Source organism: Vidua chalybeata, chromosome 2 (assembly GCF_026979565.1).
Source record: "Vidua chalybeata isolate OUT-0048 chromosome 2, bVidCha1 merged haplotype, whole genome shotgun sequence".
Classification (NCBI taxonomy): domain Eukaryota; kingdom Metazoa; phylum Chordata; class Aves; order Passeriformes; family Viduidae; genus Vidua; species Vidua chalybeata.
The window spans coordinates 8,586,580-8,718,822 of record NC_071531.1 but is presented as its reverse complement, the minus strand read 5'-3'; the positions used below and the strand labels follow the sequence as shown (position 1 = coordinate 8,718,822).

Below are 132,243 nucleotides of genomic sequence, written 5' to 3'. Positions count from 1 at the left end.
TTTGGTCTGCTGGCTAATTAGTATTAGTCACAATAACTTGAATAATGGAATAAAAAGTGTGCTTATAAAAGCTTGTTATTGACAGCATTTTGAAAGAAGTTGAAAGCATGCTGAATGACAGGATCAAAACTGAAAATACTGAATAGGTTGGGGAAAACAACAACAAGAGATTTCATAAAAACCAGGACATCAAATGCACAACTATAAAATGGGGCCTAATTGTCTAGGCAGCAGTGCTGCAGAGAAAAATATGTAATTACAACAAATAGGAACCCAAGTATGATGTTATAAATAACTAAATAAATTGAAAGATACCATGAAGGGCACAGAAAGCAGTCATTTTGTTCTGCTTGGTGTTTATCAGGCATTGAATGTAACTCTCAGCCCAGTGTGATGGTGAGACAGACAGAAGAGTAATTCTTCCTGAAGGCAGCACCAAAAGGAAGCTTAGAGAATGTGATTTGTGGAGGAACTGCATTTATTTTATCACCCTTGCCCAGACTTCTTTATAGATGTCTCTGACTGCATAGTGATTTACTGGAAAAGGTGATTAAGGAGCCAATGTGCAATGAAAGGTAGGATCAGAAATAATGCCTTTAATTAGAACTCAGGGAGATTTATGTTAAATATTAAGAAAAAAAAAATCAAAGGATAAGAATAACAAAGCACTGAAGCAGACCTGCTTTTGAAATCACCTCCTCTGGATCAATAACATATTGTTAACATCTGCCAAGCATCTAGGTGGCCTTTAGAGAGGAGGAAGTATTAAATAATACTTGAGCTAATTTTGGACACAGATTTATTCAACTTTCACAACTATTGAGGGGTTATTTTACTTTCTTTCCTAATAAATTCACTATTTTTTAATCTAAATTCAATCACCTAAATCACCATTATTTTTCCTTTTTTTTTTTCCTGAGAATGACTAATGCTTATTGATTTCACAAGAGAAATACAAAATTTTAACAAGGAGCCAGCATACTTGAGGAGGAATTACCTGATAATATTGCTTAATTCTTTATGACACTACTGCAAATTTCAAACTGGAAGATGTAAATGGGTTGGCAGTATAATAAGTTCTGAGAACTGTGAGAGGAAATGTGAAAAGTGCTGAAAGTGGTGGCTCAGAAATACAAATGTGAAAGAACTGTAGGCTTTCATCTTTCAAATGCAGATCAGGAACTTTTAACAAGAAAGAACAAACAGTGAGGTTGAAATTACTTGTTGATTAAAAAGCAAATATTTGAAGAGGATTTGGTGCTCTGGAGAGGTGGCAGTCTGTGCGGGCTGTGCAGAACCTACACTGTCTGAGCACAGCCAGAAAAAAATGTGAATACTAAAGCAGCTAAAATCGTTTGCCTCCTTTCTCCATTTTTCCTTTGCATTGTAGCAAACATTTAAACCTCCACATTAAACTGTGGAATACAAAAGCAGTAGAATTCTGTTTAATTTTTCTGACTTAGTTCCTGAGCTACACGTGGCTGGGTGCTGGAGGAAGAATCACAGTGTGCTGCTCTTGTTCTTGCTCTCTTCCTATTCACTCACTGCTCGATACCACAGGGATTGGAAGAGGGGATCAGATGGACTCTTATATGGCACCTCTTTTGCTGGCCAGGTCAGGAATGCTTGACCCCAGCAGAAGTTTTAATTATTTGCTTTTCTGAGTTTTGGTTTGTTTGTTTTTCAGAGAGTTGTTTAATGTTAGTGCAGTGACTTACTAGAAGTTCTTTGAAGAGCTGATAGGCCACTGAACAATTATTTTAAAAAATTCTTGGTTCTAACACAGCAGGTCAGAAGCACTATTGCTACACAACATGACAACTCAGACAGAAACCACTGAGCTGGAGGGGGAGAAGAGCATGGCCACCTTCACTTCCTAAGCTTTGAAACTTGCTGTAGTAGGAAGTGGATGGAGAAGTGTCTTGTCCTTTTGTCCAGGAAACTGTACAAACATACTGGGATGTACAATATGTACAAACATTTGGGGTAAAAACTGATGGACATTTTAAATTTATATTTCATGGGAAATGCTGACATTTCAGATCTTAGAGTTTCAGCAGAAATTTGAATGAAATGCCATTTGTGGGAACTGCTCACCTGCTCACTGAAGGCAAGATGTTTGTTGTGGCTTTCATGACAGGACAAAACAAGCCATGATAAGAATAACGTGCAATTTTTCACACTGCATGCACACACTGGAGCTAGAGCCACCTGACACCAACAAGCAAATAAGGCAATGAAGGAGAAAAGGTGTTTGATGAAGGTAGGACAGGGCACTAACAAGATGTAGAAAGAAATTGTCAAAAGAACTGATTTCTGCTGTGCATGGCAGGGATTAACCAGTGCAAAGAACTATCTCAGGAGCAGCTGTTACTTGTCCTTAAGGATGTTTTCAGGATTTTTATGTCCATATAAACTTCCAGTATCTTCAAAACGAAAGCTGAGGAGGAGAAAAAAAAAAAAAACAAAAGGAAAAAAAGTCAGAAAGGATATGAAGAAGAGCTGTCCTGGGAACCAGGTCTTCATTATTTACCTTGACACCAAACAGAAGAAAAGTTAGTGAGGTATCTAGTTATATCTTTGCAGTTATTAAATATAAATATTAGTCTTAAATAAGTAAAGGGTCTTAGACTTATTGCTAATACCAGTGGTGGTCCTTGAGAACAGTTTTCTCTGTTGCTTTTAGTAAATAAGCAAACTTGATTACAGAGAGAACAGGTTTATGGCTTAACACAGGGAGGTGATTTCCCACTTTGTTCCCTTCTGTGCTGGCATAGAGGTCCCAAACAATGGCATAAGCCTCCTGTACTGGGTGTACATGGGAATGTGCAGGCAGTGGCTGGGGGGCTGCAGTGGTGGGCTCTGTGAGAAGACACCAGGAGCTGTCTCCACATCAGGCACAGCTGGTTCCAGCTTCCTTGAAAATGGATCCAGCGCTGCCCAAGGCTGGGCCCATCAGCCAAACTGCTGCCTTAGCCCAGCACACCAGCAGATCACAGCTCCCTCTGCACATCCCAGCTGAAAGCAGCACTTTTCTCCAAGCTGCTGGCTATCAGCATCACTTTATTCAGTGATATGTTGAGGATTTTTTGCAGGACAATGGACACATTCAGCAGATGCACAATCCAGCCTTCTGGTAACAAAGTAACCAGTTCAAGGAATGGGGACAGTGAATCCTTGAAGACAGAAAAAAGAAGAAGAGTCAGCAAGAATCAGCAACGTTGTCAGCAAAGTTTGGGAAAATTAAAAAAAAAGAGAACTAAGGGTGGGCCAGACGACCACAGCAACACATATGAAGAATTGGGTGATCCAATCAGCATTTAGTCTTAGACGCGTGGACAGTTAGGATTAACAAATCATGTATTTGCTAGAGGAGTGTGGACAGCAGAATATATTATAAATATAGGCTTCTGTATAATAAAGTTGGCTTCACTTGATCATATTGATCATGGCATGATGTCCCATTTCTGATCCTCCACACTGCAGTGATACTCAGCAATTAGAGACACAAAAAGATAGCAGAGTGGCAGGTATTACTTGAAGGCCTTTGATTATCAACTTTCTTAGAGCGGGAGAGGAAGATGCATTGTTTATCATTTGCTCCACTTCAGTTGTTTTCCTCATTATGTGATAAATACAGAACAGGAACAGCAGGAACAGCTCAGGAGCAGAATGCTGAAGGAAAATCCTAGCACATATCTCAGGACTAGGCATTCTCCATTCTATTGCTTGGGTTTTTTTCTGAAAGTCTCATCTTTGTTCCAGAAAGATAAAGAAATGAGAATACATCTAACCAAAGCAAGGAGCACTGCATTTGGGACATATTACTAGTTTTTACATCTATGATAAAGTGTTATAGTGCATTAATATTTTTAGACCAATTATAGCTGTAACTTGGGATTCAGAACTCAATATAAATTGCATGTGTGGCTGGAAAAGATTTTATTTCCCAAGTAGAACAAATGAGTGTTATAGAATATATTTTACTTTTCCAAAGCCATTAGCAAAGCAATGTGCAAAGCAATTTAGTGGGAATTTCTAGTGATCAAAATTTTAAAATAAATGCCGTAAAGCAAATAAATTCCATGAATTTATACACCTTTTTTTTTTAAATCAGAAATTGGCTGATTTCAACTGAGAGTGGTTCCAGACCTATTTGTCAGAAATGTAATTACTTCCTCCTACAAATCAAAATTCACCACAAATGGTCCTGGAAAAAAATTGTGATTTCTATATTGAAATCTCAATTAATTTTATTTACTTAAATACAAGAGTAACCTCCCAGGTCAGAGAACCAGAAATAAGGTAAGTCTTATTGAGGATATGAATAAGGATATGATATGATATGAATATATGACTATGAAGGCTCTGAAATTTGAATGATTTCTGAGACAACTGTTTTGTTTGTCAGGATTTCTGTAAATAGTCATGTGTGGTAAAGACAATTACCTTCAGTGACCTTATTGTGCAAACATCAAAATGTACCAAAGCTGCCTATTCACATGTTTGTAACTCTTCATTTGCTTCTGGTAAATAATATTAGATAATATGTTAAAATGCATGGAATATGGTGTTGTTTTAAATGCCATTCAAACAGTCATCATAATGCTGTTGTAAGATTAAAAATTTTGAGAGCTTGTGCCCAAATACTCCCACAACATGTGTGTTTGAAGATGACAGATTTCATGATGTATAAACATCTAAGTGAAAATAAGAAGCGTTTTTAAAAGGTTGCATTTAAATACATCCAGCCTGTGAATTTTGTTATAGTATGCTGTGCATATAAACATCTTAATCTCATTCTTAATCTCAATCTTTTAAAATTTAGAGATGCTTCAGTATCAGCATTAAAAGCAGGCACACTGCTATCCCTTTCTGGAATGCAAGAATTTAATTGCATGAAAGTTAAATAAAACACGTGACTCTTTACCATGGCCATTGCACTTATCTTTTGTACTATTATTTACTTTACTGAAGTGAAAATAAATAGAATTGGGGTGCACTCCTGACATTTTCTTGTTATACATGATACAAAATGTCATACCATTAGATGTTGAATTAGAACTGGCAAGAATGTTACATGGATGGATGCACTTACATTTCGGTGATCTTGTTTTTCCCTTGTGGTTTGGGAAAAACCCCAGACACGTGCTATTTTTAAAGTGGAGTAAACACCACAAGAAGATGAGCTGATATGAAAGCTTAGTGCCAGCAGAGTGGCCCAGCCCCTATTCCCTGCCTGTGCTGCTCAGGAGGGAAGGAGGTAGTCAAATTAGGGAGTGAATTTAAGCCTTGGTAAAAGGGATCAATGGGAGGAAGATATTTTTAAGATCTGGTTTTATTTCTCATTACCTACTCTGATTTGTTTGGAAATAAATTCATTTCCCCAGTTAGAGGCTGCTTTGCCTGTGACAGTAACTGATGAGTGATCTATCCCTGTCTTCCTCTCTACCCATGAGCCTTTTGTTATATTTTCTGTCCCTGTCCAGCTCAGGAGGGAAGTGACAGAGACTTTCATGGGTAACTTGCATCCCCTACAATGTCCAAGGCAACACATTTGGGCTGTGTTTATAAGTCACTTAAACCATGTTGAAGAAGCACTTGATTCAAGATCATAGAATCACAGAGTTATGAGATGGTTTTGGCTGGAAAGGGACCTTGAAGACCATCCATCTCCAACCCCCTGTTTGGGACAGAGACACCTTCAACTACATCAGGTTTCTCAGAGCCCCTTCTAAGTTTACAGCATTTCTCTTAGCAATGATCACCTCATAAGAGTACTACTGTGAACAAGTGCATTTAGCAAAACATCATGCAAATGTAATAAAAACAAATTAGAGACTTTTTCCATGTCATTGAGCTTTCTAAATGGTGAAGAATTACTTTATAAAATAAAGGGAAGTACTTTTTGCTGTGCAGATGTAAGTTTGTCACCCTAGTTATTTTTCCAAACCCTGTTTTAAATGCAGAATGCATCTTCTCTGTTCCTAAGCAGGGTTTCTTGTCAAGGACAAGTTGAACCAATTTGTTTGAGCTAAAATGTCCTTTCAGTTTCTGACCAGAATGAGAAGCATTGATGAATAAAGCCTGCCTTATATGTTTGTTGCTGCTCTTAACAAGTACCTTTGCTTGCAGCAGGATAATTCCATAGAAAGACAAGTTTGGGGTTCAAAGAGTTGGTACACCATGTTAATTCAATAAAACCCTGCAGTTTTAAAGACTCATTTTCTGGTTGGCTTATAACAAAGTATTATAGTGAGTCAGGATGATGCAAAGACATTGGTAAAATATCTTGGCTTTAGAGTAGTTCAGTGGCAGAAAACAGGAAAATTAAGAGTTTTGCCTGAATCCCCAGAAATGTTTGCAATCCATATATAATTGACAGGCTCCAAGGGTCTGTGTCTGCAGTTTCAGCTAAGTAACTGTAATTGTCTTGTAGAGTTTTAGGGAGGTTCTATTAGAAGAAATTACATAACTCTTCACAGATCCAGCAAAAATGTTGAGATTAAGTGTTAAAAAAAATAATTAGGGAGCTAGAAGAAGACTGTTTCTCTTCATTCTCTATTGTGTGGAATTTTAGGAGTATTCTGGTTTTTTTTCCTCTGCATCTTCTAAAAAGTCCTAAATCTTGTCAACTGACAGTTAGAAGACAACTAAAATTTAAGTGTCTTGAACTATATTCTTGATGAACCTTACAGGAGTATATTTTATATGCGGGAAATCAACTGGCTTCATTAAATATTTCTGAAGTTTGTAGAGGCCATTAAAATTATTTGCAATAAAATATATGTGAAAAACACAATTATTTTACTGATTAATTTGCTAATTAGTAAAATTGTAGCTAGCTATTTTGAAGTAAAATGGTAATTCTATGGTACATTTAGGATGAAATGATATGTTTCATGCTTTGCAGATGCATCATAAATGTTCAAGTTCTTTTAGTGTTGTTTTCAGTGTTGCCTGGAGAAATATTTTTCAACATGGAACACCAGGTACCTGGATATGAACTGAATTCTTTATGCAGCATTCTTTATGCAGCACTTCATTCTACAGCTCTGACTCACTTTGCACAACTCTTTCTTGTGCAAAACATGGCATAGCTGACACCAAAATAATTGTCTAAATAAATTGTACACACAGTAATGGGGTTTGTAAGAGCATTCCCTTAGCTTGCATGAGTCCATTCTAGGCAGTAATTCAAATACTGGTTTCATACAGCACAGTGAGGCACTAATTAGTGCCTTCTCTTATTCTTGTTCTTTTAAATGTACTAAAGAAAAGCAGGAGAAAGTAAATAAATTCCTCATTTTATGATGTGAGAAAGGGAAGTACAAATGTGTAGCTGCACTTGATATTTCTCTGCTTTTAACTTCTCCTTTTGAAGGAACAGGAGATGCTGTAGTTACTCTGAAAAGCTTTTTGTAAATACCTGCTTTTCTAAATCTTTTCAGTGGCTGAAACAGGAATGGCTTTGTCTCAGAAAGGCTAATGTCACCCATTCTCCCTTTTTAATTTCTAAGTCTGTGACATGTAATTTTTCTGTTGGTGTAGCAACTAACATTAAGAAAACCTTTGCAAAGGTTTGCTCTCTTGTACAAGAGGCTTCATTCTTCTTGTATAACATTTCCTGCATCTTAGTTTTGACAATGCTTATTTAGTATGGAGATGGAGAGAGGGCTGAGGTGACAGTGAATAATTGGAATGAAGCTTGGAAAATGCTACTTTTCTCCCAGAGGGAAGCTTGGTTTTGTAATAGGAAAACCTCTTCATGTCACATAAGTAAAAACAGTGGGTCAAGTAAGCTCAGGGACAAGAACCTCTGACGTGCAGCCCAGTGCCATTGTTACAAAGACAAAATCCAAGTGCTAAGAAAAGCAGGTGGGTCTGGATCACAATTCCACTCACTTGTGCTGATCACATGAAGATACATGATGTACACTGAAAAGAAGATTGTTGGGGTTACGTCAAATTTCAACAAACCCTATATGTCATACACTCACGAAGAAGGAATTGTGAAGGGACAGTGTCAAATGAAATTAAATGTATTTTTAAGCAAAATTAACTCAGCAGGCATAATAACATTGTTTAAATTAAATTGGCTTTTGTCAAGAAGGAACTCTGAGTGAACTGATGAATAGTAAGAAGCATGATGTTATTGCTCCTGAAGCATTCACTGTATTTCTTTTTGAAATATTATCTTGCCTGTTTATTAGTGCCTCATTAGTGCATAAAACCAGGCATTTCTTCCAAACATAAATTTGAGGTTTTTCTCCTTTTAGCTGGAAGTGCAAAGAAGCACATCAGAATCACAGGCCACATTAAAATTTTAACAGAGCGCCTTTTTTACAGAAATGCCAAAAAGCCCTTAATTTAAAATGCAGAATATACAAGATCTCAAACCAGTGGAAAATAAAATTTAAAAAACACAGAAAGAGGACACTTTCATTGAAATATCTTCCTTAATTTTTTGACTGCTAGAAGGTACTTCTGAGGTCTCTATTTTTTATGAATATCTCCAGAAAGTGATAGCACAACCCCTTGAGCACAGAGTTGGCAAAATGCACACTCCTCTCTCTATGATGACTGCAATTACACTTTTGGAAAATAGCCCAGGGAGTGCTCAGCTGGACGATGAGAACTTGCATATCTCAGCTTCCTCCACAAAGGCTTTTTTTTTTTTTTTTAAATTTTGTTTCCAAATTCTGCTCCTAGCACATGTATTATCCAGGAGAAAAATGTAAATAGTTGTTCCAGAGTAGGTCTCGCTGTTAACAGCCATGGGTGTTTATCAAAAATCTCTATTTTATGCACATGATCTCTTACTCAAAACCTTTAAGTTTAGAAAATTGCATTGATAGCCTATTTTTCTGATATTTACTGGTAGATTAGATTAAGGTGAAGAGAAATAAAGCTTGCAGAGCACTCAATATTACCTGAAATGGAAGCAAACCAGGTTTTGTTCATAAATGTTATTGAACTGAACTCTGTAATCTGCACAAGTTCTTCCCTTTTGGAAGAATTTGTGGCTGTGTGAAGCAGGCTATCAATAAACTGTGAAGTTTCTTGATTTCTGGTGCATGGAATTAGTAGTTCTGTATCCAGAGAAGAAAATTGACTGCAAAACTTCTGTCCCAGAGGACAAGAGAATTGTCACAGTACTCTGGAAAAGGGCCACAAGCACTGCAATTCATCCTTAATGAAACTGCAGTCTGGGACCACAGCTGGCTAATGCTTCACAGCACTGCAAGTGTTACTGATGGAGGTTGGAGTCACCAAAGAAATAGCAACAAGAACATTTTATATTGATTCTAAATAGGCCACAGATTTCTGTAATCCTGGTTTACACATCACTTGGTTCATGTGGTCTGTTATGAATCACGAAGTGTCATTAATAAATATGGGCTGGTATGGGCAGTGCTATCTAAATTATATGGGACCTCCAGTTTCTATGAGTGGCTGCTTTCTGTCCCAAGAAAAACACAAAAGTTCTGTGATGTTCCTCAGAAATTCTCCTTGTACTTGGATATCTGGTTGGTAATGTTGTACCTGAGCTCTGGGTGTGCAAACAGCTGTCAGCCCTTCATTTCACCAGCCCCCCAAACATTTATAAGATGAAACTGTAAAAAACCCAACGTAAATCTGGAGTTGTTGTTTTAATACTTTCAATTAAATCATGCATTACAGAATATATTCACTTGGGTATCTTTTAGATAATGTTTCACACTGTTATAGAGAGCAATGTGTTATTCTAATAAATGCAGGCAGAGGATGTACCTGAGCATTTAATTTAGAGCAGGTCCCTTCAATAACTTTGCCTGATAAAGTTAAAAAAAAATGTTGTGAGTATAACATGCAGCAAACTCAAATTATACTTTAAAGGTGGCATATTTATATACTAGCCAAGTAAATATTTTATCTCCCAATAATAGTTTTTTCCAACACATGCATTATTTGGAATAACACAGCAATTTTTTTAAAAATACTTTGAGAGTAATGAGTAGCATTACATTGCTATTGTACATAAACTGCAAATTTCGTGCTAATTTTTTTATGTCAAAGCTGAGCAGGAGGTTCTGGTTGTATGCATCAGAATTTCTTGAAAGTGATAAAATTTCACAGCTGCGAAAAAGAAAGGCTCAACTATTCTCATGTGGTCTACCTCTGTTTATTCCACCAATGTCAGAATAGTATTTTAACATGTAGGGAAGTGCATGTAAGTGCTAAATTAGTTTCCTTATCTTTCTTAGGTGCCTGCTATATGAGCTCTTCAGGTACCTGAGGGCGAATGAATCATTCAATTCGTCTGGATGAATCGAGATGCAGTTTTCACTGTGTTGCTTTTGAATTTTGAAATATTTTGTAATGCTTGTAGCTGTTTGATAAATCCAGCTCACTTGAACCATTGATGGTCATAAAGCTTAATAAGTGTTGCCCATGGGTGTAAGGACAGCCATGACAAGTGCCTTTTATTATACTCTGAAATACGGTTTTACTTTTTGGGCGCTTCCTTCACCTGGTGCAGATACACCTGTTCAATAAAAGTTGAAAACCCGTAAAACTGTAAAGCAAATACTGGGTTTTTTTTCCCTTTCCAAACCCATCCTGAGAAAACACAGAATCGCCCCCTGAGCTGCCAGTTCCGCACTACTAAACCCCCGCTGAAAACTAGGAGATGATCCTGACGGGATCCGCACCCTTCCCAACCCCGCTGGAAGGATGGGGTGACGTGACCTGGGTCCGCACTGTCCCCCCTGCATGGGACGGCGCTGGCACCCCGGAGCGGGCGGCGAAGGGGCAGCGGGAAGGGAGAGGAGAAGGAGGGGAAGGGGAGCGGGAGGAGAAGCGAGAAGGAGGAGAAGGGAGGAGAGGTGGGCTGCGGAGGCGCTCCCGCCCGGCCCCGCTCCTCCGGCTGCTCCGCCCCGCTGCCGGCAGGTCGGGACGGCGGCCCCGGCTCCCGCATCCCGGCCCGGCTCCCGCATCCCGGCCCGGCTCCCGCATCCCGGCCCTGCTCCCAGCCGGTGAGAGGCGCTGCGGGAGCGCGGCCGCGGGGCCGGATCGGCAGCGGGAGAGGTGCGGGGGGACGCGGCGGAGGCGGCTCCGCTCCCGGCTGGAGCCAGCCCCGGGAGCCCCGGCAGGAGCGCGGTGGCGCGGGCGGGGAGGGGTGACAGCTTGGCTGTGGCAGGGCTGCACCTGCGGGGTCGCTGCCAGCCTGCCCGCGTCCCGTCGGAGTGCGGGGCTCTCCGTGCTCGGTGCGGGCTGTGCGCTCCGTGCCCGAGCCAGGAGCGGAGCCCGCGGGAGAGGGACTTCACCTCCCAGCCCCACCGCGCTGCCGAGTTGGCAGCGGCAGCCCTCGGCGGCGGCAGCGATGGTGCTGCTTGTACGTGATTTTCCTCTCCTGCCCAGGTTCCTGGTGAGTCCTTCATTCTTATTAGCAGCTGGTTTGAGGGGGTTATTTTTGTTTAGCTCTCTTTTTCCCCCTTTTCTTTACTCCGAGAGCAGAAGCCGAGGAGGGAGCCTGCGGCACCGAGGCCCTGTCCGGAGCGGGGGCTGCGCTGGCCCGGCTCCCCCCGCGGAGACCGGGTGCTTTGGTGCGAATAACCTGATAGGATATGGCTGCATATTTGGTTGGGGTTTTATTTTTTAACAGTGCTTTCTACAATGTGTTAATGTGAAAATCCCAGGTGGCGGATCTTGCCCGTCAGTGATGCCGTCTGGGGTTGCTGTGCAGTGGGAGGGATGGTAAAGAACGGGCTCGCAGTTCTCCGCTGAGCAGGTGAGCGGCTCTGTGGCGTCCAGGTGAAGCTCGGCTCTTGCCGTGTGCTGTCTATATTTTTCTTCCTTTAAAAAGTATAGTTACTTATTCTTAAATACAATAATGTATAACTTCAATTTTATTTTATGGCTATACAAAGAAAAGAATAAATGATGAAGGCTGAGGACCAATTACACAGTAGTTTTGGATACTTGATAGCTGCTGAATGCAGCTAATCACCACTCATTTCAGTGTTCCAAGTGTGGAGTCATAGCACTGGAACAGTAAGGGATTCTGCACCCCAGAGTTAGTGATTTTTGGAATGTCTTGGCAGGAAACATTTAATATGACTGCCAGGGAAATAGCCCTTTCAATGAATTTGAGATGATAGAGGAGAAGGTGAAGTGCACTCCTGAAGTGCACTGTTTTGCTGTGTGCACTTCACCTGGGAGATTTGTCCAAGGTGCAGCCCATTAAGCCCTTTAAAGACCCTTGCAGTAGAGATGCTTGGAGCATATGTTGGTTTTGGTGGATCCAAAAGGGAGAAGTGTTTGGATTCTTGCTTAAAAAGGTTGAGGTGAGGAATGGCCTCCTTACTGAAGGAAAAAAGGGTTTAAGAACAACCAGTGCTGGAAATTTGAACATCTTGGGACTAGACAGAGGGGGAAGTTTTTTAAAATAAAAGCATTCATTAGACTAATAAGTTCTTAGAGGTTTTCATCACTAAAAAAAACTAAATCAGGGATGGTTTTTCTAAAGGCAAGTTTATTTCTAGCAAGTCTTAGAATGGGGAAATCTTATGGGCTATATGTAGCGGCAGCCAGAACAAGTTATTATAAAGAACCCTTGTTGCCTTGATTAGGCATATAATCAGGAAAACTCCATCATCTCCAAGAGCACACTCTCCATGCATTCTCTTTCCTTTACTTCCCAACTTCCTTGATGTAAAAGGGCTCAATAATACTGACAGCAGCCCTGAGGAGAACTTGAGGGTGTTGGTGGATGACAAGCTCAGTGTGACCTGGCCACGTGCCCTTGCATCCCACAGAGCCAAACGTGTCCTGGGCTCCACCAACAGCAGCGTGGGCAGCAGGTCCAGGGAGGGGATTTTGCCCCTCTGCTCTGGTGAGACCCCACCTGCAGTGCTGCACCCAGCTCTGGGGCCCCCAACATGGCAAGAACGTGAACCTGCTGGTGAGAGTTCAGAGGAGACCACAAAGATAATCAGGGGTTGGATCCCCTCTGATATGAGGGCAGGCCAAGAGGGTTGGGGTTGTTCAGCCTGGAGAAGACTCTGAGGGGACCTTGTAGCACCTTTCAGTACCTAAAGGAGGCTGCAGGGAAGCTGGAGGGGGACTTCTGACAAGGACATACAGTGATAGGACAAGGGGTAATGCTTTTAAGCTGAAAGAGAGTTGATTTAGATTGAATATTAGGAGAAATTCTTTACCATAAGGTTGGTGAGGTACTGGAGCAGATTGCCAGAGAAACTATGAATGACCCGTTCCTGGAAGTGTTGAAGACTGTGTTGGGTGGGGCTTTGAGTGACCTGATCCAGTGGAAGCTGTCTTTGCCTGTGGCAGGTGGGATGGAACTGGATGAACTTTTGGGTCCCTTTCAACCCAAGCCATTCTGTGTTTCTGTGACATCAATGGTTAGACTTTCACTATATGTTTTTCTGTGTATTTTTAATATAAATTATTCCCCAAGTGAAATTAGATACAGGGGTCTCCATGTTTCTGTTTTCCAGCTAAGCAATTATGGAAGACGAGAGTTGCTATTCTGAGATCTGAGTAAGGTTTGAGGAATGTGGTTTGTAAGGCTCAGGTGTGGGTACAATTTCCAGACACTATCAAAGTGTTTAAACACCGGAAGTTATTTAACATGTTAACATTTCTAAGCAGCCTCCAGCACTATGTTTACCCACTTAGTAGCATGTTTGACATTTTTAGATTTCATGGTAGTTGAAATCTTAAGTTCTTTAGGGATGAAGAAATGCTTATTTAACCAAAATTCTATGTTAATTTTGGGTTGTAGCTGTACTTTTTACAGTGGAAAGACAGTAGGCATGAAGGATCTTACTAAACAATTTTCAGTGTGATGGTGTAGTCACCCAGTCATTTGCCCTGTCTGCAAAACATGTTCATATTACATAATGTTCAAAGTCTCCTTATCAAGAGAGATAAATTTAATATCTGGTGGTTAACTACCATCTCTTAGTGAGACATTTGGTCTTGTGGGGCGGAGGGAGGAAGGGCATCTGTTTGCCAGAATGATGGCTGAAGACATCTGCAGTGCAGGACTGTGTTGTGACTGAGCACTCTTTCCCAGTGTTTTATTGCTCTTTGCCTTGCCTACATTTGCCCTGCCTTCTAATCAAACTTTGTTCATAGCAGGGATGAGCACACTCGTGGAGCTCTTCACCCAGAGCCTGGAAACAGGAAAGTAGAATAGGCAAGAACAGTGGGAAGAATAGACCTTGAAGACCAATAGACCTTGAAAATCCAGACCATGGATTTTGTTCTAAGGGTGGTAGGTCAGGGGTAGTTTTTGGTAGGCACAGGAAGCTCTTATGTGTGTGTTTCTTTGAATTTCACAGTAATTTTTCTCAACTCTTTGAAGGAATGTATAAACATATATATACAAAATATAACAAAGCTTTCTGTATTCTTTTTGTTCTAAACACCCTGGGTCTGCTGTTGAAAAAAAAAAAAACTTAAAAAAAAATCTGTTTTAAGCTCGTGTCTTTGTCTGTCCTAGGTGTGACTGTGTCCCCTGGTTTTGTTGGGCTTTCCATGTGCTGGAGCACAGCTTCAGCACAGAATCAATTGCTTGGGAACTGAATTTCTCTGGTTGGTTTTTTTTTTTTTTAATCTTTCTCTGCCTGCACTGAAATTTCTACATTCAATTACTCTAATCTGGACCTTTTTATTTGCTTCATAACTTTTCCCTGGGTATGCTTTGTATTGCTTAGAAACAGAAATGGAATCAGAAATGAAACAAAATTCCATTGTGGTTTGAACTGTATTCCACAAACAAGTATTAACAGGAAGCTCCTTAAATAAGCATTTTATTTATTTTGAAGGGAGTTGCTCTTCACCTTCACTTAAATACACCTCTGGGATACTTAAATTACCTGGGGCATCCCTCATTGTGGGCATATAACTTTTATCCCTTTTTTTTTGTGTGAGAGGTTATCTTTCACCACAGCCTGTGCTTTTTAGGAGTGGTTTCATTCTGTGTAGGGCTGACTTGTGATCTGCATGCAGCTGGACATAATCGTGTGTCTGACCTGGGGCTCCAGTGATTTTCAGATCACTCTGCCACCTTTCACCTGTACAAGCTGTGCCTGGCAAGCTGTGTAAGTAGCAGTGCATCCACAGGTGGGAGAAAAACATGTTCACAGGATGTGGGTCTCCAAGTTTTTATATAATTTATAAATTGTCTCCATCTTTATACCAAGGTGGAGACATTATAGGAATTGTGAACAGCAACACTGTGTTTCCAGGGTTTGAACAGGAGTGGAGCTTGGGGGAGATGTTTGGGTATGGGGTTTTTTTGTGTGTATGATAAAAAAGTTGCAAGTGTTACCTGAATAATGTGGAAGCAAATGTCCATGACCACAGGAACATTGTTTCCAAGGATTCTGCTATTGAATGTCTGAGAAAAAGAGGTGTTTGAAAGCAAACCATTTGTCACTTGAAGATGATATTTTTCATTTGCTGTTACTGCATGACACAGCTGATGGCTTTTTGAGCAGTTTTATGTGCTTTGAATCTGAGCTTGCCTCCTTACTTCTGCAGCCATTGCAGAGCTCAAGAGAAGCTCAGTCTCAGGAAGAGTTCTGCTTATTATTGGTTCTAAAACATCATTCATTTTCCTGAGTCTTTGCACTAAATGCCTGGTGAGTCAGGGAAGAGAAAAATGGAGGAAATAAGGATCCAAATTCCCATTCTCACAATATTAAGAAAATAAGTAGCCTAATAATGCCAGGATTAACAGGTGCTTAAGCACACACGCAAATCTGGAAGGCCTCAATAAATAAATATTCAGTTAAAGGCCTCAGTTAAATAAATATTCAATTAAATAAAGATATGGTGTAAGAATTAGCATCCATTCACTGTAGGCATTAGTGCAGCAATGGCACAGCTGCATCATGGAGTGTGTCAACATCAACAGCCATATATGTTATCAACAGCCAAGAACATGAGATTTGTGTGGGGAATGGAGAGTCTTAATCCTGTCTAAACTAATCCAGAAGACTGAAAAAAAAAAAAAAAAAAAAAAAAAAAGCAAGCAACACAGCTGTCTGTATGGAAATCTTGCATTGCAGAAGCCACTTTTCCTAACAGCATTTTCTAAACTAGTTGTTTTTTTCTGTAACATTTTTCACAGTTGCCAACTCAAAAATATCTTCCTTGATTCTACTTGTGCTCTGGCTCTGGAGTAGAGGTGCAAGTATATTTGTCTCTCAAGGAGCATTTCTATTCTTTTTTTCTACAGATGCATTTTAAACCTCTTAAATATTTTAAAATTCAGAAGCTACAGTAGTGAAGATGTCTATTAATTGTTGGCATCTTTATCCAGATTAGAGCTCTCTTTATTGTTGCTACCAATGTGACGTTTTAGAGGGGAAAAAATAATGAGTTTTTAATGGGAATGTAGTTCTTAACTCTGTCTAGCTTTGAAACCCTCACTGTCAGAACAATATGGATGAGTAGGAAGCAGTTAGGAGGAGAACAGCGATTAATGCACTGAAGAATAACGATTTTTTAGGTAAGACTGAAAATGAATAAGGGAGAAGGTTGTACCTTCTTGGTATTTTGTCTCTGCTGGGGAATTATGGCAGCAAAGAAAGGTGGAGAAGTTTGAGAAACCTGTGCAAACACAAGTGTCACCTGGCTGGTGATGTGTAAGGTGAGGAGTGCCCTGGAAGAGAGACTGGAATTTCTGTGTGCTGTGGTGTGTTTGTAAACCCTGTGCTGCCTTTAGGGAGTGCTTCTTTGGCTTTGGCCTTCCTAGATGCAGATGCAGAACCTGAATGGAGTTTATTCATTTAACCATGCATTCTCCCCTTATCTGGGGAAGCATTGGGCACTACAAATAATATTCCTTTGAATTTCCTCTTTTTCCTGAATGTATTTTGGCAGGGGTTTGTTTTGGTTATGATTTTGAGAATCTATAATGAAATTGTTTAAATGGTATCATCTATGATAAAGTACAAGTCCCTCCTGATCAAGTTTTTTTCTTACAAACCTTTTTTGAGACAACCTCCAACTTTGCAGGAATTTGCTGTTTGCCATGAAATCACTCTAAACCATGACCTTGCCTGAGACACTTCACTTTCATTGTGGAAGAGAGCAGAAACACATCAACATGATTTGTGGTAGGCTAGTTTTGAAAGTGCACATTCTCAATTAAGTGTCTAAATAATTAATGTCATAGCCCTTGTATTTGAATTGAAATCATGAGCTCACTTCTGATTCATTTTGTGAAAACTCTTTAATGCTAGTTTGCCACACCGTGTTTCCAGATATGAAAAGACTGTGTTTGGGAAAAAGAAACCAGTTAAGAATTCAGTGTCAGGCTTGGTGAAGACTTGGACCATTGATACCTGTAAAAGTCCTCTCTCTGAACAATGCAGCCTGTCTTCTGTGCCATTCCTGTGCCTGAGATCATGGAGGTTCTGGGTTTCAGCGTTGAACCTTGCACTCATTCACATCTTGGCTTCTGATGGGATTGATCTGAGCCAGTTCTGTTACTAAACACAGAATAATTTCATTAAAATAATTTTAAACATACCGTAGATTGATTCAGAGGCTCACTTTTTCTGTAGCGGGCCACCTTAAAATGCAGTATTACAATAAATAGCAATATTACAAATATTAAATAGCAATATTACAAAGAATGTTTTTTTTTCTGACCTATCTCCATGAAAAAGTAATGATTAAACAGCATTAACTGTTTCTGAACTTTAAATCTGTGCAATACCATATTTGATTTGATACCAAAACCAGCCATCAGACAATATGTCATGGATGATTGCAAGTTTGCTTGGGGTGTGTCAGTGTGTATCACTAGCACACAAACAGCTGATCTCAACTCTGAAAAGCCCATGAGTTCAGCAAAAATGAGGGCACTTCAATTGCAAAAGGGGGTTATGGTGGAATAATTTATTGTACATGCTGTGTGTAGGACATGTGTTTTGATTGCCCAAGGCTCAAAAAGCAAAAAGTACTCCAAGTCTTTTTTGATACCCTTGCCTTCTGCTTTGATATGATTCTACTAATTCTCCTTGGCAGTAGACCATACCTCATGTATAAACTTGCACTTTTTTCAAACTGAGTTTATTTTTAGCATTCTCGAAAAAGCCCCTTTTGAAATTCTGGCTTTTATTAATGGGGAGGGAATGAGACCAGGGTTGAAGGTTTTCACTGTGACATTCAAGGAACAGAGGAATGGCAAGAAGGATAGAATAATGTATCATCATGTGGCAGCCTCACGCATCCAGGAATGCAAGATTTTTGTTTCAGGTTGTTTTTTGTTGTTGTTGCTTAATCAGTAATTCTAATAAAAAAATAACCAGTAACAAGAATAAGCAGGAGGCCAGTGACAATAGCAACCTGTGTTTGTGGTTTAGAGTTTCTTTCCTCCCAGTGGGTTTCTGCTGAGTTTTGAAGGACCTTGTATACCTGATCAGTTTGTGGTTAGTTTTAAAAGCATGGACAGAAACGTGCTGTTTTGAAAGAGTACCTAAAAATAGCAGTGGAAAATACCTCTAATATTGAAATGTATTCCCTATGGTTTGATGTATTTTGTTTACCAGTGCCTATGGATAGAGCAAAAAGAAAATAGGCCAACTGCACAGCAATCTAAAAATGAAATTCTTTCAATTGGTCAGCAAATGTTTTTGGATTAGCCAAATGTAATTATTTTTTGTACTATAAAATGTCTACATCCCTAAATTAAGACTGTGACCATATTCTTTGACTATTAATACATTACCACTTTTCTGTTGTTATTTAAGGGATTCTATTACATTGATCCATCCAGCTTATTACTTCTGCATCTCCAGCTAATACCTGATGGAATCTGAGCATGTTGATTTGATAAATACACAGTATGGTACAGCATAATTTTGGCTTTCCATCTGTGGGTTTTGTGCACTGCAGTATATAATCCTCAGCAGCAGATGTTGACTTCTCCCATTGTGCTTTGAAGCCCTGGCATAAAATGCAGTGTAAATAGGAGGTCAGCATGGTCATGATGGTGTCATAATGAAGTGCTGTGTGGCACTTGAGATGTTTTTGATTATTGAGAAATAAATATAAATTCTACAAATTATGCTTTTTGGTTGAAAACGTGTCCAGTGGTCCTACCAGAGGAAGAGTATGCTTTAATGTACTCAGGAGCTGTGCTGGTTTTGCTGCAGTGCCCTGGCTACCTGAGACCATTTGGTTTTTCTCCAACATCTGTAACACAACATTGCATTAAAAGTTTTGGGTTTGAGGGAAACTAAAAATGGAGCTGAAGCCAACTGAACAATATAATGACAATTCAATTTCTTCAGCAGAGCTGTATCAGTTTATATTAGAGGTTTTAATCTGTATTTAAAGTACTTCAAACTGGGCTCTTCGTTCTTGTGGACAATTCTGTCTGGCACAATGGATGGGGAGAGTCCTTTTAGTGTCCTTCCAGACACAAATTTAAATGATTCATTCCCTCACATGTGGAGACTCTGTTTATATGTGGGAACCTCTGCACATCTGGAGGTCTGCTGGAGGCTGGTAGTTCTCAATCTTTAATGAAAACCCAAAACTGAGATATACATGCTCATGAGGACAGATTTTAATGTCAATCTTGACAATCAAATTAGGCTTTCCAAGGTTTGTGGCACCTCTGCATTGGAAAAACATTTAAACTGAATTGGCTTGAGTAGGTTTTAGTCTAGAGTGAGAGTGAACAGAATGATTGTTGCAGTCATGATGGCTGAAACATGAAGAAAATAATAGCTTTGAGCTCTAGCAAAACCAGATAGTTTTTCACAGGTCTAATTATTTCACCCTCAGAGTCCCTTTTCCAACCCCTGGTACAATTGCTCTTCAATCCTTTATTCCTGTGGAGCACTACAGACAGAATGACTACCTTGCCAAAATATTGCTACACCTTCCCCACATTAAATAACTTTAATTATTTATGTGTCTAGAGACCTCAAGTAGGGTGAGGGTGAGAGAAGCTGTGACAAAATGGAGAAAAAAGAAAAAAAGGGAGGGAAGTTAGCCAAGTGGAAAACATCAAAACCATGTTTAAGGCTCACAGCCATTAACTGTGATGCATTACAGTGATGTTTCATGACCTGTGCTAGTGCAGTTTTTCTTGCTCTCTGAGACCAAGACATAAGAGCATTTACATTATCCCAGAAAGTACCAAAGGAAAGGACCAAGGAATATTTTCTTTCTCCTTCCCACAATTATCCATAAATCCAAACTTAAATGAAACTGGTGTCCCTGTGCTTCCTTAGTTAAATTTGTGTCTGGATTGTTGCAATTAATAGTCCTGATAGTCTAAAAATCAAAGCCAGCTTTCTAAATTCTGAAACCTCCCAAACTGAGTTGTTTCTGTACTGATGCCCCAGGGTATTAGTCTTAGCTTTCAGTGCCCTGTTCTCTCAATCTACAGTTTAATTAACTTTTGCACCATTTATAGTATTGGTTTAGATGAGAAAGTCATCAAAGGAATTGTTTTGGTGTGTAGTGTTCCTTCTTCTAACTGAGCAAATAGTCTCAGCTGTCCCAGAAGTTTGAATTTCTTTAGGGATGACAAAGGGATGGCTATAGAAGGATATAGATGGTTATAAAAGGACAAAGTTGGATAGAGAAGTCTTGAAAGAACCTCCCTTCTGTTAAGAGTGAGAACAGATGGAATTGACTCTTTTGGATGCACTGTGGCATAACCAGCAAGTCTTACAGATCAGGTTGCCCAATACCTCTTGCACATAGTATATTTTTCATTTTGTATTTATTTTATTTTGTCCTTATGGTTGGTTTTTGTTAATTTTTTGGGTTTTTTTTCCCTTCACATTCTTCCAAAATTTCCTGAATTTGACCATTGGGAAGTTTGTTTTCATGTACTTGGTAGCTTTTGCAAGACTTATTGAACTTGTATGAGCTATGCCTTCCTCCACAAGCTTAAAATATAGTTTTAACCAGACAAATTTTAGCAGCATCTGCAAAAAAATGTTCCCTGACAGAAAACATTTCCTATCCTTTTAAGTCTGAAGTCCTTGTCCTAAGACTTGTGTTTGATTTTGTAAAAATGCAAATGGTGTACACCTATGACAAAGTGAAGCAATGTGGTGGGTTTATTCCCATGCTCTTTTCAGAATGTTCATCTAGAATATGCCCCTAAGCATCAGTGAGAGTATTGCAAAACACCTAATTTTTGATAGGTAACATGACAGAGTTATTAGGAAATTGATCTTTTATAATGGAAAAAAAAAAAAAAACAAACCTGTTACTTTTTAATGGAGAGGCTTCCTGGCCCACCTGGTGTTATATGCCAGGCAGGAAAGGAGGGATCCTATTTCCCACAGAAAATAAAAGGAGGATTTTAGCAATTTGATATAATGTGTGCATTTCAGTGCAATGTCTGGTATGCCCATAGTATCAGTGAGTCTCGTGGCCCTTGATGTGTTTTTCCTTGGCATAATCTCTTGGACCAGGAGATGGGGTTCTCTGTGCTGGCTGCAAGCAGCAGCAGAGAGAAGTTGAGAGATTTGCTGTGGTATACTTGTGTTTCCTCTTTTCCTGCTGCTCCTCTTGGAGGATTATCCCTTTCCGTATTTTTGCATGGGTTTAGGAGTTCTCATGAGCAGAGGTGAACTGATAATTTGCATGACAAAATATCACAGAACAAAAGCATTCAAGAAACTTCCCAAGAATTTGGAGGTTTTATAATAACATACATGAAAATTACTTGTATAGATGGAACTTTTATTTTAGAAATCTCTGTAATACATTACTGAGGAGACACAATCCAGCTAAAGAGTTGAAGAGAATCAAATAATACTAAATTTGCCTTTAAATGCCTTTAAATGAATTGCAGTGAGCTTTGCCTGCTACTACAGCAGAAGTGAATACGTGAAAAGCTGATGAAAATTTCAGAGCTCAATACAAGAAAGATGTCAGAGCAGATAAATTGGTGCATGGATTTGGGGAATAGTTTCATGGGATATTATCTATATAAGTACATATAAAGTGAAATATCGTGTATTCCCCAGAATTTTGCTGAATCTGACAGTCTAAATCCTTACCCAATTCTTTGGCAGAAGGAAAATGAGAAGTCTGAGTAATCTGTGTTAAAGTGGTCAGCTAATCTTCCTTCAGGAGGTTGGAGGGAATTTTGCAGAATCTAAAAGCATTTATACATTTCATATTCAATGAAATCTTTCCTTTGTCTCCTCAGCAAATCATGAGTAATCTTCTTGTCAACTGGTTTGTAAAAGCAGTAAGGCCTGCATTTAGTACATCTAGAGGCAATTAATTCATTTATTAAACCAATTTTAGTCCACACCTAAGTGACCTGGAAATCTAATTGTGCCTCTCCTTTTGCCTTCATGGGTAGGACATCCCTGTTCCCAAACATTTGGACTGTGTATAAGTAATTAATCTTGTTCTTGTTTTTTTAAATTTAAACAGAGTATTTTTTGAGTGTCCTGGCTTACTCACTTCACAAACAATTGAGGAGAACATCCCACATGTGAGATCATCTCCATACAGCTCCTCAGTGATTAGACAGAGACAGCCTCTCCTTTTTCTGCCAAGAATGCCAGGGAGACTCTAATCTGGGAAATCAGATTTTGTTCACACGTGGGTACGGTATCCTTGGCCCACATCTCCAAACCTCTTGTTTCTCCTCCTCTGATGTGCAGACTTGTATCCCTTGCTGTATCATGGGAACACCTCTGCCCTCAGCTGTGGGATGGGTTATTTGGAAGGGTTGGATCTGCACAGGGAAACTGCACCTGGGAATTGGGCTCCGTGGTGGGCTCCCAGGAAGATGTTCAGGTGTGGTGCTGCAAAGCAGATTTTATTCTCCCCTTACCTCATCTGACAGATGTGTGGTGAGCTGACCAGATGTGTTTGTTCACAACTGGGGAAAAGCATTTGGGTCGCTGTGAGGGAAACTGAACAATAAAGGAGCTTAAGGTGGGAGTTGAGTGAATCTTAGAGATGAGATTTGATAGCTCTGCATCTCTGCTGGTAAAATTCCTCTTGAGAATGGAAGAATGGAATGTTGAGAAATGAAGTCATTTCTATAGTGTGTCTGTTTATCAGTTTGCCAAATCCATTGACTAACATTACCAGAACTATTAAAGCTGATAATGTCTTGGTTGGAAAATCCAGTGATCTAAAGGTTGATCCTTTCTGTAGAAAAGCACAGTTCAACCTGCAACCCCTTTCCCTCACTATGCATAGTGAGGGAAAGTGCTCAAGCTCTAATTTAATTCAAGGAAAGCTTAAATTGTTGTTGTTGTTGTTAATGGAGTAGTGTTCCCTGCTTGAGCACCACATGTGTCCTTGTGGCAGGAGACCTTACTGAGGATGTTGTGTGCAAACAGCTCAGCATCCTGTGGTCTCTCTGCGAGTGCTGGAGTTCATACTGTGTTTGACCTATGGGCTGGCACAGCTGCACTGCAGAGTTGTGCCATCAAACAGGCTACTAAACAATGCTGAGTTCAACCAGAAAGTTCTTCCATCTGCCATCCTGAATTGTTTCGTAATGTACTGTGCTGTAATGCTGCAGGTAGCTTATTTACAAATATAAGAGATGAAGGAGTGGAGGGAGAGGCTGAGAGTAAACTGAATACATTTGTTAAAACGTGGCTTGGAGTTTGTAGGACTCATTATTTAAGAGAAGTAATTGCCCTTTCTAAGGGTGATCTGTTATTTCAGAAATGTCCTGCAGTTTTCTCAGTAACAGATTAAATATTACAGATTAATGTTGTCTTCAGATTTTATTTTCAAAAAATATATAACACTGAATTATCCCTACAGAGAGATTGCAGGCTGATAATGGGATCAGGTTAGCCTCTCTTGTTTTGGGTTTGGTCTGTAGGTTTTTGGGGTAATTATGAAGTGGTTGAGAAATTTCAATGATCTCTTTCCAAGTACAATCCCCTCACACTGGAGGAGGATATTTTATTCTTTGAACATGCTTTTAATAGCCTGAGGTGTGTTCTTTACAAGGCTGTGTTTCTCATTCAATAAATCATGTGTGGCAAATACAAAGCTATGTTAGTTCTGTTTAGCTTGTTATATTTTCAGCTTTTGAACAGCAGTTTGTAATGCAGGCTTTTCCTGGATTTTACTGCTTCTCCTCGTGCATTATACAGCCCTAATACCATTCTCTGACTTCAACTTCTTGTTTCCTTTTTGCATATTTTTAAAATCTTACGTGAGAAAAAGCTATAGAAATATAAATCCTGTAGTTCTTCTAAGAAGATGCTGTCTCACAGCTGGAAAGGACATTTAGCTTCCGTGACAGACTTTCTCAGTGTATCTTACTAATCTTCTGTGTGGGAATTATTCTCTTTAGAATAGTGCTGATGCTTGTAAATGAATATTGTAGAGAAGGGTTTCAGATTTTCAGTTGATTTTAGATGCTTTGTTGAATAGGAATATGGAAATAAAATGTTATTACTTGTAACTGGTTTTCCAGTTGATCAGTTTTCCTGTTCACAATCACTTTTTATTAAACACAGTCATTGCTCTACAGTTCTGCACCAGTGTGTATATATTTAAATATATGTAAAAGATAAATATGGTGGGGGGGGGTTCCCCTTTAAAAAATAGGTTTTGTGGCTTGTTGCGACTGGAGGGAAGAAGAAAGGGAGGAAAAGGATGAGTGAAAGATTTCTGTTCCCTATAACAAGGTGAAGAATTTTGTACTTCACGGCATGACACTCAAACTGCTGTGTATCCATGAGTTTCTTGAAAATAATGTGGGATTATGGATACACTATACACTTCAAAAATCAGGCTATCTGTACCTAGAGTGTTCAGACATCAAGATATTTTGATTACCAAAGTGTTTCCCTTTCTATCCTGCTATTAACCTATAGGATTTTTGTTTTCTAAATAAAAAATAATATATCAAAATTGTTATATAAAGATCAGTGTTTGTACACATGGATACACGTGTACAAGTAAGATGTAGAAGCTCCATTAATGAGACATGTGCTTTATGCTGAATGGTGGAGCTTGGAAGAAATTTTGGGCAGCTACCTTGCCATTATCTTTCCTGATTGTTGAATGGAACAGAAATCCTGTGGAAAACAAGATTTGTGGTTGTGTATTTTAAAAATTTTTTCATACTGCCAAGTGAGCGGAATAAAAATTGACAACTTTTTAAGATGCTGAACAGCTGAAAGCCTGATGTGGTACCAAAAGTTGTACCTAAGACCTTGTGACTTACATGTTTTGTTTTGTTTCCTGAAGAATTCCAGGAATATCATTCTCAATAGACCAACAATTAATTGCTTAGGGGCATTGTGCACACGCACACACACACAAGCTTAATTGCTGAGAGCTGGAATATTACTGATATTCACAAGTGGTAAAGGTAAGAGTTGCTAGAGACTGTTCACTTAGGATGATCGGAAAGTGTTTTTGTTAAGATGTATTTTTTGTTTGTGTTTATTTACTCTGGTTTCTGGAAAAGTGTGTTTGAACTTGCTGGTTTGCAGTAATCATAGAGGAAGGACTAAAGATGTAGATAGAGTCAACCATGGGCTTTTTTAAAACTGGGGAGGCTTATTCTTCTGTCATAAAAATAACAGATTTCTAGTCCTGACAGGTTCTTCCCCTTCAGTCTCTGAAGGGACCCAAATGGTTGTCTGTCCCCAAAAGGCTGCTTGTAGGAACACAGGGCAGTATCCACTGGGGAGTGGTGTTCCAAAACCAACAGACTGGAAAGATCACTTGATCTATTGTGGAATAAATCACCAAAAAGTCAATCTTTTTCTCTTCTTTAGCCATCTCTGTTTATCATGTAAGGAGGTATTTTTACCAGAGTATCTTGGAATACAAGGTAATCTGTGCCTGATAAAGCGCATTTAGGAAGCCTTTGAGAGGAATCCCTGCTATTCTGAGAGCATGAGCTGTGTGTATAAGCAAGCTGGTACACTGACTGGGCAAATAACAAAGCCTACCCCAAATCTCTGCTCTGAATGAGTCAGTGATTGAATAGATACATCTTATTAACCTTTCAATAGTCCCAAGCTAAAACTTGTGTCCTTATCACTCCTATGCACCCCTGAAGGCATCTATTAAACTATAGCTGCTGCACATGCTATGTAAGGAGAAATGGGTATCTAGCATTGGATCATTGGAAAATAATGTAGCCCTATTCACACTGAAAATTATTAACCAGGCTTCCATAAATATATCCTCAGCACTTAAAACCTGTACTGGTAAATGAGGAAGTTGGCTTTACAGTCCAGTTGTGATGGGATGACTGCTGTGGGGTAACAAGAGGCAGCACCAGTGGCAAAAGACCCCACTATTAGCAGCCCCTGACTGTGTCCCAGCCATCCTGGAGGTGTTCTTTCCAGGTGAGGACATGGGGCCACCATCCCTTCTGGGCTGGCAGACTTTGGTTGCCTTCTCTGTGCACACTGACCGTCTCAGAGAATTTGTTCTGCTCTGCAAGATTTTTCTAGATTTTCTACTGGAAGTGTCCATCCACTGTGCTTTCTGTCTCAAACCTTGACCACTGAGTAGTTTGACAAATTTTGGTATCATTTCAAGTGGCATAAGCTGTCTGTATTGCAAATGCAATTAAAAGGCTGAAACACTTATTATTCAGAGAGCTGCAGTAAATCTTGGCCAAAAGGAGGCAGAAAGATGCTGCAGAAAGGTCAGGTTGTGATTAATATCCTGTGAATGCAGCTCTGTGCAGTCTTTCTCCTGAATAATTTCTCTTTTCCCATTTCACCTAAAAGCTGGTGACCCATGCATGTTGTCTGTGCCCAGTATCTGTTCTTCTGGAAATTTGGACAAGTAGCCCTAGGATGGGCAGAAAGTCTGGAAGTTCACTTCCAGGTTCTTGAACTCTTTTGCTTCTGGTGCCACTGGAATTACACATCTAGCTGGAAAGAGGGAGATGTGTATGGTATGTATGGTATGGCAACAAAAGCAACCTGTAGTGAAGAGACATGATTAAAGGTCTGAGCTGGAGGAGGAGCTGCTTCTTGAGAGCTTCTGTATCTTCCTGCTGTTTGTACAGCACCCACTACTATTATGTTATGGAATTGCCTTGGCAGATCACAGCCAGAAGGGTAGATGAGAAAGCTTCTGATCCTTTTCTTACAGTTATCAAAAACTATCAGAGTATTGTGTACATTAGATGTTGTTTGCTTGAAAAATTCAGATTGCTGACAGAGACTGGTCGAGGCCCCAGGTCTCATAAGGTATTTCTGCAATGGAATCTGGCCTCTCCTGTCATGTTCTCTAAAGTGATCTTTAGCAGTTGTACCCAGTTCCTTCTGGCTTGGAGCACTTCCCACACACTGATCCCTTGTGCAGCTCTGAACTTCACTCCTCCAGCCCTGTCCCTGGCTGCTGCTCAGTGACCACTGTTGGAAACTGTGCTGCCAAAGAGTTGTGGTTGCTTTTTGTGCAAAGTAGACAGAAACCAGACTGTTTGTTCAGCACTGGCAGCTTCAGCTGCATGACTTTGCCTCAGGACACTTCCATTTGAGGCACTGGGTGGGCTGCACTGCACAGGCAGGGCTTCAAAATGGCAATGAAAGTCACCCCAGATGTTCTTCAGGTTTGAATAACAGTGTTTTCAGAGGAATCTGCCACCTCTCTTTGTCATACAGTGAGTGAAAAAGGATGCTGTTCCTGTGCCTGGCAGACAGTCCATGCAGGCTGCTGCTGAAAGGGCTCCATGGATTCATTTAAGTCCAAAGGAGATCCAAGAGCAGAGTCCAGCTCCTTTCTCACTGATCCAACTCTGCTCCTCAGCCATAAATCACACATGGCTGCTCCCCACAGGCCATCTCCTGTTACTTTGGGCTGTTCTGGATAGACATTTTGTTGAAAATCTCACCTTGGGAAGCAGAAGGAAGCTCTACATAGTCCACTACCTCCTGTGCCCAGCTGAAGGGGATCCTCAGGGCTCTGATTGCTGATGCACAGCCCAGACTTCAGATGGACAGCAGTGCAACCTGTGAGAACACATTTTCTAACTAGATTTTTGTGGGTTTTTTTCTTGCCTGCCACAAGAATTTTAGAAAATTATATTCTTATATATGCAGACTTTCAAACCATGTTCATTTTGAGGCACATTCTCTGGAGGAACACAGTGATGCATTTCATGGAAGATTTAACAAACCTGTTAGCTTTATTTGCTGTTTGTAGAGAAAAACATTGTAGCATTGTATTTAATGTAAAACAAAACAAGGCAACACTCCAAGCTCATCCCACTGTCTGATTAAACTGTATATATCCTCTGGGAGATATCTGGACAAGTGTCCTTGTGAACAGTCCATTTTATGCTGGAAATGAGGAGTAGGACACATTTGCTCACATGTTTTGCATGCCGGTGTTTGAGGTAGTCGTGCTTCATCCCCGTCACAGTCAGTGGAGGGAAATGGATGCTACCAGACAAGGGCTCCTCTGACCTTTGTAAAATGCTGCTATGAAGGGGAGATGAGTCATGCCCTGGAAATGCCTGTTTCTCTCTGTTGCTTATAGAGAGGGACTGGAATGATTAGGTCAGGAGAAATCATAGAATAGAGTCATGGTTTGAATTAGAAGGGACCTTTAAAGATTACTCAAAATCCACAAACCATCCTGATCTCCACCCCTACCCTGCACAGGTGAATCTCCTAAGGACTTTTCACACCTCTTCAGAGAGAAGTCATATAATGCATGATGAGATACCTTTGGTATGCATGGAGATCAAACTTAATTCTTTTCATTAAAATGCAAATCCAGTTGCTCTGTTAGATCAAATAGAAAGTCACTGTCAAGAACAGTGTAAAATGAGTGTTACTACACCACACTGTTGTGGCAGGAAGGCAAATGAGCACTTGGCATCAAACAGGCTGAATCCATGGAGAATAGGGTTTTTCATCTCCTACAGACACACACCTTTCCTCATTCAAAGCACTCACACACCAGGTCTGTGTTACCTTCTCCCCAAGCCCAGAGTGGGTTTCACTGTTTTGGTGGATGTCTTCCCAAATGGCTCCTCTTGTAGATTCTACTTTCCTCTTCTCTGACTCTGCAGCAGTTCCTCAGCAATCTTCCTGCAGCCCTCTTGCAGAGCTCAGAGAGAATTTCATTTTGGTTTGTTCATGAAGAAAGCAAAATCAATAACAGATTTTTTTTCAAGTGGACTAAACATCAGATGAGTCATGAGTTTTTCTGCAAAATGGAATGTTTAATGAAGTGAAGGCACTTCCTTTGGAGTACTCTTAGTTCAGCAAATTAATGAAAATATTTGAATTTGAAGATACATATAGATTTCTATTGTATGTTTGAAGAACCATCATCCATTTCTGTGCAACACATCTGCTGCTGGTTTTTTGGTGAGAAAATTCTGCTGGGGGAAAAATAATCAAATAAACCCATTGATATTTCAGCCAATCACTTGCTGCAGTTAAAAGAAACAGATACTTTTATGAGGGGGTCTTGTTAAGTAATGAAAATAGTCCACTTGTTCTACCATGCATTTTCTACTTCATGTCAGATGAAGCTTCCTGTAACAGTGCTGCAGTACAGACCACTGCCCCAGGGATCTCACAGCACCTGATGGTGACTGCAGCCTCAAGTCCCAGTGAACAGGAGTCAGGGAACTTAAGGATGGTGAATAAAGGTTGTGACCAGATCTCTAATGGACATGAGAGGGGTTTTCAGGTGTCCTGTGTGAGCTACTCCATTCCTGTGACCCTGGTGTCAAATGCAATCATGTCATATATGCACAATATGTATCAATTTAACTTCCCCTAAACTGTGTTGATATTGTAAAGAAACTACTGCTGGTAGTTAAAAAGAAGAATTACGAATCTTGCTGGCATTGTACTTGCTTTCAATTTCTACAAGAATTCAATGCCAACAAGTTTTTTTCTGCTCCCAAAACACCATGTCTATTTAAATGTGGGGAAAGGGAGACACAGATTTTTAGAAGTACATAACTGATACATTTTCTTGTCTTAGTTAAATTTCATAATGGTGAGTCTTGGTTAAACTCATAATTTATGCATTAAGCAAAATGTGTAAGGTCAATATTAGAACTTGTTTTACACCTGTGTATAAATCCATTCTATTCTAGACCTCACTTTACTGCTTCTCTTTCCATTTCATCATGGAAAGTTTAAAGATCCCCGGATTGACTTAAGCGTATTAAGGTAAAGTTCAGTGCTGAATGAATTGCTGCCTTCACACACACTGTGACTAAGTAATAAGACTGAGATGACTCAAGCCCCAAGTCATATTTTCATGGCTGATTTAACATTGCACAGATGCTATTTGCTTAACAATAGCAGAAGTATTTTTCCTTCATTCTTTGGTTCAGATCTGTTTGGTTTCTTTGATTTGGCAAATGGACGCACTGAATTTTCTTTCCATTCTTGCCCTGGGAAGTGTCTTCTTTTCTGGCTGAATACTCAGCCAGGAAGGTAAACCATATTTACCCAATGATGAGCAAAACAAAAGAAAAAGGTTGCCACCCGATTGTGTCATTCTTCCCACTCCTTGCCTCCTGTTTGTAAAGAAATTATTTTAAACATGACAGATTCCCCTGAATCTTCTCTTAATACAGAAAAGATTCTTAGATATTTTATTCCAAAGAATCTCTGAAGGAGTTAAATTATTTTATTGTTTTGTAGGATCTCTAGGGAGTATAGTCTTATATTCATGAACGAACTGCCTGGTGTTCTCTCTACCTGTGGTTTGTTCTGCACTTGATCCCCTGCCTGAATGGCTGCAGCATTTTTCCCAGTTTGAAAAATCAGCCAAGCTTGTTGGGGTGGCAGCCAGCAGTGTCTCTAGTGAGCTTTCTCTGGGCAGTGCTGTTCATGAGGGTTGTAACCTGACTGCGCAGATCCATGAGCCTAAATATCTACAGTAGGAAAACAGAAACTGTAATTTATTATTTGAAAAATGCTTTTTTTGTGTGTTACTTTATGTTTTTTTATCAGGGCTAAAAAACAATCAGAGGGAGACCTGTAGAAAGAGCAATGTTTAATGAATGATCAGGTTGTCAGTGCTGAGCTTAGTCCTAGCTCTTCTATTTGTACAGTCAAGCAAGTTAATTTACTGCTTTCTTACACAGCAAGGTCTGCTCCGTAGACTTAATGAGCTTTAACATTATTGCTTTAGTCTTTAAACACTCATGATTTTGGTTCTGAAATATTATCACAGTAATTGTAGAAATTAGATATAGCTCGCAGGCACTGCCCGTGGTTGCAGAGATCTGCAGTCCTGTAGGTAGGGACACGACAGCTCTGCCAAGACATTTCCAGACAGCTGGAATTGTGCCCAACCTAAAAAAAATGAACTGCTTCTGAATCCATTGTGTTTGTTTGATTAACAAATCTGAGTTTTTCTAATTACTCTGAAGTCAAACACACTCATCCTACACCAGTTAGAAAGAAGTAGACATAAGGAATCATATTTTCAGCTCCTCTCTCAGCCTATGTTCATTCCAGTGTACTGATAGCAATTTGTGCTTTAAATGACTCTTCAAACAGTGTTGCTGTCACTCAGACATGATCCTTCCTTCATTGCAATACATGACTTCCCAGTTCATAAGTCTTGCAGCTCTTACCTCTAAAGGTCTTTGAAGATTGCTCAAAGAATCTGCTTGCTGTTTACACTGTAATACTGACCAGAGCTCTCACTCAGTTTAATCCATGTGCAATTAACCAAGATCACATTCAACAAGTGTGGCTTCGTTTTCCTTTCTTGCCAGTTGACTCTGTTGCTTATAGAGAGGGACTGGAATGATTAGGTCAGGAGAAATCATAGAATAGAGTCATGGTTTGAATTAGAAGGGACCTTTGACTTGCTTGACTGGCTCTTTCTCACGTTACAAATTTGTTGATTTTGTGCAATGAGCATTTCCTGGTCCTTCAGTACCTGCTGACACTTGGTTTGCTCACCTGGGCGTGTGCCCTCTGCAAATACATTGCTGGGAAGTGAAGCTGGTTTTTCTTGCTCCTGTTCATGGCATTCTGCAAGCAGCATGCTTAAGTGAGAGCAAGAGAAACCAAGCTAGACACTACAGTTTCAGCATGGTAAGCTTTACATTTGTGCATTTTTATGTCTTCCTGCCATTTTATTAGAATTAACGTGGGCAGCCCTTCCCCTCCTTCCTCCATCATGGCTTATGTATGGCTGCAGGCCTCAGAAAAGAGAAAAATAGCTGTGGATGTGGACCATGCTTTGGTGGCTGCTACTGATGCCACCTTAGTTTTGAGTTTTACTTCAGACCCCCATGTGAACAAACTCAGCATACAGAGGATTTGTGTGTTTTAAGCAGCACCTGTATGATATGTGCCTCTTTTCATTTGAGTGTTGAAGCTGTGTGCACTGGATTTAGATTCACCATGCTGTGATCTACAGTGCCAGCACTGAGCTGGGAGGTGGAACCTGTGGCCTCCTGAAGCATAGGGAAGAGTCAGTAATGACATTAATCCTGTTCCTGCAGAGTTTCCAGCTAGGCTGTCGTACCTCATGCAGCTTTGGTTCAAGCAGTGATTGGTGACTTGTCAGGAGATGATCTATCTCAGCTTCTTAAGTGGCAAAAACTAATTACAGTCACTACACCATGCTGCATTCAGATACTCTTGTTAGGAATTTCCTTACCAGTGTGAAGATACAGTTTATGCCTATCCTAAACACACCCATACTAGTAAATATATGTAGTGCAAATAATATTTCTCTGCTGGCAAAGAATTTCCTGCCAGCACTAGGTGAAGGCTCTATCACTCAAGCAGTGTGAGGCAATGCTGTGGTTCCTGTGCCACTGCAGTCAGTGAGTGTGGAAAATGTTGCCTCTGTTGCTGAGTCACTAAATTGTTCCATGTCCTGGCTTCCAGCTAAGTAAACATAATGGTTCAGCTGTGGAAGCAATTTCTTGCATCAGACAATTTGATGGCAGAGCCATTGAGGAAAAGAGGATAATTCCTCTCCCTTCATCTTGCTTCCTTTCAGCTCTGACTCTAGAGAGCAGGAAACTTCTCCTCCTTCCCAGGAAGATGGGGGAGAGATGAAGCAAAAGTATTTTGGAGTGCAGATGACTGTTGTCTTGCTGGGCTTGGGAGGATGCCCGTGGCAGGTCACTGTGCCTGTGGTAACTGCAAATCTCACTGATTGAAGTGGATTCACCATAATTCCTGTGGCTCTGAACTGATGACCCTCAGGGAGGTTCAGTTTTGGGGGTGCTATAATTGTCACAAACAACTGTGTGGCTAGAGCTAGCAAGAATAAGTGGTGTGTTCTTCCACACTGTAAAGCTTTTTTTTTTTTCCTGCTTTTTTTGTGCTTTTGTTCTTTATTTTTTAGGCAATCCTTAATTCTTTTGTCTTGGAAGGGTGAGCAAATGCTCTGTGGATAGACATGGTATCTGTGTGCAGTGGATGTAGTTATATACAGGATAAACTGTAACTTTTTATTAATTTTTGTCTAACTTTTCTAATTTTATTAACTTTTATCTTATGCTCATAAGTGCATGTTATTTCTAATGTATCTTCCCACAACAATAGCTCCAGAGAGTAAAACTCCATTCTAGAGATACGTTTCTCTGGAGGTAAAAGAATTGGCAAAAGCATGGAGGATAGTCTCACTGAGCATCTTTTCTACCCTTCCCATGAGGCAGGGGATAACAATCACCTGCTTGAGAAGCTCACTTACATACAACCTTGGGATTATGTCACAGTGGAGCAGGAATGAAAGAAGTGTCTCCATCCTCTGCATGTCTAATATCAGATCTTTGCTTTACTCTGGCTTAAGAAACTCTACATATTGTATGTAGATTAGAACAAAGCCCATCCTTTTAGGGGAGGTTTGCATTTTTCCCAGTGTCCTAATTCACATTTTAGTTCTCCTCAAATGCTCTGTTGTGTGAAATCCTCACTCACTTTAGGATGAAAACAACTACATTTCCTAATCAGCCACAGGGCTGCTTAATAAAACAACACAAGTCAGTTAAAAGGAGCATTGTCACCTTTTAAAGGCTGGCTGACTGGTTTTGTTTTTAAGCCCTAGGTTGATTCACGATTCAGCTTTTGTCAGCTAATTTACTCTGGACCATTTAGATAGAGAGGAAAAGTAGCTCGGGAAAGGAGAAGAGCAAATTTTCCTATTAAGTCTTAGTGTGAAATACAGGCCTGGTGTCTAATAATGTGTTGTTTAAAGCAGGGAAGTCTTAAGTGGTAGATTATTAAAAACAGTATCTCTTTACTCATTAGTCTCCTTTCCAAATAGAGCAAACTTTTCTGCAGGCTGTGATGTCATTGTTCTCCTGTTTAACAGCTGCGTGTGCCACAGAGGTGCCCAGCACTTACCACAGAGGGCAGGGGGCCAGACCAGGTGATCTCCATCTCTGAGGTGGGGGAGGTTTTGGCACATCTTGTACCAGCACAAGGCAGAACAAGTGGCAGTCTTTAGAGCTTCCACACAGAATCTGTCTAATTAGGCAGGAGTGATGGAGGATGCAGGACCAAGGATTTTTTTACTAGATCTTCTTCCTTAGGGGTAAAAATATTTCCAGTGTCTTCAGTCCTAAAAGTTAGCCTGGCAAGGGTAATATTGTCTAAGAATTATAAAAGAATTGGAAAACCTGTTTTATACAAAGTTAACTGCTGCCACTACTTCAGCTAGCCTGGGGTACAGAATATTACCTAGGCAGAGCTCCTGAGTGTAGCATGCTTAGAAGGAAGCCTGTCTGAGCAAAGAGGAGCTTCTCTTGAGGAAGTTTCATCAGGGAGGGAGTACCTGGGTAGGAAATCATATTTTTGAGTGGCAATTTCATAGTGCAGAAGAAAATCTGGAAGGTGGGGTGAGTCTGAATCTTATTGTCAATTATCTGGTAGGTGCACATGTATTGGACAGGTGGCAGAGAGGAAAACTGTTCTGCTCCAGCATCAGGTCTGTTACTGCAGCCTGTACACAAAACCTGCATTGCTGATGTGCTTGGGGTGCTGGAGCTGTTCCTCCACCAAAGCAATAAGATAATTGGAGAATGCTGCTTTTTAAGACTCTCACTGGTGAGGCTTACATCTTGCTAATACTGAGTATGAGATCATTAAACAGGCAGCCATCCTGGTTCTGTAGGAAGATTCTGTTGCTAATTGACAATGTATTTTAATCTACAAAAAACTGTTTGAACACATAAGCAGGTAAAATTTTATGTCCTGATAGCTGACAAATGCCTCTGTTGGGTGATAAGGACAGTTAAAATCCACAAGATTTTTGTCATAGATGTGACTGAAGGATAAATTCCAAGGAATGTTTAGAAAGAAGTCCACACAAATCATTGGGAATTCAACTGCAGTTGATTATAGTCATTCTATAAGAATAGACTCTACTACAAACATATTTCTGTTAATGTGGGTAACATGAATGTAATTTATGTCTATCTGTCCATCTCATAAACTTCATAATGCTCTGCATTATTCTTTATGTTGCAAACTCTGATGTAGTTTCTGTTGTCTTTAAAACAAAACTGTAATGATTTCTAGTCAAGATTCACAGACTTCACCATAATACAGTTGTCAGCAAGAGACACCAGCATTTTGTTGAATAGACCAGTGTGTTTTTTGATTTCTTCCCTGTAAAAAAATAAATGGAATGATCTTTCAGCTGATTTACATCTGGCCAGGAGTGTGTAGCACTCTGAAATTTTGTCTGACTTATCTGACAGTTCGTGGTCTCATCACTCATACCAGTGCTTAGCTCTGCTCTGGGCTCTGTGTATTTGACCCTCCAGGTGGCCAATGTAATAACTGCATTCCCAATTATGTCTTTAGAAATTTTGGATGTCATGTGTGCCTCCCTGCACTGAGAGAAAAATCTCTCAGGACATTCAAGGATCAGCCACACACTTAGTCCAAGGGAATATTTGAGGCTTTTGTATGGTGTGGTAGAAATACTAATCTCTTTAGAGTTAAAAGAAAAGCTGAGAAGAAATTACCAGATGTCAAGTTAACCTTATCAAGCGGTTTTTATCTTCCCTGAATTCCCAGTGCCAGAATATCTCACCAGGTAGAATCTTCTTGGCAGCCTGCTTGCCATCCCATTGCACTGGGGTTCTGCAAGAACCCTGCTTACCTGGGTAATGCACATCATCAACCCAATAATGGGTTAATAAAGGGTCAGAGAAAGTCTTTAACACTTTTGTTGTCCCGAATTTCTAATTGTTTCACTCAGTCTTTCCCCTTTACCTCTTGGCTTTCCATTTCCAATAAAACCTGGTCCCTTTTTTCCCCAGTTAAAAATAATAAGTGCCTTTGAGAATAATGCTTCATGTCACCCATGCTGCCCATGCAAGGAAAAACAGCAAACAGAATTTCAGAGCTCCTTGACCAGACAAACAATGACTCTGTGAGATTTGTGCTGATGCCCTATGCTCCCCAGTCTGCTGATGTTAGGATCTGGTTGGGTTAAAAGTGCTTTCACCAAGCATTTTTCTAAGCAATTCAAGGAAGAACCTGACCTTCTTGATAACAAAGAACAGTTCACATGTTGGATTTCTTCCTTTTGCTTACAAGTAACTTGGTGCTATGGTATGAACAGAAACACCTTTTTCAAGAATTGAAGAACAAACTTAATGGTCCAGCATTGGGTTTTTTTTTTTTTTTGGGGGGGGGGGGGTGTTGTTTTTTCCTATTAAAATAAATGCAGAAAAAAGTTTTTTTTCCCATGTGTTTTTTTATTACTTAGCTGTTGTATGTCTAAGACAGCAATCTAACCAAAAGTATTTGTCTATGGTTTGCTTGTTTCCCAATTTTCAGTGATAAGAAGCTCAAAACTGGCACTCCTGACTTGTATTTCTGCCTTGCAATGACTTGTGTGCTTCAGTTTGTGTATCATGTTCCTGTCCCATTTTCTTCCTGATGGAAGTGACCTGATAGTTGGATCTGTATTGCAGAAACAATGATTTTTTTTTTTTTTACTCTTTTCTTAGGAAAAAACACCAAACTTTTATGACAGTTGTGTATAAGTACCCCCTGAGGCAACCTCTTAAGTCTGTATGCCATTCTTCAGTGGCTTCCAAACCATTGCTAGATTTAGCTTTTGTCAAATCAGACTCTGATGGTAATTTCAAAATCACCCACACAATTTGTTTTGACTTTCAGGTAGTTTGATATAAATATACCCAGTGATTTTGTGGCTCCAAACTACAGTTATTCAGGAAGCTGATTCTGCAGCTGTGGTGGATGCATCGGCCAAGACCCAAGGGTCTTTAATAACCAGGAACATACATGACTGCCTTTCCCAAGGAAGAAACAAAGGAGAAACCTTTATTTCTTGTGGAGCTGGAAGGAAAAGCAATGCAATCTTGACACCCAGTTAATTTAAAGAAGCATTTTTCAAAATACCTCTTGACTGTGTGGATCTTGTAACTCTGCCACAAACGTGCCTTTGGACTTGTGCAAATAAATCATTGGAGAATTGATTGGGCAAAGTGGTCATTGCTGGAGTGACTGTGGAAGGATCATGTCGAAGCACTTGGAGATCATCAATTTGTCATTTTTGTTGGAACACGAAAGGGAAACAATATTGGGAGTATTGAAGAGAGATGAGTACTTGAAAAAAGTTGAAGATAAAAGAATCAGGTAACCCTTTTTGTTATTTCTTTTGCATATATGGTTGGTAGATGTTTTTGTAGTACCCAGTGAAGGTTTTCTGTATGCCTCATACAATGATGAGTGCTGAGAAATGACACAGTTCATTGTAAGTTCAAGTGTGTTAAAAAGAAAATTGCTTGCTAGTATGGTTCTCAGTAAACAAAAATCATGCCCATTGCTTCAAGAAAAAAGTATAAGAAAGATAACAAGTGCAAAAATACGTAGCAGTGTTTTTTAAATTTCAGATTGTTTAGTCTGATTTGGCTGAATTTCCCCCTGTAAATGGAAAGTTTTAGTAAGGCTCTTCCTCTGAGAGAGGCTGCACAGAGCCTGCCTTCAGAGCTGACTGAGGGACAGAAGTTTGGAAGGTGTCAGAGAGACAGAAAGTTGGCATTTGCCTCTGTTCAGGACTTCCTACAGTATGGGACAAAGGCATGATGGTGTCCTTCTTTCTGTTGTGGGGCTTACACAATAGAGAGGAGGGACACTTCATTTTTCAAATTACTTAAATTTATTTATAAATAAATTTTTAAATCTCAGGTATTTATCTCAAAAGTCACTGTTGGGAGAAGTAGAGTCTCAGAGTATTAATAGAGCCCATGTCTTCTTTTTCTACCCAGAAAAGTAAAAACCAAAGTCCAGAGAACAATGTGCGGAGGCAGGCTGAGTCAGCAGTTTTAGAAGGCTCAGTTTGAGTTAGTTCAGCTAAGTGTCAGTTCTGGAAAGGTCCCTATGCTTTTCAAGGATGGTTTGGCTGCTTCATTTCACTTCCCCCCATTGCTCTTTTGAAGTTTCATACAGTGTTGGTTCTGAGAAAGAGGCTAGTGGGGATGGATGCAGCACTGGGTGCTGGCGAGGCTGCTGAATATAACAAGTGACAGATGGAAAATTTCCAGCCTTTGCTGGTTTCTGTCCATGAATCCCAAGGCCAGGCTGAATTGTTCTTCCCTTTGATTTTCTAAAAACATTTTAGGCATTGTGCAAAAAACATTTTAGACATTGCAAAGGTGTATGTTCTGCACCTTCAGAAGATTCTACTGTTTAAAATCATTATTTGAAAATTAATGGAAATTTAATAATTTGAAAATAAATGGAAATTTAATTAATTTCTATTATTTGGAAATCTATGCAGAGTTAGCCACAGGTTTTGAAAGCTTTTCTCCCTCAACTGAACCCAGTCTGAGTGCAATGCCCCTGTTGGTGTGCAGCCCATTTACCTGGGGCAGCACAGTGGCTCATCTGAAAGGAGGGGTGAAAACTGGCTGCTTCTGCTGCTGCCAGGCTGGAAAGAAAGGTGTTTCTTTTAGGTGGTGTGGGCAAATTAATCATTTTGTCTCCTTAATGGTTTGTGAGATGAAAAAGAAAACAGATGGAGCACTGTTTGTTCCAGAGCATTCTGCTCTGTTTAGTAATAAAATAAAAATTTCAAATAAATTATTTTGGTTTCCTGAGGTGATGGCCTTGGAAATGTGTGATGTGCCAATAATCATCTGTCAAAGGCATCAGTATGGAGTGTATCAGATCACTGGATTCCTAAAGCCCCTGAAAGCTTTTTTCTGCTATTGTCATTTCCCAATCTCAAATGGAAATTTGAAACTCCTGAGGTTTTGTGGTTTTTTTTTTTGTTTTGCTTCATTTTGTTAGCTTGAGGTTTCTTTTGTTGCTGGGTTTTTTTGTTTTGTTTTGTTTTTTGTTTTTTTTTTTTTTTAATGTCTTAACCCCCCAAATTTTCTGCTTCTTATGGCATTGCTGGAATTCACTCTGCCAAATCTGCTGAGTCTGGAACTTGCAGCACCCCTAGAGGGGACAGTTCAGCACAGTTCAGTGAAGTGACAGGTGGTATTGGCTTATCAGTATTTTGGTAAAAAAAATACTCTAAGAAAATACTCAAAATCAAGCTAATCTGAAATAAAATGCTAATTAGAATAACTAATGATGCAATGTGGTGCTAATGCATACTTCTAGCACCTGTGTATGAACCAATGGGCTTTGTATTTATTGTCACTACACCATACTTTGTCTGATAACAGTGGAATGTGGTCTATAAAAGATTTCCAGAATATAAAAACTATAAAGAATTAGACAGTTAACTGCTTCCTATGAGACTTTTTAATTTTTTTTTCTCAGTACAACTTGGCAAGAATCTATAATCATGGCTTATAAGCACACTTCAGGGGAACATTTGTTCTCTTTAAAATTCCATTTGGTACAATCTGTTATATACTTTTTGAAATACTTTGTTGAAGAGCAAGTCCTTCTTTATTTATTTTCAAGGCATTTTCCACTCTGGGAAGATGCTTACTTGTACATTGTACTGAGGAATTCTTATTATCCTGTTCCACTCTTTCTGAATCTATCTTGATAATTGTTTTTTTTTTTTTTTCTCCTCCTATTAGTTTTTAAAAGCCTTTGTAACTTACAAATACCTTTCTATTCATTGTGAAAGCAATGGTAAATGTGGGAGGATGTTCTAATAATGAAATTGTTAAGCGTTGTTTTTACTATGGCTGCTCATACTCGTTTTCTGGAGAGCAGGTGGCTCTTCTGGTGGTTTTGTTTGATGCACAATTATTTCACCCACATGAGAGAGAAACACAGAAGTCATCAAGTTCTTTTTCTGAGTTCTAATTTTGATAATACAAATAACCTCCTTAATAAAAATTATGATTTATATTCTTAACTCTAAGTGTGCATCTTGCATGACTGGATGCTTTCTTTGAATATTGATTTGAAGCTGTTAATAGATTAGTTGTACAAAAAACCTGCAGTGCTCTAAACATTGCTTTATAATGCTTTTGATGTCAGTTGAATTACCATAATTTTTTTTTAAATTGCTAAGGTTATTTGAATAAAATCAGTAATTTTTACCTTAACTATTTTCTTAGGGTTTAAATTACAAAGTTCCTTTCCATTCTATATGGAGCACAGCTACGAATGCTATGCTTGTAGAGGAGGTAGAGTAATAATTGCTGTGCTGAGAAAATTGCAGTTTTGTCCAAAAAAAGGTTTTAATGGGTTGTTGTTTGAACCCCTCTGTCAGCATTTAGGTTGCCAGAGGTTGTGTAATAATTGCACCAGCCCCAGATCTGTATTGACAGGGAAAGTTAGCATTCCTGTCTTTTCATCTGACTAAAATGACATCTTCTTATCAGTCCAAAGAGATCCATGGAAACCATTTATGGTATTAACTTCATTATAATACAGGAGAAATTGCTAGCATGGATACCACCATGTGGTAGCTACAGGCAAGTACTTTAGAAAAGCAGAAGTTTGAGGACTGGGAATGGGAAGTGATTTATCTGCTGAGTATACATTTGGACTTGTTTATAAGCACAGAATGGTAGCAGGATAACATATGTAATATGGTGCATGCTCTGTGTTCCTGTAAAACTGCTTATAAATATTTGAAGGAGAGAGGCCTCATGTTAAAGCACATTGGCCATCTGTACCTGGAAGCTGCAAAGTTCCTGTCTGGCAGCCCTGTCATTTGTGAGGTGTATTTAACACAGTTTAACACATTGCTATTTTGGAATCAGAGACTTTTCCATCAAGGGGAGTTACTATTGCCAGTGCTCTAAGGGCAGAGGTGCCTGTTTTGCTGTCCTGTGTTCTTTGAAAACCACGATCCTGCAATGGTGAAAGAATTTCTCATGATGATTAATTTTCATATGCTGGGAGAATCTGTTTTAGTGAGGACTAGCAAGAAACCAACAGGGGATCTGTGTTGTTTTTTTTTTTTTTTTTTTGGGGGGGGGGGGGGTTGGTTTTGTGGGGTGTTTGTTTGTTTGTTTCTGTTTTGTTTGTTAGTGTTTTTTCCCAATCTTTCTTTCCAATCTTTCCAATCAGTAGCCATTTTTATTAGAGAGGACAAATAAGTTACCCAGAAAAAGTTTTATCCATGGAAGTCTGCCATCATTATGATTGCCAGTATAATTTCAGTTCCCATGCCTCCTTCCCTTCTTTTCACTGGGCTCTGTTCTATCACTCCTCATTTCAGACCTCTTTTTCTTTGCAAATTCATTCTTTGCTTGTTTCCTTGTGTTGTCATCAATGTGCCTCCCTACTTGGGTGCTCTTAACACAGTTTTTATCATGTTAATCTGTTACTTAAACAAAATGTGAACACCTGTGCTTATTAAGTAAATATAAAAAATACTTCAGGTACTCATATTTTACAATCCAAGGAGACTTCAATGGAAGTTGGTAATAGCCCAGTTCTTTTTGTGAACTCTCAGCAATATTTACTGCATACTGTGCTGGACAGTGAAGGGAATCTGAATTTGGAGAAAGTACTGAGAATCAGTCTGGAAAGAAAATTGCCTTTCTTCCTCATACTCAAGTATGTTGATGCCAGTTCCTGCACAGAAAAATTCTCTAGTACCTAAGTTAGCAGCTGCACACAGGATATTTCTATTCATCTGTGCAAAAGCAATTCATTTTTTTTTCCTGCCAAACTCTTTAATTATAATTGACTGAGGGAGGGAGAGGGTTGACCTTTTTATTTTTAATTCAATTTTTTATGACCCATTGAACTCTGGAAATTTAGAATGGCAAAATAAAATTAGGCTTACTTGGATTCTGCTGCTCTACATCTTCAGCGGAATAGAGGTTTTGAAATGGGGAGAAAGAAGATCCAGGAAAAATTTGAAAATCAAACTCAGGAATTATGTATGCTATTACATTTAACAGTTTGTTTGATTTGGGTTTTTTTTAGAAATAAAGAAGAGATGAGGTAGAAAAAAATTCAAAATAAAACTTCCTAAAATCCTACTGAAATAGAAAAAAAGCCCATCCAAACCAGTCAGTTTGGTATTAAAGGGAAAGTTATCTAACTTAAAGTAAGTGGATAATGCTTACAGAGTTAAAGGGAATTATGGCATTTTTTTAAGTGAATGGCTTGGGCACAGAATGTCTTTCCTCTTGCAGCAGTATAGCTATTTTACTTTTGAGGGATAAATATTCTCCAGGGCAAAGTTTACTTTTAATAAGAAATGGATCTGTTAAGACTTCTTATTGCTTCCTCTTTGCAGTGTTATAGGGGTTTGAGAATATTTCATCTCCTGAGGCTGCATTTGTGAAGGAACAAGGACCTTTGCCTCATTGCTTTCAGCATCCATAGGGAAGGACCTGACTTCTTTAGGGATTCCTGTGCCTCTCGCAACTGTGCCAACAGCTATGAATTCTGGAGTTGGTTTATATTTGTTTGGTTTTTTTTGTTTTGTTTTGATTCCTGCTGTATTTTACATTGGCCTTTTAAGCCACCTTTGGAAAGGGTCAGGTTGAGACGTTCATTGTTACTTGGAGTCCTGATTACAACAGAGCACTTCTCCAAAGTGCTTAACATATTTTCTCAGACAGTAGAGGGATCTTAATATAAATTCATAGTTTAGGAAAATGGCTACATATTCTGTTATAGTTGGCAGAATCAAATTTATTTTTAATAGCTATCTTTCATCAAACAGCCATTGTAATAAAAGGTTTAGAAACTTCAATGGATGATAGGATTCTTTTTCTCAGAAGCCTATTAAGTTGGCTTCTGCTGAGTTTTATTTTCCCTTTCATATTACTAGGAGAAGATTTATAAAGATTAATTCTTGTTTAATATTTGTGATTAAAAATATCTAACTCTGTCTTTAAATGTATTCCTTTAAAATTATGGAGAGTGCAAATGTTAGACTGGCACAAGGAAATTGGGTGTTTATAATCCAACTGGTTCCTGCCCTGGGAAATAAATGTTAGTGGTAAGCCAGTGCAGCTACAGGCTGCACTTGTTATCCCTTTTCAGTACAGTGAAAGAGTGCAGCTCAGCTGTGCTTGGCTGGGACTGTTATGATGATGGATTTTTTCAAATTACTCACCCACCTCCTCCTGCTTTTCCTGGCCCTTGAGACAGTCCATTTTTTATTTTCTTAAGATACGAATATATTTGTTGCAGTCAATCAGAAACTCAGCTCAATAAATAATATAGGGAATCTCAAATGAATGTTCATATCCAGTGCATCTCTCCATGCACTCTTTGCTTCTTTTTTTAATTTTTCTTTCTTATTTGTTTAATTGAGTGGACTAACTGCGGGTTGATTTATTTTCTCTCAGTTCCCTGGAAGTCATGAAAGACAATTTATTTTCAAAAATAAGAAAACAATAATTAGAATTAGAATTAGAATTAATTAGAATTAGAATTTCCCCTGTTAGCAGATCAGCTATCAGCTGATAAGAATTTTAGATTATGTTTCACATAAGCACTGGGAAATACTGTTGCAATTACCACTACTGAATAGTAGGAATAATGTCTTTTTAATGTCACAAGAACATTGATAAGTTTTTCAACATGTTGTTCTCTAAGCAAACTATTAAAAAAATGCTCTGATTATTGTTTTGGGCCTATAGACATTTCCCAATTTTAAATTGGAACTATTTAAAACACATTTTGTATTGAGTAGTACTTCTAACTAAGCACAAAAGGGCCTGAAAGTTGCAGTGAGGAGGGAGAAGGCTGGAGTGGAAGGAGTTCAGTGGAGGCTCTGTTTCACCATTAGACACCTGGATGCAGTGCACAGGACACAGTGATTATTGCCAAAAAGATGGCAACTTCCAATAACTGCGTGTCAGGTTCCTGAAATGCGTGGGTCAGGATTAATTTAATTTTTTTCAGTAAAAATAAGCCACTGGGAATAAATCTGTTATGAAAAAATATCCTTGGGTAAGGATCAGGTGCTTGGTTTGCTTGCAGATACTGAAGTGCCAAAAGAAACTGGAACTAAATTATTTGTGTCTCTTTAATTCTTTGGTATGAGATTGACCAAATCTTTGCAAACCTGAATAAAAAGTGAAAATACAGTTGTCTCTCAAAGACTGTCTGTTGAACATTCCTTGGTGGTTCTGTTGTATAAAAAGTCACAGTTTTGACAGGAGACCATGGAAAAAGTGGGATAGAGAGAGAATGACCAGTGATCAGGTAAAGAAGTGGTGGTCCAGTTTGGCAATCAGATTAGGTGAGATGAACAGGAGAACATTGTAATTGAGAAAATGGAGGCTAAGGGAGTACAAGAAGAGGTGTGGGCCTGCTGCTGGGTGGAATAGAGGACCCAGTGACAATGTGGAAAAGGCCAATGTGCACTTGGCCTCAGTCCTCACAGGTCAGACAGGTCTTCTGGAATTCCAGCTCCTGAGGTCATTGCAAAAGTCTAGGGCAAGGTGAATTTGAAGGAAATGCTGCAATACCTCTCACTGTGTGAAAGCACAATCAATCTTAACAAATTTCCCTAAGGTCAGCTGGTACTCAAAGTGGCCATGTGGCAGAGCACTTTATCTCTGACAACTTCACATTGCTGGAGGGGTGACAGTAAATCATTAAACATTTGTGAATGTTGTTTGATGTTTAGTGAGATGTGAGTGACCATAAACTCAGTGGTAATTCAGGTCTTCACAAGCACCTAAAGGTGTATTTGTTATTCAGGCAGATAGATGTGGTGTCTCTTTTGAAAATGGTGTGGTCAAGAACATGCTGCTGGTGGGTTGCCCTTAGTCCTCAGTCCAGAAGAAGCAGATGAGTTTTGACATTTGGAAAGTAGATCCAAGGATGAGACTGGCAAAAATAGGGATTGTCTCCCTTCTCTGTGCAGATTGGCAACACCCAGCACCACTGGCAATTTTCACAGCACAGCACAACACTGTTTGCATTTGGAGCTGACTCACAGAAGGAAATGGACACGTGCCTGGCACCAAAAGCATCTCTGCAGGAAGTGAAGAGATGTAAGATGCAATCAATGAACTGCAAGAACAGTTAGCAAAGTACCAAGAAAGCACGTGAAGCCTGGACAGACTTTTGAAGGCTCAGGAATGAGAGAAAGGCTGTTTGGATTGGATGTGGGGAAGGGTCCAAAGCTGGATGAAGCACTCACTTCTGGATAGAGGCCAGCAGAGGAAAGCCCTTGACTGGGATTTGCAGTTGCTGCCTGGAGGGATTGGACATGCCCTTTTCTAGAGCTGTCAGAGGCTGAGCAGCCACAGGTCAGGTGGCTGCAGAGCAGCTGCTGTTCATGGGATCCCAGTGGGAAGCAAAATGCTGGCCAATCTTTTAGCAAGGCAGTGTATCCACAAATAACCTAATTCTGTCAGAGCTGACTCCCTGGTGGCCCAGGCAATGTTCCGGGCCTCCTTTACTGGGCTGCAACCTGCAATCTTTCATTGGTTTTATTTTCCATGTGGTTTTCTTCTGGCACAATTTTTCTGATCTTAGGTGAAGGTGGCAGCAGGTTTTTAAATCCTCCCCTTAGGCATCTGTGTGTGTACAGAGATAGTGATTTCAGTGAGCTGGAGTGCTTCATGACTGAGGGACTTTGGGAGCTCCTGGCTGATGATGGGAATGAAAGACAGCACAGGGAAGGGTGGGGTAATGGGGAGACAGCAACACCCACACATGTAAAACTGAAAGAATTTAGCAGCCACTGAGCTTAGTTCTATCTCACAGTTGTTTTCTTAAGGATTCAACTCATTGGCCATTGAAACTGCAGACTTCAAAATTTAGTCTCAAACACAAATATTTTTATTCTGTAGAGTCAGCAGAGTCAGTCTGTAGAGTCAGCTCCGTAGAACTGGTAAGATCTGAAGTCACACTATTTAAACAGGCATTCGCCTTTTTTACTTTGATTGTGGCATCACAGCATAACACCACTTCCTATTTAGATCTTTTGGTTTGGGCTCTTTTAAGAATAACTTTGAATAACTGGTACAGAATTGCATATATACTCCTACCTAACTCTGCACTGGCATATTATTAAATGGAAACTAATTGCAGAAAATATTTTCTTCTTTTCCTTCTGTGCATGCACTGGATAGTCTCAGTTCTGAGTTGCTGTCAACCTGGGCTCAGCATGACTTGAATTATTGATGGAGGACAAGCAAAGATGGTTTATCAGTTGTCCAGAACTGCTCAGCTCCCTGCATTTACTCATAGTGATCTACCAGATTTTCCTCTTGACTGCATGTCTGACAGCTGGGGAATAGATTTATTCTGTGTCCTCTGTGTCAAGAAATACAGCAAATGCAACCAAAAAAAACCCTGCAATTACTCACATCTTGTATTTTTAGCATAAAATGTTAATCTGTTAATAAGTTCTTACAGATCATTGAGTTGAATCTCCAGATTAAAAGATTTAATTTTTTTACTTCTAGGAAACTGAAAAATGAGCTTCTGGAAGTGAGAAGGAAAGGCGGAAACCGCCACTCTCAACAGGACAACAGCAGGGTCTGTGTTCGCTGCCAGAAGGGCCTGGGCTTCATTTTTGACAGGGGAGACCTGTGCCAGAGCTGCAAACTGCGGGTGTGCAGCACGTGCCGTGTGCTGGGAGCTGAGGGGCACTGGAAGTGCTCGGTGTGTGCCAAGATTGCGTAAGTTGGGCAGTTTTTATAACCACGTGTGGAGGTTCCAGCCCTGGCAGTGATTTTGTGCTACCATTGTACATCCCCTTACAGAGAATGCACAAGGGGAGAGGCTGATCTGGGGGTTTTATTTGCTGCAATATCTCTTTTCCCAATTCCATGCCAGTTTCAACTAGCTTGTTTTCTAAAGACTTGGAAGAATAATTCACTTGATTAGTTTGGTAATGTGGGATTTTTTTTTGCTTGATTTGGTAAGATAACCATGAAGGACAGGAGAAATGTGTTGGGCAACAAAACTCAGTTATGCATCCTGATGTAAGGACTGGATAATGTAAGAAAGAGACGTGATAAAAAAAGAATTGGAGGGATTTTTTTTTTAACAGACCTTCAAAATAGGGATCAGGAAGGGAAGGCTTTTTGTAAAGTGTTTCAGGAACTGAACCCAAATCACTAGTTCTGTCAAGACTTTGGCCACTTAGACAGTCAGTGAAAAATTACCACAGTAGGGCATGGAGTTTAGGGTTTGTGTCTTCAAACTTTAGCTTTAGAAGGTTGCATCCATTGTTAAGTAGGAGCCTTAACCCCCTCTGCATCCAGTGGGGCACATCCAAAGGAGAGTGTCTCAGCTCTTAAAACAAAAAATGTTTACGTGTTTGATTTGTGAAATGATTTTAAATTGGTAGAGGCCTGGCTGAGGTCCTTGTACTTTGCCTCAGGCAGTTCCTGAGATAATGTCAGTGCTGTGCCTTTCAGAAGTGATGGGGTGCAAGTGAGGTGACAGCATGGAGGACAGCAAACACAATGCTGTGTTCATTTAAAAATGAAGAAAAGAAAAAGGGATCTGTTGACCCTGCCACATTACCTCTAATTTCTCTAAAAACACTGAAACAAACGGTAGCTGTGTTGTTTGAAAGCTGAGACAAGGTGACAGGATGAGGAGTAAGAGCTGGCTCAAGAACAAATAATGTCAAAATCAATTTAATTTCCACCTTTGATAGGCGACAGAGGAAGATTGGTTGCTGTCTTATAACTTGGCTGAAGTTAACCTTTTGATACTCTCTCTTGTTCCTTTCTAATAGGCTGACAAATTAGGGTAGCTGTGCCCTGGAATAAATTCTGCCAGTGTGACTGCAGACCTGCCTGGAAAATTGTAAATCTCTGTTCTCAGCATAGTTATGGACATTTCACTGTCAAAAAACGAAAGAAAACAAAAGCCCAAAAAATCCCAAACAAACAAAAATAACCTCAAAAGAAGTGCCACACATACAAACCAAAAAACCTTTTTAAAAACCCCAATGATATAGAGCAGAATATTTCCTGGCTTATTACTGTTAAATATTTTAGTTAAGGACCTTGATGCAGCAGATGAATTTGCCAGTTACACCTGCAGGAGACATAAAACTGAGAGGTGCTCCAGGAATGCTCAAGGACAAGATTGGGTTTCAAAGTGATGCTTAGAATTTAGAGAAGTGGTTTGAAGGTAAAACAAGTGATGGCTCCCTATGGGCACTTGGAAGTGCTGTATTTGGGAAAAAAATGCAGCTGCAGAAACATAAAATGAGAATAACAACAACTTCTGCAGCTGTTCCTTAGGAAAGGATCTGGGTATTTTACTGGATAAAAGCTGAACATGAATCAACAGAATTTTCCACTGCAGAAAAATTGAACGTCACACAATGATGCACAAGCCAAATTGTGGCCTGTAAAATACATGATAAGATCCTATTTTATGTAGAGTACCTTGATTCTTTGTATCAGAATTCATATTGGCCACCTGGAGAAAGTTCAGCAGAAAGTAATGAGACTTAGCACACAGGATGTCCAGAGCAATAGAAGGAGTCACAAGTGTTCAGCCTAGGCAAGAGAAGACTGAAAATACCTGAGTTTTAAATCTACAGAATGCGGCTTACAGGTTGTTCTAAGACGCCTCTTTGGGTAAGAAAAGTAATGTGATACTTAAATTGCAGTGAAAAGATGTAATTTAGATGGCATGAACATTGACATAACTTGGAAGGGTTGCAGAATGTTGTTTTACAACAGGTTGGATAAACCTCCCTTGGGGTGATGACATCAGCAAAGATGGTCCTGTTCTGGGGCTGAGAGATGAGTGAGGCCATTTCTCAAAACCTGTGTGACCTCTGCTTGTGCTGATTGTGCTGCAGTTCTGTGTTCCAAGCAGTGGTCTTAGCAACCACCTTGACAATTAATTCTGGCTGAAGCCTGCCTTTAGGTTGTTACAAACCATGGTGTAATTTGCTTGCAAATTTTCAAGTACTTTTCAAGTGCTTTTGTCCATGTTGAGAATCTTCATTAAATTGAAAGTTCTCTCTCCCCTTTATTTTTGTTCATATGCAGTGTTTCTGCAAGACTTCATGACAGCTAATGATATGTAAAATGTCTTTTACATTGCTGGGAGTACACAGAGAGATAATCTTCTGTGTGGGCAGTGTGGAGATGGAAGTTTGGGAAAGGCATTTCAGTTACATCATTGTGCAGAGTTCTCATTTAAATTATTTCAGTTCTGCTTTTCTACCAAGTGAGAAATGCAGGGGGAATCAGGATTTTTAGGCTTTTTAAATTACTTTTGACGGAGGAGCTGATTAATTTAATAAGGCCTTTGACAAGAAGAAAAGGCAGAAGGAAAGGAAGAGAAAATAATACAGTGTTAAGAGACATTTATGCTTTATAAGTAGCAAACAAAAGGCAGAAAGAGGAGAAAAATCTTTTAGCTCTGTAGCATTGACCTGCATGCAGTGTTTGTGTCTGTCAAATTGGACTGTTTTACCATGTTTTCCAAAGAGTGTTGGAAAACTATTATATTTGTCCCTCTCCATTGTCCCTTTTTCAGCAGCCTTGATTATGTTGATATCTGTACAGACTCTAGCCCCTGCTGAGCTGATCCATTAGCAGAGCCTAGTTAAACTGTTGTTGTGATGTGATGTCTGTTGTCATCAAGAGACATCTTAAAAGTCAGGGAGAAGTGTTTATGGCCTTTAAAAGTCAGGGAGAAGTGTTTATGGCCTTTGTGAACCCTTAACAATTTTGGTGCTGTACTGGTTCATGCCTGTGCTCCCCAAACTCTGCTCAAGAATGTCCTTTAAGGGCTATTTAAGGTTATAGCAGTAGCTTGTACAAGCCTTCTTCATAGTCATGAATTACACCTGCAGGAATGTGTCCAGAAGTTTTTCAGAACTGCGGAAAACCTAATTAGCAGATTTGGTGTCAGAAAGAAGGTCTGGTACTGGGTGGGAAGTGTGTTCATTCAAAGAGACAACTATTGCACAAATTACTGCAGAAATACCTTGAATGACACAGATAATCCAAAATGGTTGCAGAAACAAATAACCGATGTCAATAAAAAGAATGTAGGTAATATCAGCCACCTTCTGCATGTTGCTTCATTTAATACATTTTGACATTAATTTCCTTATGAGCTTTTTGAATCCTGCGTGTCCAGTCCTAACACTGGAGTTTGGGATGCTTTCAGTACAGTGAAAGTACATTTTCTCATGTGGCCTGGGATAAAATGTTGTTATTGCTTTAAGAGTTACGGTGGATTTATGACCAGCTACCAAAAAAAAAAAAAAAAAAAAAAAAAAAAAGAAAGAAAAAACAAGGGTGGCAAACTGCGAGCACTCTCACTTTGATTTAAAGAACAGTCATTTCAAGGTGCTGATTTTATGAGTATGTGGTAAAACATAATATTATTATCTGAACAAATTAAAAAGCCCTAAGCACAACATAGTAACATGATGGTGGCTGTAGGGGTGAGATACCAGTTCATTTAATAATACAGTCTCTTTGTTCATCTGTCAATCAGAACATCATCTGGCAGCAAGAGAATCTGACTTCTATACAATAATACTTAGAGCATTTCATCTGCCATTTCTCCAGAGACAGACTTGCCTGAAAAACAGCTTATGGAGATGGAGAAGCTTGTTACAATACAATAATTACATTCTAAAAAGCTCTCAAAAAAGAAGATTTAGTGAATTTAAGGAAAGACATTTGAATGTGAGTAGTGGCAGAGGTTCATCAGTATTTTTAAGTATAACAAACAGGTTTATATGCAAGTTGTCTTACAGTTTAGAGTTACTGTCAAAGGAGATCTCCCTTGAATAAAGAGGAAATTATTTAGTTGGATTTTGCCCTTATGGTTGTTATTACCAGGGAAAATATAAAGTCACAAGACAAAGCATTTCCAGAAGCATTACAAGAAGGATTAGAGCTAAGTGTTTAGCCAAACTCTTAGTTCTCCAGCCAAGGTCAGAGAACAAGACAGTCCTTATCCATGTGATTTTGTTTGATAGTTGTGTTGTTGCACTATTTAATGAGGTAAATCGAGCCTGTATGTAGTGATGCTCTTGAAAGAGGAAGATTTCTGCTCCATTCCCTCCATACAAGGAACTGAGGTCATCAGGAGCTTTCAAACATGGGTGTTAAAAGAGAAACTTTCCATTAAAGTCTCTTTTCCCCCCCTGCATTTTCTTAAATTATGATCACTTTGTGTTTTACATTTGGCAGACAAAATGATCAATAGATTGAGGGAAATAAAGTTCTTCCAGCTGTCTTCTGAAAGTCTTATTTCACACCTTGATACTGTCTGTACTTCTCATTGCAAGTGTGTCTAGGTATCTGAGAGCACTGCCTTTATATATCAAATGTCTAGTTAGCCCAAATTATTACAGCAGAACAAAGCAGTAATGGAAAATTTATCTTAATCTCTGAAATAATTGTGCTGTCTTAACATGTCATGAAAATTCACTGGAATCTCTTAGTAACATTTATTCCCATTAGGAGCCTAAAAATAGAGGTATTTCCAATTTTTTAGCATGCAAATTCTTTTCAAATTTCTTTTAATTTTAGTAACTTCTAGGCAAATTTGCTTTCTTTTGACAGAGTCAAAAATTCTGTTTAATAGCCTCACAGCATAATAAAACTTAGAGTGGAATTAATTTATGTTGTAGAAAATACTCTGTGAAATCAAATACATACAAAGATGATGGTATGTGAGGGTATATGATAAGGGCTTTGCTGTCTTCCAACATGGACTACATTTTATCCAGCTTTTGGTTTTGCCTTTTTTCCCACATTTTCTTCCTGAGGAGGAAGTAAAATAACTTGAGGAATAGGGGATGGAAAGGAGGATAGGCTGAATCTCTTGCATCTACTGTGGATGTGAGTTAGACAAGATGATCAAATGGAGATGAAACTGTTTTACCAATGTGGGGGTTTTCCCTAAAAAAAGAATTGAAAGTAACAATTGGGACTTCCCATCTGAAATTGATTTTTTTTTTATTAACTGGGACATTTAACCATGAAGTGCCTTGCAAAAATGAGAGTGGAAAATCTGAGTTTTTGAGGGGCAGGCCATAGGTTATGTTCTGTTTCTAAACTGAGCAGAGTGTCATTAATTTGTTTAGTGGGACATCACAGAGGGGGAAGAAGCACGGAACCGTAACCTGCTCCCTCTCCCATGATGATGTGAGTTGGTGGATTAGTAATTAATGTAGAAGGACTTTAGCAGATACCTAAAGTATTTGGTACTCAACTCAACTGCCTGAATGTTAGTTTTCCTAGCTGTTCTGAGCGTAGGAAAGAGCAATCATGCAAAAATTGCTGTTCTTACAATTTGCAGCAGTTTTCCTTTTTTCTAAAGCTACTGACTTCAGCATCTGTTGAGCACCTTGGAAGACCAGTCTAAATCCTGTTTTAGCAGAAATTATGCATGTTGTTTAGATCATGAGCTACACCTAACCAAAAAAGTAAAGAAAACACATGCACATAGCATGATCTGCAGTCAGCATGGACCTTGGGCCCATTTTGCAAACAACAAAGGCAAACCTGCAAGCACTGATTCAATGTGCTATTGAGTAAAACCTTTGTTTCTTTTCACCTGAAACAGTTCTTTAGACAGAAAGGGTTCATTTTATCCTGTATCTGAAATAGTGCATCTTTTTTCTGTCTCAGTAGGAGAGAGACTCCCCTTGTCATAATTGCATGAATATAACATTATTATTATTATTATTATTATTATTATTATTATTATTATTATAAGATTGTTTAGCTCTTGCTCTTCATTTTTTTTATTCAGAATGTCAAATGCAATTATTAAATTCAAACTTCAAGTCAGAGACTTAGGCAATCATTTGATCTGAAGTAATTTCTATTTATGTGTAGAACAAAAATTCTTTTAATAGGTACTCCTGACATGTGTGAGTGATAAAGATAACATGAACATGAAGTCTTTGCATACATGGAAAATACATCCAATACTAGTGCACTAGAAATTCAAATCTGCAAAGCATGGGGATTTTCCCTTTATTTCATTAGAAAGTGCTGTTTTTGTGGAAATGATCTGTTGGGTAAGGACATTTTTGCAAAAAAAAAAAAAAATAGGTCTGCCAGCTGAATTCAGGATCTCAAGACAGACAGTAACACTGATGGAAATAAGGATGAAGGTCTGAAGTGAGGGTTGAGGCCTCTTGTTTCATGCAGCACTCTCAATGGCTGGATGGCTTTTTCCCTTTCACTGGGGATAAACAGGGCTGGCCAGAGGGGTGAAGCACCTGACTGAAGCAAGGCAGTTCTCCCTCTCTTTGCCATGTTTTGTGCCTCAGTTGAGGGAGTTGTCTGTGTTTTGCCTCAGACCTCATTCTTCTGGTGAAGCCAGAGCAAAATGGGTGTGAGCCTGTTCAGAGTATCCCTGTCAAGGAGTTGGCACCTCATTGAAAAGGTGGATCTTAACAACATCAGTCTAATGAAGAAGGTGGGCAGTTCAGTTTGGGGCCATTACCTGAATGGGCACACGTTCAGCTCTGCCACTGTAGTGACTGTCACACTCCTTTGCCTGCTCAGCCCTGAAAAAGGGATTTGCACCCTCCTCTTTCCTTGGGGCCCAATTTGTGTTTGCCAGCAATGTCCAGGAACATCCCTGGCTAAGCAAGAGGTCACAAGCTGGGTAATTTGGGGCTGTTTGATAGTGGCAGGTTGCAGATTACAGAGAGAGTTATTAAGAGAAGTAGATTTCTTAGTTATCCTTTGCCAGAAGATAAAGGGATCAACTGTTGTTGCCCAAATAAACGGATCTATCCCTTCCATGCAAAGCTTATGTTTTGAGGAAGATGAGTATTGGGTCAGTAGTTACACAGGGATGGCAAGAGGAAGAGAAAGTCCTGTACAATTCTCCTTCCTCACTTCCAGCCTGGTGCCAGCCTTTCCCATCTTGTAGGCTGCTTTACTGCCAGAGAGAGAAGCAGCAGAGGCTCTGGGATGGAGTGGGGACACAGAGAGGGGGTCTGATGGTAGCTCTAAGGTCCCATACCACAATGGAATGGAGGAGAGGAGGGCCCTCTCCCAGGGATGGATGCTGAGGGAGCCTCCATCAGCAATAGCGCTGCTGATCCTTCCTTGCACAGCCCAAAGTCCTCCATCTGCTCCCTTCCCTGTCTCCTTCCACAGCTGCCCCAACCATCCTTCCCTTGTCTGCAGCTCCTTTGGTCTCTCCAGCCCCCAGGACTCTCCCCGAGCTCTTGGTCCTGCTATTGTTGGGTCAAATCTCCACATCAGATCACAAATCTAGTGGACAGCAAAACAAGCAGACACTCTGGTCTCAGCCACCCTTCCACCCAGGCGCCTGTGATGCAGGAGGCACCAGAGGTTTTCTCTCCCTCATCACTCTTCACATCTGGCCAGAAAATGTAGGGGATGGCTCTCCAGGGGCTCTGTGGCAAAGAGCTGCCCCTCCATGAGCCACAGCAACCCACCCAGGTGGGTGTCACTATCAGGGCTGTGTGTGGAAATAATTGCAGGGTTTGGTTGTAAAAGCCTGGAGCTTCGTGTGCAGCAGCCTCCAACTCTGCTGGAACCCAACTCTGCTGGGTGAAGGTCACAACTCCTTTAAGTTGTCAGAGCTTGGAGAAGGGTGAAGATGCTTCTCTGGATAAGGATGTGGGCAGTGTTCTGTCTGACCTTCATCAAGTTAAGCATTTCTGGTAAGATATCAGGGATAGGTGAAATCTCCATCCAAGGGGAAAGCAGCACTTTTGGAGTTTTATGGTCAAAGTTGTTAGTAACCGAGGAAAAAAACAAATTTACTATATAGATCATACTGCAGTGTGATATGTCATTCACATTGCAATGGAATTTGATGGTGTAGTGAAAGGTCTGGAGGGATTATGGTTTGATATAAAACATTAAACATGCCATAAGTCTTGGAATAAAATAACTGCACAGAGAAGTTCATGCTATAAGGGAATTGTGAAAATACACATTCAAAAAAACCCCATTTTTTACACCAGCCAGGCCAGGCATAGTTTGTAATGAAGTGAATCCTTTTCAGTGTTTGGAACCAACAGAAGTAATTTTAAAATTCCTGGTTGAGGCATAAAGATTTTATTTAATAGCTTTCATAATGACTGAGTGATCATGTTGATGAATTATGAAGGGCTTTTTCACTAGGAGTCTGCAACAACAAGATAAGGCAATAATCTATTTTGATGTTTGTGGACATGTATTTGGGATTTTGATTTTTCTAATTTCTTTTAGAGAGTCAGGAAAGATGCACAATTCATTAACAGGTTAGGACAAACTGATAATATTAGGTCTTTTCACCAGTGTCACGATATTATTCTTAGTAACATTCTCTAAGTAATATTCTCTGTAATTTTTAGTATTTTCTCAAGTAAGACTGAATTCAGGCATGACTCAGAAATAACTTAATAGTGAAGATATTGATCAGTGCTCTAAATCCATCTGTAGTAATTTTCATGCCCAAGAGACTGGATGATTTCTTTTCCGGTAGAGGTTTGAAAGTTTTCTTATTGAACAGTAAGCAGGAACATGTCTGGAGCTAAATCAGATTTTAATGTTTGGGGGTTATTAGCTTGTTTATTAGTTTTTTATTAGAGTATTCATGATTAGTAGCTTTTTGCCATCAATTGTGTGTAGTGAGGCAGTAGAAATGGTGATGCTATGCCATAATGAAATGAATTCAGAAAAAGACCAACAACTAGCATAAAAATATACCCAGCAAAAAAATCCAGCAACGCCAGTACAGGTTTTCTTAATCGCTTGTACAGGTAAAAGAATTTGAAACCAGAAAAAACCAGCTTTATCCAGAACAGCCGCAAATACAAATTTTCACTGCTCTGAACTGCTGACACACAGCTAATTCATAGCAACACTGCCATGTGAAGAAACTGCACATAGTGTCAGCATATAAAACTAGAAATGAAAATATGTATGGGCATACAGCAACCTCTCTATAACCACGCAGGGTCCATGAACTGCTGACTCCTCTGGCAGGAGCTTCAGTGGGGGATTTTCTCCCTCAGTCCAGTGTTGCTGTTTCTATGTCTCTTGTCATTTTGGAGATATTGGAAACTGTGACTCTGAGTAGTTCACAAAAGACTAGAATGACAGAATGTTCTGTATATTTTACAAAGTCTTGTAAATGTGGCTAAAACTCTTTTTTGCCAAGCAAATTTCCATCTACTAAAAATTCCTTTCCATTCACAAAGTAAGGTGATATTTTTCTGCTAAATGTTCTATTATTCCAAGCTCTACAATCAATCTCTTTACACTTTATTTTGAATTGTGCAAATGTTGTCCAGAATTTGTGAGTGTGACAGTTGATTGATGAACTGCAGTAGCTTTAGTTGGTCAAGTTTGTTAATGTGTATGTGTCTCTGGCTTTTCTCATTTTTCTCGTACAGAGAGCTACGGATAGTGACAGGAGAATGGTTTTTTGAAGAGAGAGCAAAGCGTTTCAAACAATCAAATCTTGGAACTGATGTTGTCAGACAGTCCATCCTTCACAAATTCCCAGGTAGGGACCTAGAGAGGGAGTTTTTCTTATGCTTTATATGTCCAAAACCTTGTTTCCTGAATGTTTGGCTTGTATTTTATTCCTTACTGAGTATTTAATCCTAATTCTTTATTTGTGGCTATACAGTGATTTATGAATGAGTAATATTCAGGAAAAATGTAAGGCCTATATGAAAGAAGTATCTCTGTGGAGATAGGGAGCTGCTGAAAAACTCACTGTACAAACAGGTGAAGAGTGTTATTCAGCTGCAAAGCCCAGCAGAGACTCTGAAAGTTCATTCTCAGTTCCTGCCAGGAAATTTGGCTGTATGGAGAGATCTCAGCCCAGTCATTTTCTGCCTTTGGCTCTCTTATTTGTGACAGTGGTGTGTAAAAATCACTCACATTTTCTTTTTCAACTCTGAAGAAGAAAAGTAAATTTGAGCTCCTGTGCTGTCTGCTGGATCATGGGCTATATCCAGGCCATCTGGTATTCAGACTTTCCTTTTGCCCAGGTGTCTCAAACAAGCTGCACCTGCACTTTTAGGTACAGTAAATTGTCTGTCTGTCTTGGCCAAGCACAGCTCGGTGTGTGTGAGCTGCTCTGGTACCTTTGCAGGGTACTACCGGACCACTGGTGTGAGAAATTGGAGATTTTCCTGAATGCTGGTGGTTTGTACTCACTCTGAACTCAGAGGCTGTTAGGTAGTGTGTTTCAGATGTAGCATTTATGCCCAGCTTTTTCCCCTAGCTTGTAAGGGGAGGGACTGGTTTACTGCCACTGGAAAAATACATGGTGCAAACTTGCTCCTTGCCAATATCACTGTGCTTCAGAAACTGTAAAACTGGCAAATGTATAAGTTCTTGATATTATGTCAGTGGTCAGATTGGGTGTTTCATTATTTACTACTTGATAGATATATTGAAAATATATCTAAATATATTTGAGCCATTTTCCCCATACCTTGCTCCTAATTGAACAAACATTTTGATTATTAAAACATTCTTTCATTCAATGCAGAAGATACTGTACATTTCAAAATTAAATTTCAGGTCCTTTGGTTATTAAATATGGTCACTGATAAATCTGGAAGTGTAGTTCAAGACAAGAACTAATATTTGCGGCGTGGGTTTTTGCTCTCCCCGGCTGCACGCAGCTCTTGGGAGCCCGGCTGTGGCGTAGCTTCCACGTGCTGCCGGGGTTTGCTGCCGCGGGTTCCCGGACACGGCTCCGTGTCTCGGGCGCTAGGGACCCGGGAAAGAGGAAGGAATTTGTCCATTTACTCCGTGCTTGGCAGGAACGGTTTATTGGTCACGTGGCGCGGTTCGATGGAAAGACGGGACCGCTTCCGGCACTCGCATGGGAGCAAATGGCGCCTGACTGCCGGCGGGATAGGGCTTTATAGAGGGGCGGGGCGAGAGGATCCACGGCCTGCCGGCCAATAGGGGCGGCTGCCGTGGCGGTGACGTCAGCAACAGCGACCAACCAGAGAACCCCGCAGGGGCGGGCACCGAGCCAGAGCGGGCTGAGCGGGACCGTGTGGCTCGGGGCGGCCAGCACGGGGTTTCCCGGGGCCGGACGGCAGGGTGCTTACAGGAGCGGCACAGGGGTAAGAGCCGGCAGCAGGCAACATGGGGGCAGAAACCGCGGGGGGGAACAACACGGGGGAAACGCGGGATTACAGCACTTGACTTATTTTAACATAAATTAAAAACCCTCATCTAAACCCAAACTCCGGGATGCAACAAATAATGAGGAACATCTCAAGCCTAAGTTTTATTTTACTACGAAGATCCTCCAAGGTTTTTTTCATTATCTGTTTTTGTAGGTTGTTTGACATGCTGTGTTATTTGTGCAGAAGTTCACTTTTTATTTTCTTTCTCCCTCCACTGCAGACACAGTTTCCAACACAGATGATGAAAGAACATTCAAAGATCAACCCCAAGAGAATGAAGAAAAAAAGCCAGATGTACCAGTCTGCTCCACAAATGGGCACAAATCTGTCTTTGGCAGAACTAGAAAGATTGGGTAAATCCTTTGGGTTTGTAGTTGTTGGTTTTTGATTTGGTTTCTGGGTTTTTGGCTTTTTTGAAACCTGATCAATCTAAAAAGAGCTGTATATGGTTGGATAGATTTTCTTTTGGATTTTTCCAGTCTTCCACATCAGCCTCAAGCTTCCCAGGATTAGAAACTGCCTTCATTTAAAGGCATATTTACTGTAATTGGATTGCTGTTTCCTGGGAAATGCAGCAGTAATTATCCTTCAGCTATAAAGGCAGCAGAAAAAAAGTCTATTTTACATTTGGATTTTTCTTGTTTCTACTCAGAAGTAACAGAGTGTCCTTAAAGGCAGGCTTGCTGGAGAAGCAAATGCAAAAAAAAAGTGTTTGTAGGACCTGTTTTTTTTTATGTCTAGTGGTCAGTTTGGCTCCCAAGACAAGTTTTCCTTGGAGCTTCCAGCTGTGCAAGTACAGCCTAAGAGTGTGTGTGTGACAGTGAATAAAGAGAGCTGCTGCTGCTCGTCTTGCAGGGTTTAACCCTAGTTTGCCTGTGGCCTTTGGGGGCCACAGGGGCATTCACTCTCAGGGGACACAGGCAGATGCATTGACTATGTGGTTACACAAGTGGTGTCTGGACCTAGCTTGATGCTGTTGGGTGACTGGGAAGAAAACCTGAATGGAAGTTCATATCATGGCTGGAGCCTCAGCGGTATTTGGAAAACTTTGTTTCTCTTGAAAGGAAGAACACATTTAGAGTCCTAAAGATAGGGCAGGTGGATGCTTTCCACATTTTTTTACTTCTAAGGAGAGATGAGCATGGAATTACCTGCTCCAGCAACTCCAGAAATTAACACCAGTGATTTATCTCTCTTTAATATAGGGAAAAAGAGCATCAAAATTGCTCTGACCTCTTAAGCTATGGTGAAGAAAGAACCAGCCTAAGGAATCCTCTGTAATAGATCTAGATTTTGCTCTGAGTCATGCTGAGTGGTAGCTACAGTAAGAGGGCATTAAAATTTACTTTTCTAATCCCCCTTCCATTTAAACCCTTTAAGCAAACCAGTTAGTCATATCCCCTTACAAGAAACAATTGTTTTTATAATTGTTATTTATCTTAGTGCTGCTGTTTCTGTTTGTGGACAGAAATGTTTTCAGTGGTGACATTCCCCATAACAGAAATTTAATCCTACAAAAATTTGGTTTGCTTTTCCTAGTATATTTGGTGGCCTCTTTTGGAAATATATCATTATTGTTCCTCTTCCTTGCTTGCTTCTTCCTCCCTCAGGTTCTACATTCGTGTATCTCATGAGTGGATTTGTTTTAGCAAGGCTCTTTTGGGGCCAGCTGCTACTGACAGTGTAATGGGATAATTTTTCAGGCTATTGTGGTTTGTAAGGTCATGAGGAATACCATTACTTTGAAAAATTTAATTTCATTCATTTCTGTCCCATTAGGCCATGTTTTGCAGGATAAGGGGGTGATGTTATGTTTTTTAGGAATGGCATGTTTAGGGCATTTGATGCATATAATTCTAGAAATATCTAAAGAGAAAATACATATAGAATAATTTTCTAGAGGAAAATACACACACTTAGTCAAAAATACTTTCCTAACTATAAACTCCCCCCCGCCGGAAAAAAAAAAAAAGAATTTTCACAAAAGGTAGTTCTGGTTCTAAGCTTGAATAGAAGGGATGCTTTAGTGTTTTGGTGTCTTAAAATTAAGTTTGTATTAAATACAAACATACATAAATACAAAATGTTTTTTCTCCCAGAAACCAGTTTCATAACCAGATTTGGTGCTCTGTTGACCTTTATATCCAGAGTTGTCCATGGGTTAGATGAAATTACTGGACTATGCACATCACAACTTTGAAAATTTTTTATTCCCTGTTTTCAACAGGAGGGTTATCAGGGCAGTTACCAAAGGAGAAATTCCATATGGAAAGGATGAAGGTGAAAGGAGCACAGGCTCAGAGGCTGAAAGCCCAGCTCTGCGTGGAGGCAAATCAGCTCCGTGCTCCGAGAGGTGAGCAGAGGCTGGGACAGCTCCTGCTGGGACGTGTGCCAGTGCCCTGGGCTGCTCTGTCTCTTTGGATGCTGTCTGAGAAACAGAGCTTATGTTCATAAAACAAACAAAAAACAGCAAAAAACACCTGACAAAGCAAAAAATTATCTCCACTCATCTTACTCTCCTTGTGTTCAGCTGGTGACCAGTGTCAGTATGTTGTTTTTGTTCTCTGGCTTTTAATTGATGAGATGTGTCCATGTTACAGAACTGAGGCTCTTTGGTTTTCTTTACTAATGAAATGTTAATTGATTGTAATTTATGTTTTCTTCTTCAAAGGCTGTTTGCCTTTCTCTTTCCATGCCTGTTATCCCAGTTATTTTATTAATCTTCTGGGCTTAAGAGATCTCTGCTAGTGCCTCTGATGGCATTATAAAATTCCAAGAGCAACATTCCTGTCATGTCCTACCTTCAAAATGAAGCCAAAAAGCAGCTCACTGTTCCCTTGTTCAGTAGAACAGCCTACACTGGATCTAGACCCACATTCTTTTCACAGATGCACACACCTAGAAATTTTACAATTTGGGTTGACAAAATATTAACAATTTGCTATAAGTTCTAATAGCAATTTCCTGTCTCTAAACTAGTGTTTCCAAAGAGATATGCAGGAACAAAGGGTAGCAGGCACAAGGAATATCATGGAGTTTAGTATGCACATAGATAAACCTTGTTCAAGCAAGAACTTGCTTCTCTTTGTTACCTACAATGCAAATCCCAATTTCTAGATGTTCTTCAGTATGCCTTAAGCTGATGGTGACAATCTTCTTGGCTTCTTGTTGATAATTTGATTTCTTTTTTCCCCCCACAGGGTGCTGCAGCACCTACCAGCCAATCCAGCTTTCAAGATAGCTGTGTTCTTTAATCCTTCCAGTTCACTATTTTTTTTCACCAAGCTTATTAGACCTTCTATATCTGACCAGACTCATACCTGACTTCTATGAGACCAGAAGTAGAATTTTTGCTGATTTTCTGCATTTTCATTGAATAGAGATGAGGGAAGGATCTAAGAGACAAAACCTTGGGAATCTGGTGTCCATGCTGCTTAATAGAGAGGTTATGCAATATTAGTGGCTTTCTCTGAGAGTTTACCAGGAGAAGGACAAAGGGATGCTTGTGAGAGGTCTGTGCAGCTCTTTTTGTGTGCCAAACTACAAGAAAATTATCATGCAGTTATCCATAAATGAAGCAAAATAATTTCGTTTGGGTGGTGGAATTCAGCACCGGATAAACTCTCTGTACAGATTTAGGAGTGAAGTAGTCTATAAAGACAGTTTTTATGTTTGATTGCCTTGCTTCACTTTCACATAAATAATAATTTTATATCTGTTTCCCAGAGTCAGAGTGCAAGACTTGTTAAATTAGGGGTATTGAGTCATTATGATAACTTTTTCTTTACTTGTCATCTCATCCTCACCTACTGAATTTGGTGTCCTGTGCCAAAGCCCAGAGCAACATTGTCAAAATTGGTAGTATTTCACCTACCAGAAGGGAAACCAAGAGAGACTTATTCTTCTTTTTTAATGTTTCTGTTTAAGAGAAGATGTATTGAGCTGGGAACAGGGAAACTCAGGCCATGAGTTCACCTCTTCTCCTGGTTTATTTCTACTCCAGCAAAAATATTTACTGCTGAATGCTGTACATGTTTTTGCTGCTGAATTAACTGGGAGGCTGCATCAAGTCAGGATGCTTCTAGGAGAAATAGTGTGGGAATTTCAGGCTCATTTACACAGGCACTCCACCCCACTGCTCTCAGGTCTTGTCTACCAGGAGGAGAAGCCTCGCACAGTCACAACACCATTTTTCTGTTGTCTGCTTAACATGTATAAAATGTGTCAAATCTCTCTCTAGTAGCAGACTGATAGAAGAACTAAGGACACATTTTAAAATAATTTTCTCTGTTTAAAAAGTTTTAAAAAGGGCAACAGATTTCCCTTTCTAACCCTCAGTGTTCACATGAGTTTACCAGTATTATCTAACAGAAAATGTTCCATGGAAAAATTTTCACCTGTTGTGATGTTAGACAGAAACTGATGTCTGGTGTGCTGGTCACAGATGATTTTTTTGTCACTTTTACTAATGTGAAACTTCCAAGAAGACCTGTCCAACCTTCCTAAATTTCTACACTGGTTGAAAGAATCAACTGGTTAGGGTCTAGAGTCATAACTGGACACCAAAAAAACACATATAAACAGGACAGTGAATAAGTGGGTGCTTTTCTGGAGATAGATGGATAGATAGATGGATAGAAAGATAGATGGATTGGATAGATGCATGAGATAGATAGATAGATGGATGATAGATGGGATAGATAGATGATAGATGGATGGGATAGATAGGTAGGTAGATAGATAGATAGATAGATATACACAAGGGTTTTAGAGTTTCTGGAGGTAGTGCTGGCATTAAATTGGTGGTGGAAGTGTCCAGAGGTGTCATGTTACTGCAGTTTCCCTTGACACCAGTGGAGCAGCCTGGTAAGAATGGCTGCATGAGTTGTCCCTCCTCCTGCTGGATGTGAATGCAGCGTGGATTGAACAGGGACAAACACAGCTCCTGCAGCCTGGACAAGAGCTGCCCATTTGGGCCATCTGCAGTTCTGCTAGAAGCACTGACAATACCTGTATGACTTGTATGTGTAAAGCAATTGTAATTCATCTTTGCCTGTGTTTTGTTCTTTCCAGATGATCCCCCAGCCCATCAGGGCTCTGTTACTCTCATAAAGTTAGCACAGCCCTTTCCTTGCAGCTGAATGGGCTGCCTTGCTTTGCTCAGAGCAATAACCCTTCTCTCCTCTGTCTCCACCGCAGAGGGAGCACGCTTTCCCTGGGCAGCAGCAGTGCAGGGGCTGCTGCAGGACATGCAAGGGGCAGAGGCAGCGCTGCCAAGGCTTCCCTGCCACGCTTTCCCCAGCGCAGCATGACCACGGATTGCAGCGGGGTAAGGGCGGCACGGCTGGCACCAAGCAGGGGCACTGCACTGGATCTGCCCTGGGAGGTTGGTTTGCAGCACAGCGAGGAGGAGCCTGACAGAGAAAGTCTGATTTCTGCCTCACTTCTGCTGTGGAGATCCCTGCCAGGGCACAGCTCCTCGTGCTCTTATCAGTGACGTGGTTTTTGGTTTGGCAGGCGTTTCTCTTTTGCCTAAAAATTGCTGTGGATGTCCAGCATTAGATAATGAGTTACAGATTCTGAACTGGGAGGCACAAGGGATAGGAATAAGCATTTTTTTGGCACTTTGGAGCCTTGAGTAAGTGCTGTAAAATAAGGATGTGACTGTCAAGCACGCACAATCTAGCATTCTCCCACTGACTTCTAAAGGGAATTTTGCAATTCCAGCACTTGCAGAAAATCAGGCCAAACTGATTTTATTTTTTTCTGGGTTTGGACACTGGGCTCTGCAAATATTATTCCATAACACAAAATGTGTGATAAACATGTTATCAGAACAATTCCTCTCATGTGCTGTTAGGCCTCTTGGGGGGTATTTACCATTAAAGTTTGGAAAAAAAGGTAGATGAGTCAGAGCCCTGTTGAACACATCAATTTTCTTTCTAACTTCCAGATACTTGGTCTAATATGTTGTCTTTTCTAATAAAAAAAATAAGTTAGTGTATATGAAGAGAAGTTTTGGGAGCTGTAAATAAATGAATACTTGTTTTATTGATGTTCTTGTCGGCACATAGACTGACTTGTTTTCAAGTGCATTAGATTTGTTTGAAAAATCCATTTAATTTAGACGGAGTTATGTTATTAGCTTTTCTTTTACAGGTAGGCAAGAGGTCATAATGATATCAAGGATATTGGCATTATTTAAGGGGTTTTACTGGCATAATCAGTTCAAGTGCATTTGGTTTTACCTTGGCTGTAATCATTATGCCAGTACAAAACCCATAGGTTTTGTCTTTTTTTCTCTTTTTTTTTTTTTTTTTCTGATTTCTGAGCTGAGTGAGCTTCTAATAGATTTGAGTGCTTCTTTTCCCTGATACTTTACTCAGATTCTTCAGCTGCAAACTCAGAATGTAAGCAAGAATTGCATCTTCGTGCTAATTTTATGCATCATCAGGGCTAAGCAAAGCAGATTAGACTGGAATCTAAATATATTCAGAAATGGACTGGATGTTAAAGGAACTTTGGGGTTCTGGACTCTAATAGAAATTATGCTTTTATAAACTAATAGTGAATAAACTTAGATTTTGTATTTATGGCTTGTGCATTTTTCCTCTTGGGCAGGACACAGGCTTGGAAAACGACATGATTATTCCAGCAAGTGAAAGTGTACCTGAAGATTTAGTAAAGAAGAACTGCAGGAAACCTTCTGGAACACCTTCCATTGCAGTTTCTAGGATATCTTTGTCATCAGGCAAGTATTAAGTATTTTTATTCTTTCTGGCAGCCTTTATTATCAGAGGATTATGCCCATTCTTGTGACTCTGCTCCTTTTGTTCTTAAAACATGTTGAAAGACCAAATGTTAGTTTTGTAAACTTGCTCATTCTGAAAACACTTCCCTTTTACTAATCAAGTTCATACCCCTTCACAAGTTTTACATTAAAAAATGGAAATCTTTACCCCAGAAACATTGGTACAATTATATTATTAGGTAAATCACATTCTCTTAGAGTTGTTACAAGATTTAATTCACAAATGCACGTTGTTCAATCATTCTCTTCGTGCTCCCCTGTTTGAAATACTACCTGTATATAATATCACTCTGGTGCTGCCATTACATTTCACACCCACCCCAGAAGCAAATTTGGGAAACAATGTTTGGTCAGAGAACAAGCCTCTCACAGACTTCTTATCTGTTAATTTTTATATGTGATGCTCTGAACAAGTCAATCCATCTGTAATTTCATTGGAGGAAGGGCTCACACAGGAAGGTGCTGTCACAGCCACTTTGCAGTAGTGGATGGAGATCCTCTGTTTCCTCTCTGAAATTGGAGGCAGGAGCATCCTGCACTCTTCTGCTTCCCCCAGGCACTCAGCTCCCTGCAGGGCTGATGGAGTGGGTTTGGGCTTACAGCCTTCTCTCTGAAACACAGCAGGGCTCACTCTGTTGTAGCTTGATTTGGCCCCAAGCAGAAACCCAGAGGTGTATCCCACAGAGCTAATCCAAGGAGGCAATGTTCTTTACCTCAGACATTTCAGCTTGAAAGTGTCAGAGTTTCCTGGAGAATATTGTTCAGTGCAACTCCAGGCAGAGATGTTACAGATGGCTACTTATTTACGAAGCAAAATTTCTCCTGTTCCTGCTACCTTACAAATTAAAAGCTTTCCTGGTAGGTAAGAACTGACCTCATGTTACCAAAGCAGGTGGATGCTGAGCAAAACTGTAGGAAACTTGGGAATAGGCCTCAGACTCTGCATTTGTCTCTTTGGCAAAACTCAAAGGACATTAAGCTCAGGAGGGTGTCCTTTCCTGCCATATCAGCTGTAGAGCTGGTAGATGAACAGTAAAAAACCTTTCTGATTCCTGCTCGCAGGATCTAAAAGTACTCTCTTCTCCCTCTTCTCTTTCTAAATATATTTAAACAGTCACACAAAAGACTTGTATGGGGAGGACTAGGAGGCCTTGGAGAAAGATTTTCTATATCTTATCCTATAGGGTGGGTGAGAGACCTGTAGCACTGAGAGAAACTGCTGGAGCTCTTGAGACTATTTGTTTTCTCCTAATTTCTGCACCAGGAACACTGTTAATGACAGAAGCACTTTCTACATCCATCTGTACCCCCAGCTGCTTGATTCTGATGCAGATGCTGGGGAGATTGTAGTGGTGGTGGTGGTAGATGTGACAATCATTGTGAACACTTGGACAGTGAGTGTTGCAACATTCCAGGCTAGCAGGCCTACCAGAGAAAGTCAAAATCTTGATGATCTAGACATTCAGAGTAGATAAATAAACAGTACAGGGGTAAAATTATTGCCCAGAAGGCTGAGCAGCACCAGAAAGCATATTTCTTTCTCCATTTATCATAGTGATGTTCAGTTGCCATAGATTTGACAGATAATTAAAATATTGTTTTAATTTTTTTTTTTGTTAAAAAAACATTGGTGTTGGGAGAATACTTGTATGGAAGATAAAATGGAATATTTCTGTACAAACTATAGCAAACATTTAAATTGTTTTTGTTTCCCAGACCGTAGCAGATCTGAGATAGATTTGAGTGAATCTTTCTCTGAAGGAAATGAAGATACCCTGAGCATAAGAAGCAAATCTGTACCTAGTGCCTTAGATCAGGAATTGGTGAGTTATAAATATGTAAATGTCCATCTGGTGGAAATTCTGTTTGTTTGGACCAATAAAATCTAGACTGTATGTGTATCTACATAAAATATGGGAAAGGCAGGACATTCTTTCAGTGTTATTTAATGAGTTTTTTAATAGTGTCATCTTCTGAGCATGTTTGCTGTAGAGTGATTTCAATGAATAGTCATGGTTCCAATTTGTTGTTAATTTGCTGGGTGTTTAAGTTCACAGATGAAAGAAACCTAGCCTGAAAATAAATTCCAGGCACTAAATTGCACATGCTCTAGAATTCTGTTAGTTCATATTTGCATAAGTTTTAATTTTGATGCTGAGAAAGTTCATAGTTTAAGGGCTTTAATCTTTGTCTGGTTTGGTTTTCCACTTACCTGTATTTCTAGCAGGAAGACACAACTTTCTCTTCTAGCAATGTTGCTTACCTCATGTTCCTGTTGACTCTTCCATACATCTCCATGCCTTTTTTTGTGTATTCTATGGACTGCTTTTCCTGAAGTGATTCACAACTTCCATCTCCTCTGATGCACATATCCAACACAGGCAATCTGCAGATGTGCAGCAATGCTATAAAAGAATATCCAAGCTTATTAAATATGCATGGGGGGGAAGTTACTTAAATAATCCTTCATCTAATCACAGTTTATTCTAAAGTTTCCAAATGCGTGCTGGTAGCTTGTGCATTTTGCCTGTTGTCATAGTCCCACCCTTCTATCTGCTCTTTCCAGAAGAGCATTGGCCATGGCAGATGTCTCCCCTTCCTGTGGTATTGAAATTTGAGTGTTGATGGAAAAGCATGTGTTGGGATTTCCATCTTTTCTTGGATAAGTAGCAGTCAGAGAATGTGCCTGCAACATTGCTTTGGGTTGGTCTTTGAGGAATTAACAAAAGACCTTCCTGTGTGTCAGGTGTTGGTGGAAGAAAAACTTCAAAAATAAGTGGTTTATTTTCAAAATGTAATAAGGAAAAATGATGCATTCTTTTTTAAGAAGCTGGAAAATAATGCAGAATAAAAGCACAAAATTAAAAAATGCAGACTTTATATTTCTTTATATCTGTTTATATATCTTTATATCTGTTCTCTGCTCTAATTGAGTTACAACTTAGATATTTCTCTGAGGCAGCTGCCAGAGATGACAAATCCAGAGAAAACTAAACTCCCTTCTCTGAATTTTCACTTCTTAACCAGAGATTTTGTTTTGCATTTCTTTCTTGCTGACTCTGAATGAAATTTCAGATTGCATCTCTGCAACTCTGTAGCTTCTTTGCTAGCACAGGAGACTTCTCTTGTGGCATAAACTTGATTTAGCTGCTCTGAGATCTGATGCTAATTCCCCTGTAAAATTCATTCATAACAGGAGTCACAGATCTCTGATTTTACCCATATCCTCACTTTCTCTGCCTTATGAAATGAACTGATTGCATTCATCAGCTTTTGTGTTACCATATTCATTTAGGGTAGTTTGTCTCACAGGAGTCCTTCAGAGTCTTGTCCCATATTCATTATGGATGCAGTGGTTTGAGGTAAAAGCTGTACACCTGCTGGAATTTATTTGATATTTGCATGTAAGAGACAAAAGGAAAAGTATCTGATGATGGTAACAACATCTCCTGCAACCTGAGAAAAGCTGGAGTTTCACCTCCTTTTCTTCTAGCTGAGGTCCTTCAATCTCATTCCTGGGTGAGGGAGCTGACAGCAGTGGTATGGGAGACGTCACATGTCAATAGGATATGCAGATTTCTGGAATTTATCTGCTGAAAGCATAGGAAAAAGCTTTTAGTCACTTTTCTCCCACCTTTGTCAGGGAAACCCATTATCCATACAGAGAAATCAGCAGGAAAATTGAATGGATATTTTGCTTCTCTGACATAGTATTGCTTTTGATAATGAAAAGGGACAAGCCCCAAAACCCACATGGTGTGGCACAGATTTATCAAGGAGCATGGGGAACCAGCTAAATCCAGTGTTGTGTTCAAATGTGAGCACCTTTTCTAGAGAGGTGTGTGTAGAATTCCTGACCAAGTAGTGTTCATTTCATGCTCAGCTGCTTTTTTAGGAGTAATTGGATGATGTGCACTTTATAGCCCCCACTGGAGACCATGAGATTAATATCCTGCTAGCTCCTACTTTAAAAAGCTAATAACAGCAACCAATTACATAGTTGCAATTCTGTAACAACTCCTGAGAAATCTAATGGTTGTGGTGCAATATGAATTAAGAGAGTAAGTTAAATATTAACCTTTCTTTTTAAGTTTTAGATTTCTTCTTGCAGGCAAAAATTCAGCAGTTGTTAGGACTCCGTGAAGCAATGTTAGAATTTGAGTGTCTACACCTGAAACATCCAAATCTGAAAATGTTGCCTTACTTTTTTTCCCCCTGTGTTTAATTATTTTGCAGTAAAAATGTAGCATTGTTTATTCTCAAGTTCACTGATATGCATACAACAGTGTAAAGAGTTTTTCATGTATAGAATTTCTTCTTCCTGTTCCATAGGCAAGTGAGAAAATTGTATTCTTGTTCCAAATTTAGAACTAGACTACATCACCTGACATCTGATCTTAATGAGGGGAATAGAAATTACAGGTGGAGTGGTTTGTTGGGTTTTTTTGTTTGTTTCATTTCAGGTTTTTGGGAGATTTTACTTTTGAATGATTCAGCTGTCTTTCTGAAATAGTTTGCTCTGTTGTGCCTAGGTCTCCAAGGGTTTTTCCTTTCATTTAGTATAAGGTATCTATTACTTCCTTTTTTTTTTTTTTCCTGTGGGGTACTAACAGTGCCCCACAACACTGTGGGGCACTGTTAGAAAGATAAGAGACCAGCAGAGCAATCTCATGGTAAGAACATGAAAACTGTTTTCTTCAGTATGTAAATTTTGGTGATAGCTTGTTCTGATTTCCCTCTGCTCAATATTACATATGCAGCAACAATTGAAAAGCAGTAATAGAAAATCACTTTTAGGTGGTTTCATATCAGTTCAGTCACTGGAGCAAAGGAGAAAAGCCACTTTTAGGTAAAGTATGGCAAATGTGCTGCAAGTTTTTTAATGTAAATTGTGAATTCAACTCTCCAGCAGCATTTCTCCCTGCTCTGTTTTTGCTGATTAGCACAGAAGTCTTTGAGACTCCTGAATTGGAATACAGTATTTCTCTGTTTAGTTTCAAAGAGTGAGAGCAACTGAGCAATAGAGAATGAGGTGGGTCAAAAGGTGAAGTTTTTATAGCTGCAAAGCAGGTATAAGGAACTTGAAAATCTGACTTCCATTAAAATTAAAAACAAAGTCTTTCAAAATATGCCTGCCATAAGGCTTAGGGAAACACTGAGATTTCCAAGCTCTGCCTAATTGGATTATAATTGTCTACTGGCATTTTTTCCTGTTATTTTAAGTAAAGTTAAGAGTCCCATTAGGACCATCAATCACATCTAAAGGTTTAGATTTTACTTCATTGCTGTGTTTAAATGAAGATTTTTTTTTCTGTATATAGGTTAAAGGTGCTAAACTTCAGTCTTGCTTATTAAAACTCAAGCATATATATGAAGCTCTGCGATTACTGATTTTCCACCTTTTTATTATTAATACAATACAGAAATTTAATTACTTTTTAAAATGCTTATGAACTGGCTTTGATATAAGACATGAAGTGTATGTGTGAAGATTTTCAGTGCTTAAACAATTGAATCCTGAAACTACAACTGTCTCTTCTATGCTCTGTATCTGTGCCAAGATGTGGAAAATGAGAAACAAAATTCCTTTAGAGAACAGAATTTGAGTGCATCCAGCACCATCTTCCTAAAGTGGAAAACTTGTGAACCAAAATTAAGTGACAGAGGTTGACAAAATACAGTGCAGAACACAACAACTAAAACACCTGTTTGTCATTTAGGGCTATCTGGATGAAACGGAAGAAGATATTGATGACATAGTGGCCTCTTGTTATCCAAGAAAGCATGAACATATGACAAGTGGATTATCAACAGTAAGATCTTGGGTAGAAAACATGCATTGTCCTTCCACAAAAGACCATATTTCCTCCAGAAAGGAATTTTTTTCATATCACGTATCACATTCATCTTTCATTCTGCACTTGAGGAACATCTTCTAACATTCAGGCAGACTTTCTATTATATTATTAACACTACTCAAAGCTAAAATGCTGTTCTCTGCAGGGCATGGAAAGAGAAAACTATTTTGCATACTCATTAGCAGACTTCCTCATATGCTGGGGTTATTATCCAGTTTACATGTGGAGAAGGCAAGCCAGAGGGGTTTGCAGTGTGTGACTGCTCAGCTTTGCAGAGGAGCACTTGATCTTAATTAAATTGAAACAAAGAGAGCAAGACTGTGAGGGAGGAGGTTCCTTCTCAAACTACTCTCTGATTTTTTAGGTTCTTGGGACACAAACATTTGTCTGTGTGTTTGCACACATCTCACTTCCATGGAATCATTGTCCATCCCCCAACTCAGTTTCTCTCATTCTTCATGGCATGATTGCTATCCACATCTGGAAAATATTTCCCTTTACTGCAGGGGAGAGGTTCTTGGGGATTGTGTTGGTGAAAATTAAGGGGTAGCTGCACCTGATGGTAGCAACAAAATTGGCATAAGAAGGTTCTGCTGCACATTATGCAGTCTGTTATTCACTGGGAAAGAAAATAGGTAATAAAAGCAGCCTTTAGCCTGTCTAGTTTATTACTATCTGCTGTGTACTTCATTTTTGGGATCTGTGGGCAACTGATAATATCTTCAGAGAGTCCTCTCTGGCCACTCTTCTTTATGGTTTGTGTGTAATAGCTTTGGACTGCACAAAGCTGCAACAAACTCTATGTAGAGTGTGTGAGTGCTGAAGAGGATGAAGAAAGATGAGTCTGAATAACAAAAGAGAGGAGAAAATTAGGTCTATGACAATAACCAAAGAACTTTCTTTTCTAGACCTGCACCCCCATTAGTCTCTGTGCAAGCAAGGCCAAGGGAATCCCCAGTGAAGCTCTTGACCCAAAGAAATGGAGTTGGCTGAACTTGAGCTTGGCTCTCACGGGGAGAAGAAAGGGCTGAGAATATTAACATCACAGAGCATTTTGAAGTTTTAGATCTGGCCATGTCAGACTACTTTTCCCTCTGATTTTTGTAGTTCACAGAAGCAGACACAGCAGAGAGTGCAGCTTGCACCAGGTCAGACCTGAGCACCTGTAGCCTGTGCACACTGGGCTAATTACATCCACTTAGCCCAGGCTGGCAGTAACTCACAGCCTCCAATGCTTGCTGGTCCCAGGGATTTTATAGACAGAATAATTTTCATTTCCTCTGAATATTGATAGGAGATTGCAGGGGCTTAAGTGTTTTCTCTGTTAGGCCACTAATTAAGGAGCTGCATTTAGAGATCCTTCCCTCTGTGCTTCAGGCAGCATTCTGTCCATGTGTTGGGTTTTGTCCTTTGCTGTAGACTTCCCTCTGACCTTTCTCTTAAGCAAAGTGCAGCTTTTCCAGGGCTGTAGGTTTGAGAGAATCTCACATCTCAATGCTCCCATTTCTCTTATTCACCATGACATGTTTTTTAATGTCACTGCATGCAATGTTAATGGCAAAGTTGTGAATGGCCAGCTGCTTCTCCCTGCAAGAGAAGGGCAATTTTACAGGTTCATTTCTTTATTCCCCTTAAGTGTGTTGCTAACATTTCCCCATCGTATTTTTACCTTCACTTTGATTGTTTTAAGCCTTTGAGCCTCCTTGCACAGTATGTTTTTTATCCTGTACTATCAAATGACTATTAACTATTAAGTCACATTGAAATAATGTTATTAATGAACAGTAGACTCATAACTGTATTATTTGTTTTCTCTTTTCTCCTTTCCTTTCCCTTTCCCTTCTTTTCCTTTTCCTTTTCCTTTTCTTTTTTCTTTACATTTTGTTTCTTTTAGTTTCTTTTCTTTCTTGAATTTGAAATAAATATGGCTAGTCTTACAATGAATATTTGGGGAAAAGAAAGAAAGAAATATCACAAAGGATAAAAGACGCTTGAAATCTACCTGCAACACAAATGAGCAAAAATGGAAATGGAAAGTAACATTGAAGAGAAACTGTATCTCAGTGTCAGTCTTTTATTTTGTGTTTTCCCAATGCTATTGCATGAACTGTGAGTTTAGTTTTCTCTTCATCCTTCATCCTCCACATATTTATGTGGTGCTGTCAAGACCCACCACATCAGTGAGACTAAAATGTTCCAGTGCTTTACTGCAGCAATAAGATATGATGCAAAACAAATATAATTCTTAGTGAGGTATCAAAATGAGATTCTGTGTCCTTCATATGTTGTTTGCTACTTACTAAACAGGAATATGAATATTTTTCTTTGGGATTTTACATTTAGTGTATGCAATGTCCAGTGTAAATTCTACAGAACAGAGCCCAGGAGTAGGGGGCAAAAAGTGAAGTTTATCAACATTTACTAAATTCGTATACTTTTCTTCATGGTTGGCAAGCAATTCAGAAATTGTGTTTGCATAAGTTCAAGGGTCAGGTGCCATCTATTTGTTTCAGACCTTCTATCATGGCTTTTTTTTTTAACCCCAGCCATTTATCCCTTCCTGCCTGCTTGCATAAAGATTGAGGAAAAAAGTATTTAGATTAGAGAGAGAAGTGTTTGGAGTAGGAAACCTCATCCACCTCCTTGTATTGGTATAACCTTGGGGTTTTATCTGAAGTGGGCATACAAATCATTGCAGGATAATTTATACATTTTTTAGCACATACTGGACTGGTTAAGTTCCCTAACAGTGTAAAAGGATATTTTTATGTATTTTAGAGGTGGAAATGTATAAATGGTAAAGGCTGGAATTTAGCTCAAGACATGTTAGAAATTGGAGGAAATGTGTCCCATTGATTGGTATGTGTTGATCATTCTCCAGTAATTTTAACCAGTCCAGTTAATGGAATTTCAGACAATTATAAAAATGATTAAAAGGACAAGCATTTTTCTTTATTTTTTTTTTCTTAATTAAGGATAAAGCCAGCCAGCATAAATATATCAAAACCATTTTTTTCTGTTTATTTTTCCTACATGGGATATAAAATTAAATGCATGGGTAATAATTGCTTATGTAAATAACACTTTTTCCTGTTGTTGTTTATAACACTGACACAGAACTGTTTATCCCTCGAGCCTCCTGTGCTGCAGGGGCCTTAGGCAGGGTGCTTGGAGAGCTGGGTTTTGTCACAAACCAATTCCTTCTCTGTGGCCCTTTCCCTGGACTGTGCTCTTCCCTGCAGCTGGCAGGGAAGGAGATAGATCAAGACACAGTTCATGAGATCCTGATCTGGCAAGCAGAGGAGGAAAAATGTGTCCCCCAATAATGAATTATCATTTTTTTCCCCAGAGAGTGACATGTTTCAACATTTTAGTGCAATTGTCATCTATTCTTACAAACTCCAGAGAAACTGCCCCTTCTTACAAAGGCTCTGATGCTGCAAATAGAGGAATGCTTGGCTTTTGACTGGCTTCAGGGAGGAGTGACATGCACATGGACATGTGAATGAGAACAAATCCAATGTAATCCAGTATGAATCCAAACCTGCTGAGCTACTGTTCTAAAATATAACTTGTTTATTTTGATACAGAGATGACCTAATTTCTATCTAATTACTTTGAGGCATGCATCCTTCAATACTTGAAGTGTCTGGAGAACACAGCATTTCTCTGATTTGGTGACACCTTTTTCTTTGTTTCTTTCTCACTCTGGCTTTGCAATACAAACTTCCTTTACCTTTCTATATAGATAAAGATTTCTCACTGCACTTACTCTTTCTTGTTGCAGCCATTTAATGCTCTTTTCTCTTGATCTTTTGCACTGCCTTCTTTAAAGAACTCCCCAGAAGGTTCTGACAGAAAATGGACATATTTAAATGTTCCCGAAGCAGATGGTGATACTGTGAGTTCTCCTGAATCCTCTGCCCTAGATTACTTTTAAGGTTTCTCTCTCCTTTCTCCCTTTTTGTTGAAGGATGTACCTGGGTGTCTTGCAAGGTTCCTGTGTGTCAGAATTTAGGTGGTTATATGTGTTTTGGAGCAATCTTGTTCAATGACTCAAAAGGAAATGCACACCAGATTTCTCAAATATTTTTGAGAAAGTGTGGATATTTCTCCAGTTTTCTTTAAAAATACTCAGTTATTTCCTAATTGTAAACATTTGAAAGAGGGAATCCTCATAGCAGTACACTGTATTTTATGACTGTGAAGGAAGAGGGATTGAGTACTGATATATTATGCTGTAGAAGAAAAAATGGTGGTCTTATTATTTTTTTTTTAATTTACAAAATATGCAGAAATGGGGTGGGGGTTGAATTTTGCTCCTTCTTTTAGAATTGTTAATGAGAGACAGGTGCCACTTTAAATAAATATGGTTTTATACCATCTCCATTATGGGAAGCATCCCTGTAAGTTTTCCTAAGGGCTCTGTCAGCAGTTCTCTTATGAGACTCAGTAAAAATGAGGTGACTAGTTGGCCAGAGAAGTATTTTTACTTCTTTTAAAGGAAGACTTTTAAATTATTTTTTTTCTGCTTGGAACTTACATAAGCTTAAAATTCATGTAGCCTGTCTGCTCTTCAGTCCATATATTAACTAAAAGGTGGTAATTTGGATTCAGTAATTTATAAATAGGTTTCAGTCTTGCATGGAAAAACATCTGTCTAGGCATTTAAACTACTATTAACTACAGTTCTTATTTTCTTCACATCAAATCATGGCAATTCTATTCTATGATATATCTGTTTCCATAGCAAGTCCTAAAAAGTGTGACAATATTGCAAGGCTGTAACTTTATGAAAAAAAAAATAAACCAACTAAAACAAAACAAACCAAAAGCAGATTTTGGGAAAGAGTAAAGTGTTTCAGCCTCTGAGCCCTTTTTCTGTTCCCCTCCAGACGAGCATAAACAGCATGGTGAGTGTTTACAGTGAAACAGGTGACTATGGCAACGTGAAGGTCAGCGGGGAAATCCTCCTCAATATCAGCTACATCTACAAAACAGGAGCCCTCAACATCCTGGTGAGGAGCTGCAGGAACCTGGCCATTGCAGACGAGAGGAAGCAAAGGACCGACCCGTAAGCACTGAGAATTTCCTTCAGCTCTGCTGGGGTGTCCCCAGCACATCCCACCCTGGATGTAACCAGGGCTTGGCATTCAAGCCTGGGAATTCACAGCGTCCAGTTGGTACAAGCAGCATTTTGGTTTGGGTTCCCTGTGGGAAGGGCATCTCCTGTGTGCTTCTTAAGGCGACATGTACCCTTTCTGGGGAAACAGTAAGATTATTTAAATTACCAACCTATTTGATACTAAAAGGGAAAAAAAAGTATGAAGGAATAGACAGGCAGCATCGAGTTTCTTTTACTTCTATAATCAAATCTGAAGTATATGAGAGGAGTGATGTTCTGGAGGCAAGGATTAATGGAAATAACTTTGTTTTCATGGGCCCATACTCTCACTTTGCAAGTCCCACGTTTTCTGGGTTTTTCATCATAGTTTTCAGTATAATATGTAAACTCTCTCATCAGAAAGTAACGATTAGTATCTCTAATCATGGTTAATCTATGGTATATAAATTATGAAGTTTTTAATTCTCTTGTATTTTTAATGTTTATTTTGTCATGTGACCAGTGGGTAATCATATAGGGCAAAAGGGAAATTGTTAGGAAAGCTTGTTGCATTTCAGAGGATAAACAAATTAATTTAGCTCTGCCTTTTGTTATTCTGATCTTATCTGACTTACACCACTATGTTTGTAGGTAAGGGCCATACATCTCCATGTTTTCCATATTCTCTGTTACGTGTTTACATTCTTTATACTGCAAGAATTAATTTCCTCATATGTGTTGCTGATGCAGCAATGTCAGGCGTTTGCCCACACTGGTCATTTTATTTTCCCTGCTAACCCTTTGCTCCTTGCCCTGCAGATATGTCAAAGCCTACCTTCTGCCTGATAAGTCCCGCCAAAGTAAGCGGAAGACCAAAATTAAAAGTAACAGCACCAACCCAGAATTTAATGAGATACTGAAGGTGAGAAGAGTCTCTCTCAGGCTCTGATGAATGTTTCATATGTGTTCCAGTACAGGGATTAGAACTTGGGAGAAATGCCTCAAAAGGGAAGGTGTTTAAGCAAAAGCATCTAGCAAACCTATGAGTTGCAATTTGTGGCTTTCAGCATTAGGGAAGTGGTTTTGTTTGGTTCTCTCCTTTACGGTTAAAAATTCCATTAGTTTCCATAGATCTCTTTCAAAACTGTTGATTTTCCTATCTAGTCTGAGCTTAGAGTTGTTAAAAGCACCTTAAAGATTTTATATGCCTGATGCTGAAACAAAGCTAGATTAGAACTTCCTATCTAACTGATTTAGAAGAAAAAATAACATTTTGCAGTTAGATCTGAATTCTTCTGGGAGGTTTAACTTATTTCTAAAGCAGAACTAACTTTGATAAGAAAATGTTAGCATCTGCTTCACTATTTGTCTTCTTAAAAACCTGTGGTGAAGTTCATTTTTTGTTGCAATGGGCTTGATGTGTTTGAGGACACAGTGCCCACAGCTCTCTCTTTCCTTGCTTATTCACCTCCCTGCCTCTGTGGTGCAGGTGGGAATGGGGGGGTTGCTGGCCCTTCACTGCCTCTCTGGCATCTTGACCTCAAGGCTCCTGATGATTCCCTTTTCTACAAACTGAAAGGAGTTACCCAGCAGGCTACTATGAAACCAGAAACTCCTTTTAGTTTCTCCTGGGTTTTATGTTTTTTTTTTTTTTTTTTTTTTTTTAATTTCAGCTACATTTTAAATAAGTTTCTTATAATAGCAGCAAATAGATGTTCCCTGGCTGGTGGACTTGGCTTAGCCTGGCTACAAAACCATTTTGCAGGCACACATACTCGGTCTGCTTGCCAAGGGAGAGTCTTTTTATAGCCTCATTTTTAAATGGTATAGAGTAAAATTAAGGCTTGCCTGAACTGGGAAAAAATAGGCTTTATTTATCAAGTAATATAGCACTAAACATAATTGCTTCTAGGACATAGAATTTTCTCAGAAATACTGATTGTAACAAAAGGAGGTTACCTGAAATGTGCGTAGGTAAGGAAGTATTGCTCATCCCAACTGAAAATCCCATTAAAAAAAAGAAAATAAAAAGAATTAAATCTGTCTTGTATCTTCCCCCTTTGACTTTTACTCCATTGTTGCAGAACATGAGGTTTCTCACAGTGGGACAGTTGGTATCTAGGGTTAGGCATTGTAGAGATATCTGTACATAATTAGCCAACTGACTTGAGAGGTTCAGTTTTTGAAGAGTGTTTGTTCATGTCCAGATATTGCTCCTGATGCAAAAATAGGACATCTGGGTTTCTTTAGCTAATACTAGAAGAGTGAGTGTTGGGGAAATAATGGGCTTTTGCTAAAAGTAGAGCGTGCAGAGCCAGAATTCCAGATGTTTATAATTTTCTGTGTATTTGCTAGACTACAATGCTAGTTTTTTAATAGCTTTGGTATATTAATAGCTAGACAAGAGTTTTTTAATAGCTTCCAAACCCAACAAGGGTTACTGATAGGCTCAGTGCATGCCTTGCAGATGCTGCTGTATGTGTTCGCAGAACAATTTTTTGTAAGCTACAAAGAAAAAATTGGAAAAGAGAGGTTGCTTTCTGGAAAGCAGTGTTAAGCAGACTCTCTTTAGGGATGAAAGAACCAGTGGGGCTTCTTTTTATCAACCTAGATGTTGATCTGCTTCTTTTACATAAACTTGGAGGGAATTAACTTGTAGGATCATATTTTTAAGCATCATAATTTACTTTATAGTCATAAATACTCAGTAAATAATGCAAAAAAAAAGCCATAATAGTGATAGAATTTATGTATAGATAAATTATCACTGGATGTATACAGCAAAGAAAGATTTCATATTAAAATTATGAGCTTTCTGGCTAGATCAATCTTGCTTGCAAGGAACACAAATCTCTTTCATGCTCCATTTGTTAACTGCTCTGGGCTTGGTGCAACTGAGCTAGAGACATAAAATGCTCTGTGGAAAATATTATTTCTGCTTATTCTGAGAGTTTCTTTTTCTCTTTTTCTATTGGTAGTATGTCATCAGTCACTCACAGCTGGAAACCAGGACACTGCAGGTTTCTGTCTGGCACTATGACAGATTTGGACGCAACAGCTTCCTTGGGGAAGTGGAAATTCCATTCGATTCCTGGAACTTTGAAAATCAGGGTGATGAGTGGTTTGTGCTCCAGCCCAAGGTAAGGGTTTCCAAGACTGGTGAAAGTGATGTGAAGCAAATTTAGCAAGAGTTAGTTATTTTTTCCCTTTGGAACTTTTTTTATAAAGCAGGACTTTATAAGTGTCTAATACGACAAAAAAAACCCACTTATTCTTAATTCAGTAAAAGCTTACTGGTTTTAGAGTCTTCATGAAATTTTCACATATGATTGGTTATTTAAAAACAATAACAAAAAAAAGAAGCTTTTAAATGAACTGTAAGTTCATCCTGTAACAAGCTCCAATTAAAAAATGACTTAGTAAGTACATTAATCTTTTAAAATAGCACATAAAACAAAGAACTTCCCTACCATTCCCTTTACCCAACCCTTAAGAGGTTATTCAAGAAACAAGCTTTATTTTTTTCAGTTCAAAGTGATTTATACCTTTCAGATGTGACAAAACAACTTCTCATTCACCTTAACTGCAGAGGCACAAGATAAACCAGCAGATTGGTCTGTGAGGAGAGCACGCCCTGCACTCAGAAAAGGGCACGGGGACTTCTGTGCCCAGGGCTCCCCTGCTTTGGCAAAGGGGCTCATTTCTGGAAGAGATTCAAAGAGCTGTTGTAAACTAGAGGATTAAAGGCTTCTCTCTTGCTTGCTCCTGCAGCAGCCATAATCCCCAGGAATTCCAGGGGTTTAGATTGACATTTAAGAAAGTGCATCTTTCTAATTGCAAAAAAAATATAAGGTGTGCAGCTAATATTGTCAGGGTTGACTGGATGATTTGGTTTTTCTATGTTCATTAAGTTTAAGGAAATCATATTATCTTTTGGGTTTCAGGAGAGAATGTTTATTTTTTGCCCTTCTATCAGGTGGGAGATGGATCTGTTTGCTCTGTAATTAATTTCTAGGTAATTTCTTTTAATCCTAATGGGAAAATAACTAAAAGAGTCATGAAGCTCTGCTGCCTAGGAAAATAAATAATGAGGCACTAAGCATTTCAGCCAGTCCAGCTGGAAGGTGGTATCTGATTATTTCCAAACCCATTAAAAATATTTTTAAATTACTTCTTTTACTGTCAAAGAAAGCAAACACAGAATTGGTCTTGTCTGCCTCCTGAGCTGTTACCAGTAATGTTTCTAAACTTAGAACACTGCTAAAGTTTTTGATCAGCAAGGATGATTTTTAAAATAAAATTTAAAAAAATCAATTAGTACTTTTGGAATTAATAAAAAAGAAGCACTGGTTAATATCCATACAAAATACACACTCTTCTCCTGTATGGACTCCTGATAGAGAGACAGGAATGGAGGAATGGCAATCAAACATTTTCTGGGATTTATTACAGTGCTTTGTTTGTTTTATCATGAATCATTTAGCTGCTTTAGTGAAAATGTTGGAGACTTGAAGATGTGTTTCTTCTATGAGCATTGAGAGATTTGTTTTCCAGAGAGTGTGATTAAGTCAGAAAAAGTAGAGAAAATAGTTCTGTGGCTAAAGAGAGGACAGAGTATAGAGTCATGTGGGTTTGGGGGAGAGGCTGATAATTTTTTTCTGACATTAGGACTTACACCATTGATTGTCCACCAGTAGAACTAAATTAAAAAGTAACCTTTGATGCCTTTATGGGAAACTTATCCTAAACTTGCTTAATTTAGGCCATAAGTGAGCTGCCTGACTGGCAAAATGTAGATGTGTAAATTATTCCACAGCCATTTCCTACAGGTTTTCTTTAGTCCTTTGTAGTAGCAGCTGGCATTGGACACTGGTGTCAGACAGGACTGTTTTTCTCAGTCAGTGCAGCAGTGCCTGTGCTGCTCTAAAAATGCTTCAAAGACACAAAAGGGCCCTGTTGCTGTACTAAAATTGCTTTGTTCTCTGTCCCATGCTTGGGTGCAGGCTTAGCCCAGTGAAGGTGGTCAGTGCCTCAGCCTGCAGTCTGTGAGGTGGGGGCAATGCTGGCTCTCTGCACATGCCTTAGGAATTCCTGGTAGAGTTTTTTTTTCTTGTTTTCTCTTGGCAATAGAATTTTGACCTTCGTGGGTGTCAGGAAACAAGCTGAATACATCTCACAGAAATCCATTCACAGGTCAGACATTCCTCCATAAACAGTCCTTTAAAGGCTTCTGCGGTGCCTCGTGTGCCTCCAGCAGTGTTGGAGGATCCTCTCCCTTTATCCACGTCCTTCATCCCTCTGAAGAAATCAGGAAGATTTGTTCATTTGTACCCAAACCTAAGCACTGAAGCATGTATAGAAATCATATCACAGAATGGTTTGGGTTTGAAGGGGCCTTAAAGATCATCCCATTGCAATCTCCTGCCATGGGCAGGGACAGCTCTCACTGGACCAGGCTACTGAGAGCATCTGAGTAGTCCCAGCTCCACCAGTGAAGTTAGAGCTCTCTGTATTGCATCCACTGTTTTTAAAATGTAGTTTACAACTTCTTTCAACATGAGTGGAATTCAGTACCAGTGAAGGCCTGATATTATTTTAAGAAGGATGGACTGAAGAGAACTGATTGTGTTCTTCTGGGTAAGATTTAAAAATTTTAAAAAAAATGTAGAAATGAAGAAATAGTAGCTGTGTAGAAAAGAAAGAGGATACAGGGAATAACAATTTTAAAGAAGTTTTTCTGTTTCAAAGCTGCACTCTGCTCTCCCTCACCTTTGTTCCCTACACATCTAGTCAAAGAGTGACTCGTGAGTGGCTTCTCTAAAATACATGAAACTAATTACATTTTAAATCCTGACTAGTGCAAATAAGGGCTTACTATCAGCTTAAATCAGTTATAGTTTATATACTCAGAAATAAATTTAAGGGTTTTTTTTGCTGTTGGTTTTTTTTACTTACTCATGCTACATAACTCCTCTGTGTTTTCACTGAACAGTGTCTAATGCCAGATGGGTTTATTTTTCTGAGAGCTTGCATTCCCTAGCTCAGCAAGTTTTCTAAAATGTGATTGCCTCCAATTTGGAATGCCTTGTTATCTGAAAGTGGGCTGGTACATCTTGAGGCGTTTAAGAAGTGTTTAAAACACTCTATGGATGTATTGCTATATTTCAACAGAATTATAATCAAAAGAAGGTGGTGAATGATTAATCTTGGCTGGATTTCTGGTTGGTTTGTTTGTTTTCTCTTCAGGTGGAGGCTGTGACAGATTTTGGGCTTCAATACAAAGGAGAACTGACAGTAGTTTTACGTTATATTCCCCCAGACAGAAACCTAATGCTTCCTCTGGGGCAGTTTCAAGGTAAAACAAACATTAATAAGGAGTATCTTAAAAGTCATGTGATGATGATGTATTAAAAATCCTCACGTAGGGTGAAGTAATGGTACTGGTGAAGATTGAAATCGTACTTCAATATGCTCATTTGTAGAATCACAGAATGTTAAGGGCTTAGAATGGACCTGAAAGACCATCTAGTCCCAAGCCCCCTGCCACGAGCAGGGACACCTTCCACTAGACCAGGTTGCTCAAGGCCTTATCCAACCTGGCTTCAATAGTTATGTGTGGAAATTCTGAAACATGTGTATGTTTCTTTTGCTTCATCCTTTACTCTTACACTGAACTTAAGGAAAGAGAAAGGAAGAGGAATATGCAGTCAATGTTTGATGCATGGCTCTGACTTAATTAAAAAAAAAAAAAAGCCAGACATTAGGTAACATGATCAAGGGCAGCCACAGAGAAATAAATTGTCTGCTTTGTAGCCTGAGAGTTCTTTTTTCAGCTAGCTATATACAGTGTTTAGCTGATCAAGGAAGAAACTTCACTTAATTCTCCATGCTTAATTCACCTTAATCTGCCTCCTCATTTTTTCCCATTTTTCACACTGCTTTTCCTCTGCTCACTCTTACTGTATTACTGCTGCAATTTAGTCCTGTAAAATCTTATTTGAGTTCTTTAAGGTGAGCCATTATTTGCATCAGCAAGGAACAAGGGAGAAGAGTTGTTATCTCTTTGCATTGTATTAGCATGAGGAACAGCAATCCTTTGAAGTGAGAGCAATCACTGGGTAGCACCTGAGTGCACATGGATATACCAGATGCAGGTATATCACTGTCTCAGTGACAGTATTGCTTGTTAGCATTTGCGTTTGATGGATTAGATTTCTTTCTTCTCCTTTCTTCTTTTTTTTTTTTTTCAGACAGATGATATTCCCTCTACTAGTAGTAAGGTTTCCTCAAGGTTTGCTCTCTTAAAAGCTCCATGTTATCAGCTCAGTCCAGATACAGTCTGCATTTTTTAAAATTAGTACATTTAACATCACTCCTGATGATTACTTTTAAAAATCTAGCCAAGACAATATACATTTTAAAATCAGTCTTACAGTGTATGCGTAATTTCTGATTGTAATTTTGCAACTTTGTTCTATGCTTAGGAAAGAGAGGCTTCAAAAAAGGAAAGAAAGGAGATTCTCATCTGCCATCTGGAGGCATATTAGAAGTCCTCATCAAAGAAGCAAAGAATTTAACAGCAGTGAAATCAGGAGGCACATCTGATACTTTTGTTAAAGGGTTTGTGGGGTTTTTTCCTCTCCTTTTTTTAATGACTGCACTGGATCTAATTTAAGATTTGTGTCACATGCCTGTAAGCATGTGGGTACACAAAAATTTTACATAGTACGACAACATATGTGTGTTTTTTAGACATGTGGCATTTTGTGTTGGACAGTCAAAATCCAAACTGCGCAGAATGCTTGTGTTTGAAAAAAATTAACCAAATCCTGCATCTCTCATTATAATGGATTCCACATAAATGTAGGATATGCATTATAAATGTTACATTTAGGAAGTAATAGATACCTTAAAACATTTTTCTTTGCAATATTTTGCTCTGAATGCTAGTTTTCAGGCTTGCTGATTTCTAGATATGTTCTAATTCACAGTAATGGGTTGAGTGTTGTTACTAAACAAGGTCCACAGAAACATCCTGTCTTTAATTCCCTGGTGGAACTTAGATTTTATCTTGATCTTCTGTGTGCTTAGAACTATCATTCAGCACATACATTTCAAGTAGAAAAAGTAATTTTCATTTCTTTCTGGACAATCTCTTGTTGCACTTTGAGCTAGACACTGGACAAGACTCCAGGGAGATCCCTTCTAGCCAATCTTTTTATGACTCTGTCTGTATTTAGCCTCACTGAAACAAAAAGGTTATGGTTGAGACTTGGGGGCAAGGAGACTGAATTCCAATTTCTGCTTGTGGTAACTGACACTGTAGGTATGAGAATAAATGGAGCACAAATGCAAAATAAGCACTTGAGGTAGATGCTTAACATAATACCAGTGGGGAGACTGGATCCTGATCCCATTTGAGCCTCTACATCATTGTTACATATTTTGAATACTACGTGAAAATCCATTTCCATATTCATTCTCCATTATCTCCCAGATACCTGCTCCCAGACGACAGCAAAGCTACAAAACACAAGACTCCCATAGTAAAAAGGAGCGTGAACCCCCAGTGGAATCACACCTTTGCCTTCAGTGGCTTGAATTCAGGGGACATACGGAATGTCTGCCTGGAACTGACTGTGTGGGACAAGGAGTCGCTTTCCAGTAATATTTTTTTGGGAGGTGTCCGCTTGAGCACTGGAAATGGTAAGGTCCCACCTGACTCAGGTTGTTTTTCTTACTCTGCTCTCCTCTTTCCTTACCCCATGTGATTCATGAAGAACAGAAATGCTACTGAGTGTTTTGAAAATACACGGGAATCTGTGGAATTTGAAAATGGAGAAAAGCACGTAGATAATCTGTAGATGATTTAGTTCTTTCCTCCACTGAATGAGACACAAAAATTATGCGCCCATTTGTATTTCTGTACAATCTAGAAGAACTGTGAATACCTTGGGAAGCATTCCTTAGCATCCCAGTGAGAAGGAGTCAACTACTACTGTGCAGCAGCAGCCTTTCTGCCGACCATGGTGTGAGCTGGAAGAGGTGTGAATCCATTCCTCCTGTGCTGGGAAAAAGTTGTTTGTGGTGCAGTGTGGGGAGGTTTTTGAGCCTCTGCCCGTGTGCCTGAGGGTGTTCAATAACAAACTGGTGCTCTCCAGGAGCTGCCTGTTTTCAGTACAACTCCCTGTACAGGTGGAAGTGTAAAGTGCTTGTCATTTCTCATGTACACTGTTGTAAATGAGGAGTGATGGTATCCAACTGCTTCCTAAAAGGCAAATTCCCTTGTTTTTACTATTGTCAGGTGTAAGCAATGGCAAGGAGGTTGACTGGATGGACTCTCAAGGGGAAGAGCAGCACCTCTGGCAGAAGATGATTGACAGTCCAGGAGCTGCAGTGGAAGGGGTGTTAATGCTGAGATCCAGCATGGGGAAACGCAGATTCTGAAAGACTTTAACTCCTGGGGGTGCCACAGGTACTCCTGGCTTCAGGGGTGTCCAGGCTCTTGTCACTTTGCCCATGTGAACATGAGAAGGGTTGTACCCTTTGCCTTGGATATTAAGGCTCTGAGTGAGATTTTAATGCATTCCGCACTTTCATGCACACATTCTTTACCCAGGCTTCTTGTGTGAATTGTTTCTCCTGAAGCCAGTGAGAACTGGAGCTTGCACAGAGATCAGACTGGCTTTCTCTGTCCCCTCTGGTGGCTGGTGTGCAGCTGATGAGCACTCTGCCTGAGGGCTGCTCAGAGTGAGCAAATTCTCTCGCTGGTCATTTAGTGAGTAATGCCAGGTTTATGAATCTCCTTCTGGCTCAGGGATGGCCCAGAAGGCAGCAGTGGCACACAATAGGCAGATTCAGAGTCAGTCTGTGCTTTGGTGTTTCTAAGTTAAGAAGCCATAATGTTATGAAGGACAACAAACAGTGTTCCTTCATCGTGTTTGCTTGTTGGGCTGTGCAGAAGGCTTGGGACCAAAGGCCACCCAAGCAGGGCCAATGCAGAGTGTTGCATTGCCCTAGAAACAGGCAGCAGTGAGCTGGGCAGAGTGGGCAGGGCTGGTGTCCTGGCATCCTCTGGGTATTTTAATGCACGTGTAGAAAAGGGAGACTTGGTCCAATGTAAATCAAAGAGCCTCCGATGAAAATAAATCATAACAAATCCTCAAAGAGTTTCCAGAACTACGTGATGCTACTGTGTTTGTCATGCAGTTGACAGCTCTAGCCAAGACCTTCTGATGTCATTGAACAGAGGGAATATGTCCACATGCTAGTCTCCATCTGTGTTGCTGAGATGAGACACATGCCAGGTTTGGACAGCTAAAACTTGATTCAACAGATTGTATAGAACAGAATGGGATTAAAGCACATGCCAAAATGATTTGCATAACTGTAAAATCTCCTCTGAATGGGCTGGGGTCCCATTCAGGCCCATGCACATTATTTATAATTCAAGTAGGACATTTTTTGTCCTGAATATCCCCCAGTGGATTTAATGGTGAGCAGGTCTTGGCCAATACAGTCATTAATCTTATTAACCATGACAATTGTTCAACAGTAATTTTGTGATTCATCAAAGTGTAAGACAAAGGAAGATCAGGAAACTGAGTGAACAGCATTTCTTCTGAACTTTCCACAATTAGAACACAACTTTATATTTGCACTGGTAAATTACTTTATAGCTATCCCTACATTTTTTCCCCCCAAAGTTTATTGCAATAAATCTATACTGAACAACAGAGTATAATCTGATAGCTAAGCAAATACAGCTGGAGATTTTGGCATCTGTAGTTGTCATAGTGTACAATTAAGTACAAGTATTTAGAGCTGAATTCAAAACCTTAAAATGTAACATTAATTCTTCTCTTTTTAAGATATTTTATGCTGTTTTTTGTTGGAGTGGCTGAAAACTGCAGGGAAGTTTACAGCCAATCTTTTAAAATCATAATATTATTGAATAAAAAAAAAATATTTATTCATGTTGAAAACAGCAGTTTTAATAAATTTTTTTGTTTCATTATGCATAAGTTATTTCAAAATTCTGATATGACTTTTAAAAGTCACTGGAGGTACTGCTTGCCCAGTTGGAGACTCACCATTTTCAGCAATTACCAAGTCATCTTTGAAAATGATAATTCTCCTACAGAATCTCAAATTGGGAACCAAATGTCAGTGGTTACTCAAGAAAACTGACTTCATTTTCCTTCTTTATCTTTTCTTCATTTTCTTCTGAAGTTCAGCTCAAATTGGGCAGTGAGGGAAGTCTAGTCTGGTTTTAGCTTTTAATTTTTCCAACCTAAATGATTCTGTCATTCTACAATTCTGTGCTGCAGATGCTGTGAGCTGATAAATTAGAGCACAAATATCAAGCACACAACATTTTATGACCTTGTTCTTATCACCATAGTCTGTCTTTAATATCAGATTATTTTTTATCAGTATCTTCTAAAGTGACCAAACCTAACTTTTGACACCTAAACTACCTCTCTTTTTAACAGAATTGTTTTGAGTTGTCTTGGTTGTTTGTACTACAAATCTGAATTTATTTTGGAAATAATAATATTACATTGACATGTAGGCACAAACTTGTTTTTTTTTTTTCTTTTGCTAGAAGTTGTTTCAAATGGATAAACTTGTTGAATGTAAAGAAAATGGTTCTTCAAGATAAAATTCCAGCTTGAGTTGTAGAGGAATATTGGTCTGTTGAATGGTTTGCTTTGATTAATTTTGATGGTGAAATGGCAAAAATAACAACAAAAAAAAATCCTCCAAGTTGGACCTTGAAATGAGCATTTTTTCATTTGCCAAACTGAAACAACTTAAAAGAATTTTAAATTTAATTTACTTTTGCATGGAGCACAAGCATTTGCCCAATTTTTGAATGGTACTTCCTAATCTCCTAAGCATGAACATTTTAGCTAAATCACATCTTGCTTTGAAACAAAAAAAAAAATATTTTACTGCTCCAACTTCTGCCCATTTTGGACATAAAGCAGATTTTGTGACGAATGGTGGCATCTGGGAAGTGTCATCCAGCTCATACATGGGCTTTAAGCTCTGCCTTTTCCTTCCAAAGGGCCAAAATGTCACTCTGAGCCCACACCTGAAATTCCAGGCTGGGCTATGAACAGGCTGCAGTTCAGCCTATGGAGGGAACAGTTTCACCTGGGAAGGAATTCTGGCCAAGGTGGTGGGGATTGCCATTGGTGGGTGTTGGGGTAGAAGAGCGAAGTGACCTGCTGGGTATAGCAGGGACAGTTCTGCAGCATGGTGTCACACTCACCAGAGCCTCGGAGAGACCATGAGCATCAGATAAACACCAGAGCAATTTGGAAAGTTTTGCTGCTCTCTGATGTTATCAGCCCATTTGTAGGAATCATCTGATTTATGGAAAATGTCACATTTAATTATGTCTCTCATCTCTTTGTTCTCTTCTTCTGTAAAGATGGTTTATGGTTTGGAAAAAGCACAAGATGATTAACTGCAGATGTGATTTCTTGTTTCCCGGATATTTGAATTAATTGCCCATAATTGTGCGTCATCATGCACTGTGTGTTACCAGGCTGAACAAAAAAGACAGAAAGCCAGGAATTAGACCAAAGCCTTCCTTTTCTATCTGTATGGATAATATTGAAGGTGCATGAATGGTTTATTCAAAGCTAATTTTTAGGAGGAAATGGGCACAATTTTAACACTGATTCATAAACTCCTGCCCTGAGTAAACAGACAGAGCAGAGATGATGTTTCTGAAGTCTTTTTCTACACAGACCTGGACAACTGAAGCTGCATCAGTGGAGAAGAAATCTGCTCTATGGTGGGTGCAGAAAACGTGTTACAAAACACACTTTACTCTGCTACATATTTTTCTAGCAGGGTTTGTGATTAAATTTTGAGGGTTCAACCCATTAAAGAAGAATAAAAGTGCAACATTTGCTGTAAAAGGTCAAGTTGGGCCAGTAAACACATCTATAGACAGCGCCAATAACTATCAAAAAGAGCTGATGCTGAGGGCTTTCCAAGCCCTGCCAGCAGATTTTGGTTTCCAGCCCTGCTCTCTGGTGATTTTCTCTATCAGCTGAATGGGGACTTCAGGCTTCTAAACCTGCTTACATGCTGAGATACTAAAACCAGGATGCAATTATTCCTATCTCCTCTACCTCCACCATGTTACACTTGAGATGAGAGGAAAGCTGCAAAGTCTGGGAGCTGCTGTTGCCATCTTCCTGTGCTAATCCAAGTGCTACTGCCCTCCTTGGATACCTTTCAGATACCACATTTTCACCTTTCTTTTCAGCTGTAATGGTTTCAGAGAGAAAGCATTGGGAGGGTGAGCATGTTTTGATCATGGTACATTAGAGTGGAAGCTTTTTCTTCTGTGCCTCTCCAATGCAGATTATGCTGAGGCAGCATGAATGAAGCATTTTTATATGTTAATTTTTGATTTTTCTTTTCCTGACTGGTTAAGCCCTGCTAAATGCAATTATTCTAAGTTGTATTCTGCAAAATGTCAACTCAACTATAACAGCAGAGCAGCCTTTGAGCATCCCCTGGTCCTAATTGATAAGGAGAAGTAACAGCAGGGTTACATTTTAGTCTGATGTAATTTTGACTTCTTGATGGCTCTGCACATTGCCCAACTTCAGGAATGTAAAGTTTGCAGTTTGTTTTATAGCATCAATGAAGAGAAAAGCTGCTTGGATCTCTGACACCTTTGGAGAAGAGATCAGAGTCCTGTTTCCACAGCTGTCTGGTTTGTGGGCTCACACAAGATAATAAGAGTTGTACCTGAACCTTTGGAAGGGTCTCTCTTCCCTTTGGTTCAGCAGCCATGACCAGAAGGCTCTCCCTGGACACTGATCCCCAGTATCTGGGAGGAGGCAGCATGCAGAAGTGACAGGAGAGCCCCACTTCTTTTCTTCTATATGAAGTTAAGACTGAAATTTTCCTTTGCTAATATACAGTTTTTTCAGCACTTTTCCACCATGACATAAACAAGTATCCTCTGAGAGCTGACCCACACACTTTATAAACTTTTTTTTCAACTAATTAGTTAGTATTTTTTTCTACCCCCAGATATGTTAACCTTTGAGAACCCTAGAGAAATGATGGTGAATTCCAGAACAGGATGCAGACTATTATTTGCAGTGATGCCCTTTACCATGGCTCAGCAGGAGCTGCTGAGAAGCATCCTAACAGAACCTTTACCACTGTGCCCATGAATTTCCTCCCTGATTTCATGTTTTCAAATGCTGTTTAATAAGTGATTATACAGTGTTAATTATACTGTGTATATTGACACTGGAAACTGAATCTCAGCTTGCTTTTTAGGTGACTTTTTAGGTTGCTTTTGAAACTCACCCTGGCTGCATCTTGACCTTTTATTTACATTATTTATATCAACAACCCTACTTTGTGGCAATAACATTTACATGGCTGTGTGCTACTGCTGCTGACAGCTCTCTGTATATTTTTGAGAATAGTTCTAATTGTTGAGGTTTGCCTAAAGCCAAGCATAGTCATTTGTTGCAGCAATTAGAGAATGTCACATATCCCTCGTGCCGCCTTTGTTCTGCTTAAATCTGTTGCTAGCAATTTGTTTAATTATTCTGGTGGACATGAACAGTAGTAGCAGTAAATGGCATTGCAGTATGTTAAGCTCTGCCCAAATTGAGACAAAGCAATGTTTTCTGCTGAGAACATTTTTGTACTGTGCATTGTACATTGTTTTGTGGACAAAGATGGCTGGTAAGCCATTTTCAGCTCTTGTGAAGATTTCTGTTATGTCTTCTAAATTAAAATACTGAAATGCTGTTGTGTCTTTGTCTCTCCTCAAATGAATTACAGGAAACTATGTCTCCCAGGAGTATCCCATATTATCTCACTGAGTTACAGACATCACATATATGTGATGCAAGGGGCCTGGCATGTTTTCAGAGGTGGGACTCGATTGATGGTGTCTCTGTCTCTCCTTTTTTTTTTTTGTCTTAAAAGCACTTAAAGTGTAGAAATTAAGCTATATTTGATTTCATAAGCATTAAATCTGATTTCTTTTAAATATGTAATTCTAAGGAAAAGGGAAATACAGCATTCTCTTCCTCCTTGCAATAAAATTATTTTACATGTATATTAACTCTGCCTGTTCACCAGGTCCTCCCCCTCCATCTCTGAATCTCCTGCCCCTTCCCTAGTTCAAGGTCCTGCCCACTTGAACATCCAGGTATGTTCAAAATGCATTTTTCTGTAATTTCTGGTGCTGATTTCTTTTTTAATTATAAGAAAAATCAACAAGCATTCGACCCCTCAATTTACACTTTCAGCAGAGTCGTGTTCAGTTCAACTTACCTCAGAGCTGAGGGCTCTCTTACATCTTGTGGTTCTCCAGTGCCCTAGGCTGTTGTGTCTTGCTGTGCCTTCCCAGTGAGAAAGGAGGCAAACCCCACTCCTGGGCTCTGGGCTTGTGCTGCCTCTGCTCACTCTGAAAGCCTGGCTCAGTTCCTGTGCCCAGCCCAGCAGGGCTCAGTGGTCTCAGTGTGGTTTGAGCACAGGGTCTTCTGCCCTCACACCACTCTTGCTGGCTCTGGCCTTTATGGGCAGGTCAGACACCCAAAAACTGGAAAGCAGCTGCAGGCAGGGGAAGAGCCCTCCTGCCATTTCTCTGCTCTCTGCACCTTTGCTCAGGACTGTACTCAAGGACTTGCTTGAGGGTCTGGAAGACACCTCTGTCACTCCTGTACAACTGAACATTAGTTCCTCCTCCCCTTCTCTTGGAGGTGACAGATGACAAATTCTCCTTGTAAATTTGAAGTTTGGGCCATCCTAATTATTGAAATTCAGGTTTTGGTTACTTTCTGGCTGCGTGGGTGGCAATGGGAGACATGTTGGTAACTAGATATGCACTATTCTGCATGGACACAGGCATTCCCATTTGTTCCCTCTATGTTTCACAGAGCATGCAGCAGCTGGGTCACTGCTTGAAAGAGGCCAGAGAAAGAACACATGTCCTCTCCTCAGCTGCCCATGTCCTCACTGGCTCCTCTAGCTGAGGCAGCCTTGCTGCTCTCTGCCTTCCAGCACCTGCAGGTGGTTTCCCACTCTTCCCTTCACCAAGCTGCCATAAAAATATCCTTCAGCCACAAATGGAGAAATGGGCAGCAACTACATGGCCAAGAGGAGCTGTGCCACCCCCTGACAGTGTGAAGCACTTTTCACTTCCTGGGGATGTACAGCAGGAACAGAGACTGTGGTGAGTGGCTGGAAGCGATCAAGCACTGAGATTGCACAGCCTGAGCTCTATTATTCCCCCACCTCAATTTAAAAAGTGAGTTGTGATTGTAAGAGTATTTAAATACACTCCAGGTTACTCTTTAGGCTCTGCATTTTCATTAATTACGTGATGCAGTCTGACTCATGCTCTTATGTAAGTACTGAGCTGTAATGAAGTCCCATGTTGTGGTCGTTTAATGCAGAGCTGTGAAGGATCATTGGTGTTTTCATTAAAACACAACACTTTCTGTCCCAGAGGGCTTTGGACTTCAAGAATAGGGATATGCAACTTCAAATTTGTCTCTCTTCTGCAGCTGTAGAGGAGGTGTGTGACAGCAGGGGTTGTTCTCATCTAATTAGGTGGATTATTGGGTAGAATCTGGGGAAAATCAGGCCATTTACAAAATTGGTTTTTGCTGAGAAACTGCTGCCTCTCACAATTTATCTCAATAGTTTTGTTTGTAAAAGATGCTGCAAGTCAGGAACAGTAATTCTTTTCTCATCTGAAATAATTGAAGTCTTCTGGTTCATGCTCAGAACCTCCAGATTGATGTAGGAACCTCCAGCCCATGACTGTATCCACACGCTGTGATGTGTCACATCTCCTGCAATGAACAGCCTGGAGGTGGGATGGAAAGGGTAAGACTTATGGCAGGTCTAATATTCATGTTCTCAATCAGATTTGCATTCTGACAGCAGTGGTAGGATTGGAGCTATGGTTAAGAAGAGCTGTGTTGATAGTATGAAAGAGACTCCAGCCAGCATAACTTTGAGGGAGCAGAATTTTTTTGTGAAACCTTTAATAAAAAAAAGTGCATTGGTGTAGATACTTATAGAACCTTGTAGAACCTTGCTTATGCAGTGTTATTTTTCTGGGACCAGAAGTGTACAGGATGAGTTACTGAAATATATTTGCATATATAATTGCTGGGCTAAAGCCAGAACTAGTTGTTCTAGTAAATCCCTTGTTCAAACACTCCCAAAAGGCAATTTTACCAAATCCCTGCATACCATACATGCAGACTAATTTGACTCCGAAACAGAGATGGTACATGGTATTTTTCACTGTTCCCCACAAAAACATACAACAGAAAATGTCAGAAACCTTGTATTACTAATCAAGAGCAGCTTTTCTTAATCACAGGATTTTAACAGATGTTCTGTGCAGAATATAACTAGTAATCCAATCACTCATGCACTCTCCTCCACTTAATTCAATTTCCTGTAACAGCCTAGTGATTGCAATCACTTCCCTGATTGTAGCAATTGTAAAGCTTTGCTCCTGTTCACCCAGTCGTGAAAGATGACTGGATGCAGTGACTCTGTACCTAAATCAAACTGGAGCAGCAGCAGATTGCAATTGCAGCAATACAGGAGAAAAATCAGACCCATCTGAGATCTTTATTTTTGTATTTTTTAAATCATTGGAAATCATTTGCTCTCCTTTTTCAGTGAGGAAAGTGAGGGAACAAACCCCCCTAAACCCGTCCACTTGTGATTCATGCTCTAAGCACGTGCATGCAAAAGAACCTGAGCCAGAACTGGGGCCACAGCAGTCTGTGTGTGGATGTGTCCTTGGGCTGCCTCTGTGGCACAGGCACAGAATCACGGAGTGGTTTGGGTTGGAAGGGACCCAAGAGATCTTGTTCCAATCTCCCTGCTGTGGGCATGTTCCACAAGACATGCTCCAGAGAGCCCCATCCAACCTGGCCCTGAAAACCTCCAGATTCCTGGCCCTCATCACCCTCAGAATTTCTTCTTCCATCTAATCTAAACCTGTCCTCCTTCAGCTTAAGGCCTTTTCAATCACTGCATGCCCTTCTGAAAATCCCTCTCCTGCTCTCTTGCAGCCCCTTCAGGCTGCTCTAAGGTCTCCCTGGAGCCTTCTCTTCCCAGGCTGAGCAGCCCCAGTGCTCTCAGCCTGTCTCCATGGGAGAGGTGCTCCAGCCCTTGGGCCACCTCAGTGACTCTTCTCTGGTCTCCTTCCACAGCTCCATGTTCTTGGTGTGCCCAGCCCTGATTTCCTTAACCACTGACTGCTGTTAGGCAGCAGAGGGAAGGCAGATTGGGGTACAGCTGTGTCTACCAGCCCACAGGCTCTTACCCTCCTTGCTCCTTTACAGTGAGTTCAGCATTTACTTTATTGTTTGTTTGGTCAAGTCTGGAAGAGAAATGGTATTTCTGTGATTTTTGTCACCAATCCTGACCTCGCCCCTTACTCCTAACACCAACATTTGGAAAACCCAGGGCTTGCTTGCCCCTCAGCTGCTCATCCTGGCAAACTTGGCACCACCACCGGCAGAATTCAGGGTGTGTCCTCAACTCCTTGGCCATTGGCACCAGCTCTGCAGGGCCAAGCCATGCTTTCACAGCTGCTCTTGGGTGTTCAGCAACACCCTCCCAACACTGGGAAGCAGATCATCCTGTTCAGAAGGATGGCACACCCCCACACAGCTCCTCCTTGGCGCTGTCACGCCTCAGCCCACAAATTAGCTTTTGCTAGCTGGTGTCACAGCTGACTTACCTCACTCTGCATCCACTCCCTCATATATTCACTTGCAGGACCAATCTTTTTAAAAAGAGTTTCCTTTCATTTTTTTCTTTTTGTCATTTCAGAGGATGCAAGAGACCAAATTCTGGTAAGGATTGCTTTAAAGATGGTGCTAAAACTGTTCTTCTGCAGACACCACTGTAAAATTTAAAACTCTACCTTATGGTCAAAGTCAAACAAGCATTTGGCTGAAGAAAAGACTGTGCTCTTGAGGGGCAAGAATGAACAGCACAGATGCTGGGTGCTAGCTCAGACAGTCAAATCATGCATCATACCCAGTGAACACACATCCAAACTGTAACTCAACAGTTTTCACTCCTCTGATACTTGTATTCTTTATGCATTATGTGTATTCTTTGCAGTGGATTGTCAAAGATTGTGGGCTGTAATAAAACAAATGAAAATTTTTTCCTGTTCTGATTGCCTCCTGATATTTTTTTATTAAACAGGGAACTTTTTTTGTTAATTTCCAAGTGATGACTTGCAAACAAGTATTTTCACAGCTCTGGAAGTGACAAATCCTTGACGAGGTTTCCCTGGAGTAATGTTTCCCTGCCATCAAATCAACAGCCTGGTCTGTCTCCAAAGTGAAGAGGGGGGGAGGGAAGCCTGCTACTCCAAGACTGTTGGACATTAAAGGCCAGAAGCAGAAGTGTAGCAGGTAAGAACATATGGTCCTATTAAGAACTGCAGTACATGGGCCTTAGTAATTACTGCCCATCCTCTACATTGATCACTGCTCCTTCTTCATGTTCCCTGTGGCAATGACTTCCATGCTCCTGCTATCACAAATTTTCTCCTTGCTGCTGCTGAAAATCAGTGCTTGTGTTGCCTTTGGCTCATGCTTTTTGTTTGTGATTGACACTTTTTTTTAGTGGAACTAAAAGGCACCAGTGGATTCTTTATACACTTTCAATGTGAGGCTAATGTCTTTTATAACTGTTTGTAGAAAGATATTTTGAACCAACTTTTGTATCCATAGACCAACTTTAACCCCCAAGAGGAATTTAAGACAACTATCTGTTTGCAAAACAATATTTTATTAATAAAAAGAATTATAAACAGTAAGAAAGAAACCCCAATTTTACACTGAATGAAAAATCCAAAATAAACTCCTCAGTTCTTCACTATCTGTACAAGAAATTCCATTAGGTAGTAAATCCTACATCCACATTCATCCAGCTGTGGGGTCTCCAGCAGGAGGAAGGACATCAACCTGTCAGAGCAAGTCCAGAGAAGGCCACCAAGGTGATCACAGGGACAGAGCACCTCTCCTGTGAGGAAAGGCTGAGAAAATGGGGATTGCTCAGCCTGGAAAAGAGAAGGCTTAGGGGTGACCTAATTGTGGCCTTCCAGTCCCTGAACAGAGCCTACAGGAAAGATGGAGAGGGATTTTTTTACAAGAATCTGGAGTGACAGACAAGGGGGAATGGCTTGAACTTGTAAGAGGACAGGTTCAGATTAGATATTAGACGAAAATTCTTCACTGTGCAGGTGGTGAGGCACTGGCACAGGCTGCCCAGAGAAGCTGTGGCTGCCCCATCCCTGGAAGTGTTCAAGGCCAGGTTGGATGGGGCTTTGGGCAACCTGATCCAGTGCAAGATGTCCATGACAGCAGGGTTGGAACTCAATGATATTTAAAGTCACTTCCAATCCAGGCCACTCTATGATCTAAAGATGACTGAAAGTACAAAAGAGCATTGTGCACCCTTCTATGCAGAGCAGCTGCATGGCTGGACAGATTTACCAATACATACAAAAAAATCACATCAGTGATTAAAAAGCCATGCTTTGTGTAGCACCAAGGGGAGAATTCTGTAGATCAAAAAAAAAAAATTCACCGACAACTGCAGGCCCTGAAATGCTGAATTAGGGACATGACTGACCAATTTCTGCTTGCAGTTTCATCTCATCTTTTCTCAAGGGGAATTTGTCAATCAGGGCAAAGAGCTCAGCTGGTGTTGCTGGGAAAGGGTAGCGTTCCTTGTCCATGCCGTGCTTGTCCATCACCACGATGTTGAAATTATAATGGGGGATCCTCAGCAGCAGCCTGCAAAGTAAGGAACTGGTTTTGTTAAAGGGCAGCACCAGCCTCTTGGGCCTGAGCAGAGGAAGGTGGGCATGGTCACAGGGGCTACACAGAGTGTAGGTTTGGTTTCAGCATTAACAAGGAGCCAGATGAAGAGCAGATGCCTGCACATGCAGCAGGCTCTGCCTCTGCATTAGAGGAGTGTCAAGGTGACTGCACCCAGCTCTGTTCTCTGCCATTACTCATTGCTGTCACAGGAGTGAAACAAGGTTAGACAAAAGAGGTAGTATGAACATTGCCTAAATAAACCCTTGTGATGAAGCTTGAGTTACAAGTAAGACTATTCCCTTTCTTGGCTTCCATTTCTTGGCTTTCCTTGGAACAAAAAGTCACAGTAAGAAAAACCAGGACAAAATTAATTGGAGTCTGCTTTCACTACTACCTAATAATAACAATCATCTGTGACTCCAATTTTAGAGGAACAAAAGCCTCTGCTAATCATGGAGGAGTCCTTCTTCCAAAGTGGTGGAAGTGGTCATTTAAGCTCCTCTAGTAGGAAAAGCTACATAAGTAACAAAAGTTTATCTGTGATGCTCTTTTCACCTTTTGCTTGAAGGAGTAATGTACTAGAAGATGCTTGGATATGCAGTCAGTCAACATCATTAGTGTGGGGTAAATAAATTCAGGCAGCCATGAGAGAATGAGAGAAAGCTGCCATGAAGAAGAATCTGAGGGGATTTTGGAAAGGTATGAAGCACCAAAATTTGCCTTCCTCAGCCTCCTAACAAGTCTGAGTGCTCTAGGCACAGTCTTGTTGCAATTAGGGAGCTTGGCCATTACATTCAAACTAAAATAAAGATTAAAGCTAAGCAATAGGGATAGGAAACTACATTCATCTTGTGCCATATATTACCTAAGAAAAAATGCTTCTAAAAATCCAAATGCTAAACTTCTGTGCTTTCCAAAGTTTTAACTGGGGCACCTGTGCTCATTAGCTTACTGAAATGTCAATTCTGGACAACACCTTTATTCTTAAGAGTGCATTTCATATTGATTTGAGCACCTTGCAGAACTGGAAAGCTGTAATTCACACACTAAGCAACAACAAAGACAAAATCAATGGAAAACTAACTTTGACTGAGTGCAGGGCAGGTCACACTATACCAATTTCTGAAATGTAGCTTCATTAAAGGTTGCATGGGATCAGGAAATGTGATGTTAAGAGAGCTTATTATTTTCTACAGAGCCACAAGAAAACCATTTAAACTTTAGTAAAAGCATCTTTATTAAAAAAAAAAGTGGTTTTGTGCTCTCATTTTTATTTATTGAGAACAGGGTTTTTTTTATGCTTTTTAAAAATCCCCTCTCTACTGTGTCAGCAATTTTCATTGTCTCCAATTAAAACTTACTCCCTTTCCTCAGACATATCATAGATTATGTTGCTTAAAATGCTCCTTGACTTCTTTCTAAACAACTCTTTCTTTTCCTGCCATTGAGGCCTTCACTTTTGGCTTTTTTTCCTCTTCCAGTCCTTAGGAAATGCTGGCACTTGAAGTCTTCCTTTCAAGTGAAAACCAATCCTCTGCCAGTCTAAACCCAAGTCAAAACAGTTTAGGCACCTCAGTAAAACTGCTGATGCTGCAGTCAGGCTGGGGAGGCTGAGATAATTTCCTCTTTAAAATACTGCCCATCTCATTCCTACATATGGGACTTCAAAGAGTTTCCCCTTTAGCCTGGCCACAACCACCACCAGCCCTGGCGCAGAGGATGAGCTGTCTCTGCCATTTGGGGCTGTCTTTGCAAAGGAGCAACTCCAATACAAATACAGACAGACTCTGAAGTATTTTCAGTGGTAGCACCCAAAAATACAGATACAAAAATACATAAGCCTATGAGCACAGTCATATTAAATATATAATTAAATACATTTGTTATTGTGTTTTAATTTGCTGTAGCTATTACACAGACAGCAAATTAATCCTGAAGTGTGCTCACCAATATCTACTTTCCAGTGTCTAGCTGTGTACATTAGAATAGAAGACGTGGTGTTTGGAGAGTAAGTTGCAGGGATCAAAAACAATGCAACTTGTAGGATAAGGTGCAAACACAACAGCAGTGAGAGCTTCCTTTACCTGAGCTGCAAGGCAAGTGATGGGGGCAGCAGCTTCACTCCTATTCTTCCTATCTGTGCTGGGAAGACACCAACCAGCTCCACCACGGTGACGTGTCGCAGGTCTAACCCACACTGCGCCGGCTGCAAGGGTTCACAGGAGAAAGAGGGGGGTTGGTTATCCCTGAGAGAACAGGGGGGATGTTTTGAGTGTGCAGCAAGGGTTCACAGAGCCCCCTCTTCTTAAGTTAATTAAATGTTTTAAACTGATTTGAGAGCATGTTTTGCAAACACTCAAATTCTCACAGCAAAGAACTGGAGCTTCGTGACTCCAGGGGAGGTTAAATAACAGATTTTCAGACACTTTAAGAAACCCAACACACAGGGACCACCTAGGAGAATTATCAACTTGTCTCTGTAGTTATATGCGAAGATGCCAGGACACTAAGCATTGTACCAATAATCTAATTTGGCAATCAAAGCAAATTATGTGAAACAGAAGTTGACTGCAGAAAGTTTTCTTCCATGCCAACTCATTTGCCTGCTGCCAAGGAGTGGAAAATGTACTATAGCCATTAAATTCAGTTTGATCAATATATTGAATTTTCTTGCCAGGTTTATCTAATAGGGAAAAGGAGCTGCTTTGTTTGTTTGGTTTTTTTCCTTAAATACAAGTGTAATTTAAGCCAACAGTAAAAAAACATCATCACATTCATCTATCAGTGATTATTTATACTGCATTTTGTTACAATTTGTGAGAAGAAAAAAAAAGATAGGAGTGCTTGTAGCTGTGAAAGAATACAGGACTGGGTCCTTTCCTTCCTCTCCCTGAGGACACAGATACATTTTTGAGATCTATCCCTAAGACTAGCAAAAAGTCAACAAGGGCATCACACTTACAACACATAAGAAGGAAAATTACCAGGTGTTTTGGGTTTTTTGGAACAAAATACCCCAGTGTTACCTCCAGCACTCTGGATGATTTCTGTGCTGTGTCTCTGGTCCTTTGTTTGCTGATGCACTTTTTATTTCTGAAGCTATTCACACTTCCTTGCATTGTAGTTGCAAATTCTGTAAGTCTGGTCTGCATGAGCTGCTTAAGAGCTGGAAGGTTGGGTTTGTGGTTTTTTTTTAAACTTCTTTAGCAGCTGAGATAGGGAATTATTATTGAGCATGAGTTAAATTAATTTGGGGAGGATGGAAGGGCCAGAACTGCCTGGGATTCAGTGACTGGTCAGAGGCAGCACAATCCAGAATGGAGCTGAGTTAGAGACTGGGGGGATACTTCAACTCAAACCCCTGTGAAAATGATTAATCTGGGACCATGACTGCTTGAGCCAGATCTTCCAGTGGCTACAATATAAAAACTGAAGTTTTTGGATTTATATAAAACAGTGGAGCTTGCTCTCTTGTGTCTTTCCTTAAAGAAAAAAAATAGTTGCACATCCCTCTTAAATGTGTTTTACCTGCAGCATCCCCAACTGCATCCTGTAGAAGAAATTAGCTGCAGTAGGAGTTGAAATAATTAGCAGTCTCCGCTTCTCATAAAACTGATCCAGAAGTGCAGCTGCAGTCCTCACATTCACATTTATATTCATGGCTGGAATAAAATTAAAACAAAAGTTATGGAGCATACTGAAAACAAATCTATTTCTAGAGGCAGAGGTCAACAGCAGAAACACAAGAACAAATAATAAAGAAGACATGAGTGAAATGCTGGCCTCATTGAAGCCAACAATTTTACTGTAGACTGTTCTAGCTTGCACAGTGGATCGACTCCAGAATGTGACATTTTGTAGAAAGCTTTGAGCTGAAACAAACTCTAGGAAAGAGCAGTCAAAGATGTCAAAGGCTTCAGCTGTTAAGTGCACACTGGCAGAGGAGACAAAAACGATGCTAAGTTTCCTACCTCTGGGACACTGCAGCTGTATTCCACCCTCCCACCCCCTTTCCAAATTCTCACTGCCCTAAGAACCACTGTGCTGGATTCCTCCTGGTAGAGTGGTGAAATACTCACTTACGTGCACAGGTTGGCTCCACTCCTGACCACCCCAAATTGTACTGGCAGACTCGAGCTGGGCTTCCTTGCAGCTCGTAGCCACCAATGCAGGAGAACTCACAGGTAGCACCATAGTTATTTCCATCACCTGAGCACTTGATGTAGCCATTATCTGGGGCATTTAACTTCACACAGCGCCTGACTTTGAGCAAGAGGAAAAAAAAAACCAAAATGAAAGACACAGCATGAATCACCATTTGTTACTAAGGTAGCACAGGTCAGTTGAATACCAGTACCAAAGACATTTTTCTGTTTGCTTTCTGTGTTATTAGTCATGCACTTAAAATCCCCAAACTCTCCCACCCCTCAACTCTTACGTAAAATGAAACAGATGTGTAGGTGTATGCATGTGACAAAAGGTCACGGAGCACAAAGGGCTGAAGCTGAAAACTATAGGTCACCTCTGTATATTCAACTCCAGAGGTTAACATCTGGACCTGTGAAAGGGCAGCCCTGCTTGGGAGATGTGAGCCTCAGCAGAAAAAAATGCCTTCACCTCCTTGTTTCAGCAGCTCACAGGCTATGTACCATGAAGAAGCTGGCAGGAGGGAAGGGGTGTGGAGCTGGAGGCAGGGCTGGTCAAAGCAGCTCTTCCTGGATGTACAAGAATGCTGCAGACCTGGCCCCCAGGGTTGTGGTATTCATGTTCTCTGAACAGAGAGAGACAAAATTCTCTCTCCCAAGATTTTTGCTAAGAAGTTGTGAGACACAACGAGAAAGCTCAGAGAAAGAAGAAAACAATTCTTATCTCTATTCACTACTCCTGTTGTTTGGCACATGTAGAATGTGTTATAAAGATTGTTTACCAAAGAGTGATTTGTTAATTACATACCGGTGATAGTTGTTTAGATTGACCAATTGAGTCAAAGCTGTGTTGTAACTGTCTGGAGACAGTCACGGGTTTTTCTTTAGTATCTTTTTAGTATAATATAGTTCTAGTATAGTATAGTATTATTATAATATAATTTAGCTTAATAAAAGCAATTTATTCAGCCTTTTACAACATGAAACCAGAACGCATTATTCCCCACAGAAAGAAGTCACACTACTGCGATACAGGGCCTTCAGCAAGACTCTGTTCTCCCTTTCAGCATCATCACAGGAGTTTATATACACAGACATATGCAGATAAATACAGAAATGAGGACATTTTCAAACTGCCTACTAAGCCAGGTGCAAATCAGTGTCTGTATTTACAGAGTAAAACATCATCTTTACCTCTGACTTTAACAAGAAATTTGCAAGTGCCTTTGTTTTCAGCTCTGTCGTACACAGTATATTGGATTTTGTGGTCGCCTTCTGGAAAATGTGACCCTGGTGGCAGGCCTTTCAAAATAACACTAAACCAAGAGATAAAACAGGACAGACATTCATAAATTCACCAGTATTTATTTATTCATTCACAATGCTGTAAAAGCCTGAAGAGGGAGGTTTGTGGCATATTAGGATTGTCTGGCTGCCTGCAGGACCAGAAGACTTGAAAGTAAGCAAAGGAAGAAGCTGAGCAGCAGCAACCAAAGTATTTAAATTTGCTACCTACAGCACACCCTGCTGAGACAAGGGGGTTGGAGTGGGCAGGGTCTGCTCCCTTCCTATAAAACAATCCATAGTGTAGCCAAGCTCATCATGCCCAGAGGAGCTCAAGCTTCCTTCTCCTCACATAAGAAAAAGTCAACATTAAGAAAGAAAATTTCCAACCTCTTACAGTGGGGATGTATTCCCAACTGGCTGCTCTGAACTGCTCCTATGATTGTAATTTGTGATTGTTAATATGTACAGAAATGGAACAGAAAGTGAGATTCAGTGTCATGGCAGAAGGGCGTGGGGATCCACAGCAGCATTTTCACCTGGAATTTGCCCTGTCCTGCAAACAAGGTGGGAGAATTCAGATGTGAAAAACATAATCTAAGTATTGAAGCAGAGCATGTAACCAAAGAGGCTTCCATGTAATGGAAAAGCTTTTGTACTCCTGAAACTGAAGGACTGTGCATTTAAGAAAAGCACTGCATACTCTATAAAACAGCACAGTTTAGCAACATTTTATAAAAATAGAGATGTGGTTTATGGAAAAGATTCCACTGAACCAAGAACTTGGCTCTTTTGAACTGAGTAACAACAGTTACTTGTATGACAAAGTCTACATGGGATACTCCCCATTTTTTAATGCCTATCAGACATTCCTTTGTAAAAAAGACTTAGGAATGTCTTCATTCTGACATCTTCCAAGTTTTTACTTTACCAGGTGTAGTTTTTGATGTTGTTAATAGTAACCAAATTGTTACATCAGACCTCAATGGCAATTAAGTTTTTAATTATGTAATGAATTCTTCTTTATGAAATTATTAAATTATAGCAATAAAAGGGCAATATCATTGTCTTTCATTAGTTTTTTGTATTCACATAAAACTGTAAACATCTTCAAGCTTAAGAACTTTGAGCTTTTAAGCTTTACCAGTCCACTAATGTAATGATGTAACTTGCTTACTGAAAGAAACAGATTTTCCATGCTCCCACCATCACAGTAATCCAGATATACTGACCTAAATCCTGCATGATAAAAATGGGCAAGTCAGAAACAGCAGTACCACCAGAAGTACACCCTGCTCTTCTGGAAAATGGGACTGTGAAACCATAGGAACTGACAAAGAAATTTTTGAACTGTAATGTCTATATCCAATGTTTAAATCCATCAAGGTTACAAACAAGAAATGTTACTTTAAAGGTAACTGCAGAATCCTGGAACATCAGTAGCCAGCACTACCTTAGGAAAAAACCTAAAGACAATTGCAGATATCATTTTGTGACACATCTTGGTTTTTTTTCAACACAGTCAAGCTTACCTCTTCTGTTACCTCCAATGCACTACTCTGTTTTCATTGTTATGTACAAAAGGTTACTTGGTGTAAGAAAACTTGTTAATTACAAGACCTGCAAAGAAGCTCAGCAGAACTTCATAGGTGCAGTAAAAATGCTTCTGTTGTTTATTCCACCAACTCTAAATACCCAAAACTGGCTAACCAGTTCCTGAACAACTCACCTCCAAACATGCAGTTCTTTATAGAGCAGTGATATGTGACAGCTATAAAAAAGCATCTTGGATGAATGAAGGGAAAAGGGTACCTGGCCTGCTGAATTGCTAACAGAAGAGTAAGAAGGAGAAAAAGCACACATGTAGAGATTTTCACCCACTCGGTCAGAATCCCGTCCGCGGTGTCCCGTCCCTCCGGGGTGTCCCAGAACACTCTGGCTGTCAGCTTGTTGGGCTCCGCGCTTTTCTCCTTCACGCTCGGGCACTGGATCCTCGGAGGCTCAGTATCTGTTGAAATGAATGTCACAGGAAAGGGCACTGGAGCATCTGCCAGAGCTGTGCATTTTCTCCACAGCTCCCTCCGTGCTGTAATGGTAGCCCAGGACCACCTCCAGCTGGCTTCCTCAGCCCTGGATTCATCCCAGCCAAGGCAGGCTTTACTTCTCACCTTTTTGCAAGAGCTGACAATGATCAGCCCCTTGCAATGCAGAAACCCAAGTAAAAGTAGTTACTGTAAATTTCTGTACATAGTTCAGTTAGAAAGTCACGTTGACAAATGGATGGCTTTGAACTCCAAGGAGGGATGTCCAAGATCACACGCAAGGAGCCTGGATGTTCTGTTTATCTGCATCCTTTTCTTTGTCCATCTGTGCAGTAGTTGATGTGATTAGGAGTATTTTTAAAGCACACTGAACATCAATCTATCTCTGCACAATAACTCTGCATGTTACTCTTAACATGCTGGTTATTTTTCCTGCAGTAATGACATAATGAGAAACAACAGAAGACTGGTACAATTACCATTTTGTGGAGAATCAATGCTGCATTTGATTTTTTCCTAGTAACTCTTATAATAATGTCTTACATCAGTAGCCAGCACTACTAGGACAAGCATCCTATCAATACAGCCTCAGGATGTGACAAAAGGATGACTTAGCTTGGTGACAGCCATTTACTACAACCTCTGTTAGACAATCTGCAGGAAAAGGCCATCTTTCCAAAAGAAAAGACAGGGACATTTTTCAGTCTTCTAGAGGAAAGTATCTATTCCAATACATGTTACAGTGCATTAAAGATATAATGGAAATATTATTCAAATGAGTATTGGCATTTTTAGCTAACTGATAACCAAAACCAGCTGTACATTGATTTTTATTTTAATCAAAATTATTTCAGCAACATGAGGGATATCTTTCCTCTTACAGGGTGGGGGCAGGAGACAGTCTGCTTTGTTAGGCAGAACACTCACCAACTATAAGGACTTCTGTAAGTCACTGCTAGAACATATCTAATTTTAAGAAATATATCTTTTTTCCCCTTTTTAATTAATACATGTTTGACTACTGAAAGGCCTTATGCCTTTCCTACATGGATCTTCACTGCTCTACTGCAAAGCCCACATAATTTAGTGCAAAAATGCTACACAGTGCAACTGCAGTATAAAAGGGTAGAGAAAAGCCCCGTGTTTTCAAGAGCACTTCAAATTCAGGTCTGAAGTAATTTTAGCCATACTCAACACCAGAAGGTGTGGAATCCCCAGGAGACTTCTATGACATGAAATTTACCAGCCCATGCCTCTGATCACATTTAGCATCCCTACTGTGCACAGCACAACTGTTTGTATATCAAAGTTAAGAAATTAAGCAGCCTTTTTGCCTTTGTATTTCATTGCTCTCCTCAATTTCACTCCTCAGCTGAGAGTGAGCTGTTCAGCCAGTCCTCTGGCCACTGTGTAGACTGCTGCTCTGTAACTTCTGCATTACACTAAGGAACAAGTGTTCAATTGCAAATGTTACTGTACTGTTAGAATTATGCCTGGCCACAATTATGTCTGTGATGTCTCGTCACAAAAAAACTCTATCCTGCCTATCAAGAGGTCAAAATATAATCATTTTGAACAGTCTGCTAACAGCAGATTTCACTATTTGCATATAGGAACTCTGTGCACACAAGATTTGAAGGGATCTTCTCCAAACTGCATTTTGTGCAGTACAACCACAACTTAAATCTTAGCATTACTTTTACTGGGTTACTTGGGACTTGTAATCCTAGGCAACAACTGGGACTTGAAACCCTGTGCAACAACTACCCTTCATTTTTGGAATAAAAAAGAAGTGTTAGTGGTAACTTAGCCTCTTTTTTTGCTGCTTAAGGTACTTGCTTACTTTACTCTGTAAGACAGCATCCTTTGTAATAAGTATACCATCTCTGCAAACAGATGAGTTTTTGAAAGTACCAGGAAATACAGAGGACAATATTTTATCATTGCCAAACTTAAAAGGTTTGTTTTTCTTCCTCTGCCCACACCACTGAGAAGGACAAAGCTTGTTTTTGCAAATAAAAACAAGAGACACCACAAACGGTCTAGACCCAAGCAGCTCATTTCTACATTTGTACAACACCAAATAACAGGAAACCTGAAAAATATTTTATGAACATCAGGCCACAGTGGAGAGGCTCCAAAGCCATTTGCCAACCTAGACTGAGCCACAGGCATTCTGAGGAAAACCAAGTTATCATACACACAAGACACTAAGCACAAACACTCTACCACCCACATGCTTTAAATTACTGGTAGCCATTTCAGATGGCCAAAAAATATTTTTCCTTTGTGGGTGGCTGCTGAAGCTTTTATCAGAGGCTTCCCAGAAACAGGGGCAGCATGCTGAGACTTCACTATGTGCTGAAATTTCATTAGTAGTCAGGAAAGTTAAATCTCAATATTTGTTTATCTCTCTTCTGATTTATGTATATAGAAATACTTCTTCCAGCTGAGGTTCCCAGGAGACCACTGACTACGTGATGAAAATTGCTGGCATAACAAGAGTGAACTAGGCTGAAAATTAAATTAGCTCACTGCAACCATGCTGGTAACTACAATCCATGCACATTCTCTGGATATATTTGAAGACTATGATCCCAAGGAAGAAAAGCAGTTCAGACAATGGGTTAACTTTCAAACCTGTTTTTAATCATTAAGCAGAAGAGAATGTGACAGACTCCAGCACAGAGAACAAGCTGGAAGAGCAGCACAGTAACCACAGGCTACCAATGAGTCACTCAGGAATCACCAAAGGCTATTACAAGCATTGTAAAGTGCTGACCATTTACACCAGATTCATCTCTATTAAAGTGGCAATGCTTGGATACTCGCTTTGGACTGAAAGTACTGAGTGACAGAACCTTGCACCCTTGGAAAACTCTTCTCTGCTTCCTTCAGAGGGACAGTAGCTTTTTCCCCCGGTGAACCGGATAAAAAAGGCCTTTTGGAGCTGATGTGTGCAGGACTTGGGCAGTGGCAGGTGCCTCGGGATGAGACCAAAGAGCCCAGCACCGCACTTACCGACGCAGGCCGCCGGCCGGCCGCTCCAGGCTTTGCTGTCCATGCAGGTGACAATGCGGTCCCCCTTCAGCTGGTAGCCCGGGGAGCAGTAGTACTCACACCTCGAGCCAAAGTAGGCACCATCCAAGCACTTGAAGCCCCCGTTGGTCGGCATGGACAGGGTAGGGCAACGCTTTTCTGGAAAAGGAAACAGACTTCTGGAAACCTGTTACCCTCCCTTTACAGTAATGCACACATGGGGTATTACACAGAAATAAAGACACAGCTGGCAAACAAGTGGGAGAAAGTCTTGTTGCACGTGAGGTTTTTCCACACTGTTCGCATTAGCTGCATTTCAAATTTAACTGTACATGAGAGTTTCTCATTTAATGAGATAAGGGATGACAAGTGCATATTCATCTCTTCTCAGAAAATGTTTTACTGTTAAGAGCCCATTTAGACACCTGGTACAAATTGTGTCAACTTAGAAAGTCTAAGATGGGCAATATTTTAAAACAGCTTTATGTCTCTGTCATAAAACTATTCCCACAATCAAAATCTCACATTGAAAAAATATTCCCTATCTGCCAAGTGTGTTTGTATCACTGAGAGGCTTATCATGTCATGCACCCCTGTGAGATTCTCAACATCAAACTAATCTACCTATCCAAGCATACTGCCAAACTTTAAAGTAAAAAAAAAACCCAAAACAATCCAAAGACCAGTTTCAATGGCAAATAAGAATTTATTGTCTGAACCTGGAGCACAAGCAACACACAAAGAGATTTTGCAACCACTTACGTTTGCACAGCACCTTCCCAGACCAGCGTTTGCTTGACTGACAAATTAGCTGGTGAGGGCCATGCAGCTCGTAGCCTTTCTGACAGCGAATATCACATCTTGTGCCCAACACATTCTTGTAATATTCCCCTTGAGGTGTCCTGCAGTTTGCATAACCATGTTTCACTTTAATGGGGGAGCACCACGGTGTTTCTGACACAGAGAAGAAAAAAGTCCCACACATAGCAATTAGAAAAATGTGAAAGTTCAGACACAAATATAAAATCACTTTGCTTAATCAAGGTCACAGAGAAGAAAAGAAAAGACCCTTATTTAAAAAGCCAATCTTTAAACTGGAGAACATTGCAGAGGTGCACTTGCTCTTTTTTTATGACAAACATTAAAGATTGTAGCCATTATATTGGAGGGGTTGTGAGGGCAGATGGAGTTTTATTATGCTTTTTGTCTGTGGAATAAGTGTGCCACCATGTGGGCAGTTTGATGACAACTGGGCCATTTTTCCCTCTTGTTTTCAAGCAGACACATCTAACTGCTCTTTGATAAGAGAAGTTTGCATTAGGAACATCTTGGTCTAGCTGCAGTTGTCAGCTTTCCACATTTAGCTTAGTGTTCATTAAAAGAAAAATTAAGTTCTGCTTCCATAATAATCTGTGCCTCGCAAAACTCAGTGATGGTTCAAGCTCTCCCACAGTTAGAAGACACCACTTACATAAATCATATTACCAATATGTCACATTGAACCTGCTTGAATTGAACCTTTATCAACTGGCCAGGGCTATGCTGTAAAATATTCAGGACATGGGTACCCCCACCTTGTGAAGATTTACCACCACACTGTAGTGCTGATGAGAAGAGTACCAAGTAGAGACCTCCCTTCCCAGCCAAAGTTTCACATCCTTTGTTTAGCTTTGACAACAGGGAGCACCAAGAAAACAGGCAGCTCCTCAGTAGGAGGTTCCTACGCCAGGAATGACTAAGCCTGCCCCATTCTCAGATCCAAGATTTGAAAAGCACGTACTGGGAGAGGAGAGAAGGAGGGAGGATTGCAAAGCAAAAAGGAAAGATGACAAATCCTGAAATCCTGTGTGACAATGTGTGACATGAGGGAGGGGCATGAAAAAACATGTGAATTTTGCAAGAAAGATGGAAAAAAACCCCTAAACAAACAAAGCACAGGATTTTTTGCCTTCATACTTACAAAGTCACCAACAACATTAAAAAAATTTTCTAGATCATGTTTGGCAGATGTTCACTTCTAGCTCAATTCCCATAGTTATTAAGTGCATTTTCCTATACTAGTTGGATCAGGTCCATACATAAACAAACAACAATCAATACAGCATTTCTCGTACATGGAATACTTATATTCGGCGTGCTATGTCCCTAGGACATATTTACACTTTCTCAATGGAAACTACACTTTACATCTGTATTTTTCAGTGCTGGTCCTGAATAAACACAAGTAGCATCTGCAGACTAAAATCAGAGAGTAACTATCAATCCTTTGCCTAGACCAAGGGTGCATTTCCTCTAGACTAGTTCATTTCTGAAGCAGTTGTACTGTGATATGCTTATTTTTGTCTTTCACCGATACAAGTAAAAACTCTTTACAAAGATGTGTAGGTGAAATTATTCCCAGTGTCACCAAACACACACTAACTGAGGCACAGGACACAAGCAGGCCAGTCTAACAGCACCCCTCAGGTTAAGGGTAAAGTATAGTTCAGCTTTTTGGCTCAGCCACACAATCATCCCAGCTCTGCTTCTTCCCACCTATAAGCCTGTTTTCTGAATGTCAAATGCATCCTCTGCTATTTGCCTTACAATTATGCAAAGTGCTTTGGCAGAAAGTGGGTTTTGGTTTGGGGTTTGATGTTTTTTTAGAACTATTTCCTGTCCTTCACCCTAATCTCTATCCCACAGCTCCCACAACACATTTTAAAAATCCCCACATCCACTGCCTTGGGCCATTTCGTTGAGGGGCTGTATCACAGTGGCTCCCATTTTTCATGTTTGTTGTGCACCAAATTAAAACTGAGACAACAGATGAGGAGTGTGAGCTAATGGGAACAAAAGTCAACTGCTGAAAAATGAGTGATGCCAACACCCAGCTCTGCCTCCTTAACTGCTACCCCAGGGCTGCTGGTGCAGTCTCAGGCACCACCTCTGACCACTCTCTGAAGGGATCACTCACGCTTCTGGGGGAAGCCAAACACTTTGGATTCACAGCCTCTGTCTCATTCAGCTCCTGGAGAAATCCTCCTACTCCTGAGCTTTCCCATAATCTCTGCTTCAGTGGTCTCATGCCCAAACTCTCCAGCTATTCTGTCCCACTTGTTCTTCCCATGCCCTGAGACCTTAAACTTCCATTTATTTACATACCCAAGCTTGTACAATCTCCTTAACTAAGAACTAGGCCTCAGTTTTTCTGCAGAAGGGCTTTAACCTGAAGTTACTAAGACAACACTGTCTGCAAGGACAGGACTGTGTGGATGAAAACTCATTTGGGCTGAGCTTTCACCCCAGCCAGTTATATAATCCTTCAGCAAACCAGTTCAAGACATTTATGACTTGGGTTCTCCACATGTATAAACTCCAAATACAAAATGTTGACTTCCTTTGTAAAGGGTATTAAGACAAATATGCTTTGCAACATGATCAAGAGGCTAATAAAAATTAAAAAAAGGCAAAGAAGCTGCTTCAGGTAATGCAAATTGCCTGAGTTTTTCTGCAAATTTTTGTGGTTTTACAAACACACCTGACTTGAGTAAAGAGCTACCCATATATATATTTTAAAAAGGTAACTAATAGATTAAAAATGCAGTTTAATGCACAAACACAACACTGAAAAAGTAAAAGCTTTTCCTGTAGTATCGTTGCAGCTACAGTGGTTTCCAGAGAGAAACAAAACAAGGCTCCTAGACAGGGGCAAAATGCATCTTACACTGGACCAAATGATTCTGCCAGAAAGAAAAACAAAAGCAAACATGCTTTTGGATACAGATAACTTGAAGAGCCTAGGAGGAACATCTGTCTGATTTAAAACAGTACAGTGCTTACTCTAGAACTGATTAGAAGAAAGTGGGTGAGGTGGGGTTTACAAGCCATTTACAAATATTGGGGGTTAGACCAAGCAATACTGCTGGAAAAAAACCAGCTAACTTGAAAAGCACATCAAACAATACAACAAAGTTTTAGATCAAAGTTTGTTTATATTTAAGTGAAGGCACATACTGGTTTTCAAAGGCTAAGCAGTTACATAGAACACTTGTGGAATATTAGATTTGAGTGAGGCCCCAAGGGGTTACACAAGCTGTTCCCTGCCTCAAGGCAAGATCAGCCATGTTCCTGAAGGCTTTGGGGATTATAAAAGCTAGTGATTTCCTAGACACCTTTAATGGAACTTCACCATCTATACCAGGCTCTGTTCACTCAACTGAAATGTGAGTTTTTAGGTACCAGGACCTACTGATCTTTTGTTTATTAGAAAGTTTGTACCTCAGCACAAAAAAGAACTAAAAAGTCCCTCAGCAATACAATAGTCTGAATTTTCACTTAGTAGTAGAACAATCCAGAGACTCAATCCTCTGTTTCAAACCACTGGAAAACAGGCAGCAAACAGAAAAGGCTGAAGCCTCAATGTTGCCTTTAAAGCTATGGGTACTGCTTGATCATTACAGTATCTGAGAAGCCAGAGCTGTGATGAACACAGGAACTGCTGTATTCAGGAAACCTTTCCTCATGAAATATGATCAGAGATGCCAAGAGGCAGGAAGGAAAGCACTTTCTAGAGCATCATCTCCCCCAGCCCCTTGGTCCTGTTTGAACACCTTGAGCCCTTCCTTCACAAACAGCATGCAAAGTGACCAGCTGAACTGCTGCTTGCTGCTACACCAGCCAACAGAGCTGATGGTTCACCAGGGAGGAAGGGAAAAACTCCTTAAAAATGCTGTAGGCACAGAAAATCTTGGCCATGTTTCTCTGGAAAGCTGAGCAAGTGGGAAAACATCCAGATGAAGACAAAAGGGTTTACTAGGAGGTCGATTTTCACCCCTCCCAGTAAACTGCAATGTTTTGTTTGCAGATGTCAAAAAGGATGAATCTGTGTGCTTGTGTAGAAAGAAAAGTCCAGTGCTGCTTACGTACGTGAACATCGTTTACAAAAATCCATTCGGTTTCTGTTATTGGTAAGTTTTATTTGCTAAGAAATGGGCCACACCCAAAATGCTGGACTGCACATCTGAGGAGAAGCTCTGAAGACTGCTACACAGCCTGTCTTTCCTTGCTTTGTCTTTCTCCATCCCCTTCCCCCCAAAACCAACATAAAGAAGTATGTTAATGAAGAATCAGCCTTTTCTGTTCCAATGCTTTATACTCTTAGATTCACATTGTGTGTTCCTCAACATTTGGCAGTAGTGCTTCCAAACTTGGGGCAGTTTTTAATATCTGTGTGAATGAGTCATTATGTTTCACTTACCCTGGTGACATTTTGGCTGACATGAGTATAATCCATTTTGGATCACCATACAAAACTAATTTACACAGAATCCACATTTTAAATATTGCCTGCCCTGGCATGAATTGGCATTGATTTATCTTCATGATCTCTCAGTTCTTTTTCTATGTGTCTGCAGAGGATCACACGTTAGAAGGCAAAGAAAAATTACTTAACCTAAATAAACCTTTAGAGAATTATTTGTGCACATTTGAAAGCAAAATTTTATACTTGAGTATTTTACTGGGAGGAAGATGAGACATTTATGAAAACAGCAACATAGCCATAAAAGCTGTGTCTTCCCTTGGCTGTTCATAAATTTCTGAATTATTTTATGACTTACCTCTTATATGGCCCCTTGATTCTTTGCAGAGAATTAATAATGTACAACAAGACACCAATGACCAGTATTTTTAAGTAATCAAAATGATGACAACTCTAGTCATCATCTAGTATATCCACAGATTAATTTACTAAAAAGAAACACAGTTACCATTCAAGTGACAAATGAAATGCTACATTTCTTTAATGTCTAGGCTTCTGAGGAATTTTGGCAGAGGAGAGTAATATTAAGACAAAAGCAGACTTTTTAGAAAATGGATACAGCAAATGGAAGATTAACTGGTAGTGGCAAAAAACTTTTCACTCTTGCTGAATGGCAAAGTCTTCCAGAATAGGGAAGAAAATCTGAATTTGCTTTATAAACATGCCCATCCCGTTCACTCATCCAGCTACATAATTTGGTTTTGGAATGCACACATGCGTTTGTTAAACAAACTTCACTTGGCACTTCAGGTAGCAGGTTAACCTGAAATGCAAGCAATTCTATGGAAAGAAAAAAGTCATGAAAATCAAGTTCTCTTGCCTTCTATACATTACCATCAGTAAGCCTAGATTTTGAGTCAGCTTAATCATTGATGGTTTTGTTAGCATGTATGGATAAGAAAGAGAAGCTCTTCCTGATTTTCATCATTCAACAACCTGATCTTCCAGTTGCAAAGGCAATGTAAAAGTTACTTACTCGGGTGCATGAAAGAGTTGTGATCAATATTTGGTCTAATTTCCATTGTTAAAAACAGTAGAAATTAAATCTTGATCTAAATATCCATGAGAAACAACATGGAGCTGGATCACCAAGATTGTATAATCCATGGAAAGAAAAAAGAACGAAGCTTTCTGTCAGCAAGCAGTTGATCCTCTTTAGCACATAAGCAAAGCATTCACCTTTGTATCTATTGCGTGCATAAACATCCTCATCATCTTCAAGGGGTGAATATCCCGATCCTACAATACAAAATAAGAGAAAAAAAAAAACTGCAGCAAGAAAGGAAATATAAATTAAAAATAAAAGAAAGCTTTGAGAAAAGACATGCAAGATTAGGATGCAATAATCTATGCAATGTCATCAGCATGGGCTTCTCTGAAGCTCAGAGTCATAGCAGACCCACTTTATAGTGAATTTGGAAGGGGCAAATGGATTTGATAATCAAGTGAAATAGTAGATTTCTCTCGGTGCTTCTAGTGCAGTGTTAAGTGGCACGTGCCAAGTCACAGCTCCTCTGTTAAAGATACCATGTAGGTGATCTACTGAGCAGAGAGAGCAGAGCAGGTACAGGTGAAGGGGCTCATCAGAGGTTTCACTATAAAGTGGTTCCATAGTATCAATGGCAGTTAACAGCCATCAGACCAAACAGCAAAAGTAAAATGTAAATAATTTAAGTACAACCATACTTAATGACCTGTAAGATCCTGACACCAAGAACAAGACATTGAGGTACATGACCTGCAAACACAAGTTACACTCAAATCAAAAACACAGTTTGTTTTCAAGCATTCTTCTGACATTGTTCAAATAAAGAGACAACAAAGCTCCATACTTTTAAAACTCTGTGCAATGGCTGAAAACTTAAAATAAAGGTAGAAGCTGGTTTCTAAAAACCAGAAACCAGCTGGAGCACTACTACTCAAATAATCCACCAATAAAACAAAGCAGTTGACAAGAAAGCCTTCAGAATCCTAAACAACACTTACTTAAAATTAGTAACTTCAGAGCATTAAGCCTAGTATATCCACAGATTAATTTACTAAAAAGAAACACAGTTACCATTCAGGTGACAAATGAAATGCTACATTTCTTTAATGTCTAGGCTTCTGAGGAATTTTGGCAGAGGAGAGTGATATTAAGACAAAAGCAGACTTTTTAAAGATCAAACCCAAGAGTTTGATTTCTGTCAACATCTGTCAACAGATTCCATTTCTTATTAAAAAAAAAAAAATCTGCTCAGGAAATGGTGAAACATGATTTCTTACTCTACCAAACTCAAGAAAACCCAGCCCATGGATCTGTAGCTGGTTCATAGGAGCACTTCCCCAGCACTGGATCACTGGGAATCCCTCCACCAGTTTGAGCTGGGACCTGAAGTGAATCTCCAAACAACTTCTCCTCTGAAATGGAGGGATTTGTACACAATGAAGTCTTATAACTTAGAATAATTTCTCTGGACTTTTAATATTTATTGTTGAGGTTCAATTTTGATACCTAAACACTGACATCTGAGAGACTTCTGAACATAAAACCAAACCTTTTTTGCACTTGAAATCTGACTGCATAGCAAAAAGAGCAAGCTGTCATCCCTAAGGGCTTCAGGAAGACCTTGATATGTAAATGAGAACCTCTCTAAGCATCAATTTTTGTGCCAGAAATTAGAACACTCTTAGCTAGTTACTCACTTTCAGGGTTATAAAACTGTTACCTCAGTGTTATCACTAATAATTGTCCAAATTTAAGTGTGCAGTGACTTGAGCATTTAAAATTAGTAAATCTTAGAATTATGTGAGCTTTTACGCATTTGCCTTTCCTTCGACAAAGAACAATCAAGTGCTTTTGAAAATTTTCTAAGAAAAACTGGCCTTAAAGAGTTATTCACTACTTTTGCCCTGAAACAAGGCTCTCTTGATGGAGCTCGACATCTTCCATTTCCAGCTCATCTTCTACCTCAAAATGAGAAGTGAGTCTGATCTCTTTCCTAACAATCAATGTTTTCTTAATAACCACAACAGGCTTGGCTTGGGGAGCCATGGAAGAGGTGTTGCCATTTCATCTGCGTTTTCCCAGCCACAAATCAAAGTGTTTCTGCTTCACATACATTCAAAACTAGCTACCAGGCCATGTAAGGAAAAAGCATTGTTCTGTATTGGACATGCTAAAATTATCACAGTTCACAGTATAGCAGTTTCCTGCCAAAAACAGGTGTGGACTTTGTCCTGGCAGATGTCAAGCAAAACACATGAAATAACATTTTCATTTTAAGATTAATCTATGGATTTACACGATTCTGTTTATGTCAGGAAAAAAAGATTTCTTCATTCACAAAATAAAATTCTGTCCCCATTGCAGAGGTTCACTTCTACAAGTCTGATGGCAAGATCAGGGCACAAGAACATAGGCACTGCATACACAGGAACAACACTTCACATGCTATAATTCCTTTGTAACAGAGAAAAAGAAGGAATGTGACACAGAAGAGGCAGAAGAGGTACTTGTTTTCTCAGGACTAAAGAAAAGAGTTATAAAAAGAATTATAAAATAATTATTTACCACTTTGAGTTTAAATGAAAGTAAGCCATAGACAACTACACTGTAGCACATTAAACCAACCTGAAACTTTTCAGTTTACTGCCCTGAAACAGCACAAGTTCTGGAGCACAAGTTCTATAAGGAATTGCTGAGGGAGCTAAGGCTGTTAAGCCTGGAGAAAAGGAGGCTCATCACTCTCTCTAATGCCCTGAAAAGATGCTGTAGCCAGGTGGGGTGTGTCTCTTCTCCCAGGTAATAACCAACAGGATGAGAGAGAGGAAATAGCCTCAGGCTGGGCCAGGGGAAGTTTAAAATAGCTATTAGGAAACATTTCTTCACTGAAAGAGTTATCAAAAGCATTGGAACAGGCTGCCCCGGGAAGTGGTTGAGTCAGTATCCCCGTAGGTATCTAGAAGATACCAAGATTTGGCACTTAGAGACATGGTTTAGTGGAGTATTAAGAAGAGACATTTTGGAAAATCATTTTACAACCATCCTTTTTTGGGGTATAAGCCCATACCTTCAGCTTCTGTAAACTGACCTTACCCCAGGGAGCACTTCAAGAAAGTGTGTCAGGAAACAGCGCTAGTACTCATCACTTTGTCTTCCTTAGTGCACCTTTTCTGCTGCTAAACGAACGGAAAATTTGGCTTCTAATATTCCTGGTAAGTACCATGAAGGGAGATTCTGAGAAAGCACTTACGCCGCTGCAAAGTTCTGGCACGGAAGACGGCGGTGAGCACGACGCGTGGGGAAAGCAAAGCTCGGTGCTGTCATTTCTATCCTACAATTCAGTGCAGCGGCCCCAGCCCGGCCCCGCTCCCCAGCCCCGCCGCCCCTTCCTCACCCTCGTACTCCAGGCTGGCCCGGGCGCCCAGGGCGAGCAGCGCGGCGAGGCGCAGCCAGCAGCTCCCCATGCTCCACACGGCGGCTCTGCCCGGCCCGGGGCTGCGCGGCCGACGGGCAGCAGCAGCAGGAGGAGGAGGAGGAGGAGGAGGAGGAGGAGGAGGAGGAGGAGGAGGAGGAGGAGGCGGGCGACGGGGACATTCTCCGAGCGGCTCCCGGGCGCCACCGCAGTCTCCTCTTCCCGCTGCCCGGCGCCGCCTCGCCTCCCGGGAAGGCGCTCCGGGACTCCGGTGTCGCCTCCCGGGAAGGCGCTCCGGGACTCCGGTGTCGCCTCCCAGGAAGGCGCTCCGGGACTCCGGTGTCGCCTCCCGGGAAGGCGCTCCGGGACTCCGGTGTCGCCTCCGGGACTCGCCCGGCGGTGCCCTGGCCTGCAGAGATGTGCGGGTTCCCCGCTTGGTCCGTGACCCGGACTTGCTGCGCCGGCCCTGCCTCAGCCAGGGCACCGAGGGGCCGGGACAGCGTGCCTGTCCAGGTGTCTTCCCATAGGATCACAGAATCAACTGGGTTGGAAAAGATACCTGAGATCATCGAGTCTAACCTGTGACCACCATGTCAACTATAACATGGCACTGTGTGCCACGTCCAGTCGTTCCTTTAAATACCTGCAGGGAGAGTGACTCCGCCACCTCCCTGGACTGCCCATTCCGATGTGTCATCACCCTTCCTGTGAAAAAAAAAAAAAAAATTCTTCCTCATACCCTCCCCTGGTGCAGCTTAAGACCATATCCTCTCATCCTACCGCTTGTACCTGGTGGAAGAGACCAACCCTCATTTTGCTACACCCTCCTTTCAGGGAGTCCTAGAGAGCAACACGGGGCCCACTGAGCTCCTTTATTCCAGGCTAAACCCAGCTCCTTGAGCCCCTCCTCACAGCACTGTGTTCCAGATCCTTCCCAGCTCAGTTCCCCTTCTCTGGACATGCTCCAGCCCTTCAATGTCCTTGCTGAATTGAAGGGTCCAGAACTGGACACAGCACTGGTGATGTGGCCTCACCAGTGCCCAGTACAGGGGGACAATCACTGCCCTGGTCCTGCTGGCCACACTATTGGTGACACAGGCCAGGTGCCATCGGCCTCTTTGGCCCCCTGGGCACACCTGGATTATGTTCAGCCACTGCTGACCAGCACCTCCAGGTCCTTTACCACCAGAAACCTTTCCAGGCACTCTGCCCCTAGCCTATAGTGCAAAGATCACTGCATTTCCAACTTCTTTAATGCTGCTGGGAAATGGAGAACAGCAAAAAAAAACCTAAAAATACAGCAATAATAGCCAATTTCAGCTGCATGGCAGAATTTACAGAATAACAAATAGAAGAGAGCAAAATGAAAAACAACAAAAAACCAAAAAGACACCTCAAAACCATAATGACTGTGTCTTAAGCACACAGAAACAACATTAATTTAATGAACCTAGGTGGCATCTTCTGTAGTGTGCAGGCACTGGCTACTCTTGTTACTAGGAGGAAAGAGAAAGCTCCTTTCACATTTAACCTATCCTTCAAATCAGAGAAAAAGTGCTTGGGAATTCCTCCCATTTTCAAAAAGGTCGTCAGTTTAAGCATGTGTAAGAAGAGAATGACCAGTTTCCACCAGTAAGTCCACAACATCTGGATTTAGTTCCTCCAGTGTTTTGCCTCAGAGTTTCACATTCCACAATACCTGAAGGCATACCAAATATGTGCCATACCAAATATGTGAATTTAAAACCTTAGCTTCACTACAGCAAACTGAAGAGCTTCTTGGAGTATGGCAGGGCTAAGGTCACTCTAAGACCTCAGGAGTCTGGAAGAAGCACATGATGGAGCAGAAAAGGCACAAAATGGTCATGATGTACACATTTTGTGCGTAAAAATACTTGCACTCATCTTTATGATGGTACTAAAAATGGAAAGCTGGGCTTTTCATCTCATTCTTTAGTGGCTGAACATTACACCCCAGAGGTCTGCAAAGTTCATGTTTAAAAACCATTAATTTGTTTAAAAACTGCCTGCACAATTAGGTGTTTTGTTGCATCTGGTCTATGAAGCCTTATATATCTACTTTGTTGTTGTTTTGTTATAGAAATCCTACAATCATAGAATGCTTTGGGTTGGAATGGACCTTAAAGCATTGAAACACAACCATCTTGTATTCAGCAATAACTGTGCTTAACTGAGAAGCAGAGGAGATCAAGAAAATCATGGCATGTTCCTGAATCCCAACCAAGCTAATAATCCCATGTGCAGTTTATTAGCCCCAATGAATAACTTCCAGAGATGTTCAGGCATTTCCCTGCTCATATATATGGAAATACACAGGTGTATAGCACAGATTTGAGTTTCCACGCACAGCCACAATCTCCAGTCCATTGTTGTGCTCTATTCCTTGCAGGTGTGCAGTCTTTCAGGCACAGAAAACAATCCTGCACCAAGAATATCCCCCCTCAGGGCTGTACACAGATTAATTCACTGTGTCTCAGTATTGATTAAAATGCAAACACCATGTATTAGTGCACAGGTTTTAACTTGCTTCAAGAGAGATGCCTCATACAAGATCCCATCAAAGAACAGCTCTTTCGAAGTCACAATCAAAGCACAGGTGGAACACAGAACAGAAATCTTCAGAATTATCAAACTCAAAAACGGTCAGAGATGCCTGAAGTTTGCACACCAGCAGTATCTTATGCTTTGTGAAGCAAAATCACCCAATTGCACAGAAATCATGAACTGGATTAGGAAAATGCAGGCATGGGTTCTTCTCCCAAAAGATAACCTCTTTCCTCCTCCCTTGCCATCTGTGACCCAATGTGACTATGAGAAACACTATAGCTGACACCAAGCCCTAAAGATGTTTCCAAATAGATTACTTACATATTGAGAGAGCTATTGCTTTGCATAGAAGGCAGATAACAAAGCCAAATTTGTTTCATGTGTTGGCAAATACTGTGCAACAAAAAAAGCACTACTCCTGGCTCAAGGAGTTTCCTTCACTTCAACGAAGTCCCATATCCAGAAGCGGGTAGCCATGCTCGTGCAGTTTAATCTCAGAAAAATCAGTGATGGGATGGAAACTGCATGGATACAGAAGTCAGTGCTAGTCCAGAAAAGCTCTGTAAAATACAACTGAACTCTGCTTCCTTTTATAGACACACATAGATATCTCAGATACAGCAAAACCAAAGCAAAACACTTTCCACCATTGATTTTGGTTTATTTTTCCCACTCCAGACTGGCAATAAAAAGTGGAAGTGGCTCAAGTGGCTCTGACTCAATGCAGGCAGAAGTCCTGTAACACAGCTGCAGTCAAGGGAAAGCTGGCAGACATAACAAGAAGCTACAAACCCCTTTGCCAACACATCCATAAGATTCAGGAACCTTAGTGCAGTCCCAGGCTGCTCCTGGATACCTTGCTTTATTGCAAATGAATTTGCTTTCACTGTAATCAGGTGTTTGGTGTTAGAATGAGCAGTATGTGCAAATGCTGCCTGCAGTTTACACAATTAAATGGCCAAAGTTGGGTTTTAAAATACTATTCACTTGAAGATGTTAAAAAAAAAATCCTTCATGAAAATGGTGTCCTTATATTCAATGGTGTCCTTATATTCAGTGAAAACAAACAAGGATTTCCAGAATACCAGTTCTGGAAATTCCGAAGAAAATTCCACAGTCCTAATTCTGGAAATTCTGGTTTGCCCTGAACTGCTCTTGTGATGTGACATTTTGGGTGATTCAATGGAAAGTGATATTTTAATTTAATTTCAAGTTATCAAATGTGTATACATCTACATTTGGGTTTTCAACAGAAAATTAAGGAAAATGTAGACCTTAAAAATGTGCAATATATGCATGAAAGGCCTCTGCTATTGGAATAAAATGTTGATTACTATGGGGGGAAAAAAGGAAGCTCAAAAAGCCAATAAGGATACATTTGGGAGTTAACATTGGTACAACTTCAAGAAAAGTATCAGTCATCTCCTTTGTTGATCCATGTTTCCCACATAAGCCATGTTCCTTTGGTGGCTGAGCAGTATGAGCCACAAGGTGCCACAATGATTCACCAAGAAGATGAGATCAAGCTGGGAGCTTGGCTCAAAGGGAAAAATCTGAATATTACATACATGAATAGTGCCCTCAAGTGATAAGTGATTTGCAGCACGACCAGTGAGTTGGTTTTTTGTTTTGTTTTGGCTCATTGCCCAAAGTTGTAAATAATGAGGAGCAGAGGAAAAAGAAGAGTTAGCTTCCATGATTTTTTAAGCTGTCAAGAGAAGGTCCAAAAGCCTCTTTCCTCCCTTTTAAAGGGCTCCACCTGAAAAAGGAACTTTCAATAAAGTGAAATACAGCAAAACAAAATAAAAACTTTGAAAAGACAGGCAAACAAAAGAAGTCACTGATCATTTGGAAAGGCACTTAGTTATGCCAGCAGGAGACTAACAGGGAGGAGACCGGAGAAAAATGTTTCCCTTGTTCAGGCTGTGAGAAATTCAAAGCTTACTCCTCAATAAATAATGCTAAAAAATTTAGTGGCAGCATCTCTCTTTATGATCAGAAACTGTCACAGGCTGTTACCAGATAGAGGATGAAAAGTGTCATAACACTAAAATGCAAATCAATTCAGCTGAACAAAATGTACATCCATAATCGATAGGTTTAAGGAAGCTACATGCTGCATTACATCTACACAAAACAAAGCTATTTAGCTGCATACTGCAAAATATATTTGTTATCCTGAACACAGATGTGTCTGTGCTTTCCTGTTCTGCCTAAACTCTGGCTAAGCCTTCAAGAGGCACAGCAGCTATGGGGTTGTCCATGAATATAGAAGAATGTTCCATACAGAAGAATTTGCACTCTGTGTCTGATAAACTACAAGAGGCTCTGCAAAGGCTGTTTCTCGTGAGGGGTAAGAGCCTGGAGCAGTGTCTCAGTGGTTATTCCATACCATGAGATGGTGCTTAATCCATGTACACATCATCACTGCAGTTAGGAGTAAGGGACTCTCCCTTCTGGGAAAAAGGGAGTGACTTTGAGTGGAAAACAGAGAAATAATTCCTGTGAACATACTTCAATATGTTTTGTTTTTTTTTTTTTTTCCTTACATTAAGATATTAAGAGTCTTTAACATAGGCTTATATTTTAGGAGCACATTTAAACACAGAAAAACAGGAAATCACCTACTGAACGCCAATAGGAGACTGAAAAGAGGTAGAACTACCAGTAACTGTTTAATTAAATAAAGACATTTAAGCTGAAAGTCTCTCTAATGACAAGTTCCAGTGGACTCTGGATAACTTTCCAAAGGAGGAGATTGAAAACTAATCCCGATGTATTCTGAATTGGTGGCAGATGGAAGAAATTTTTTTGTTTTTTTTTTTTAGTGCTGACACTGGAAACTGGCACATCTCAGTTTCTAACTTTTAATACTACAGTACCAGATACACTGGTTTTTTTTATCCTTCAGATACGTTATTTCTGAAGCTCTGCCATTTTAAAGAGGTTGTTCAGATTTTATGAGCAGACTAAAAGAAAGGCTCCCTTTCTTTTAGGCAAAAAATCTCAGCTTCAAGTGTCAGACACTACACCAACACTTGAAAACTAGCATCAGGAGCTGCCTGTAATCCATAGGAAACTCTCCAAGAAGTTCCTAGAAAACAGAAGGGGAGTGGAAAAATGTGATGTTACTGACAGTGATCTCCTCCTGCTCTTTAGTAAGTGGAGTCACAGAGTGTCAGAAGCAACACAGAAGTACTATAAACCTAAGCTGGCAGTGAGCACTCTTCTGTGAAGAAAATAGGGACTTTAAGGACTCCAGGACTACTTCTGCTCATGCTTTTATAGTGCTTTGCAAGGGTTTTAAAAAAGCAGGCATTACACCAGTGAGGAACAGCTGAAGGAACAAGAGAAGTAGGGCAGTCAAGAGGACAAAAACTGAGCAAAGACAACAGATGGTGGAACTCAAAATCCAAAAGAAGATGTAAAGGACTTTCAAATTTAATAGCAAACCAGTAATTGAAGGAAAAAGTAAGCAACTGCTGCCAAGACTCAGGAGATAGGAATTTAATTTTTTTAGTAAGAATAGCATTAAAAACAGCCTCACAACAAACAGTATGTAATATAGCCAAAAGCACAGAAGTTGTATAACCAATTTATGAGAAGCAGCTTGCTCCTTTTGTTTAAAATAATCAATGTTAATCACATCCTAAGGTAGAGTCAAAAGTTCTTTTCACAGAGACAGCAAAAAATAATGCTGATTAGATTTTAAAGGAACATTTGAGACAGTCCCTCCAAACCCTTGCTCTTTTTTCATTAATATTCATGTCAGTGGTAAATCCCCATCAGGAGAATGTTCTCACTCCCATCAAAATCAAGAGGGTAAACAAATTTTCTTCTGAAGGAGTGGTTACCCAGGTCATGTGAGAGGATACTGGCTTTGAAGATCCAGCTTCACTGATGATACACACTGTTTGGGGCACCACAATATAAACAAGATACAAAGCTATTAGAGAGCATCCAGTGGAGGCTACAAAGATGGAGAGGGGCCTTGAGGAGAATCCATGTGAGGAGAGGCTGAGGACATGAGGAGCAGCAGGCACTGATCTCTGCTCTGTGGTGACAGTGACAGGACCCGAGGGAATGGCCTGAAGTTGTGTCAGGGGAGGTTTAGGTTGGGTATCAGGAAAAGGTTCTTCCCCCAGAGGGTGGATGGGCACTGGAACAGGCTCCCCAGGGCAGTGGTCACAGCACCAAACCTGGCAGAGCTCAAGAAGCATTTGGACAATGCTGTCAGGTGTGGCTCTTTGGGCTGCCCTGTGCAGAGCCAGGAGCTGAACTTTGATGATCCTATTGGGTCTTTTCCAATTCAGGATATTCTATGATTCTTTATCTATATACATCTGTGTATACACACACACACACACACACACACAGAGCTGTAGTGCCAAAGACAATGCTCAGAACCTCCAAGTGCCCCAATCTAGAAAGTAAGTAAATAAAAGGAAATCAAAATAATATTCAATTTCCTCTGCCTTTGGAACCCTAACTGCTGGTTTAAGGCAAAAGGAGACCTGGCAACACCAATATAATAACTTAAACAAACACAATGACCTCAACACTCTGAGGCCATGTTTCCAGAATTACACCCTGCTTCTTCAGGAGAGGGAAAAGGGCTATGGAAAATCCACTGCCACTACCAGAAACTGTGGCAGTGACTGAAGCACCTAAAATGGAACCCTAAAAGAAAACTGTTCGGAAAGAAGAGGAACACAGACATTGCCAACTTGTAGGTTTTAAATACAAAAAATACAAAAGGTAAGGCCAGCTCCATGGTCCTCAGCAAGAAGGATGATGATGCCCTGTTTCCTTCAGCTCCTAAAAATGCAGTGGCAGGTCCAGGCCCATTCTCCTGACATCAGAACAGAGTGTGCTGGGAAGCTGCAGAGCTAAGCAGGGAATTATGAAGTTGTGCTGTGTTTGGTGTAGCTACGATACCTAAGGATGGCCACGCTCTGGGTCCCTTTCATTAAGGGCAGGCTGATATGTAGGGATTGATGAACAACATCTGGCAGGAATGACCAGCTGCAGCAAGCAAAGCTGGCAGACAGCTTCAAATTACCAAGGTCAAGGTTCACTTAGCATAATTAGGATACTGTCCTTTAATAGTCAGTTCTATGAATTTTAGTTTCTACAAAATCAGTTTAGTGCTGAAAAAATTCTCAAGTTTCATAAACATCCTTAAGATGACAACTAAAGACTGTCAGAAAAAAAAAAAAAACAAACCAAAAACAAAACAAGAGAAACTTGTAGCAGAACAGATATTTTTAAATAACAGATGTATAGACTTGTTGGTATTCTTGTTACACCAGTTTCTTCTGAGTGTCAAAATATTACACTAGTCAAAGACACTGAAACCATACACCAAAGATCAGGTGTTTGCCTCAGAATGGCAGGACTGAGATGCCATTGTATTTCTCACTGTTTCCTCTTCACAGAAGCACTGAAGTCTGAGAAACTGACTTGTGAGGTTTCAGGGCTTGCCATTAAAAGCAGACTGATAACCTTCAAATCTGCCATGCGGACTAGAGATGGATGTAAAAAGGGAGCATGTGAAACACACTGGGGGGAAAATAATCCACAGAAAAGGTACAAAGCTAGTAATAGTTCTCATGGAAAAATGAAACCACTGCTTAATTGTTACAGAGAGTTAATACACTGGAAATAATGTGGAATTTTCCCCAAACATGTGATATGTATCACTAGCCATAATGCTCACAGCAGCTCCAGCGCTGACAGGGGCTTGGCCTCAGGGTGCCCCTGTCCCTGCAGCCAGAGCTGATCCCTGTCCCAGCTCTGCTCGTGCCTCTGGCTGCTCTCCCACTACCAGCCCTCACAGAACCAGGACAGACCACACCCTGAAGTCTTCTGTGTAGAAAAGAGAAATTTGAATCCTCCCCCTTTATTTTTTAAATAATTGAAAAATATCAATTCTGCAGTTTCCTATGTATCAAACCAGGTACAACATTTCATAGAAAAATGACCTCTTCAATTGAGGAACCTACATAGGTCTTGCAAAAAGCCGTAATGATTTGGACCACTCAGACACAAAAATAAAATCAAGTGCTCATGTTCCTGGGTGCAATGCTCTCACCTTCCCTTTGCAAATCTGAACCCATGTCATTAAAAATGCTCCAAGATTTGACATGGATTTCCATTGCAGACAGAACAAATAACCAAAGAATACATAAGAGTTGCCTATGTAAAAATGTGATTCTGAGTTGATTCCTTTCCATGATTTCAAGTTTCCCCTCTTTCAAAATTTTACTATAACACACAAAAAAATTAGAAACATACTGTACAGTCAGTTCCACAGTGTAGTGTGTCTTGTGTGCAACAATCAGCATCACTCCCTGGCTATTATCACAGACCTGTACTGGCCTCATTGCATCGAGGAAAATGGGATGTTGTGTTTGGCAGGAAATCCTGGCAGAAGGCAAAGGGTCAGACAAGCTGCACTGGCAGCTCCCCAGGCAGTTGTCTCTTGCTACTCTGCCCCTATGCAGTCACAGGCTCTTATTTGTAAGGATTTAACAGCAACCTGAGACAAAATCAACATTTGACACTAAAAAAACAGCCGAAGGGCAACCTCCAGCAACACCTGACAGTAACCCAGCTCACTCTGGGAACAGGAAACATTTTCTGGGAAAAAGCAGATATAGTACAGCTTGTTTCAACCATCCCTCAACAACCCTCTGCCTTGGCAAGGAGCTGTCAGCAGGAGCAGTCCATCAGCCAGCTGCCTGATGTGAGCCTGCTCCAGCTGTCAGAGTTTGTCAGGAGCCTGTTACAGGGCTGGAACACTCTCACTGCAGGTGGCTGACAAGTAAAAGCCCTGAAGAGCTGCAGTCCTGTCTGAACTTGTGAGTTGCTGTGCACTGTGGTGCCTGCCAAGCTTTCCCTTCCCCTGCTCAAACACACACAGAAAGTGCCCCTCTGCAAGGGCAGGGATTCCTCGCAGCTCTTTCCACACTGGAAATGAGAGGTGACCAGGAATTGAATAGCATGGTTTTAAAAGCAATGTTTATAATACAAAACATGAGTTGCTGCATCAGCTCTGAAAAGGGGTTGGGAAGAGGGTGAGGAGTTTGTTGAATGGAACTGGTGCCCAGGGCTTGCCAGCTGAACTTTACTTACATTACTGATCTTTGCAGCCATTAGGTTTTACTTTTGTTTTCCTTTTGTGCACTTCTGTTGCCATTTGTCAGTCCCACTTTGTACAAGAAAGGCCAAGACCATTTTGGAGAGCATGGCTTCCTGTGAACTGGAACCTTGAACACCATCTACATCACAAAATCCATTATTAATACTTTATTTTATTCTCATGTGTCACATATGACAAGTTTGATCTTTTTCTGTTCCCTGTCCTGCCTTCTCATGGTCTGTGCAGTAAGAGAAGCTTTGTTAATGGCAGAAGAGTAAACAGAGGCCAGGACTGTACTTTAGAGACAACATTCACCCACTGCAAATAAATCTATGGCCATACTCCTTGTGATGGGTTTACAAATAGGGAAATATTTTCTAACTCAGATGGAGTTACTTTCAGTTCCTTTGGCATGTTTTGGCAAACCAATTTACTCTTCCAATAGGGAAATGAGCTATAAATCAATATTATCTTTCTGCAGAGCTAAAAGTTGCCTTTTATTACACACAAAATATTTATGGCTTTTAATGCATATTATTGCTAAAATTAGTGATTTTATAAGTATGACACATATTAATGATTAGCCTACAATATGGCAGACAAAAATATTGCAAAAGAATGGGTTTGGATAAGAATAAAACAAAAGAACTTAAAGGGCTGCAGTGCATGTCTCATGCTGTTACTGGTATCTAAGAGGTCTGAAATGCCTTGGAGACATCTAAAGGTACAGTTTAATATTCTTGGTTTTGACATGCAGTTGGAAAGAGGTACAGAATCCCCAATTAGAAACACTTCTCCTAAAAACAGAGCCAAAACACAATTCAGGTGTTCTAATTTCCAAAAAGATGACAAGCTGTCAGACAGTCAAACACTGCAAGCTTCCAGAGTGCAGGTGAAACAGAGGCATCAGTTTCACCAACAGCACTGCTGGCATTCCTACAAATGTTGCCTTCCCTTATTAAAAAAACACTCAGGCTTTGATGTATTTGACTGGAAATTTCCCTAAACTCTAAGTCAAAATAAATTTCCAATTATAGTTATCTCCTGTTCCTCCCAGACATGTATTTCCTACCTTATTATAATAAATGTCAAGTACCAACAAGAAACTCAAAATATTGTTCCCAACATCCACCAAAATGGATGCACATCCAGAAGCATTAACTGAAGCAGTAAGGAGAGCAATGGAAAGACAAGCCAGAATAACACACAGGAATGCCCAGAGCCACAGCCAGGTCCAGGTCACCCCTTTTCAGCTCCAAAGAGATACAAAAGCCACATGTAGCATTCCCATAATACACACACATGGTGTTACTCAATATGGTGCACTGCATGTGCAATGGCAATAACTGCAGTTGAGTGAATGTTTTCAGTCAAAGCTCTCTGGATAAACCATATTACAAAGGGGATGGAGACACAGGCCAACCAACTCTTTCAATGTGACAAAAAAGAAATCAGTGCTGCAAAGCTGAAGCAAACTACCAGTCAGATGTCTTCACAAGAAACACCTTCAGCAAGTAATCTGTTTTTTTTTCTTACTACAGGAAAGGTACCTGCTTTCAGCACAGGGCACTCACATCCACTCCTTTCCCAGAAAAGTATGGGAAACACCTTTTTATTATTTGCTGGAATGGTTTTCTTATTTACACATTTCACAAGACTGTAACTCAGTGCCAGGTGTAATGTTTCTGGTATCTGTCCCTGGGCAGCTTAAAACAGGGAACATCTGCAAAGCAACATGATTTTAATCTTCAGGAATAACTGTACAGAGGCATGTTAATTTTGGGCTCTTTTACTAACAAATCACACAGGATATATAACTAGAAAGCCACAATGGATGGACGCAAGACAGGCAGACTCAAATCGAGTAATTATATTTGAGTGCATTGCCCTGAAGTTGACAACTCTAAAGAAAACTCCAACAGGCACAGGATCACAATTTAACTGAGGCAGGAGCTGGAAGCAGCATCTTCCCCCATCTGGCCAGTCAGCATCAGGAAGCCTGACAAAAGACCTCTGAGGGACACCAGGATAGACCACAGATTCTGGCAGGTTAAAACTCTCTTGACACAGCCTAAAAGGAGACAGACTGAGTGAATCGTGTTGCCAGCCCATGCTGGTCAAGTGTAGGCTTTGGGTAAACCATGCAGCACGGCATGGCATGGCTGCCAAAGCCTGAATACAGCACTACTTCCAAACTGCAGTGCTAATCTTAGCGAATGTGTGGGCAACACATCTCAATCCAGTACCCCAAATAACAATGGCATTTCCTCAAAAGAACAAGAAGAGGGAGAGAAGTAGGGAAGAAAAAATCAGATGTTTTCAATCACGCTGCTCAAATTATAAGGAAATGTGTCTATTCAGAGTTGTGACAAATTTTAAACAACAGGAAAGAGTTTCCTTCCATATCAACACCACAGTAATTTCAGAATCTTCAAAACAAGATTAACTTATAAAACTTCTAAATCATCCAATCTACACATATGCAGTACTCTCACACATGCATATTTTTATCTACTGCAAGATCAGAAGCAAGTGATAGCACTAACATAAAATTTCATGTTATATACCTTACTGCAAAGCTGCAGAAGTTACTTCTGTATTTCCCTGAAGGACACAGCTGCACAACACAAATCAAAGACTATACAAATCAAAGATGTACACACAGATATTCACCAGTTTCAAACAAATTAATGCAATCAAGAATTTTTATGATACACATCCTGCATGTTTCAGTTGTGGGTCTTCTTTTCTATCCTCAAAAACAGTTCATAATGGCCTGCTAGTGTCCCACAGAAGAACCCAAAATACACAAAATTTCAAGCATTCTTTGTTTTTCAGGTCTATGCATCAGGCAGCAAATCTTGGGTCTTTTAGAGCAGCCCACCTGAACTCCAGAGATGTCATTTGTCCTTAGCTGAAGACATATTTTCATTGAGCAAGCAAAAAAGCATGAAGTTATACAAACTCTGTCTTCTCAAATGGCAAAAATCTTTGCCAAAAAATGTCCAGCCAGCCCCAGCCTGAGCTGCACAGGCTGGCAGAAGCTCAGCCCTCTGACATGGCTGGAGGTGTTTCCCTCTCCCAGCCTATAATTTGCCCTGCACGCTGCCAGGAGGGGACAGCAGCTCTTCCCAAATACTAAGCCCATGCTCAACAGCCAAAACGAGGGCAGTGAAGACGTGCAGAAGGCTGGAAGAGACAGCAAGATGGGTCCCACCCTCAGTGCTTATTTCGCATCAAATAGCACAAGAGGGCACAGGAGAAGATCCAAGACAAATTCATGTGAATAGTGTCCTGATTTAGCTCACTAGCAGGCCTCCTTCTCCCCAGAGGCTTGTGATCCCATGGAACCCACCCTGTTAACCCACAGTCAGGGATGCTCACCCAGGGGAAGGCAGGACAGCTGGACAGCCCACCTCAGAGGCCAGGGGTTAAGTTAAAACACACAAGCAGGAGAGAAGCAAAGAGCTGAAAACTGCTGCCCAGGGTGAGAGAAGAGGGGATGCTTCCAGCAGTGCAAAATAGGTTTGGGAGAAAGGGATTTTGGAAATCTCCCCCACACTGCAGACACACCTGGGAGCCCTGGCCAAGGTCCGGACCTGAACAGAGACTGAGGCAAAGGATCCTGCCCAAGGTCTTGTAAGCCTGGAATGAGGCAGCAGGGATGGGTAGGAGGAGCCCAGGACAGCCATGGGGAGAATACAGAGTCCACCAGGACCAGCAACAGGCCAGAGCTGCCTAATGTTTCTTGGAGGGAATGCACAGCTCCCAAAAGCAATCAAATTAAGAGATACTGCTGAGAAGAATAACAGGGTGAAGGAAGGCAAAGTAGCTGCTTTTTCAATGTATCATATGCTAAGTCCTAGAGGAAAAGCACAAAATCAGCACTAAAAATAAAATTAAGAGGGGTGATGATAAGGGCCAGCCAGCCAGTCCAGTAACTTGTGTTTAGGAAACAAACCAAAAATTGTGAGCAACACTTTCTCTCCAAATAAGCCTTTTAGCAGAAAAAAATCATTTTAACAGTAGTCCAGCACCAGGGTATTTGGACAGATTCACTTTTGCAAGCTACTAGCAGGCTCTTAACGTGCCCCCAGTCCAAACGCATTCCCCCTCCATCTTCAGAGAAATGAAGAACTGCAATTTTAGACATTTCTCTCAGGAAAAATTCCTGCAGCTGCCAAGAAACACCATTTAGAGGTAATGGTGGACTGGGGAAGGATTTCTTATCATCCTGATGCTGTATTTGACAGAGCTTTACTCTCTGTGTAAATACTTCTTCCACATTTCTGTTTTATGTACATGCCAGAGATACCACTTATTTCCTCAGGCACAACAAAATCTGGTCAAGATTGTTCAGACATATCAATGGAAAATATTGGCAAAGTTGTGCTTTCAATATGTATTAAGTTGGGGAAACCTAATTTTTTCCTTGGATCTCTCAAGAAATACAAAAATCCTTTCTCTCTGCCTGTGAAGATGTGCCAAATGACAAGTCAAAGAGACAAAGTGGTTTCAAACTCAGGCAGAGATCTTAAGTGGCTATTTCAAGTTACAGGAAAGATCAAAATAGTTAAAATTTAAACCCCTCAATTTGGAGCTGTTTTCAAGGTACTGCAGCACAAATTTTCAGTTTGAACAAACTTAACAGTAGCCTTTGGATACAATCAATAGTTAGAAATAGTGCCAGGGAAGTGCCAGCCATGTCTTGTATGCTGAGATGTTCATTTACTACATTAAAAAAAATTAAGTGAATGACTTGTGAATTGGGTGATACAAACACATTGTGATTTTTCACATAACTTGAAACAGGAAATTCAAAGGGAAAAAAAAACTCAAAACAACCAAAACACAGCCATTTTGGAAGCTGAAAAATTAGCCAAGTATTTAGAGGAACAGGTAACTTTTTACCCCAGTCAGGGAGAACACACAGTTTCAGAAGTTTCACGTAAGTACCAGGAAAGATTGACAATACTAAATTAGAGTCTGTATTACAATGCACTACACATTAGGATTTCATGAAGTATTAGATTACTGATATGCTTTTTGGACAAAAAATTAGTGTGATGGGGGTGCAGGGAGGGAGGGATGGGTTTTGGTTGCCTCTTCACTGCTTTCCACAATCACAATGCTGGACTGTGGATCCGTTCCTTGGGAGCAGTCTCTCCCAACAAAGATA

The 132,243-nt window shown here is 40.2% G+C and overlaps 2 protein-coding genes across 7 annotated transcripts; one reads left to right on the top strand and one right to left on the bottom strand.

Annotated features, from left to right (window-relative positions):
• Positions 1-46,847: 46,847 nt before the first annotated feature.
• On the top strand, positions 46,848-87,958 carry SYTL5 (synaptotagmin like 5). 3 transcript variants are annotated; one of them, XM_053934834.1, is made up of 16 exons: positions 46,848-47,008; positions 56,716-56,828; positions 58,703-58,835; positions 60,710-60,835; positions 63,682-63,811; positions 65,104-65,233; positions 67,010-67,116; positions 71,014-71,106; positions 74,987-75,052; positions 76,047-76,225; positions 77,075-77,177; positions 79,234-79,395; positions 82,502-82,610; positions 83,740-83,875; positions 84,753-84,961; positions 85,560-87,958. In XM_053934834.1, the coding sequence occupies exons 5-16, from the start codon at positions 63,791-63,793 to the stop codon at positions 85,700-85,702; spliced, it is 1,458 nt and encodes a 485-aa protein (XP_053790809.1). In that variant the 5' UTR covers positions 46,848-47,008; positions 56,716-56,828; positions 58,703-58,835; positions 60,710-60,835; positions 63,682-63,790; the 3' UTR covers positions 85,703-87,958. The 3 variants fall into 3 exon arrangements, with proteins under 3 accessions (XP_053790809.1, XP_053790810.1, XP_053790811.1); XM_053934835.1 differs by lacking the exon at positions 60,710-60,835; XM_053934836.1 differs by lacking the exons at positions 46,848-47,008; positions 56,716-56,828 and adding an exon at positions 58,544-58,609.
• Positions 87,959-96,087: 8,129 nt separating this feature from the next.
• SRPX (sushi repeat containing protein X-linked) lies at positions 96,088-117,444 on the bottom strand. Of its 4 annotated transcripts, XM_053936533.1 has the most exons (10): positions 117,335-117,444; positions 114,135-114,194; positions 108,416-108,607; positions 107,636-107,812; positions 104,454-104,580; positions 102,483-102,604; positions 101,227-101,406; positions 100,672-100,805; positions 99,228-99,349; positions 96,088-97,116 (listed from the first exon to the last, which is right to left on the bottom strand). In XM_053936533.1, the coding sequence occupies exons 1-10, from the start codon at positions 117,402-117,404 to the stop codon at positions 96,936-96,938; spliced, it is 1,365 nt and encodes a 454-aa protein (XP_053792508.1). In that variant the 5' UTR covers positions 117,405-117,444; the 3' UTR covers positions 96,088-96,935. The 4 variants fall into 4 exon arrangements, with proteins under 4 accessions (XP_053792508.1, XP_053792509.1, XP_053792511.1 ...); XM_053936534.1 differs by lacking the exon at positions 114,135-114,194; XM_053936536.1 differs by lacking the exons at positions 114,135-114,194; positions 117,335-117,444 and adding an exon at positions 113,932-113,988.
• Positions 117,445-132,243: the final 14,799 nt, after the last annotated feature.

Excerpts from the sequence above, each read along its gene's own strand:
- SRPX (XM_053936533.1), bottom strand. The coding sequence starts at position 117,404 with ATGGGGAGCTGCTGGCTGCGCCTCGCCGCGCTGCTCGCCCTGGGCGCC. Across the intron at positions 104,581-107,635 it reads CCGGCCGGCGGCCTGCGTCG|ATACTGAGCCTCCGAGGATC; the intron begins GTAAGTGCGGTG and ends TCATTTCAACAG. Across the intron at positions 101,407-102,482 it reads ATTTCTTGTTAAAGTCAGAG|TCAGGCGCTGTGTGAAGTTA; the intron begins GTAAAGATGATG and ends TCTTGCTCAAAG.
- SYTL5 (XM_053934835.1), top strand. The coding sequence starts at position 63,791 with ATGACCACGGATTGCAGCGGG. Across the intron at positions 76,226-77,074 it reads AGGAAGCAAAGGACCGACCC|ATATGTCAAAGCCTACCTTC; the intron begins GTAAGCACTGAG and ends CTTGCCCTGCAG. Across the intron at positions 79,396-82,501 it reads GGTTTGTGCTCCAGCCCAAG|GTGGAGGCTGTGACAGATTT; the intron begins GTAAGGGTTTCC and ends TTTTCTCTTCAG.